General features: G+C 39.4%; 6 protein-coding genes and 1 pseudogene across 13 annotated transcripts; 4 read left to right on the top strand and 3 right to left on the bottom strand.

Moving 5' to 3' along the window:
* Positions 1 to 3743: 3743 nt before the first annotated feature.
* fzd6 (frizzled class receptor 6) lies at positions 3744 to 14065 on the bottom strand. Its single transcript, XM_036560689.1, has 7 exons — positions 13851 to 14065; positions 12163 to 12577; positions 7800 to 7996; positions 6600 to 7614; positions 6317 to 6465; positions 4754 to 5170; positions 3744 to 4414 (listed from the first exon to the last, which is right to left on the bottom strand). Exons 2-7 carry the CDS (start codon positions 12346 to 12348, stop codon positions 4264 to 4266), a joined length of 2115 nt encoding a protein of 704 aa, XP_036416582.1. The 5' UTR covers positions 12349 to 12577; positions 13851 to 14065; the 3' UTR covers positions 3744 to 4263.
* LOC118800449 (lysosomal-associated transmembrane protein 4B-like) lies at positions 14057 to 30730 on the top strand. 7 transcript variants are annotated; one of them, XM_036560682.1, is made up of 9 exons: positions 14057 to 14193; positions 17384 to 17519; positions 17705 to 17737; positions 19546 to 19657; positions 20404 to 20477; positions 21086 to 21208; positions 21434 to 21532; positions 22024 to 22122; positions 29233 to 30729. In XM_036560682.1, exons 2-9 carry the CDS (start codon positions 17427 to 17429, stop codon positions 29305 to 29307), a joined length of 708 nt encoding a protein of 235 aa, XP_036416575.1. In that variant the 5' UTR covers positions 14057 to 14193; positions 17384 to 17426; the 3' UTR covers positions 29308 to 30729. The 7 variants fall into 7 exon arrangements, with proteins under 7 accessions (XP_036416575.1, XP_036416579.1, XP_036416577.1 ...); XM_036560684.1 differs by lacking the exon at positions 14057 to 14193 and adding an exon at positions 14222 to 14386; XM_036560681.1 differs by lacking the exon at positions 14057 to 14193 and adding an exon at positions 14349 to 14438.
* An 11260-nt stretch (positions 30731 to 41990) lies between these two features.
* LOC118800450 lies at positions 41991 to 46835 on the bottom strand (annotated as a pseudogene).
* A 1228-nt stretch (positions 46836 to 48063) lies between these two features.
* Positions 48064 to 58502, top strand: LOC118800424 (predicted GPI-anchored protein 58). The gene is made up of 4 exons (XM_036560631.1): positions 48064 to 48359; positions 55016 to 55990; positions 58091 to 58174; positions 58367 to 58502. Exons 1-4 carry the CDS (start codon positions 48269 to 48271, stop codon positions 58381 to 58383), a joined length of 1167 nt encoding a protein of 388 aa, XP_036416524.1. The 5' UTR covers positions 48064 to 48268; the 3' UTR covers positions 58384 to 58502.
* Positions 58503 to 61148: 2646 nt separating this feature from the next.
* Positions 61149 to 74698, top strand: pop1 (POP1 homolog, ribonuclease P/MRP subunit). The gene is given in 17 exon segments (XM_036560630.1): positions 61149 to 61279; positions 61508 to 61613; positions 61729 to 61869; positions 61973 to 62148; positions 62974 to 63234; positions 63357 to 63444; positions 63677 to 63855; positions 63984 to 64219; positions 64317 to 64410; positions 64670 to 64775; positions 68723 to 68842; positions 69310 to 69431; positions 69741 to 69929; positions 70990 to 71144; positions 71499 to 71702; positions 72737 to 73051; positions 73053 to 74698. Coding segments are annotated over 16 exon segments (2997 nt in total). The 5' UTR covers positions 61149 to 61279; the 3' UTR covers positions 73558 to 74698.
* On the bottom strand, positions 61780 to 112439 carry LOC118800425 (NIPA-like protein 2). Of its 2 annotated transcripts, none has more exons than XM_036560634.1 (12): positions 112363 to 112439; positions 111347 to 111452; positions 103103 to 103171; positions 102428 to 102596; positions 88457 to 88516; positions 86657 to 86778; positions 85937 to 86033; positions 85701 to 85839; positions 85458 to 85546; positions 81222 to 81285; positions 80224 to 80318; positions 61780 to 61878 (listed from the first exon to the last, which is right to left on the bottom strand). In XM_036560634.1, the coding sequence occupies exons 2-12, from the start codon at positions 111350 to 111352 to the stop codon at positions 61820 to 61822; spliced, it is 969 nt and encodes a 322-aa protein (XP_036416527.1). In that variant the 5' UTR covers positions 111353 to 111452; positions 112363 to 112439; the 3' UTR covers positions 61780 to 61819. The 2 variants fall into 2 exon arrangements, with proteins under 2 accessions (XP_036416527.1, XP_036416525.1); XM_036560632.1 differs by lacking the exon at positions 61780 to 61878 and adding an exon at positions 74848 to 76622.
* Positions 112440 to 115659: 3220 nt separating this feature from the next.
* LOC118800443 (potassium voltage-gated channel subfamily S member 2-like) lies at positions 115660 to 117093 on the top strand. The gene has a single exon (XM_036560676.1). The coding sequence runs from the start codon at positions 115660 to 115662 to the stop codon at positions 117091 to 117093; it is 1434 nt and encodes a 477-aa protein (XP_036416569.1).
* Positions 117094 to 117841: the final 748 nt, after the last annotated feature.

Raw genomic sequence — 117841 nt, 5'->3', positions numbered from 1 at the left:
TATTGGGAATAGGTTAACTCTAGCTATACCTAATAGGCTGTAATTTTACTGTCAGTTTTAAGTTGTAATTCACAAATTTTTTGCACCACTGTCGTACTTATACTCTGGGTCAACCTTTGCGCTATTTTACTGACCTCTTAATCAAGGGCAAGTAGTAGACGGAAGTTGTTAATAAGATTAATAAATACTATAAATATTACTGATACAAAAAACACTAATATAACTAAAGATAAGGCTAGGCCTGCCCTTTCGATGATAGCATGCTCAGTAACAGCCCAAAGACAATGCTTTTGAAGCATTAAGTATATAAACAATTGAAGAGAAGAATATTTTTTTTTCAATTTAGTTTTGTAACAATGTATGTAGGAATGGTGCTCATAAAGTTAAAAAGATTGAATGTGGCTTTTTATTTAAGGTGATTAGGACATAAAATTACATCATTGTAACAGTCTGAATAGAATGTGTAAAATCAGAGAAGTTTAAATTATTTCTTTTCCACACTGGTACTTTTGTAAAGGACCAACAGGCCTTATATAATATTTATTGTATAATAGGCCTAATATGTACATAGATTCTAACGTGTTTCTATTTACTTACTTATACATTTTTCACATAGAAGTCCATCTTTACAAAAGAACTTAGACATAACGTTTACAGTTTGATCTGGTTAAACATTACTGGTTCTCAGTCAGTACTGGCAGTAAATATCCAAAACTCAACCATTCATTATTTTTACATCAAAACTATTCCATTTCTGCTTGAAACTTTACTCATAATTAAGAATTAAATGCCATTAAATAACTGATACATATCGGTACACACAGCAACAGGTTCTTAAAATGAACACAAATGCTGCAACAGATTAAAAAAAATATGCTAGGTATTCTTATAAGCTTGCTATAATACAAAAATCAGGCATAGAAGAATGTTTAAATATAAAATCTCAGAAATCCTAACACAAAAGCTACATCCTAGGTGGAAAACCAGTGCAAAACCCTTTAAGCAGGAGGGGAAAACACTGGAGGTGCTCCTCTCACTTTTTTATAAGTTAAAGGCTCTACAAACGATATGTAACCATAATATGATCCAATGACTATAACAAAAAATAGGAAAGAGAAACTATGAAAATACTGCACAATGTAATCAAGAACACTGGGCCTCATTCACCAACCATTCTTAAGAAGAAATTTTTTCTTAAAACCCTCTTACCCAAGACTCTAACATTGACAGTTTCGTATTTGGTATTTTTTCTTAGGTAAATACAGAATCTACACACACTCAAGAGCACAAAGGTGAGAACAATTCTGTGGTTTAAGAACAAGTCATGAATCTGACTGAAGACATTTTCTTCAGATCTTACTTTTTAAGAAAAACAAGATATTGGTGAATGAGGTCTATTATTTTCCCAAAAATACCATATATATTTTGGGAATGTATTTGCTGGAAAAAACAGACATGTAAGCTATTGTTCTACAGTCCTGTCCAAATAATTACCTAGAAAAAAAGAAAAAAGCTGTTCCTGAGTTCACGTGGGTGTGTTACACTAAAAAAGAGAGCCTGTAGAAACAGGGCTAATCACTGCTAGGTGATCAGAATGTTCCTAGAAGAGCAGAAACATATATAATCTAGGAGTAAACGGTCTGTGATGGATCATCAGAGACATAACACAACTTAACTCCCAAAGCTACAAGCTTTTATGCAATTTGCACTCATAAGAACAATCAAAACAGAAAATACAATTGTAATTTCTTAATGCTGCTTATAATGAGAAGAAGCTATTATTGTTGAAAGCATTAGGTCATTTCCTGTGAAATCAAAAGGGAAAAAAAATACACAGCTGATATCAACCTGGCCAGCTGTACTAAGTGCTAGACAAGTGGTTCAAAATGCTGATCTTGGAGTATGCCTGCCTAGCATATATCAGTGTTTTCCCTGATCCACTCCTGATCCAGCTAAGCATGCATGTTGGAGCAAACACTAAAATGTGCAGAGCACGTATTCTCCAAAACCAGTTATGGGAACCATTCTGCTCAACTGAAGTTAGCTTGAAAGTCTATCTTAGAATTGTAAGATATAAAGATAATCTAAATGCAAAAAATAAATAAAATAAAAGTAACATTACCGATCAGTTAAAAAAAACAACAGAATAATGGAGTACCTTGGCACTCCAGAGGGAAAAATAAGTTCTCTACACAAATATAACAACTTGGTTGTAAATGTCTGAAAAACACAGAACTAAATAACAAAAGTAGTTTGCTGGTTGAACCACCCAGAACGGAGTAAGAGGCCCGGTAGGGTTCAATAACCTGCAGTGTTAAGACTATTCTAGTGATTCTTCACTTGCATCATATGCTAAACAAATTTGTGCTATTTAACCACTGTACATTCTATATTTGCCATGTATATTATTCCACCCATTTAAACAATTTGATAATATCTCAGGCAGACTTCAACATAAAGATCAGGGAAAGAACCTGGGTTTGGATTTCCCTGATGGTGACTGATATCAAAGTACAAAATCACATATAGATAAGTATAAAAAGAGTTTAATTTAGGTCCCATGAAAACAGCTACTGTTTAATGACATTTAAAGTTTCAGTAAAATCTGTGTGTGTGTGTGTGTGGTAGAATGGGAGATTCTTCTACTGGATTTAGAACTGATAACTGGGAAGGCCACTGAAGAACACTGAACTCATTTTCATGTTCAAGAAACCAGTTGGAGATAACTTTTGCTTTGTGACATGGTGCATTATCATGCTGGAAGTAGCCATCAGAAGATAGGTAAACTGTGGCCATGAAAAAATGCACATGGTCAGCAACAATATTAAAATATGCTGTGAGATTCAAGCGATGACCCATTTGTATGAACAGGCCCAAAGTGTACCAAGAAAAAATTCCCCACACCATCACACCATCTCCACCAGCCTGGACTATTGACACAAGGCATGTTGGGTCCATATTTTCATGCTGTTGGTGCCAAATTCTGATCCTAACATGTATGTGCCTCAGCAGGAATCAAGATTCATCAAACCAGGCTACGTTTTCCCAATATGCAACTGTCCAGGTTTGATGAGCCTGTGCCGTATCCAGCTTGAGCCTTCTGTTCTTGGTTGACAAGAAATGGTTCTGCTGTTGTAGGCCATCAAACCGTTAAGGTTTGATGCGTTGTTCATTCTGAGATCATTGTACAGAGTGGCTATCTGAGTTACTGGAGCCTTTCTGTCAGCATGAGCCAGTCTGACCATTCTCCTTTGACCTCCCTCATCAACAAGATGTTTCCATCTGCATAAGAGTCGCTTATTGGACTCAGCTTTTTCCCTTTATTACACCATTCCGACTGAACTCTGGAGACTGTTGTGCATGAAAATACCAGGATATCAGCAGTTATAAAAATACTCAAACCAGCCCATCTGGCACCAACTTTCATGCCACAGACAAAATCACTGAGATCATATTTTTCCCTATTCTGGTGGCTGATGTGAACACTACTTGACACTGCTGGCACATATCTACATTATTTTACACACTGCACTGCTGCCACACATCACACGATTAGCTGATTAGACAATTGCATAAATGAGTAGCTGTGCAGGTGTCTCAAATAAAGTGCTTGGTGATGTGAGAAAGTACTGAGAAAAATAAATGAATAAATAAGCCACAAAAATACCAATTTTATACATACACATATATATATATATATATATATATATATATATATATATATATATATATATATATATATATATATATATATATATAAAATTTCACTGTCAGCGAGCATTCCTGTGAGTGGGACATCAAGAGGGATATTTTAGAACGGGGCATAATTTAAGAGGAAGTGACAAAAGTCAAAATGATGAGGAAATGCAATTGAGCTGGGTAAATGTTATGTTTTTAATAGATCAAAGTCAAACCATTAAACCATAAAGGAAAATGGAATGTCAAAAAGACTTTGCAACTCCATATTTGTATTTTTGTGGTTTATTTATTCATTTATTTTTCTCAGTATTCTCTCACATTGATTTTAGTTTCACTTCTACAGCAATCTAAAGTAAGCACAAATTTGATCATTCATTATAATACCAGTAATTATACCAGTGAACTGGACAGTCCTATGACTTTCTTTTTTTCAAAATAAACTGTATGTATTAAATTAAGAGTGTTTAGTGGTTTTCAGCAGGGTCACACCAGATTTTTTCTGCCATCACTATGAGGGCTAGAGGCAAGTTAGACTATTCATAAGGGTGTTTGTATGTGCACTTCTCATGTGCTGGAGTTCGGACTGTCCCTGGCCTGGCTCTGTTCTGTAGCCACATCTAAAGATCTTGGGGCAGAGCTTTGGATGGGGTTCTGGAAAGGAGAATGACCAATAGCCAACTGCACCTCCTGTGGCAAGTCATTTTTTGGTATCATCCTTCAAACAGAAAACAAACAAAGATGTTCATAAGACACTGACAGCCGCAACATGCAAACGAAAGCCAATATAAAGCTGGATAACAATCCATCAGAACCTAACAAAGCATGAAAAAATTGCTCCTGCCTTATTTTATTGCTATATAAGCAGACATTTTTCAGGATATAGGTTAAGCCTTGTTGGGAAGTAAAAGTAACTTTCAAAGCAGAATACCAGTGTAAATTACCCAGTAATAGGCTTAGTCTGTGTCTGGCAAGTGATGTTGAAGCAGTTTTATATGACTATGTTTAAATCTGTATTGTCATGACTAATGTTTTTTCCTTAAGCGGTTGAGCTCACCTGCCATCAGGAGCGCCGCGAAGGCTCTCTGTCCTGCTGCTAACTCTACTGGAGCTTCCTGCTTTGCTGCGTCTGTCTGCCTGCAGCCCTCTGCTCCGTTCCTTGCTGTCCCGACTGGATACCCTTCCAGAGCCACATTGCTCCCCCTGCTCCCGCACAGATGCCTCAAAAGAGCCCCTCGGGTCTGACCCTGACCCATGGGTGTGCATGTAGTGGTTGCTACTAGTGACAGGAACAGCTAAGCCGTCATGGCAAGTGGTTGTGCCTGCTGAATCACCGGTGTTAGTGCCCATGGATTTGGAGATGACCTTCAGCTTATGTGAGCTGGGCTTGTAGTGCTTCTTCTTGTGTTGTACATGGCTGTTGTGCTTTAAAAAGAACTCACAGGACTCTTGCAGAACACGACGGCTGATGGGGCTGGGGAGAGAGAGAGGAAGTGAGAGACAGAGACAGAGAGAGAGACAGAGACAGAGAGAGAGACAGAGAGAGAGAGAGACACAGACACAGAGAGAGAGAGAGAGAGAGAGAGAGAGAGAGAGAGAGAGAGAGAGAGATTACAATAGAAGCCCACAGCAGAAGACCACAACTGACATCACAAGATCTAATTAACTACATGAATATCATGATCAATACTGTTATTGCCAAATTTAGTTTTGTACAGATTTTAGACCAAACTGTCCGGTTAAAACTTCAAAACCAAGTATTATGCTGTTCTTCAACAAATCATGCCAAAAAGTAGCTTGGAAGTGCCAGGCTCAGAACATTGAAGAGTATCAACAGCTTAGCAGGTGAGTGAAACATCCCCCCAAAGCAAAACAGAATGGAGAAGGCAGGCTTGGTGGAAGATTCCCTTTTGCTTTGAGAGTACAGGACCTGATTAACCAGGCGGTTGTAGATGTGAACTTGCTCAAGTCTTAAACAGACAGACTTGGAAAATTGTGCTTAATTTAAATGATAAATTAAGTAAATAAGGTGCACTGACCGACCCAGAAGGATAAGCAGCTTAGAAGATGTGTGTGTGTGTGTGTGTGTGTGTGTGTGTATGTTACTTCATAAACTGTTTAACAAAAATGTGTTGCAGAAAAAAAAAACAAAACACTTTTAGCACAACATTCAACTGATGGTAGACTCTTTGTACAGAGAAAGCATGGAGAAGAATTCCAAACAGACTGCACTAACAATACTTTAAAGCACAGAGATGGAAAGCTCAACTTCTAGTAGAGAAGAGGAACGAAACCAGCCTGTCATTGGACAGAACTATTTAGTTTACATGTCAGAAGTGAACAAAGATACTGTAGATGCAAACCTTGTCTGCACAGAAACTGCTCAAACAATAAAAATGTCAAACCACCAGTTATCTTTAGAAAGACTCCTATGTCAAATAGAAAATTAGTCTTGAAATGGTCTGTTAAAAAAAATGAACTTATCACATTTTTAAGTATCACACAAATGTGCTCCGCAGATGCGATAAATGTATTTGACATGTCTGATACTCTTTCTCTCTGAAACAAGCTTCAGAGCATCACTGATGACAATCAACTGTGAAGTGGATAGTGGGCTCACTCTTTTTTGCGTGTCCTGTTGAAGAAATAGGCCCACTCCGAGCAGGTTTTTTTACTGCTGACCCAGAAAACTGCTGAAATGCCTACTACCAGTGTCATCAGGTATTTAATCAGGAAAAGAGACAAATCTGGCCTTGAAGGATCTGTTCTCTGAAAGACAAACATAATGTATCAAACAGCATCAGTAATAGAACGTGCGCATTCACTGGGAAATTAATTTGTTTTTGTTTATTATTCAGCTCGGAGGTTAATCTATTAGAGAATAAGAGGCAGCTAGATCTTACTTTGTAAGAGCAAGGGATGCTGTACTCCTGACACCGCTCATTGATCCATGTATTCTCCCAGGTACTGCGCTGGGCCTGCTCATAAAGGTAGCAGGCGAGTAGCGTGAGAAGAGGCAGCAGGTACAGGCCGCTGAATACACCGATGCGTATCATAAACTTCTTCAGTTTCTCCTGATTGCGCTCGTCATGTTGGATCACTTGTCGCACATGATTCAGTGAAACTATTCCAGCTAGGAGAAGTGAGAGCCCAGCCAGCACTCCCAGAGCCTGTGGAACCAACACGAACCATTTGAGGGCTGCCAGGTCATACAGCCCCACAAAGCACACACCACTGATCCCATCACCCTCCACCTTGTTGAGAGCCAGCAGCATGACAGTAAGGCTCCCAGGGATACCCCAGGCTGATGCATGGAACCAAACAGCCTTTTTCTCGATTGCCTCACAGCTCCATTTGGGTCCTGCTGCCAGGAACCAAGTAATGGTGAGGATGACCCACCAGACCATGCCAGCGGTGGAAAAAAAGTAGAGCATCATGAAGAGCAGCGTGCAGCCTTTATTTTGGCTGCCCTGCACCACCGTGGACACTGCTCCCAGCAGACTTGGCTTGTTACAGGCCAACTCATTGCCTAGCAAGAACCCGATGAAGTAGATGAGGGACACAAAGCTATAACAGATGGCATAGAAAATAATTGGTCGCTCTGGGTAGCGGAAGCGTCTGACATCAATGAGAAAGGTGAGGAAGGTGAAGAGTGTAGCACACAAGCAGACAATGGAGCAGATGCCAATAAAGGTCTTGGCGAATTCAATCTCATGCGGTTTGAGATACATGTTGTCACACGGGGGAGCACAGTCCTGAGCACCCAGGAAGGAGGAGCCCTGACCAGGGTGGGTCTTCAGCTGCAGGGGACACCAGAAGCCCAGATCTCTACTGGATGATGAAGAACTTTTAGATGTGGTCATGTCCTTTAGTGGTGGAACATCAGAGCCATGCACAAAAGACTGGCATGGCTCCAACCTATTAGAACAGAGAAAAAAAAAAACTGTATTTGGACATCTCATAAACAGGGAATAAAAACATATAAACACTTTAAATGCCAGAACTGAACAGCTCAATCTCTTCCCAGTTTAAAGCATGAAAATACAAGAAGAAACATTATTACAAGAAGAAACAGTGATACATGTGTGTGTTTGGTTGATCACCTGTCACACTGCAACTCCTGTGGCCAGGTAATACCAAAAGTATGCATGTTTCCAGAGCACTCAGAGAGGACACGCTCACACTGTGACCTGCAGGGTTGCAGCACTCGTGTCTGCTCCGTGCACTCTGGAACAAAAGCTTGGCACAGGAACAGGTGCACATCCAGGGAGCAGCGAAGATTAACCAGCGGCATGAAGTGCTACAAACACACAGAGAGCAAAACCCATGAGGAGGGAACACTAATAGAGGTACCTCACAAGAGAAACAACAGTGAGGAGCAAAAACCAGCTATCAAAATGAGGCTCTACCCATTTAATCATATCTGCTGAGGTTAGTATGGTAAAACAAATGGCATAATCTGGGACTGGAACTAAAATGTTTCATGTTTCTTTCTGGAGTTGTTCAGGTTAGCTCTGCTGAATTACAAACGTGCTAAATTGTAGGTCAAAAGTCAAATTTTTTTTGTTAATCCAAAAAAAGCAACTCATAAAGCTATAAACTAGCAACTGCCCAGGGCAAATCAAAACATAAATGTCCGTTTCACTCTGAGCTGTTTTGTAACCAGACCCTCTGCCTACACATGACAAATTTATACAAACATACAAATTTTAGAATTTGTACAAACATACAAATTTTAGACACATAATAAATCAAGCATGTTACTTTTCATTTTATTCTCGTCACATTTTCCAAGCTGCTCCCAGTAAATATTAACGCTATTGTTGTAGATGGCTAAAAGACTGTTGAACATGGTTGTAGATGACTGAAGTTGGCCAGTGTATGTGAAATTTGGAAAGAGAAGATTAGCTACACTGGCATTATAAAGAAAAATTCCACAGATATTTCCAAATTTCTATATGATTAAAACAAGAAGTAAACAAAGTCATTCAGAGTGGTTTTGCAATGCACCATTCTAGAGAAATGAAGTCAAATTTGATCACAGTGGTGGTGATAGGAGCTAGAAGTTCAAGGTGTTTAATACCTCACAGATTTTACACAAAATGAACACGATCCCTAATGCCTGAGACACTGTTTTCCAATAGTTCTGAAGTAAGACTTTTGGCCTACAACAATTTTTAATATTTTTTTTTTTAATCCATTAATTTAATTTCTGTACATGCATGGCAATGTAAGGCAAAATAATTCCCAAAGACAGCTTACTGTTTCAGATTATTTGATCATTATTATTTGATTCAGACTTTTTGATCATTATCAACATTGCATATAAAAAAATGAGAAGACACCTGTATATTCACTGATCAAATAAAATCATTATATTTGCCTTGTAGATATTGTAATCCCTTGTTACAATTACTACCTTTGGGACAAGTCAGTAACTTTCTCTATAAATTGACCACTTAACAGCAAACCACTCTGAATGACTTTGTGCATCTCTCAATAATTGGATTATGTGGATTTTTTTTTAATTTGGTGTGATTTCCCCTCAACTTTGAGGCTTGTTATTGTTGTCTGTTAAAGTGCAGGAACAGCAATTGGAGGGAAGAGAGCAGCAGCAGTTTCATTGAGGAAACACTGAAAATCACACCATGGTCAGGAAAGGGGTGGAGTGAACTTCCTATTCACTGCAGAAAGAGAGACAAGAGACCCACAGAGCACAAAGCCATTCTGAGTTGGCCCTTACACTCCTGCATAATTATCATATTTCAGCTATCCTGATATCAGTCCTTACACACCTTCAAATCACAAATCATTCTTACCAAAAAGGGCAACCCTCAGTGATGTATTCGATATGCCAATGTGAAGCTGAGCTATTCTAACCTTTTTTGCTTTAATATAAACCTCTGCTTCTGCCTAGGGCTAAATACAGAAATTATGGTACCAACAACCAACTGAATTACTATAGAGTCTTGAAACTTCCTTTGTCATTCAATATGAAATTTCAAAACCTAAGTAGACAGTTTTAATGGCGTCAGTGAGCCAATAAGGATACATGTTCAAAAATCTAGGTTGGAAAGTGTCTGTTTAATTACATTATGTAGGCATGTTACTTTTATCAGTGCTTCTTAAACTCTGCATAATCAATGCTCCTTTGATCAAAATGCACTCTGCATCCAGCTGTAATGTTTTGCCATCAGTAAATAAACACTTGTCCAGCACCTCACACTCATTTCTTGTTTAAGTCACACCCACTTTAGGTTTGTATACAAATACAGATAATTTTGTCTGTTGAAAATATTGACATCATCAAAATAATTTCTTGGTCTTCAAATTCTGAGACTTCTGTGTACAACACTGTGACTGGAACATTTGAACTTGACAGATGCTTTGTTTAATTACAGTGTGTAAAAACACCAAGCAGCTAAAAAAATGTAAACATCTGTGCAAAAAGCATACATGTGTCAGTCAGGTAAGTCTTTCTCTGTAAATCTGGATTTTTTATTTATTTATTTTTTACAGTAAATATTAATTTATATAGTCCTGCTTATTTTTAAAAATACATATTTACCACAATGATTCTAACTTTTTGCATTTAAAAGGTCTCAAGAAAATAGAAAATATCATTCTGGAATATGCACCAAAGTATCAGTACTGGTATAGAAATATTTTGGATAATATCTAGCCCTATTTCTGACATACAGACATACATACACACATGCATATATACATGCTAGTTCTGGGAACAATAACTGATTCTTAGATGCGTTATGATTCTTTCACAAAAGATTCTGCTTCAATGCACAAACATCATAATCTTATTTTTACACAGAGCACATAGGCCACGCACATACATACATACATATATATATATATATATATATATATATATATATATATATATATATATATATATATATATATATATATATGAAAATGTCAGCAGTTCAACACTATAAATTATAGGCTTAACAAGTGCTCTGTGTGTAGGTTACGTTTAAATTAAACTAACCTAACTGTACTTGAGAAGATGGACAAACATGAGATTAAAAAATCATTTTGTTTTAAGAATCGTTTAGTAATTGCTTCTTGGTACTTGAATCAAAATCTGATCAAATCCTGAAGTGCCTAGAAATATATATATATATACCCCTAATATATATACACACACACTAGGCTGTCCTGCATATTTTTCTTTCGCTCCTTCCTTCCTTTGCTGTGACAAGTTTTCAAATGAAAGGCTTGAACAATAATGCTATGAATGCATTTCCCCTGCGACCCGAGCTGCCTCGTTATTTGACTCCCATTATTTGATACAGTAACAAAAGGTGTTGCCTGGTCTCTCAGCACTTCTCACTCACAAAGCCTGTGTGAAACTCAATCAGTTAAACGTAGTCAGGCGAGCTCCTTTTCTAGTCAAAAATACTAAAGCTTTCTGCAGTAAAAAAGCACAGATTATTCATTACAGCACAGTTTATCTAAAGCTTCAGCACATTCTCTGAATACTGCGAGAAACAACTAGAGGTTGACCATTATTAACCTGCTCAGTATATAACATGATAATACAGTCACAAAACAAGAGTCACAGGATTGGAGCAAATACAATGCTATTCAGACCTTCAAAATTACTAAAAAAAAATAGTATTTAGAAAAATTGTCAATACTAAAATCAATACATAAGCATTTATAAGAAGCAGAAATTGGAACTAGATCTCCTGGATTATCCTTACAGAGAAACATAACAGGCAACATATAACAATGTAGAAAGTTCACAAATGCAGTGAAAAAAAAAAAAAATATTTACATGCACACATTTTAGTGTAGAAGCCCAAAGCCGTCTAAACTTTTTGCTATTCCAGAATACAAAAAAAAAAAAAACATCATATAAGTTTAAAATATCAGTCATATGTAAACATCTGTGACCATGTCTTTTAACTTCAAAAGTCTCTTAATTATGTCTTACCTGTAGCTAGTTAAAACAGAGAACGTGAAATTCTTTTTAAAAAATTGTTGAAATATCTCAATCGATAACACATCATTCTACGTATAAGTGGAGATATTATATTATTATTTGAATGTGCTGAATAAGTTGTTGTTCTGTACACAGGCTTGTTTGCAGAAATTTTTGCCATGTTGTCATTGTTTGACACTGACACAAATGAAAAAAAAAGTCAGTTTATACAGAACGTCAACGGAATGAAACTGTTACATAATTAATGATGTAATTGCATTTGAATAATATAGCAAAACAACAATAATACGTCTAGACGTCTAAGAGTTAATGCAGAGCAACGCTAATCACCCTAGTTAGGGATTTTGCAGGCTCATTTTAGTAATGCATCAGCAAAGTCTTCAGAATCATAACAATGACCCAACCAAAACAGGCAATGTGTATGTTTCCCATGCTGTCTGGTAAAATCACATTAGCGAGAATGTCCATGAAACAGGTTAGCCAGAGGAGGACCTTACCTGCATTTTATTAGCAGCAATGTCCTGGTCGTAGTGCTCAAGCATGTTGGGGAAGAAGGTCATGTTGTAGGGCATGCCATGGCACCACTGCACCCGCACTGGCTCACAGGTAAACAGGCTGTGAGCCAGGCATGAGTCCACCAGCACCATACACACACCCAACAACATCCAAGCATAGCTTGGCATTGTAATAGCTATTCCACCACAGTCCGATCTGCTGCCACAAAACGAAATTCCTCCTTTCAACAGCAATACAATGAAGAAGAGGGTGTTGCTTAAGTCACCGATAGTTGGGCTGGTCCACTTCTTCCAAACTCCACGATGTCATGGGTCATATCCATGGAGACATGCAGCCACTGGCTTTGGGATAACTGGCTTGTTTCTTATTTCGGTTCACTTCGACTCACAGGGGAGACTGAAACAGTGATAGAACAGGTCACGCAAGTTACACTAGTGCTGCACAGCAACAGGCACGCTACGAGACCTAACGTTTTAAACAATTCACTGCGCATTTTTAAGAAACCCGTCATAATATAAGTCTACTTAACACTACTGAAAGAAAAAACAGTTCAGGAAATACCTTTCCTATAAAATGAAGTTGACTCCAATTGAAGTTTAAGCCAATGTGTACATCGTGAAGTTAATCCTAATTAGTTGTTTGGTGGGATTTTATATAGTAAGGTAAAAGAAAGCAGATCGTCTCTGCGATCAAAGTGTCCTAATTCCAGCTGTAAAATCTCCAGAGAAACATCATGCATGGTATCCTCTTCCGACACTGTGCTAATTTGATACGATTTATCACACATAGCCTAAAGGCGGCTTGCTGGTGCAGACATGCCGTTGTGAACGGTGGAATGTAAGGGAGTTTGATTTCAGTCCACGCCTCGAAGTCTGTTGTTCGTAGCCTAAGCCAGGCACACATAATATTATGCTACGTTCGGGTGTTCATCGGAAGGTTGTGTTTAGCAGATGGTTAACTAGTCAATAAGATTAAGGTCTGTTCGGGTGCTCGTTCATAGAAACGCCCACCACACGGGAAAGAAAAGCATGAAGGTCCGGAGAATACATATCCTGCTTTTTCTCCGCTGTATTAAAAAGCACATAGATCTAATAGAAGCGCATTGGGTATATATTTTTCACATGCACTACAAGCTTAGCGTTTTTCACTCGTGTAAAAGGTTGAAAGTCGCGTTATACGTCATATCTCGTAAACGTGTGTATCATCTAGAATCCCGAGTTCACCAGTTATAACGTTAAGTATGACTTTGTCGGTCGTTCGAGTACAATTTACAAGTGGGGAAACTGGTATTTCCCAGCTTCTGACACCACTCGAACGCAGCAATAGCATAAATTGTTAGCGCTTACTCATACATCAGTACTAGCTACGAACTGGCTTAGTCGATTTCAAAAAGTTAGCTAAGTTAGTCAGGAAACGTTTTCTTTGTTCCCGCATGGTATGTTATCGCAGTCTATACAAAGTGGGCCAGCTCAAAGAGAAAAGGGTGAAGCATAGTTTTGGGCTCTCAAAATCTCCCAAAGAAAGGCTACCTTTAGCGAAAACAGCTAGCCACGACTGTAATAGAAACAAGTCGAGCTCGCTTGACAGTGTAAATGTATTTTGCTTATGCGCATCGATCAAACATCAGTATCTCCTAATTCTCTTTCATGTTGTAGAATTACCTACTTACGTAAGTTCCTGTTTCTCCGCCGCATGATTCACTTCAGTGTAGTGTCCAAACAATCTTCAAACCCCGTCAAAAATTTGTAGCTCTATTAGGGGCCTGGAAAAAGTCGGCTCGTAGTTCGGAGTCATAGGCTTCCTGAGAGAACTCTGTCCAGGGGCGCCGTTTGAGCAACGAAGAACGAACACAGATACTACGATCTGTATGCCATATACAACATGGATATCCAGGGAATAATGACTTGAAGATCAGTAAGATTTACACATCTACGTGAAAACTCAAACGACGCTCCCAAGACTTTCAGGTTGGAGCATGCGCAGAAAGCGCATGCTAACAAAGCGAATGCCAGGTAACAACAACAACCTAGACTATTTTAAGCACAAAATATAAAAAAAAAACTGTTTAAGGTTCCGCGAACACTGTGAGAAGAAACAGCCATGTGAAGTTATATGAATTCGCAGATAACAACATTTAAAAATAATTTCGTGCAGGGCTGTTAAGGCTGTTTTTAAAATGGCCACGGGAGGTAGACTACAGCACATGTAAGCACACTGAAAAGGTGGATAAATTTACGTGATTAAAATGTGTACATCGGTAAGTTAATTAAGCACTTACACATAGTAGCTTAACTATGTCGATGTAACATTTAATTCAAATGGAGCCAGTGTACACATTTGAATCAAGTAAAACTAAAACAGAGAGAGAGAGAGAGAGAGAGTGTGTGTGTCTTTTGCTTATGGTTTTGACACTAACATCCAGCCTGTAGGTTTAAAGCAGACCAGTTGCCATTTAAGTAGATATACTTGATATACTACTATATTTCAAATGTATGTATTTATTTAGATTAGGTTGTTTGAAAGTTATCGAAAGCTTTTGAACCCTGCGTACAAAAAGAGTTATCTGCACAATGTCGTTGTTACCATCCAAGACAAGCAGCTACGACTTCGTTTAGGTCATAAATGTTTGTCTATAGAAAGAACTGAACACATTGATTTCTACGGGCTGCCGCGACCACCGCGAGAGCTAAGGGGCCGTTTACAAAATTCATTACAGTAAAGACGCCGGTGACGATCAGCGGGGAAAAAGCACTTTGCGCTTTATTTAATAAAAGTTAAGCCTTATGAGCCACGGTAAGTCTTTTGACACGTCACAGTGAGTGGTTAAAGTTTTTAGAAAAGAGCTGTATTTGAAATTATGGCTCTGTATAAATAAAAATACACAAAAGCACTCCAGTATATGGCATGACATGTAATTACAAAATTGTTGGACTCACTTGTATGAATTATTTAACAGTCATTAAGATTCTCCATGTTACACACACAAAGAGTTCTAAATAATTTTTATACAGTTAATGATTTGTGATACCTACTATGTGAAAATCAGGGTCAAACCTGGCAAGACTCATCTCTCTACATGATATTCATCAGTGATAACTTCAACTGGAAAAGGTTTTTGTGAATTAATTTCAGTAGATTTTGAACGGTTGATGATATCACTCTTAAACAAGTTGTACTTAATGAAGTGGAACCCACATAACATACTACACCTCTTAAATAAGTGATTTTAACCTCTGCCAGCCTGTGGTGATACATTTTTGTGAATTAATTTTAATAACTTTTGAATATTTGATGATATCACTCTAAAACAAGTTGTATTTAATCAAGTGCAACACACATGACATACTGCATCTCTTATACTGGTAAATGTAACCTTGGCTTATCTGTAGTGAAGGATTTTTGTAAAATACTGTAAAATGTTGAAAAGCTATTGAAATTAATTCACAAAAAGCTATTATCACAGGCCAGCAGACGTTAAAGCTACCAGTATATGAGGTGTTGTATGACATGTGGGTTGCACTGGACTAAATGCATCTTGTTTTGGAGTAATATTGTCAAACACTCAAAAGCTTGAAATTCACAAAATTCTTTCATTATAGATTAGCATAGGTTAAAGTTCCAAGATAAGATTCTAAGATAAGAGGTGTAGTACGTTATGTTGGTTGCGCTCGATTAAGTACAGCTTGTTTAGGAGTGATATTGTAATGTTCAAAAGCCCATTGAAATTAATTTACAAAAACCTTTCACTACACATCAGCAGAGGTTAAAGTTGCAAATATAAGAGATGTAGTATGTCATATGGGTTGCCCTTGATTAAGTACAACTCGTTTTGGAACAAAATCATTAAATTTTTAGAAGCAATTGAAATTAATTCACAAAAACTTATCGCCACAGGCCAGCAGATGTTAAAATTACTAATATAAAAGGTGTAGTATGCCATGTGCATTGGATTAAGTACAACTTGTTTTGGAGTGACATGATCAAGCGTTCAAAAGTTAGTGAAATTAGTTTCTAGAATTCTTGCACAACAGATCAGCAGAGGCTAAAGTTATGAATATAAGAAGTGTAGTATGTCGTGTCAATATGTCAAATTGTACTTGGTGAAGTACAATTTGTTTTGGAGTGAAATTATTAACTTCTAAAGTTATTGAAATAAATTCACATAAATCTATCACAAGAGTTTGGCAGAAGTTACAGTTGCAAATATGAGCTGTAGTACATCATACAAGTTGCACTTAACAAAGCTGTTTTGGAGTGTTCCCATCAAACATTCAAAAAGTTGTCAAAAGTAGTTCATAAAATCTGTTTTCGAAGTTTATTATGTACTTGTTTTGGTGCATTGTGAATATGTGAAGCTATTGCAATCAGTGGTGCCCAGACTTTTGTATATGACTGTATGTCATGTACAGATATTACCTAGTAGATATTGCATTGCATTAGCTGTAAAAAAAATATTCAGAACTCTTTTTGTGGGTTATATGGACAATCTTAATGACTCTCAAATAATTCAGTCAAGTGAGTCCAACTTTGTAATTTCATGTCATGCATGTCATCATGTCATTTCATGTTTTGTGTTTGTTGTTGTTTTTAATTACAAAAACAGCTCTTTTCTAAAACCTTTAACTACTTTGTCAAAATACATACTATGACTCAAAGGCTCAATTTTAATAAAATAAAGCGCGAAATACCCCCCACCGCCCCCACCCCCACCCCCCAGATGGTCACCTGCGTCTTTACTGTTTTGTAATTTGTAGACGGCCCCTTAGTGCCCGCGGGGGTCGCGGCAGCCCGTAGAAATCAATGTGCTCATTTTTTTAAGACATGCATTTCCGACCTACACGAAGTTGTAGCTGCCTGTGTTGGATGTTAACAACGATAATTTGCTAGTTTTAACCCTTTTGCACGCACCGTTTGAAAGGTACTGAAGAAAGAAATCCTAATATGCGACCACAAAACCAACTTTACCGCGGTCCTCTATCCTGAGACACCAGCTGACTAGAAGCGATCACAGCGACTTTCTCGAACCAGCGCATTACGTCACTCACAGTTCTACCGCTGATACTGTGCAAATCCCTCTGTGGTCACGTGGTACAGGGGACGTATGTTACATTGAATCGCAAACTGCTGCTCCCAGTAATTACTTATTTGTCGGAGAACGTTTCCATGATCATGTCAATCCTAAAAAGGATATTCATTTATTAGCAGGTAGCCCCTCGAGTAAAGCCGTATGTGAGCCCTGTGAAAGATGATTTCCCCATGGGAACGACTCCACTCGACGCGCTGTTGTCTCTGCTGTCATGTCCGAACCGGGACCATCATACTCGGAATATGGTACATGGTAAGAGTTCTGCGCCAACGCACACATGTGGTTATTGTTCTCAAGTATTCATGGGATTGTACTGAGGCTAGCATGACAAGTTTCACTATGAAAAAAATCCTAGTAGCCGAGATGGTTTACAGACGCGATGTTGCATGTTAGGACAACTAAAGCTTTGAATAAACTGTTTTTTTGTCCTTTTTTAGATGACGAGCCAACCTAAAAGTAATATTAGTAATGTAAGTAAGTAAGTAAGTAAGTAAATAAATTAAAAAAAAAAATCATCAGCAATAGAATCACAACCTCTGCTTGGCATCAAATTATATCTTGCATTATTGAATGTAATATAAATCATGTAAATATGCAGTACATTACCTATTTTGCAAATGTCACACAATCCTAGAAATTCCTAATGCGGGATGTGTTTTCCAATTTTAGATTTGGTTGATAAGTTTGACTCGGAAGCTAAGTAAGGTAAAAGAGTTGATGACTGCTGCAGTCATACAACAGTGGCATGAAGACCCTGTTTAACTTGTATACATTAGAGTATTCTCTGGTATCCTGTTAAAAGAGAGGATTTGAACAGCAGAGGGAACAAAACACTTCTCTGTTCATCCATTATTCACTGAATGCTCTCAGGTGAAGCCTGTTTGTCTCAGTCCCTCCGTAACAGGATCGAAGTCCACCGTTTTTCATTTCATTCATCATAGCTTCTTTTAGGCAAAATTCAGCATACCTCAAACAGAGGAGCCTTTTCTTACCCACTGTTTTCTTAGGTTACTATAAGACTTCATTGTCTTGCTTATTATTTTAACTTTCTGTGATAAAATAAATCATAGTTAATGATTAGCCAACTAGCTTTTCATAAAAGGTGTTTATTGGTGCTTGCACTAAATGTTTGAACATTCGCCTAAAAAAAGCAAAAATCCTGCTTTGTCCTTGATGGTTTGGTGATTTATTAATGCTTCCGTTATTATTAATTTATTAAGTTTTATTGAAACTCCATGTGTAGCAACTATGTGTAGCGACTGTTGCTGTTAATATCAGTGTGAGTTAGAAATCATAATGCACATTTCTTTCATATTGTGACCTATTTTAGAGTAAAACACATTTTTAAGGAAGTTTAGGGAAGGTCTCTGAGCTAGCTGAGCATTCTCTACTTGAAAATGATGGGGAGGTAAAACATGATATTATTGGTTAATTTTATTTTCCCCCACCTGCCTGTGCCTGGTAACATAGCATGTTTCACAATGGCATCTGGGTCTGTATTCCCTTGTGACATCTAGCAATTTAATAATTTTGCTGGGAATAAAGTATAACTTTAAAGTATTTCCAGATTCCACTGCAGTAATGCAAGTGATATGGATGGTACAGTGGCCTAGAGAGAGAGACTAGGCATGCTATTGAGCTGGTGCTGACAGCGTTTGGATGCTCAAGCTGTGCTTCTCTAGGTCCTGGAGCTCTAAAGATTAGTGGCCTCTTTCAGCAGACCATCTCTGTTAGTGTGAGTCTTTTGAAGTCTCTTAAAGAGGATAAGTATGTGTGTGCCTTTGTGATGAGTCATGGCACATTCCTCAAGAAGCGTCTAAGAGAACAGTGCTGTGCACCAGAGACCAGAGCAGGTGGCTCATAGGCTGTTAATGGCTTTCGCCAGGTCCTGGTTAGGTGGAGTATTGTTTTTAGAGAAACCCACCATAGCTCTCAGTGATAAAGCTGATATTTAAAATTTTGGTTGAAATAAATTAAAGTGTGTGTGATCATAGTTGTTAAATTTTTGTAACAGCTCACATCATGCTTTATTTAATATACATCTTGCTTTATTGTGTGTATCATTTCTGGTTAATCTCATTTTATGTGTCTTGGTCATTTCCGTTGTCCTCTCTATACCTGCCTGGGGACTACAGTTTAAAAATAATTTAAATGAACAATAATTCATGTGTCTTTCAGAAGGTGTTGTTGGGAAATTGTTGTTTTGAGAGTTCTGTATGATTGTTTTTGAGGTGAAGTATTACAACGCTGATTTAAAGTCCTTTTTTTGTGCCTATAGCTCATCAATGCTGTGGTCTTCTTCATCCTCCTCACAGCACTCAGTGACCCGGACCAGTATCACTTGACAAGTGCTGAGCTAGCCAATGACCTAGATGTTATGGACGATGCCAGTAAGACAGCAGTAGTGCTGCACACTAAAACAGTAGAGAAAATATACAACAAAAAACACTTTACAGCTTAGGAAATGTTCTGTGTGTATATGTGAGTGTCTGTGATATTGGGACTGATTGTGTGTCGTGATAGATACAGTTCCCATGCAGCACAGAATTTAAATAAGCTTCATGGTAACCAGTGAGAAACAAACCCCAGTGTACTACTAAATATGTGAATACTGAATTAGTATCAATATCACAGATCAGTATATATCGCTGTGTCAGAGAGGTCTATCAGTTTTTCAGCCTGATTTAGATGCCTTTTGAAAGCTTTGAATCTACCGATTATAGAACTTTTAGTACTCATTAAATTAGGATTAGATAAACATTCTGATGACAAGGGGATCTTAACCTTTTACAGAGTGTGACCCTTTTTAGGGGTTAAAAATATTTTGTAATAATGTTTAAGAGTTACATCTCTGACAGTGCTGTTTACTTGCACAGTGAAAAAAATCACTGTAGGTGCTGACTAGAACTATAACTGAACTATACTTTTAAACTTAACGTAACCTAATGTTACTTCTTAACATTTTAAGTTAAAGAACAGCAGAAGTCTTCTCAAATCAAAAATAGCATCATCTCTTTAAAGAAATGCAGAAACACCATTTGTATGGCAACAAGAGGAGGCAGTTATTTCCTAACACACTAATTTTACCTTTCATGTTCTTGTTTAAACACTACTGAAGATATTTTTTTCTGTGTAGATATGTGCATTGCTTCAGCAATATCCCTTCTCATGATAGTGATCTGTGGCATGGCAATATATGGAGCTTATAAGGTAAGGTGTACTATCAGTTTTTGAAGCACAGAGAACTACAATAAAGGCAACATATTATGGGAAAATTAATTTTCCTCACTTTTTTGGCGTAAAAGAGTGTAATGTATGAAAAGGCTGTTAACATTTTAAAACATACAGTTCACTGCTCAGCCCATGCAGTCCCTTTATGGACCCTAAGCTGTAAAATTAGCCCATTTTGAATTTATTTTAATGATGAATGCCTGTTTGGCCTTTCAGGTCTTTTACTACATTTTGAATGAGGCACAATAAAGGCACAGTAACAAAAACAGCCTTTTTAATAAACGGGTTGGAAGGTAAATGTAAAAATAAATTATGATTGTCATTTATGACTACAATGACTCTATATGACTATATGTCATATAGAAACTTTAGAGTTTACCTGATATGGTTAGTAAACACACACCCATGGCATATTCCATATTACAGTAGCTTAGAGATCTGCCCAGTTACCATAATATGCTTGCAGGTTTGGAGTTTGTGTTTCTTGCTTAGTTTCCATCTCTTTTATATTGTTCATGATGCAAACTGTAAGCCCTCTGTTGCAATATTTCAATACAGTAATCTTGATATTGTCTCTCCTCTTTTAGTTACATGCTGCTTGGATCATTCCTTTTTTCTCTTATCAAGTTTTCGATTTTGCCCTGAATGCACTGGTGGCGGTCAGTGTGGTGGTCTACCCCAATACCATCCATGACTATCTACAGCAACTGGTCAGTAAACTGGGGACGGGAACTCATCCCTTATGTTATAATAGGGTGTAGTTAATACAACCACAACCTTAACTTAAGCCTACTCTGCAATGCACATGATTTTTTCTGTATAAATGACTTGATAATGGCTCCAAAATGTTTTTTTATGTTTGAGTAATACTGTTATGAGTTGTCAATAGAAGGAATTTCTAGCACTGGTAATGTGATCTCTACACTCCATTACAGCCAGGAAACTTCCCCTACAAAGAGGAGATAATGTCCATGAGCAACACATGTCTGGTCCTCATTGTCCTACTTTTTATCACCTGCATCTTAGCCTTCAAGGTACCCACCGTGATCATAATATTATTATCTCTAATTTATTTTATTTATTAGTATCTCTAATTTAATTTTCTATTACAGTTGTAATTGTGACAGCTCTGTGATTAAAAGCTGTCACTGTAGTAACTTAAACATTGTGCACCAGATTTATGCATGCAGAATAGACATAGTTTTGGATTATATTAAGCCAGCAGTGGACATTTTCCTATCCAATCTCTCTACTTACTTTATTGAAATTTTCTTTGTCACTGATAAAGTGCCACAGATTGCAGGTACTGCTTGAAAAAGGCATGAAAAAGCACAAGTTGACTTGATTTTTGTCTGGCAGTTTCTGAGAGTTTTTTTTGTCTGGCAGCTTCTGATAGTATTATTTTCTGTCTCATCATAACATTTATTCATATAATATCTGCAGTTTTCTGTTTATTTATAGTATTTATTCATATAATATCTGATGTTTTCTTCTCAGAGGTAATAATGCTGCATTGTCTTTCTAGGCGTATCTGATGGTGTGTGTGTGGAGCTGCTACAGGTATGTGAGTGGCAGGAGCAATGCAGAAGTCCTGGTGTATGTCACCAATATGAATGACACCACAGTGAGTTTATCACTTACACTGTTATCAGACTTCATATATGAAATACCTTTGCAATTAAACTAGTAGTAGTTCTTTATTATTACATTTTTATAATGTAAAATAAGATGTGCTTTAAACACAGTTGCTTCTCAGTTGTAGGATTGATTTTTCATTTTTTGCCAATTACCACAATAAGGCAAATATGAAAATTAAATAATATACTATTTAATATAAATCATCTGTAATATTGGAGGCATGTAGGCCATTTGCAAGTGTGAAATGGCTTTACTTGGGGCGGTCCAACTGAAAAATATTTAAAGGTTTTAAACTGCTGGCCAGTTCAGGGACATTCGGAATCACTACAGGGCGCCGGGTCAGGACGCTTCTCTAATGCTTTACAGAGAGCCACCACCAACTTGAATCCAACTGATTCCCTTTAATGGGTGAGAGTGGGTGTGTGTGGTTCCAGAACAAACAAATATACACAAAGGCATACATAAGAATATGTACAAAAATATTATATGACACCAGGAACAACGAATGCAGACACTATAATGCTTACATTGTTCTGTAAGACCATCATTTAAGGCATTCGCTGAGCAGATCAACTTAAAGTGCTCTATACGCGCATTACTGTGTACACAATTTTAGCTGAGTCATGACTAAAACTTCTCAAGCTTTGGCGAACTTGTTACAGCAGATGGCGCTAAACACTTAAATTTACACGGTAGTACACTTCTAGCACTGTATGCAAACCATACATTCAGAAATGGCACATTCAAGAGCAAGACAACATGCCATACCATAATAAGCATATGCAGGTAATTAGTGATACAGACATACTGCCAAACCGTGCCGACCAAACGTTTAGAAGTAATGGATAACGCTAAACTTGAAATGGACAAAGTGAACTTACATACTTACATTTAAATGTATGCACACAACACATTGAAAAGAGGGGGTAAATCCCACGGCCAAACAATCCCAAAACCTCAACGAATTCTGGCATTTCCTTCACTCCACTACCATCGAACAACACAGACCAACCTACAAACCCAGAATGCTCTGTGCTGCACTCCGATTGGCCAAAGGCACACAGGTAGGCGGGCTGAACATGAACAAGTCATTAAAAGGTAAAATTAAAGTCCCAAACGGCCCTTTTTAACACCAACACTGAAGAGGCAGGGGTCAAAACACAAGCAGGCAAAACAAGAAAACAAAGCTTATTGGTCAGGATAACCGCAGTGACTTTGCCAACAACTAAGCCAAACAAAGATGTATATAATAGGAAGTTAATGAGTCCTATATCAACTGCAGATGTGCAAGTGTGGTGTGAGTGGGCAGAGCCAGGGAGAGTCTAGAGAGGGAAGACAAGACAGAAACCCCCTCATATGGTGCAGCTCCCAAAGCACACAACAGAGGGCAGGCCTGGCCCATGAGGAGGCACAGCCACAACCAGCAGAAAGAACTGAGCTAAGGGCAGTCCATCAGCCAGGTCAACAGAGGGACAGAGGCAGGACCAGCAATGTGGGCCATCTGTAGGATGTAAAGCCATCCATTGGTTTGGCGCATAAGAAACAGCTTTTGGAGCTGGCAAAGGAGGAGCAGGTCTAAAGCCAAGCACGGGAGTAGCTCCAGGAGCTGGCACAAGAGGAGCAGTCCAAAAAGCTGGCTCCAGAGCTGCACAGGGTGCATCTGGCACAGGAGCTTCACAGGGAATCACCTTTGGATGAACAGCAGCTCAGGAAACCAGCACTGGATCAAGATGGGGAGCTGGCACAGGAGCCACACAGAGAACCAGCACTGGGGGAGCAGTACCTTGAGAAGCTGACACTGGATCAGGATGGTAAGATGGCAAAGGAGTGACACAAGGAACCAGCACTGGAGAAGCAGTAGCTTGGGAAGCCAGCACCAGACCAGGACAGGGAGCCAGTACAGGCACAGAGCTGCTCAGAAAAACAGAACTGGAACAGGTTGGACAGGCCAGTGCCCGCTGTAGTACGGGGCAGAGCCTTGGAACCTGCAGCTTCTCACTGATGTTCTCTGCTGCTCTAGGCAGGGCTGTAAGACCCTCCTCTGCCACTGGGGACTTTGTGTCAACTGTGTCCCCTTCATTCCACTCAGTGACACAGAAACTGGAGTGAGATTAGAAAAATTCCCTGGGAAGCCTCTTCCTCTCTCAGCACCAAGCCAAAGGCACACGTGAGCCACCCAGTCTGTGTTAGGCCCTTGCAGCAACAGAACCACAAAGGCCACTTTAGCCTCCTCAGACCGGAATGACTCGCTAAAGTGGGCCAGATGGCGCTCACTCATGAACTCTCTCATGAACAGCTCCAGCACCCTGAAGTAGAAGCTGGCAAAACAAAGTCCATTGAACAAGCAGGGGTCAAAACACAGATAGGCAAAACAGGAGGCAGATCCATATTCCTAATCCAAAAGGACCAGATAGGGTAAAAACAGGAAAGCAACAAATGGAAAACATGGCTTAATGCTCAGGATGACCACAGTGACTTTGCAAACAACTAAACCAAACAAAGGAGTATACAATGCCCTCCACAAGTATTGCAAATATTGCAAATATTGGCACCTCAGTACCTGGGCTGCAAAAATATTCTTCATTTTCATTATCTTTCATTATATTATTCAATAAACTTTCATTCAAAATATTTGCAAAAATCTGACCTTTATTTAAAGTATAATGATTGAAAGAAAAAGCTAAATCTTGTCATGAAATAAATATTTTCATTAAACCTGTGTTTGCCACAATTGATGGCACCCCTAGAAAGTCTTTAGAGTGGAATCTGAAGTACATTCCCATTCATATTCTAAAGCTCACCTAGGCCATTAGGAACATCTAAATGGTCAGCCATGACTTCCTGTTTTACTAAGGAATATATATGAGATGTAACACAGGCTAAATTCTCTTAGTCATCCATCATTACGAGAAAGGCCAGAAAATACTGCAGTGAAGTGAACAAAACGTTGCTGAACTGCACAACTCAGGAAATGGCTACAAGACAATAGCTAAACAGTTGAAAATGCCCATTTCCACTATCAGAACAATAACTAAGAAATGTAAAACAATTGGAGATGTTAAGAATCTGCAGGGAAGAGGAAATATGTTTATACTGACCCCATGCACAGTGAGGAAGATGGTTTAAGTAACAAAAGAATCTCCAAGGATCACAGATGGGAAATTGCAGATAAGTTAGATCTCGAGGTCAGACCATCTCCGAAACCAAACCTTTTAGTGGGACCATGTTCTATAGTCAGATGAAACCAAAATAGAGTTTTTTCACAGCAAATACCAGAGGTGAGTTTGGCATAGACACAAAGATAGCCATGCAGAAAAGTACCTCATCCCCACTGTGAAGTATGGTGGTGGACCTGTTTTTTTTCCATAGACCCTGGACAATTTTACTGGATACATGGTATCATAGGCTCCATCAAGTGCCATCAGGAATAAAATAAAAAGCTGACTGCTTCAGCCAGGAAATTTAAACTGGGCCATAATTTTGATCTTCCGTCAGGACAATATTCCAAAGCACATCTAAAATCAGCACAAAAAATGGATCACTGACCACAGAATTAAGGTTTTGCCATGGCCACCCCAGTCCCCTGACTTAAACCCCATAGAAAACCTATGGGATGAGCTGAAGAAGAGAGCCTACAAGTGTTGACCTGAAGGATCTGGAGAGGTTGTGTATGAAGAAATGATCTCAGATCACTTGCCATGTGTTCTCCAATCTCATTAAGCATTATGAAGAAGACTCAGATCTGTTGTCATTGCAATGATGGCTGCACAAAAGAATTAGGTAATATTTTTGTTAATAGTTTGAATGAAACATCAAAAGGATATGCAACAAAGAATATTTTTTAGAGCGTGTTTTGCTCATGATTACCAGAGATGCTGATATTTGTGGAGGGCACTGCATAATGGAGAGTTAATGAGTCCTAGATCAACTGCAGGTGTGCAAGTGTGGTGTGGACAGAGCCAGTCAAAGTGGAGTCTTCCCAGAGGGGGGAGACATCACCTTAAAGCTTTGCCCATAGCAATGCCTTATACTGAAGTATGATTTTTTAATTTCACCTAGCCTTCTTTTAGAATACTAACTTTTCCTTTTTTTGTTAACTTTTCCGTGAACATCCCATCCTCCCCTGTCTCTTACCTTTTATGGGAAGCTATGTTGTCTGAGTTTGGTCTAATTGAGGGGGATTTAAAGAGACCTCCTCTCCAAAAGCGCTGCTGCTGAATCTTCCAGTTTTAAGATGTGTTCCCCTGATGTGCATCTTATTTACAAAAATGGTTCTTTAAACAGTCTATTGACAAGATTGTCTTGTTTGACTACTTAATGGTCTTACTCACCCCACACAGCACCATTATGCATGTCTCTTAGGAGCAGTATTTTGCACTAAGTGAGAATAAGTCCATATACAGTCTTCTCCTCTGGCATCTTCTGTTCTCTTCTCTTCTTTTCACTTTCTTTTCCACTAGAGCTTGGATGCGGTGAGCGTATCTTTCTTCTCCCAATGAGCTCTGATTATGCGTGACTCACATAGCACATTAGTTGGTGTTGTAAAAAAAAAAGATGTCTCTTCAACCTTTATGAAAATGGCTAATTTTATTGCAGTATAAGCAGTAAACATCTCAAAAGTCCCACCATATGTACACATTTAAAGGAAGTGAGAAAGCTCAATGTAAATAAGGTTTTGCCATCCCTTTGTCAGCAATTGTTTCCATATGCTGTCTCCCAGTCCCTTTCTCAATTAATGAAAACCATTTGTATCTGTAGAACACTGGCAGGGTTGACAGTTGTAGCAGCCATTTCTTTATTTCCACATCAAACAAATAAAACAATTCACAACCAAAGCCAAACACTTTCAGTGGCTTCAGTGGTCGACACCATCCTGCCCTAGGTTGGCCCTCATTGACCTTGAGAAGTCATTGGAGAAGTGCTGCGCTATAGACTGGTACCCAGTGGTACCCTAAATGGTAGTTTCAAGATAAAATGCAGTGTCACACACTGGCACACATATACATGGATACAAAATGGAGGCAAAATTATTGCACAGTGATGATACATAATGTGCAGGCAATAATGTGAACACCTTGCACAATCTCCTCTTCTTCCTTCAGTCTGTCTCATAAAAAATGGTTTGTCACCTTAACCTACAAAATACTTCATGCTGTAAGTAGTTTTATTGAATCTAAATAAATACTATGAATGAATGATTCTTCAGATCAAAGTAATTTTTTGAGTTGAATAAAACTGGTTCAATTGCTTAAGTCTGAGTTTATTTTTTCTCAACTCTTGAGCACTTAATGAACCCCAGTACTGGCCATCTTAGTGGGCTTCCCCTTGGATCTCCTCTGTAGATTGGAGCTCCTGTCTGCACTGCAACTTCTCTAGACTGGTCCAAATATGAACTGGCTGCTTCAGCTGTACTTCTGTAACACCAACGTCAGGTCTTTATGTGTCCTCTTTTGCACCATTCTTCCACATCTGAGGACACTGTGGGCTGGAACATGCACCCACTGGATCAAAACCTTGGGATACAGTCTTGTCACCACACCAGACTGGAGAGTTGGTTGTGATTCCTGTCAATTGACACATATTTTCCTTGTTTAGTCTGTTTTGATGGGATCTGAAAAATACATACAAGCACTAAAATGAGTTACCCCCCTTGCCCCTTTTAACACTGAAGTAGACAACCCCCCTCCCCCTTAACCCCCACATTACAGTGTAACAGATACACAACTGGACAAACATAAAGCAAACACAGATTGGTAGCACTTGTTATCTAATACCACACTTAACCGTTTACTTGTAGGTTGTTCTTTGCTTCTGTACCATTTAGTTTTGGGCCTACTCTTTTTTCTATGCTCAGAATACACAATATAAAATGGCTTTTCAGTTCAACCTAAAACATTACTTAATGTTGTAACAGTACATTAACTAGTTTTATTCAACATAAATAAATACTTAAAGGATTAGTTCAATCTAAGTCATTTTTGAGTTGAATAAAACTGGTTAATTTGCTTGTTACTACATGTGAAGTCTACATGTGAAGTCATTTTTTTAGGTTGAACTGACAAGCCTGTTTTTACATTGTATTATGTGCCTTTAAATAAATAGATGCAGCACAAGTGAGACTGCAACATTGGCCTATGGGAGCAGATTTGAATCTGGGATCTTCTTATGTAATGTCAGGAATGCCACTGTAGGTTACAAAAGTATCCATAAGTCTCTCTGAAATGAAATTCTTTCATAGCAATCTCTGTGATTTTCCCCAGTTGATGTGTCTTGTCCCCAAGATATCTAGCAAAGCTAGTTTACTTTCATTTTGATGATTTTACTCTTTACCTTATCTGAAATCGCCCTTGTCAAAGTAGGTGGAAGACGTAATCAAAACACCACAAGTGTTTGCATTTGATAGTCTGTGCAATGTGCACATTAACATGTTGTTCCAAGTCGACCAGAAACTCCAAAGGATCACATTTTGAGGGGTCAGACTTCTCAAAGCTCTTAATCAGTGCCTCTAACTATGTGGGATTGAGAGCACTTGTTTCAACTGCACTGTTTCCTCCTTCAAAATAGTCTCACTTGCCTGGTAATTTTTAATGGTCATTACACTTTTACTGACTAGAGAGTGAAGCAACTTGTTTTGCATTCCAAGTGCTACTCTCTCAGTCTCCACTTCCTTTAACCTTTTCTTGGTCACTGTTTATAAGGCATTGCGTGAAGCACATTAGCAATTTTTCCTTCCTAATTCTTAGGCATTTTGGCATCATTTTCAAATCAGGGTGCAGCCCACACATAGGGTTCGTCCACAGCATTTTCAGTCCCTTCAAAGACTCCACATGAAACCTGCTATAGCGACAACCAGTGTCTCCATTATTAAAAATCATTGAATAAAACAATTCAGAAGCTTATGTGATTGTCTTTATGACTATGTGCTATCTAGTTACTTTAAGATATACATACTCCACCAGGCTATACAATTTAAACTTGAATGTCTCAGTAATGTGGGCACCACCACACTACCTCAATCCTTCAGATCAGTTCAAATTTGATTGTGTACTTACCCCTTTTATTGCTATTTATGTAACCATTTTCTTTTGATTGGCAGGTACTCTTGCCCCCATATGATGACACAGTGGCACTCCCAGTCAAGCAAGCCCAACCTCCTTTCATGTTGGCCTGAGTTAATTTGCTGTTTATGATTGCTGTTTTGGGTCCACTCATCCAGCCTATACTGAATCCAAAGACAGTTCTGAATCTATGTACAAAGATACTGAATGCACATTCAATAAGCTGTAAATTACTAGGACTGTGGGCAGTTGGAGAAAAGGTCTGAGTTCTGAAGGATTTTTTGCTTCTAAATTCTAGCTGACCTCTTCATGCTAAGAACACTTCTGTTGATTCTAGTTTAGGGTAGACCATGGTAAATGTAAAATCTCCAGTGTATTCAAATATATTTAAATACACATGTATGTGGTTTTACTTATTGATTTATTAGTAATGAATAATAATTCTTCTCAGAGATAAAGGTACATACAAGGGCAGGCTCTCTGAAAATAAAGGCTGTTTATAATTAAATGGCAAGACTTTTTCCACAACCCAACGGTTACCAGCTAGCCACTCAAGACAATGTAACTGCACATATTAATGTATTATTTTATTACTATGTGTGATGGCTGTCCTGTTTTACTCTTATGGACTTGTCACATATTCTGTTGATTCTTGTTTAGGGTTGACCATGGTGAATGTAAAATTAGATGGCAAGATTCTTTCCACAACCCAACAGTTTCCACCTAATGACTCAAGACATAGTAACTGCACATATTAATTTATTATTTTGTTACTATGTCTGATGGCTGTCCTATTTTACTCTTATAGACTTGTCACATATTCCCACCACACTTCAGCAAGGATGTTTAATGGTGAGAAGCTATCCCAAAGATGGGCACTATCAGTAGTCTCACTCGCTTTTTGCTATTTGTGTTTGTTGTAACAAGTACAATACACTGTTGTTTTGCATATATGTGTGTTGTTGTGATTCAAATACATATTGATCACTGTGAATGATCAGATTTTTATAATAAATAGACTGATCAACATTGAAATAGGGTGTGCTGCTGTTCCTGGGAATGTCCTTTGCCTAGTGATGTTAAAATTAAATTTCAGATATGTTCGAATACATCTTTATGAAATAAAATATTGTGATCTTAAATCATCTCTACTGAGTCTCTCTTTGCTTTACTGTCGCCTGGATTCTTTAGTCTCAGTCCTGTAGTACTATTGGCCTAAATAGTTTACTGAGTATCACGCTCAGTGTGTGACACTCTATCATACACATTTAACTCAAGAAAGGCTTGTTAATTCGCTGATTAGTTAAATAAAGGGCATTAGCACTCAAAATATGTTTTACTCTAACAAAGATTACAATTATTTTTTTAATCAGTTGTGTCAAGTATAGCAAAAGTAAATGCTACCGAAAAGCAGTATCATTACAACTATCATGCACGGATCGTATGGACTAACCCTTGTGATTTTAATTGATTGATTTGCAAGTTGACGTCAAGATCTGTTAAATAATTTTGACAGTAAACGTCCCTCAAAGCATGCACCGATTTTTTCAGATTTATTCACGTTATATCACGTTTTTTCATTGTCGCCGTTGAGGCATTCATTTTGTTGTTTTTTAATAAATCTAACAGTTTCCTGCTCCTGTTTACCCTTAATAGCCATGGACAGTAGTAGAGCATGTCATAAAGGACCACAGAGGGCGGGAAAACGCGAGCTGCACAGCACATCTGGGTGCGCAAAACATCTGGAGGTTTACCGCTTTCAGTCCTGCTTTACCTGAAGTTCTGAATTTGGATCTCATAAGCAATTTCTCGCGGATTACACGGATTACCTTTAAATCCAGTGAGTGTAAACTGTTATTTACCTTTCATCGCCCAGCCGATTAAGATTTAAAAACACCTGTCTTTTCCCGTGTTTAACAAAGTCTAAAAATTCGCATCATAATTTCTTGCTTCTGGCTCGATAACAAATTGGTTATGTTTCCTCACGCGCGCCGACAAACACGACTGCATAACAGGAGTGTGTACAGTTGGTCTCAAATGCATGCAAGTACCCTCAAGTGTGGTCTTTGATGGGGACCGCAGTTTTTAGGGTGCCTGTGGGCTATATGTGCTACAGCCCAAATTTCCAATCTTTCCTGTCTTTTCTGTCTTACGTTGCATCTTTGCACTAAAATTTCCTTTTGAGTACTCTATTGATGCCTTACTTAAAGTTAGGTCTGCTTTTCAGGCAGCCTCTGTAAGGGGAAGGTGCTGGATTTCATCTTTGTGATTGACAGTTCCCGCAGAGGCCTTCATCAAGGACATGCTGCAGTTCCTGGATGTGGGGGAAAACCAGACCCGTGTTGGACTGCTGCAGTATGGCAGCCTAGTACAAAATGAGTTTTTCCTGAATGCCTTCTACGAGAAGGAAGACAAGCAGGAAGCGGTCAGTCAGATGGAGCATCTGGCCTCTGGTACCATGACAGGATTGGCTCTACAGTTTCTATGTGAGGAAGCTTTCTCTGTGGCTCATGGAGCACGCTTAGTGGAGCTTGGAGTACCACATGTGGCCATGGTGGTGACGGACTGACGGCCCCAGGACCAGGTGGAAGAGGAGGCGGAGCTTGCCCGGCAGGCCGGGATAGAGATCTTTGCTGTGGGGGTGGGCCGAGTTGACACGGACATGAGAGCAGTTGGAGCGAACCACATTCGAAGCATGCGTTCCTGGTGGCCAATTTCAGTCAGATTAACACACTTATCTCTGTGTTTAACTCAACATTGTGTGCAGGTCAGTAAGAGCAATGTACTGAACCTAAGAACTATTGTGAGCACTTGTGTACACATAGTGTCACAGCACTACACTACATTTGCCTTATCATAATTTTTTATATTATTTCTATATTATATTATATGCTATGGCCCAAATTTTGTATCCCTTCCTTTCTGTTCTGTCTTACGTTGTTTGGAGTGGAGTAGGTCTTTGCACTAAAATTTTCTTTTGAGTGCTATATTGATGTCTTACTTAGTGCCAGGTCTGCTTTTCAGACAGCCTCTGTAAAGGGAAGGTGCTGAATTTCATCTTTGTGAGCGACAGTTCCTGCAGTATCTGGCCTGATGACTATGAGAACCTAATTGTGGAAATTATGTTCTAAATAAATTATACATTTTATTATACAAAGAACAGGAAGAAAATTACTTACCAAATCCTAACAAAACCTAAATTCTAAACGCACTTACAACCCAATGAGAGGGTGTTTCATTACCTACCCACTGGTTTGTATTAGGTGATCGGAATCAACATATTTTCTATTCTTTTACTAAGCACAGGCCAACACATCAAAATGATTGTCCATGGTAATTGGTCAAATGCTACAGATGCAGCAGATAGAGATTAGACTGAAAAACGCTGTGCATTCCTTTAAAGTCTTTTTAATGGGCTGATCTTTTATTTGATTTTATTTGATCTGGTATTTGATGAAATGTAAATGATAATGTGTGTATTGTATAGATGTAGACCCGTGTTTGGTGGTGGATCATCAGTGTGAGCACATGTGTGTTAGCACTCGTGTGTCCTATATGTGCCGTTGCTGGAAAGACTTCATTTTGCAGCCTGATGGGAAGTTCTGCCATGGTGAGTCCACTCCTCTCCGCCCCTCCAATCCAAAGACACTCACACACACTAGTAACAATGTGCTAGAAGGTTGCACAACTTTTCATTAAATAATAACAAAATTACACTCTCCATTGTATGTCCGGCAGCAATGTCATGTGTCCTCATCTCCAGTCAGAAAGATGTTTCCAACTGAAAAGGCATCTTTTAAGAATGGGGATGACGAGTGAATAATATTATTATTTTTAAGTTATTGTGTATTATTTTTAAGATTATATGTATATATTTTAGTTAAATTGGTTTTATCTATTCTTCTATCCTATCTATAGTTTTGTTTATCTATGTGTAAATACTGTTCTCTGCATAATTTGTGGAACTCGCACTCAAGTTTTTCACTCACCTGTGTCCCTGTACTCTTGTGATGTGACAATAAATCTGATTTGATTTGATTTGATTTGTGAAGCTGTTTAGTTTGTCTAGTTTTTTGTTCTAGGTCTCAGCTTCCAGAAAACTCTAGCACACGTTTTAAATCATTTAAATCATTTAGATTTACTGCTGACTTTTTATTTCCCTCAAATACATGCATTTTTTTTTTATTTATGCAGTGATGCAAAGGCAGCATGTGTTGATCAGAGGTGGGATGTGAATCTCAGAACTGAGGTGTGTAAGCTAGGAGGAAGGGCACTGTATGTATATGTATTGTATGTGTTTACTCATAATTATGAATTAGCTAATTTTCTTATCTTCATAAAACAAAATGAAGCACAATGACAAGGCATATGAATAGAGAAACACAATTTAACTCACATCTTAATATTTTCTTCTGTACCATGTTGGTCAGAGAAATATAAACAATCCCATGTGCTGTGATTGGTCCTAGCCTGTATTGGTAGGAATTTTGGAAAAGAGACTGCCAATATAAGTCAAAGTCAAAGTCAAAATAAATGTTATTGTCATTCAGACTATACAACAAGATTGCGTTTCTCCAATTTAAAAAAAAAATGTCTAATATATTATAATAAAAATTTTAGGCCAGCATTTTGTGTACTGTCTGGAGTTGAGTAGTCTGATGGCCTGTGGGAAGAAGCTCCTGCTGAGTCTGGCAGTCTTGCACTGCTTGCTGCAGTAGCGTTTGCCAGAGGGCGGAAGGCTGAACAGTCCATGGGCAGGGTGGGTGGGGGTCTCTGACTATTTTGGTGGCTCTGCTGAGGCAGCGTGACAGGTAGAGATCTTGTATGGACAGAAGTGGGGTTCTAATGTTTCTTTTTGCCATCCTCACCACTCTCTGGAGGGACTTCTGGTCTGCAGCGGTGCAGCTGCCATACCACATTCTGGCTGCTGGTCAGGATGTTCTCTGTAGCGCCTCTGTAGAAAGTTGCAAGGATAGAAGGGGGGAGGTTTGCTCTTCTTATCCATCGTAGGAAGTGAAGGCGTGCCCTCTTGACAAGGGAGGTGGTGTGTGTAGTCCATGTCAGGTCGTTTGTGATGTGCACTCCCAAAACCTTCTCACCACAGCGTTACCATGGATTGTAAGTGGAGTATGTACCATGTGCTTCCTCCTGAAGTTGACAATAATTTCTATTGTCTTGTTGACATTTAGTGACAAGTTGTAATTGTCACACCAGATGACGAGTTGGTTCACTTCCTCTCTGTAGTCATCATCGTTGCTGATGAGGCCCACCACCATTGTGTCGTCTGCAACATAATAATGTGGTTCAAGTTGTACTTGGCACAACAGTCATGAGTCATCAGGGTGAACAACAGAGGGCTCAGCACACAGCCCTGGGGAACTCCAGTGTTCATGTTAATGTACTTGTACTGCCTGGGGTCTGTCTGTGAGAAAGTCCAGTAACCAGTTGCACAGGGTGTCGATGACTAATGGGCTGAGTTTCCTTACCAAGTGCATGGGGATGACGTATTGATGTATTGAAGGCAGAGCTGAAGTCAATGAGGAGCATCCACACATGGCTGTTCTTATTCTCCAGATGGGCCAGACTCAGGTGAAGTGCTGCTGATATGGCATCATCAGTGGAGCGGTTAGGGCAGTATGCAAACTGGAGTGGGTCGAGCGTAGTCGGGGGTCTGGATGTTATGTGATTTTTGACCAGCTAGAAATGAGACACCCTACAGCCTTGCTTAGGGTCATTCTCATGTTCACTGGGCCCTTTATTTTTCTGTGAAACTTCTCGAAACATCCCTATGTTTCCAGGGCCTTGTGATACCAAAGACATATCCTCTCTTTTTGTAATTCTGGAAACAGCCCTATATTTCAAGGGTTATATGTTTCAAGGGTCCTGTATTCCCAGGGTCCTATGTCTCCTAATTTTTTTTATGGGAAATTACTCCCATGATGCCTCGATCATATTTCCACAACATGAAAATAGGAGTAACATCCATACCCCTGGTATATTTACAAATGTACATATTCTGAAGTTAGATGTTAAAAAATAAAATCTGAAATTGTGTTTATGTACATGATGCTTTATATTAGCTTCTCTTATTAAAACACATTCAAACAGACTCAGATTTCAGTGAACAAGAACGAGAATCTATACAGTAACAGGCAGCATTTAAATGTTCTTTTCTTACTTGAACTTCACAATATTCACAATATTAAGTATAAAACATTACCAAATTTGGTATTCATCCTAACAATGGCATCTTTGAACACATCCTCAATGATAATATCTATCTTACTTTTCAATAATGCTCATGTCAACTATCCCTCAACATTTCCTCTTTGGGGATGAGTCTCTGATACCATCTCAAGTTTGTTCAATTATTCTGCTAACTTTCTAGTTAATAAGCTGAATTACTACAGAGCTAAGAACAACAAAAAAGAAGGACAATGTGTATGCTTAAACCAGACAAAGCTATTCAAAAAGCTTATGTGTTTCACACTCTGAATTGTTTGAATCACAAAGTTTCCTTAGCTAATAAACTCTAGGCTAGGCAAGGGCGTTCCTATTGAAAAATACACTTTTCTTGTTCCCTGTATGATCTTTAATGATCCAATGATTAACCATGACCCTGGGAAGAGTCCCTTCTTTGGGGACTATTTTGGCTAACAACACTCTGCATGTACCTCTCCACCATGTATGGATTTTTTAAAAAATATTTCATACTATACCAATATCTCAGAACTACCATAAAACAAACAAACAAAAAAAAAACAATGTCCCTGGGATCAGTAACCATCTTATATAATAACTTTCTGTGCTACAGCTTTAACAGACAAATTCTTTGGATGTGTGGTTTCTATCACCACCTCTGTGAGCAATTTTGGCTTAGTAAGTTTCTGTAGAACAGAGATTTCACATTAAACCACTCTGACTTCGTTCATAACTTTTATGTACACAGAAAAGTTTGAAAAATCACTAGTGTATCCTCGCTCTGGAAGCCTCCTCTCTCCTAAATTCATCAGAGCACACTGATATATACACTATATAAGAGAAGAAAAGGCAGAAATGTCACAAACTGACTTGTGGTAAAGGAGGCGTCCTATGACAGAGCCACATTTAAACACAGCAAACACACAACATTGTCACAACATAGCTTTGCCAAAAGGTGATGTTGTTTACATTATGCACGACATAATGGAACTTATAAAGGATTCTAGGAGGATGTGACAATGTACTGACAACGTTGCCCCTGTGTTATTACAGTTTCCTAGAATATTGTCAGATAACATTCTCATAATATTTCAACATTGTCACAACGTTTTGGGCACAAAACAATAGGTTGTCACAACATTGTCACAACATTTTCACAATGGAATGTTGTTTGCTTGGAAGTCACTGAGCCCTTTAGTATGACCCATTCTTCTGCCAATGTTTGTTATGTACTTGATTTTATAGACCTGTTAGCTATGAGTGTGGCTGAAACCGCTGAATGCAATTTTAGGAGAGGTGTCTACATACTTTTGGCCATATATTGTACTTTAAGATGAAGAGTCCCATGAATAAAGTAGGAATATTTTGCACTAAGCTGTTGTTTTGCAGAACAAAAGTAAATAGATAAACATATGAGTATGTAACTCTGAATCTGTTTGCAGCCCTAGATGTGTGTGCCACGGTGGATCATGGCTGCCATCACATGTGTGTTAATGTCAGAGAGTCCTATGAGTGCCGCTGCAGACCAGGCTTTGAGCTGGACCAGGACGGAAAAACGTCACAGTGTGCCACCCATTTCTCTCTCTCTTGCTTCCTTTTGCTTTCTACCTTAATCTAATCATGGTGGCCCAACTAGAATAAGTGCAAAACAATTATTGGCCCTCTCATGCAAAAATTACATTCAATAATAAAAAAGACAGACAATGTCATTTGCTTGTTTACTCGTTATTGCTTTCAACTGTAGGCTAATAGATTAATTATATTATTATTTATACTAGAAGTTACCCATGAGTCTTGGATGTAAAATTGCATTCATAGCAATAAAAATGGTGCAGTAAGGGGTAGAGATGTTAGGGGGGGCCTCCCATGCTACAGGCCCCAGTGCAAATGACTTTCCTGCATTGCCAGTAGTTATGCCAGTTGTGATCTAATCATTATGAAGACAACTGAATGTCATTTAATCAGTTCTTTCCTGCATTGCCGGTAGTTATGCCAGTTATGATCTAATCATTATGAAGACAACTGAATGTCATTTAATCAGTTCTTTCTGCCCAGTTATTTCTCCATCAGCTTTGACTGTGCGTGTTCTTTGTGCATTGCTACCAGGGATAGATTTCTGTGATCTGGGGGACCATGGATGTGAGCACAACTGTATGAACACACCAGATTCTTACATCTGCAGGTGTAAGAAAGGATTTATCCTTAACATGGATGGCAAGAGCTGCAGCAGTGAGTTAAGAATCTTTTACTGCTACTAATAATAGCTAATACCTCACACACACACACACACATTTTCTAAGCCGCTTATCTTTCTGGGTCGCGGGAGGAGCTGGAGCATATCTCAGCAGTATACCTCACACACACAGAACACAAACATATGAACTCAAATTCAGCAAATGAGCAGATTTAACTGTGGCAAAGTTTGTGGCCTAAATGGGATGTCTTTTGAGCATGTGACATGCAGCCTTTGGATCAATGCATTAGTTGTTTAAACTCTGTTGTGGAAAAAATGGCCAGAATGAAGTACGTTTTTTCTCCTAGAGCAACTGTTTTTACAGCAAAAGGAAACTTGTCGTATAAAGCTTTAGGGAAGCCCTGCTGTTTGATGACTACTGGTTAAATTGGGGATTTGTAGTCATTTTAGCCTCTCATGACTAACTAGACACATGCATCTACATAAATAGCTAAATAAATAACTATTATCAATTAAAGTTATATTCATGGAGTAATTTCACTTTACATTTAATTCTGAAAGTATTTCAATTAGAATTTTAGATATTTTTCTTTTAATATTCCTTATTTCTTATGACCTACAAGGTGAAAATTGCTATAGGTACCCATTATAAACTCTGAGTGATAATGAGAGCATACAAACAATTATTTTACACTGCTGCAGTAGAGTGGCAGAGAAAGCATTTTTCTGCAGAGCTGTATCAAGATTCTTAAGGGCTGTTGACCTTTTCTGCCCCAAACCACCAGTCTGGGAACTATAGCCTAAAATGATAAAGATAGGTGCAGGCTAAGTAACTATATCATTATATGCATTTTAAGGATAACATTTACTAGGTATTCCACACTAGGTATTGTAAAATACAATGAATGTACCTAGCTATGCTGTCTTGCTAGGGCACTTTCTGAGCATTTGGGGACCCTAAGTGGCATTCTACTTAGTAGCCATGTACAATGTTGCTGCAGTTTGTTTTAAGTTTGTCAGTCAGCTTGACAAGGAGTGAAGGAGAGTTTAATTTAAATGATTATTCAGATCTGGGTTTCAGTGTTAATTCAATTCTTTTCTTTCAGAAGTTTTACATACAATGGCAGTAATGGCCAGAAATATGTGTCAGCGTGTGTGAGTGTATGGATATATTTTATATAACTGCATATCATGTGGACTACCCCATGAGGTGTGTTTACCAAATAGGTGTACTTTGAGAGTATATTACAGACTGTAGCTCATTTGCTACCATGATCTACACCTTCAACAAGAGACTACTGAGGGAGCAGATATTATTTGGATGGTGGAACATTCTCAACCCAACAGTGACACCAATACAGTTGACATGATGTTTTCAGGTACAACTAAAGCTTCCATTGCAATTGCATTTCATTACATTGTAGCCCAATGCAGAACTAAGGAAGTAATATTTGGACATCAAACATGTCTGCTGATTGTCTACATAAAAAGAAAATTGGTGTAAATTAGATTTTTCACTGAACGATAAGTAATCTTTTAATCACTCAATAGATAGCTATCTAAACTAGTTAAGTATTTGAATCTTTGAAGGTCAAAAATCCAAAGGCTAATAACAGATAATGACTCTGTGTACAGAAAAGGACCCTTGTGCAGCGGGAGACCATGGCTGTGAACACCAGTGTGTGAACAATGAAGACTCGTTCACGTGTCGCTGTAGAAAAGTTTCACAAACTGAACAGTCATGCAAGAGTACAATTGTGCTTCGCATAGTTCTTGCATAGCAAACGTTGGTGTTAACTTACAATGAGAACAGAGAAAACATCAGAAGATTTCATTTCTCAGATATGAAATGAGACACTGCATCTCTCCAAACAACAGACCACAACCATGTTCGGCTGTAAACCTTGCACATTTACTACTGCTTTTGCACACCAACTCTGGCATTTATAGAGCAGCATATTTAGATTCTCTTACTCTCTTGCTCTACATTTAGACATTGAAGCCTCATCATAGCTTAACTGTTCAACATAGGAGCAAGTTGCTCTGCTCATTTCAATACCAGCAGAGGTCCATTGATTAAAAGTCTCACTAAGGTAGCCACAGAGCTGCTGGTTCAAATTACATATGTGGCACAGAGAGATTTGGTCCAAGTACTGTTGGGTTGTTTTCTAAATATCACAGAGTCTGAAACCCGTAGTCTGCACTGTTTGGTTCATTTTGTTACATAATTCTGTGATGAGCTGTGATGTCATCACTAATCCAGAGGCTGTTTATCTCTGTTCAGAGAGGAAGATAAATCTCTGTGTGGGTGTGTATGTTTGTGAGAGGGATTAAGGACAAAACTGTTTGGGCTTCTTACTCTTTGTTAATTATTGTTGTTTGTTTTACAGTGCAGTTCACAAGTATTTGGACAGTGACACTTATTTGTTGTTATTTAAACTCTGTACTCTAGCACACAAGAAATGACAATGAGATTAGTATTCAAATTATAATGTATTGTTCATTTGTTTTTATTCTAATATTAGTGTGTTTTTTGTAACAAACACATGTTTGTATTTCATGGCTACAAAATACAAAACAGAGATAAGGAACTTTATTTTATGGCATATTTTTCAGATTTATGTCTCATTATATTACATAATCATGGATGACATTTAGACCCTTATTTTCAAGCTGACAGTCTGCACTTTACAGTTATTGCTTCATATTAAATTTAGTGTGCTGTAGTATACAGCCATGAGTAAACAAGAATACAGTAAAAATGTAACAAGAATTTCATATTTTTAATAACATTGTCAATATCCTGCTTAAAGAGTACAGCTAGAAGAACATGTGCTTGGTTCTTTACTTCTTGGTGCATGCCAGTCATTGCATGGCTTTGTTAAATTCCATCAGCACCACATCTGATCTTGTTTAATGAAGGCTTTAGCTAAACTAGCAATGATAATACAAATACTGGGCTTACAAATACTGGAAATGGTCAAGCAAACATACTGACAGACATAAAATCACAATGAATTGTTTCTTTGTATTTATTCCAATATTAATGGTTTTTTGACAAACAAATGCTCACTTTCCAGATAAATATCTTTACATATCTTTTTCTCAGATGGCCTAGGACTTCTGCAGAGTACTGCATATTAAGTCAGTAATACAGTAACACTGTGCATTATTTATACTGACACTTGAGACTTGAGCCATCTCTGAAACACTCAGCTATTCCCTACATAAAGATGTGTATTTTCTGTGTTAATCTTTCAGGTGTGGATGTATGTCAGATAGTGAACCATGGCTGTGATCATCAGTGTTTTAGTGAGCCTGGCTCTTATGTATGCGTGTGTTTTGATGGCTATGCATTTGCTGAGGATGGCAAAAGCTGCAAAAGTACAGAATGGTTTCTGTAGTGTCCTACTTTTTGCACTGTGCACATCTGCATATACTATAAATCAATTTGTTTACTGTTATTTCTCTTTGGTTTTCTGGGTTGTAAAGAGTACTAAAATACCAAATTACTTTACAGTCACTTTAGTGGAATATATCTAGATTTTAAAATGCTTAAAACATGCATGGAGTTAATTTATAGTTGTATTTGTAGTCATAATAACATGGCACGATACAGCAAAATTCAGTCACGCTTAATTTCAGACTTGTGTTAACTGCTAGGTTGAAAAGTAACAGAGCCCTGTTACTTTTCATCCTCCTCTCTGCCTTGCCAGAGCCTGAATGTAGAGTTGGGGCTGTGGATCTGATGTTTGTAATTGATGGATCTAAGAGCGTGGGAATGGAGAACTTTCAGGTGGTGAAGCAGTTTATGACTGGCCTGGCAGGGGCACTGCCGAGCAGTGCACGAGTGGGTCTCCTGCAATTCTCCACCTCTGTGCAAAGTGAATTCACTATTGGTCAGTACCGCACTCTGAGGGAAGTGGAGAGAGCCATAGCAGCTGTCCGCTACATGGGCTGGGGCTCCAGGACCGGCACTGCCCTCCAGCACAGCTTCAGCCAGAGCCGGGCAGGTGTCTCCTGTGTTGCTATCCTCCTCACAGACGGACAATCACAGGATAATGTATCCAAATGGGCCTCCATAGCCAAATCAGCTGGTACTCTATTAATTAATTAATAATTAATTTCTTTGGCTTCTACTTAAAGTTGATTTTACCATATCATTTAACTGATTATGATTATATTTACTATCTGCAAACATCGTTCTAAAATGCTTTTGGCACAGTATGTGAAATGTTAATAAAAAAACAGAAAGCAGTGATTTGTAAATCCACCAGTATTACATTTTTTTTGTTATTTAAATTACAGTACAAAGACAAAAACATTTTATACTAATCAAAATACTAATTTTACCTTATCAACTAAGTTGTTGTTTGTAAATATACACTTTTCTGAAACTGATGCTTGCAACTTGTTGCAAAAAAAGGTTGGAATGGGGCAATTTAAGACTAGGAACATATTCCTAGTCTGCCCTATTTTAACATGACAACAAGCCACATTTGGCATGTGTTACAATCCCATGGCTGCATAATCAGTGAGTGCGGGTGCTCGACTGGCCTGACTGCAGTCCAAGCCTGTCACCCACTAAAACCGTGTGGCACATTATGAAGCGCAACATATGACGACAAAGGCCCCATATGGTTGCGCAGCTGAAGGCTTGTGTAATGGGGAAAAGTCTGCTTTCGAAACTGGATCCATTGATGTCGTCAGTCTTCAAACAGTTATTAAATGTTGTTAAATGGAAAGGTGGTAAACATGCTCCTGGCTCAGCTTTTTCTGGAAAGTGTTGCATGAATTAACATTGGAAAGAGCATTAATACATAAGGTAAAACATTGTGTTTTTGTACTGTTTTCAGTTTAATACAGGTCAAACAGAATTTACTAACTGCTGTTTTCTATTTTCATCAGGATTTTACATACACTCCTACCTTTTTTGTATTTGGGTTTGTATTCTGTTGTGGTGTATTACATTGTGGTACATTTGGTATTCAAGTCTTTTACTTTCCAGATGTATTCACTTTTGACATTTATGAAATACATTACTATTAATTAAATGTAATTCAGCTGTACATTGTTCAAACAAAATTTTTTATACTGTGCATATTTCCCCACCCAACTCAATAGTAGAGGTATTGTGAGTTTAGCAGTTCCATGTTATACAATATGTTATGTACTGTATTTACTAAATCACACAAGTTTTCACCTACTGTGTGTGTCTGTAGGTATCAGCATCTATGCTGTCGGTGTGGGGAAGGCTCTGGAGGAAGAACTGAGAATAATGGCCTCACAGCCAGAAGAGAAACACTTGTACCAGGCCCCCGGACTATAGCCATATGGAGCAGACTGCTGAGAAACTAAAGAGCCAGTTCAAGCCATGTGAAGGTACCAAAGTGTCCTACACTTTACAGATTTTAGGAACTGATCAATTACCAAAGTGCCCAAATATTAAAGGCCAGTTTCCCAGACCCAGATTAAGGATAATTCAAAATGAAAAAGAGTTTCCTGAATTTCCTTAGGCTTAAATCTCTGCTAAGAAAACTGTCTCTAAATACTAAACCATTTTATTTAAGAGTATATTGAAATGTGCCAAATGTCTTTTAATTCCATCTTATTCTCACAGCAATTCCTCATTCAGAGCCAAAACAACACATGCTGTTAGTTTAAATGCTTACAGATTTAAGCTGTAAATTTCTATAGACACCCCCACACAAACACATAACTTTGTTTGTTAGTAATGTATTGGAGAATTAATATTATTTTCCCTACTAATATTTACTTGTCTTTACTTACTCCTGCCTAACACAGTATCCTTAACCAAAGAACACTAGAAGCTGTGGCAAAAAGGATCGAAGTACTAGAGAATCAACAAAGAAGCAAGTGAAGCTGTCTTTTTCAAATCATGAGTTGCCTGGGTGAAGAGTGGTTCACTGTATCATAAGCTATTTCATATAATAAGAAATAAATAAAGCATTAAAATAGTGTGGATTCTAGTAATGCCTTTTAATGGTTGTCAGGTGTGGGAAAAGATACCTTAAAAAAGGTGCTGGTTTTAGAAGGCATCTAGCCACATACTAACAAACTCTAGCCAAATTCTGTAAAATGTTGATTAACAGCCAAAACATTAATGACACCACTTAGTAATTTTAATTCATGAAATGCCTTGGCACCACAAGACACCAATTACACATGTTTATTTTCTATGGAATTTTTTATTTATGTTGCATTTTGAGACATGCAGTTAACATATAGCATGAACACATACAGCATGAGGCAATTCTCTAAATATTTTGTCATTCTTGGCAATAATTAAACATACTAGTGCAACCCATAAAAAGTCTGGAAATTCTCTAGCTCTCAGTGGCTTAATTTCTCGAAGGTGACAGAGACTTAATCTTATTCCACAAACAACAAAAGGCAAACAGATCTGCCCTTTCACCTGCTAAGGAGGATATGCCATGCATGAGAGCATCACAAGTGTCTGAGCACATGCCTTGTGGCATTAGAGTGCACGAATGTATGCGTTGTGATGGGCCCCACCTGAATACTCTACTTTTCTCCCGGCTGTGGGATATACCCTGATATCAGAATCACCTAGAGGGGTAAAATCATATTTAGACCTGTTAATAAAACTGAATAAAATTTCAACATCAAACTCTTTGCCAGAACTGCAAGCCTGCAGAGAGGCAAGAAAGAACAAGCTTAGTGAAATTATCTTTTTTTTTCTAAATAAATAAATAAATACAAACAAACAAACATCCTGGGCCGATAATTCGCTCAGTGCTGAGATAGTGTGACTAGCGGTGCAGGTAGAGTACAGAGGAGGCGCAGAAGCCTTATCTCCAAAGTCTCTTTGCTAGTACATTAGTCTGGCGAATGACCAGCCCTGCTAAGACCACACACAGGTCCAACAGGTGAGAATGATTCGCCCTGGAAAGTGCCTGGATTAAGAAAGCATTATACTGGACACAGTGCAAATGCACCACATATACAATTTGTGTGTCAGACTCACCAGGATCAATGATGACCAGGGTGCAAACTCTGAAGTACTTCCAGCAGGCTGTGCCCAACTCAATATTATTCCTGGTGTAGTGCACGCTCATCTTAGCCAGCGTAATGCCATACATAATCTATGGCATAATACAAGGTTTCAGACTTCCTAAGAGAAAAACAGTGTGTGTTATCCCTAAACATCAACAACCACTGAAAACATTCAAATACATTTCTAGTGCAGAGCTCCAGTGTCCTTGTGTACATACTTGTCCTTCACTTCAAAGTTCTACCAAGTTGCCCATGCCAATCATTCCGCATCACTGGCAGATGGGTGTGAAGACGCAGGGACCCAAGTACCTGAGCGCAAGGCAGTAGCTAGCAAGGATGATGAGTAAGCCATGTCCTGTCGCATCATCTTCAGCGTCTGCCTGTACACCAGCACGCATATTCCACTTTTCATCAGTCCAGAATTAACAGATTTCAGTGACTTTTTCTGAAAAATAAAGCAATTCATTATTAAGCTATATTACGTTAGTCAAGCCTTACAACTATTCTGATGACAACAGAATGTGTCGAATCGTTGTGGCAAGGGAGGGGCCTGAGCCTCTTTGCAGTGCATAATAAGATCAATGCACAGGCCATATACGAAATCATTGGCTGTGAGCGCATTCAAGGTAAAAAAAAATCTAAAACAATATACTGTTAACATAAAAGACCAAATTAACAACCAATGTAGAGTCCTTACAAGAGCCAGAAAGTTCGACCATATCTGCCCAGTTTTATCAGCCTTACACTGGTTGCCAGTAAAATTTTGGATTGATTATAAAATTCTCTTGCTGACTTATAAAGCACTAAACAGACTCGCCCCGCTGTACCTGAGTGAACTTCTCTCTCACTATGAACCATCCGGCTTACTTAGATCCCAAGGTGCTGGCTTACTATTAGTACCCAGAATTAATAAAGTTACGTCAGGGGGGAGAGCTTTCTCATACAAAGCCCCCCAGCTTTGGAATAGTCTTCCTGTTAATGTTCGGGACTCAGACACAGCCTCAGTAGTCTAAGCTAAAAACTTACTTGTATAGTCAAGCCTTTGGTAATTAGTTTTCCCTGTTAGTTCTATACCTGCCAGAGTCTCTGCTAACACTGTAATTTGTGATCGGTCACCCATTACAGAACTGACTCTCTGTGTTTTCCTCTCTGTGTGTTTTCCTTTCTTTTCTTCGCCGAGTTGAACAGCTGCCCATCCTGTGCGTTCTGATGCTGCTGCCTTTTCTGCCTCGATCGGGTGCCACTGCTCGCCAGCCCTCTGGACCGGCTTACCAACATTGAGCCTCCTGCTGTACAACGCCGTGCAAACCTCACCCTCACAACCTGACCCCACTGATACTACTGCTGTTGCTGCATGAACTATTCAAAATTATTCACTTGAACCAATCAATCATTCAAACTAATTCAAATTAATCAATCACCCATTGTAGAACTGACTGTGTGTTTTTCCTCTCTTTCCTTTGCCGAGTTGAACAGCTGCCCATCCTGATGCTGATGCTGCTGCCTCTGCTGCCTTGATCGGGTGCCACTGCTCACCGTGCAAACCTCACCCCCACAACCTGACCCCACTGATGCTGCTGCAGCATGAACTAAACTATTCAAATTAATTAATTGTTTCCTTCACCTTTACCCTGTTTTTGTACTATAATACTTTGTACTAACAATGTTTACTATCCGGTGTCGACCAGAGGAGGATGGGTTCCCCTTCTGAGTCCTGGTTCCTCTCAAGGTTTCTTCCTGTTTATCTTAGGGAGTTTTTCCTTGCCACTGTCGCCACTGGCTTGCTCATGGGGGCTCGGACCCGGATTTCTTTTTGTAATGCTCATTTCCTTGTAAAGCTGCTTTGTGACAACACCTGTTGTAAAAAGCGCTACATAAATAAACTTTACTTACTTACTTACTTACTCTTTAACGTCATATCAAATAACGACAATTAAGTGTTCCCCAGCACCCCATGTGTCGTGTTACAGACATACTTCAGTTAGCCTAGCTTAGTAAGTAAAACGTGCTTACCATTTTCTTTGCTGCGACCATTTTGCAGCAAAAAGCGTTTCGTTTCGCCTACAAACAGAAGACACTTGTTTAAATGCGTTCAATAGGCAAGCAATTATTTATACGTTATTAATCCTGGCTTGCTGGCTCCCGTTTACGCTGTCCCACCTGCTTGACCTCCAGTCGGAGCAGTCGAAGGGAGAGTGGATTCGTTACTTTTCTCCTCTCGTTTCAGTCTCGCGAGAGCATAAATCGGAAGTTGAACGTAACCCAGAAGGAAACTAGAGGGCTCACTACCAATTATCTGGAGCTGCGTCCAAAAACACACAGGCAACTACTCTACTGCACGTATTACAGAAATGAATAGACTTGTATTGGTGGTGTAGCCTACTATTTAGCATGGTAGTATGCGGTTTTGGATGCAGCCAGGGAGTTCCAAATATGACTGGGGGTGAATCTCAAATCGCTCCCTACTTACTCACTCCCTAGTAGTGCACTAGCTGATTAAACTATGGTTTCTTTACCGAAATAGCGCATTATGTCTTAGCCAGGGAGTCATGAAGCTTTTGCTGAATAAAAAAAATGGCTAAGTATCTGACAAAAATGCATTAGCTTTTACACGCATTGGCTATTTCATGACCTACGTAGTGCACGACATAGGGTGCAGGGAGCCATATTCAGTATACGTTACTCATTACATGCATTTTGGGTTTTTAATGGGTTCATATCACAAAGTAAATGCTTCTAATGGTTTAACAGGTGACCAATGACTGATTCTAAATGCATCTGATGGTTTCCTAATGGAATCTAAAGGTAAGGAAACTAGTGGAAACCAGTGGTCCTTTTTCAGCAGGGCAATCCCTTGGCTCCTTTCTTTTTTCTTTTCTGTTTAAACTGATATAATGTTTTATGTTCATGCATTGTCTTGACCTCACTGTAATTATACTATTTGCACTCCAGGAAAAAAAAAACTTACATCTTACATGTATTTTGAGTGTATAGATGAGATCATCTGTGGAATCTGCTGCAGTACCCACTCACAATCTAGTTCAGGCCTGAAGGACCCTGCCATTTACATTGTCATGCTGGAATTTTGTTTTATTTTAATTATTTAATTAATGTATTGATTGAAATGCTTTATATGTTTCGTTTTGAGAATCTTAAGGGAATTGTAATATTTAATAATAAAATAAATAATATGTAAGAAAAGAATGCATACTTAAAACAATTAAAATAATAATAATTAATGACAATGGCTATAAAGATTAATAAATACATTAAGAAAATGCACAAATCAAATAATTGTTTTTTTAGTCAGCTTAACATACTGACACACTGTTGCCAATAGAACCACAAGGCGAAGTTGACTACGCATGCTCTCAACATTTTTTCACGTCTCATTCCAACCAAACCATCACTGAATATTCGGCGCTTGCTTTCTCACTCTGTGCTGTGCCTAAGGTACTGGTACACAGACCGTGCTGGTCTAGTGTGAAAGCAGGGCTGGTCATGCTAGGACAGACAGGCGAAGAAAGATAATGCGGCTCACTGTCTGCTAGACACCGAGAAGAGAGCGTTTCCGAAATTGTAAATAGTGAGTTTTTGTGTTTTAAAGTTGGACCTGCAGTAGTTCCAACTTTGGTGAAAAGATGGGCTGTTCGTCGTCTAGCACTCAGACTGTGGCTCAGGAAAACAGACCAGGCACTAAACCCGAAGAAACCAACGGAGACACGGGTTTTGGTAAGTACTTTTTCACGTCCTAGTTTTAAAATCAGATGAAGTGACTAGCGTTGAGCTGATTTTTTTGTTGAGCTTTGTATGTTTTTTGTGTCGGCTTGACCATAAACGAGCAAACAAATAAATATGACTTCAAACACATTTTGAATGAATACATTAAATAGGCTACATTAATACCTTTTAAAGTACAACTCAAAATTAAGCTTTACAAACAGTAAATCTCCTGAAATCTAAATAAGCTTTGGATATTTCTTTTAAAATATAAATACCTGAAGTGTTTTATAATTTTTGTGCACAAAAAAAGGCTGTTTCCATATAAAAAGTACATGACCTTAAGAAATAGTAGGCCTAATTTGGAGTATAAAATGTCCAAAACTAAGGAGACAGAGGTTTCAGATCATTTGAAGAATTTTTAAATCATAATAGTTTTGTCTGTTGGTTGCTGCTTTTTATTCAAGTAAAAGATCTTTACACGAAGCGTAAGAAAAGATAATTCACACTGGTTGCATAGGGCTTACTGATATAGACCAAATATTATATTGTGATTGTAGTGGTATATATTGTGGTACAGCGTTGCCTGCAATGTATATTAAATGCATTAGTGTACACTAAATATGACGTGTTTAAAATTTGAATATTGCAGCTTACATACACCTCTCCAATGACATTGGAAAGCTTACGTGAAAACTTACTGTTAGAAATGTGCAGAATAACCTGGAGAGTTTTTTTTGTTTGTTTGTTTGTTTGTTTGTTTTTTGTTTCCTGAACAGGTCACTTTATAACCTGATGATTGACAAAATCAAGTAGAGAATTGTCAACTAATGCCTTATTGTCCCTGCATGTCAAGTCCTCTCTGAAGGAATACATGAGAGTGGTATAGTGGAGCATACGTGTTTCCAAAGATAGAAAATGAGCTAAGTAGGGGCGTACAAGCATTCTGATTGAGGAGTAATTTTGTTACATTCTCCTGTCTGCCGCTCAGAGCTCTACACTGCAGTTCACTGGATCAGTATAGTTAAGTGACCGCCCCAGGCAGGGATCTTTCTGTTCTCGTCTAACCAGTCTTGTTTGTCTTCACATCAGCTGTGCATCACTGCATCCATAAGGTTAAGGATAAAACCAGGAGCATTCCCCTAGCTCCCCAGCATTGGGCACTGAACAACTTTTGGTTCAGCTATAGTTTGTTATCCAGATTTAATCATCCAACATCAGTACCTGACCTCACTAATTCTTATGTGCCTAAATGCAATCAAATCCTGACAGCAACATTCTAACATGTAATGTAAAGCCTTCCCACAAGACTGTTACTGCAGAAAAAGGTGAGAAAAGCTCCATATTACTACTCTTAATTAAGACCCCCTCCAAAAAAAACGATTTATTGGATGATTCTTTAAAAAAAAAGATTTTTGTAAGATTTTCTGTTTTCTGTAACTTTTTTAAAGTTTACAGAACCTCCACTTAACAGAAAGCTTCTATACCAATTAAAAGTGTTCTCTGGAGCTGTAGATGCAAGCTGGTAAGTGCTTAAGGTTTTTAAGAGTACTGAGTGGCTAAGTTCACTGGGGAAACACGAATCTGTTCCTAAATCCAACATCTATGCAGACCAGACTTAAGCCCATATGAGGGTAGCCTGAACCTGATGTTTTAAAACACTACACCATATTAAATTTTATCGTAAAGTTTCTGGTTTGTGACTCATACCCATTTGAAATAAAGCCACCAACTAAACATAGCCTTCACACTTCTGTGTTTCTTTTTATTTGTTCTCAGTAATTCCAGTGGCAACTTACAAAACATGCTGCTGTGGATAGTCTCTGTATTCTTTTTGTTGTGCCATTTGATTCTTTTTCCATTTTTCTGTGCTACTTTGCCTGTGCAGCACAGATTTGCCTGAGATTTGCCTCAGATATACATTTAGGACAAATCTAACTAATAACATATGACATTATTTGTGTGTCTTTTTCATTTTTGATATTTATTTTTTGTATTAGGCATATCATATAGTCCTTCCTTAGTTAATCAGTTGCATAATATAGCTAAATTAAAATTACTCTGTGGATCAAAAATGAAACATTACAAGTGTAATCTGTATATTCCATTCTATTATTTGAAATACACTTTTAATTTATACATAAAAATCATTTGGCTGCAAAAGGATCTTCACCAAATGTTGTTGCCACAGTATGGCAATTTAAAAAGTTAAGTGAGATGTCACTATGTAGTAAACTACACAATACTGTCTTCTTCTGAACTTCATATTCTAATTTACCTATTTCGTAGCCAAATTTCTCTCAGCCCTCATCCACTTTATATTTATATACAAATTATTTCTGAATTATTGAGTAAGATTTTGGTCAGATTACAACCAAAATACACTTACTCCAGTACTAAAGTGGAATCAATGAATATGGTCTATAATCCACCATCATTTAATACAGTTATGCTTGCTCCCTAAACCTACTGTCATGACCTCCACATTCTAATAATTAACATGTGCTGTTTGAATTGGTTACTATATATGTTAACCAAACCACAAATAAGCGTAGTGGAGCCGGTGAAGTCTGACACAGTAGAGACACAAGAGTGGAGCAGGAAACCTTAGAGACTTTCATTATATCATAACCTTTTGTTCAGCATGTGACAATATGAAGACTTTTAGAACAAGATGGAATACCCGTGTGGCACTGCTCTACATTGCAGAAAACCTAAAGAGGGATCTTCTAAAAACATAATTTACACTAAAGACTTCTGTTTTAAAATAATTTGTGCTGTATAGTGCCTTGTGCAGTGCATGTGTCAGTAGAGAGATGATGAGTGGAGGTCAGTATTTCTGTCTATAGTGAAAGAATAGGGACAGTGTTGGAGTGTTGTGATGCAAAGTACCAGTGTGTATCAGACAGAACAGAACAGTTCGGAACATTGTCGGCCGCCACACTTCAGATGTGCTTAAGTCATGAGGGCAGTCAATGTTGTGACATGGAAAAAAGGTGACATATTGTCTGTAGCGGCTCTATAGTGCCCCTCTTCCTTCTGCTTGTCTGCAGACTGTTTTGACGGGAGAGTCTGTCATCTTTGGCAAGCCTTCATCTTGGCTCTTGTTGCCAAGCATCTGCCTGCACCACTTTACACCAGCAGGAAATTGCAGGTCTATCCAAGGATATTGCACTACAGGAAGAGCCTCAGACTTGCACCAAAGGCAAAAGCTTGGTGTATTTGTTTATTTCCCTGATCCCGTATGCATGCTTAACTTGTATTAGCACAACACACATACAGTAATTCCACATTATTTACTTCACTTTAAATTTTTTTACTTGGCTCTATGAAAGCCATTTATCATCAGTAATTTTACTGTTCTTAATAATTTCAGGATTTTATTGAATATGTATTGTAGTGTACTTTGAAGATGGACATATTTGCATCTGAGCTTTTGATTTCTTCTGTCGAACCTGAAACTCTGATATCACAGCAGGTTTCCTGTAAGATGATACCTGCAAGTGGATATGTTTTCATCTTGTAGACATGATAGAGTGAATGAAACCTAAAGATCAGAGAATGTTTTTCTTCTTTCATCCTATTTTCATATTTTGTGCTATGTCATCACATTCCATTCCAGTGGTTGCTCGCAGGCTGTAGAATCCTTTCTCCAGCAACAGCAGGAAGCGGGAGCTTCAGGCTAAACCCAGAATCAACTTCAGAAGAGGACATCAACAGCAGCCTTTAATATCAGCTTTATTGTGTGTGAGGCACGGATGACAATCAGAATACCCAGACTTGGCATATTTACCTTCCAAAAGCCAAAATATCTCACACAGTGGAGAAGGTCTTTATGTGAACAAATGATTTTTGTCTGACACTCTAAGCCATGATTTATTGTCTTATTGGTGTATAGTTATTTTTACTGTGTCTTTTTTCTAGCGCGTCACCAACCCTCCTTCTGGAGATCTGCCTTTTTACAAAGCTTTGTTCATTATTTTTTTTAATCAGATGTATGGGTAATTACTTGGTCAGTTGAGCAACATTCTAGAGAGAAAAGTACTATTCATTGCTCTGTCTGTCATAGGGAAATATTTCAATGCTGATCCATGTCACTAGAGTTTAATAATTTATTCGATTCAAAGGTATTTGTACAGTGCTTTTTACAAGAGCTGCTGTCAGAAAGCAGCTTTTTAGAAATCTTAGTCCAAGCCCCAAGTGAGCAAGCCAAGTGCAACAATGTCCATATAAAAAAATACATGAACATATATTTTTATAGGCTTGAAATGCATTTCAAATACATCGCAGTCCATGCCGAAATACATTCCAAACACTAAAATGTATTTCAGAATATATTGCCATAGTAACCAAATATATTTTTAAATACATTTATTTTAAAATGTACAGGGAAATATTACACAAAAATAAAAAGAAAAAATAATGTATGTAAATAAATTTATTAAATACATTAAAAAGTGTACTCTACTGTTTAGAATCCCTTTTGAAATAAATTTGTATTGCAGCGTCTTAATTTTAAATATTAGCAAATGAACCTTTAACATGGCAAAATCAAGTGTTGTAGGTATTGATACACTGTGAATATGCAGTTATGATTTGATATCTTGTTTATTTGAAATACATTTTATGTGAGTGCTGTCTAACTGCATATGGTTAATGCCAAGTACAGTGCAGAACACAAGTCAGTACCATTTAGTTATATCTGTAATCTGTGTGTGTGTGTGTGTATATATATATATATATATATATATATATATATATATATATATATATATATATATATATCTGTGACAACAAATACAAATAAATCCATTTTAAAAAATGTTTAACAAATACATGTTTTGGCCTTTTCATACATTGCAAAAATATATTTGATAAATACATTTGGAATACATTTTTTTCCATATGGGAAGAAAAAACTAATAGAATTAAGAAAAAAAACTTTGAGAGAAATCAAGACTCAAAAAGGGATCCCATCCTCCTCTGGCTGACCCTGCATAGCAAAACAATAACACAACAAAATGAATGAGTTATGAAGATGGATGTTATGAAGATTAAGAAATGACTAATGAAAACACAATAATGAATGAACACTGCAAAATCACAGGGTAATTATGCACATCTCTCAAATTGGCCTTTTAAACTCCTCAAGTTGACAACTTGTACTAGTGAAGTTTTGACATTTCAGTATGCATTGATTCTTTGTATATTTTAATTCTTTTACCAAACTTTAAATAATTATATGTATTGGGATCCGATCATATCTATTTGTGAAACATCCGTTTTAATATTTTCAGTGAGTGCACGATGCCAAAAGCACAGGTTTTTTTTTTTTCGGTTTGTTTGCTGATCAGTGTTCAAGCTCCTGTAGTTGCAAGCTATTTTCCTTCACTTACCAACCACCCTCATTTCCTTTCATGGTTCAACATTTATTTTAGATAGCATCATACAAATGTCAATTTCAAAGAAGTTGATTAATAAAAACTAATAAAATCAGAAAGCAGTGATCGGTAAATTCTGCTTGAAATGTATCCAATTGAAAACATATTAGTTGTTTTACCATATGAACTCCTTTTTTGTTTTGTTTTTTATTTTTTTGTAAATATAAACAGTCATTCCATATTTTATGCTTGCAGCACATTCCCAAAAATTTGGGGCAGAAGCATGATTATTAATATGTTTACCTTTTCTTTTAATAATACCTAATATATGTTTGTGGAAACAAACAATTTAGTATGGGGTCATATTCTTTGTCATTTTGTGCTTTATATTGCACCATACCAATTATTAATTAATTATCAATGGGAGACAGGGTTATATTTTAGGCAGGCCATTCTAGCACTCCACTTTCTGAACCATGTTGCTGTAACACTTGCAGAATGTGTAGACATTATCTAGAAGTCAGAGTATGTCACTCCAAAATATGTATAGATCTTTCAGCTTTAATGGTGCCTTCACAGATGAACAAGTTACCCACTGAAGTGGGTACATAGGTATAGTAAACAGATTTTTAACAAATAATACCTATGTATTAGAAAAAAGTACTACATTTGGACATGACTCATATTTATATAGTTGTTGAACTCAATTAATTAAATAATAGTTCCATAGACATACCTTTTATATATTAGAAATACCTGTTTTTAGTCTCACCACCAGAAGTGCACCAGAATTTATGTTAAAATCACTAAAATTTGCTCCTAGAAAAGACCCCACTACAGGAGAAAGAGTTCTCAACTTTCATATCTGATTCAGAATGTTAATTTAAACAGTTTTTTACAGCTGTGTCCACGTTGGGTTAGGTTTCCATGAACAGCATTCTTTATCAACTTGGTAAACCCTTTCCTTTTAGACTTCTTAGTGTACTGCTTCTCTATGGTTACTGGTCTCCAGGATTCTTTGTAGCCTGAATGATCAAACAAATCTCCATTTAGCTCATGGCTGCTAAATTTAAATCACCAAGTGACCCATAAATAAATATTTGTCTTTATTTGTTATTTGTATCTAACAGTGTATGATCATATAATTATAATGATTTAGTAGACTTTTAAAAAATGTTTTTTTAAACGATAGCTGCATTTGCCAGCATGATCTGAATGATATTTAAAATCTTGTCCCGACAAAGCAGCACACTTCTTGTTTCATCTTGTGTGTTGGTGTGTTTCTAGTTGCCAGTAACAGTATTGTGGCAGAGGATGCCGAAACAATATCAGACCAGATGCAGCTACCAGTCCAGAGTGCCATGCCAGAAGAACTGAGCCCTGGGCTGGGGGGCAGAGAGGCTCCTGCTATTTGTGATGCTCTGCAGAATGTGGAACTGGTGCCAGAACCGACAATTGAGAGTGACCTGATCCAGACTACCGAGGGTCCAGAGAGTACTGCACTAGAGAAGCCACCAGCTCCCACCGAGCCTCCAGTCCTACAAAACAAGAGCAGTCCTGCAGAGATGGTTATGGCACAGGAAGCCACTGTGACCAGTGCTGCTGTGGAAGAGACAAGTCCTGCAGAAAATGTTGACACAGATTCTCGTTCCCTAGTAGAGTCACCGCCTGCTGAGGAGCCAGTGGTTTCTGCAGCTCCAGTAGAAACAGCTTCTGAAGTTTCAGAAGCTGCACAGGTGCCAGAGGCCGCACACGCTCCAGAAGAAATGACTGCAGAACCTACCATTGTTCCCGCTCCTGCTGTAGAACCCTCTCCAGCTCCTGAGCCTGAACCAGCTTCAGAACCCACACCAGATGCAGAACTTGCCACAGCTACAGAGCCAGCACCAGTTGCAGAAGCCACCTCAGTTCCAGAACCTACATCAGTTGTAGAACCAACTGCAGCTCCGGAACCCACACCTGCTGCAGAAGCTGCCCCAGCTGCAGAACCTCTCTTGGTTCAATCAACTCCAGCCCCTGAGCCCACCCCACAAGAAAACCCTGTAGCAGCAGAAGCAGATCCCACTGCAGTAGAGGAGCCTGCAGCAGCAGCACTTCAGTCGCCCGGTGGTCCAGAGCCAATTCACGTGGAGGCAGCGGCAGCTGCAGCAGCAGCAGCAGTAGTTCTGCAGGCAGCACAAGAGAGTGCAGCCCTTGCAGCAACAAGTGCAGATGCAAACACCCCTGTCCAGCCTACCATGCAGGCCCCAGAGGCCCCTGAGGGTAAGATGGGTTATTCATTAAATTTGTTTAAAATTGATTAAACATGTGGAATTCAGTGTGCTTCTGCTTTGTTGGAACAAAAATCTGCAATCTCACCTGCCCTTGAGAACCCTGATTCTGTCACTTTTTCTTTATTGTATATTTCATATTGTTTGCATTGATTTTTTTAGTATAAACCCCTTCATGACTTAGAGCAGCGTAGGTATTACATTCTGCAGTGATATGGCCCTCTAAGACAACGCTTGCTGGCAAACAAAATAATTGTAAAAAAACTGGTTCTCAACCTTCTGTATTCTCAAAACGCTGAATTCCCTGATGTGTGGATATCTCTGTTAAGTAAGAGGTAGATATTCGTTAAATACACCACCACATCATGGACCACACTGATCTCCTATGCTGCTCTGGATTGGGATTGGGCTGTGCCTGTGCATAGTGGAATGAAGCTGGTATTTGTATGCTTTCACAATAAAGATCATCTCAGGGGGAAAAAATGATGATATATGTGCTCTGTATGAAAGTAGATCTCCTTGAGCAGGCTTTGGCACCTGGGGGTTAGACATGGTGTACCATATAGTAACATGTAATGCAGGCTTAATTCCTTTTCTTTTTCAGGAGGAACTGTACATATATCGACATGCAGCCCTGTTCGTGAACACAGTGGATATTGTTTTAATGCTGAACATTCTTTGTAATGTAGTAGAGAGGACAAGAAGCCATAGTACTGCATGCTGCCACCCAGAGTGTCATTCTCTTTAAGAATTCTTGCGTACAACAGCTGCTTACATACATCCACACAGACTTTCACACATCATGGACCATCACATTCTTTCATTCCATTGCCTCTGCTTATATTAACTTTGTGTGTGTGTGTTGGGGGGGGGGCAGTGTAAATGCCAGCTTTCTGACTGACAGAGCCACAGTTCAAACATTATTATATTATACCGCAATATTTTATTATTAGGCAGTTTTTAGTGTGAAGTCATCAGGCCAATGCTTGTACACTACAAGTATGACTCAATTTCCTAATAATTTACTAATAATTTATTATTAAGTGCTATATTATTCTTGGAAATGAGACATCACAGCAGTCAGAGACCACCCTTTCATTCAGTTGATTTCTAGTCAAAACAGCCATTAAGTGCAAGTTTATTTTCTTTTTCGGTGTCAGGGAAAAAAGCAGGAACATATAAATGATAGAAAATTCACAGAAACCTCAATAGCTTAAAACAATAGAAACATTTTCTATATTTAATATTTACACAGCCTTTCAGTCCCATAGCGCTGAGTGGGCTGCTCAGAGTGGAAGGATGGACAAAAACACCTATGGATGTTTTATGATCTGAAGTGAGAGCGGAGCTTGTTTTTTTCCTATCTCTCAAAGACAAAAATTTTAAGTTTATCTATGTTGACAGTTTTGCTGGGCGGACATAGCTGCAACTTGTTGATTTTTATATTGGATAAATGGAACAGTTAAAATGGCAGTATGTTGCACAAAAGTAAGGTATGAAATTAAATAATGATAGATTTGTGTATGTGTGTGTGTATATATATATATATATATATATATATACATGCCCTATTTTTATGACACTGAAAAACAAATTACTTGCACTTGATGGCCATTTCGAGTGGAAATTGAATAAACTAAAGGGTGACTTTTACACAGCACTGCTAACAGCTCTAATGTTAAAGGAGTAATGCTGTGGAGTTGCTCTGCATCTGTTATGTTGTTATGCTCTCAGGCACAGAGAACACACTGTACTTTTAGATTACGGCCCCTTTTCATTCTCCCTATCTCTCTCTCTCTCTCTCTCTCTCTCTCTCTCTCTCTCTCTCTCTCTCTCTCTCTCACACACACACACACACACACACACACACACACACACACACACACACACTAGTCTCTTTTTTCTCACATATAGGTCCTACTCTCATAATGCTCAGAGTCTGAGGAGTATTTGGGCATTGTTAATGTTACTGAAGCTTTTCTGACTACTGTCTGTTTACAGCCCCTCCTCCCCCTCAAAGGACATGTGTTTGGTATGCACTGATTTCCTGTGTGTGTGTGTGTGTGTGTGTGTGTGCATGCATGTTTTGTAGGTGGTGTGGGGGAGGGTGCAGTCTCGCAGGCTGAGACTGTTGAGGCCAAACTAGCAGTGACTCTGACTGAAGCTGACTTGGCTGGTAAAAATGCAAAACATAACAATGTGGCCGACATCTCACACTAAGCTCTCAAACTCAATAACGTCTCACTTTACCTAGTTTTTAACCTTTATTTAAGAGAAAAGCTAAAAACTGTCACCAAATCACTGTGCTACAGTGTTGGATGTATGAACCCTGACCCACCCATGTGCTCTTCTGTTGTGTGTATTTTAGCTGCCACTGAGGAATGAGGGAACACACACCTTTGACTCTGCTGAGAGGCAAAGACTGGCAGAATGGAACATTCCATAGAGCTCACAAATTGTGATCAACACACAGACACACACACACACACACACACACACACACACACACACACACACATATATATATATATATATATATATATATATATATATATATATATATATATATATATATATGCACACACACACTCACGTATTACCATGTATCAACACTTTGGATAGTAGTGCGGAAATAGTTAGCTTTCAAACCATGGTGCCTTTATTACTGTGAGATTGGAGGGGTGGTGGATTATGCACACAAAAACGTTTCCTTTTAGTTTTATGTTTTGTTGATAGAAAAGCCAGTCTCCTGGACCAGCAGTACAGTGGAGGCTAAACGTAGCCACAATGTTGAAATAATTAGGACACATCTGTGGCAGAATGCAAGACACCCTCTGTACAGCAGCACATTCTCCTGTCTCAGTCTCATCAAACTGACAGAGTATTTCTTCAGAGTGTAATGTGAGCAAAAGTGACATAAAGCAACACTTCTTATAACGCATGCCAAAAAGATTAATAACTGTGAATGAGAAATGTGCTGTAACCAAAAAAAAGCCTTGCTGAATGGGATAGTATGGTGTAAATGTGATTATCTAGCTATTATTTCTTGCCCGTCTGGTTTTTCCTTTACTCTTTTGTTTTCATTGCCTGTGAGTCTGAACAAGCAGGTCTCATCTCCTTTCTCTTGGGGCATCAATGCATTTGTGCAAATGGAAGACCAAAAAGCATTTAAAAATTATGAAAGGATTGAGCTGCTTGAAAGAATTTGGTTGAATCTGTCAGTATAGCACAATATTCCTTGAAGGACAAGGTTTATTACACATGGATGAAGATCATTAGATCATCATAGATGCCATTACAGACATCTGCTGCGGTGTCCATTGATAAGATATATTCTGTGCTAATATTTTATTGCTAGACTTAACACAGCTGAATGTGTGTCTACTGATACACTACCTGATGCCTCCTCTCATATCAGTCAAACCTCTGCTGTGAAAATGTGAATTGCTTTACTGGTACTATCCTCCTCTTAGTGCTGAACTCAGTGATACAGTTTCTCCTGTTTGCTTAACCCTTGTACTCTGTGAGAATTACACTAATGGTTTTATTGGGAAAGTGGCTTCTAATAAATTCTTAAACTGTAGCAGGCCCTCTTTGACCAACCTGTAATGCAGTTATGTGGATTTTTTTTCTTTTTCCAATTTCCTTGTGTACAGAACAAATAAAGTTATTTAACTAATGAATAAAAGGTTTATTTTTATTTTATACCTTTATTCAGTACTTTTGTAGAAACATGACTGAATATCTGCTTCATACACAAATGCACGTGATCAAGCTGAAAATAGACCTAATGAGATTTAAAGCATATCTGTGTTTTGTGTGTACACACATGCTCACACAGTGCTCATTAAAAGTTCATGAGAGACAGGAAAGTACAACTCTGAAAACCAGTATATATGACGTCAACCCCCCATGATAACACACAAGCCATAACTTATCATGCTCCACTAAAATAAAAGGCATAAAAATAATGAAAATACCAAAACTATTTGCAAAAGACATTCCTGAATGATCACTGCATGTCTCAAATGACTGACTACGAGTGTTAGTCATCCCTGCAAATATCAAAAAGGATGTTTTCTGTCAAGCCTGTACCAAATACAATTCCAGATGTTTAGTAGTAATTAGCCCTTGCTCAAATAACCTCAGTTTACTGTCAGTTTATGTCGATATATTAGTATGATGAACACACTCAGAACTGCAGTAACTGCTTCTTTCTGCGTAAGAGAGAAGTGCATCAAGACTTTCCCACATTGCTCATGCTTCATGGTGTGGATTGATTGTATTGATCAAGAGAGATCTGAGGTGACATTTTGGTTACGGTATGTTTCTTCCTGCAGTGATTCCTTCAAACAAGCTCAAATCATTTTGCTTAATAAAGCACTAAAGCTAGTGGTAGTACCACAAGTAGGATGATTTTCTGTTTCATCTGGTTGGAATTGTTATTTTCAGCATTGTTGTTAAGCAGTTGAAGAAGAGAATGACTGTTGTCTTGATCCAAAGCAGGGAGGGTTAGGAAAAAAACTCTTTGCAAGACTAGTGGTGTGAACTAAGCAAGTCAGGGAATCCAAGGCTGAATCAATTATTTTAACACCAAGCCCCATTCGTCAGAAAGAAGTTAAAGTGTTTCTGAAAGAGCAAGCTTAGGTCTACATATTTTGACAAGCTTGTTTAGTTGTCACAGTCCATCAATTAGATTGTACTGCAAAATGAATATACAGCGATAATAAGGTTTTTTCAGAGGCTGCTCGCCACTAATAGTAACGATTAGTGATGTTGTTACAAAATTAGATATTAATTATTTATTACTTATTCATACGTCAGCAAGGAATACAAAATTTAAAACGATAATTTCCAGTCTATTTCCATGCCTGTGTCTCCTAGAAGTGTCATTTGTCGCAACTGAGTTTCTTTCTAGTTACATTGCGGTTAGATGCAGTTCGACTGCCATCTCCTGGTTGGACTTATGTAGTGCAGCAAAAAATATTTTGATCTTCTGAACGGGACAATGTAAATTAAAATATAGATCACTAAAAATAATTTAGCCTTTGAAACACCAATGACTTTCGATTAGCTGGGCCACAAACTGACCAGAACAACCTCTGTTTGATGTCCCATAGCCACTGTACTACTTTACCCAGAAGCACTTTGAACCCGGAAGTGCTAGTACATGGGTTTTAGCTGCGGCATGGTGTAGAAGTAGTGAGCACGTTAAGTGGAGTTCGTTTTGGAGACTGAACTGTCTGAAAAAAATTTGTCCGTGACCGAGCCAGCTTTAAAAGTAAGAACTGTACATTCATGTTATTCATAAACGATTTTAATTATGGAAGATAATTAATTAATATATTTGTAATCAAATAAGGTTAGAATGTGTTGTCGTTTGTTACTTGCGACATATTACCACGCGATTTCGGGATATGCTCTATCTGACAAAGAATTGTACGTGTGAATTTTAAACGCATTTTGCCTCGTAACGATGATTATACAATATTGTTTTTTTTCTGTGGAGATGTCTGGGGCCAAGGACAGGATGCGCCACAAGAAAATGAAAAACCAGCCAAGCAACGTGACGTTCTCCTCTGCGCAACAATGTCGCAACGACAGAGGCGCAGGAGGTTGGCACAAGACTGAAAATAAAGCACCTTTTATTGGTTGTGTATAGATCAGTTGCATTTGTGTGGTACCTTCTGCTTTGTTAGGCCGTGCTCCAACAGATCTCTTCATCTTCAGGTCGCAGTTACAACAGTCTGCAGCACATGAGGGGACCGTCACAGCACAGCAGACCACAACAAGGTGGCTATAGCGGCTGGGTGAGGGGGCGTCAGGATGGGGGAGTCCCTGTCGACCAGGCCCTGCCCAAGTACATTACCGGTGAGAATCCTGGTGGAACACGAAAACGAAAAGTATAATGGGCCTCTGTAATAACCTCTCTCCTTACTCTGCACCGACGCTCTTCCATTCATTTATGCTGCAGCGTCTCTTTTTGCCAATGCAAGAGTTGCAGAAGTCGACGCCATGCTGAGGGCTGTTACCAAGACGACAGGCAGTTGTCATGTGTTTGGAGCTCTCCCGAAGCATATGCGGCGACGAGCCATGAGCCATAACACCAAGAGGCTGCCCTGCAGATTGAGAGAGGCGGCACACAGGATGGTATGAACCGTTGCCTTGCTCTCCACAATGCCGCAACCTCGAATGTCTTTAGCTTTATGGCTTAACATACTAAGACTGCGAAGCTTTAAACGTTGATGACTCACCAACCCAATATTCTCCAGTGGACAACAGCGTTACGATATCTGCATCTGGTGCATAGTGCACAGCCGAATGCAAGCAATCGAACCCTCAATCCGTCAAATAGGCTGTGTGACTAGTTCTACAAAACTAAAGCTGAGATTGTACAATATATCATTTATTTTATAATAGACAGATCAAAGCTTGATGTTCCCACCTATTTGAAGTTTACCCTGCAAATGATTTTCTTTTAACCCGAACAATCTGAGGAATGGTTTCTGTGTGAAATATATTTTATTTGCATACATTTACTTATTCCCTCTTCGCTGAATGTGAATATGAGTGTGGCTTTCCAGGAGCTGGACTAAGAAACACTGGCCCAGAATAACACCAGCAAACAGTCATCAACACGCTTTTATTTATTTATTTATTTTTAAAATTATAGTTGTTTATTGTTGGAGGGTACTGCCGGCTGATTTTATTTTGCCTCAAATAAGAAATAAACACAGAAATAAAATTTTTAAAGAAAATATAGTGGTGTTGCTGAATGCATGTGCAGTACATACTGGAGTGGGGTTGTAAATGGGCACACCAAGTCACCACTTAAGTCCATCTGTGTTTGTTGAGTTGGTAAGTTTTAGGAACTTAAAAGGACATCTCAGATCCTAATAGCTGATGTGCGTGTGTGTATAGCTAAAAACACTGTACTGCAGCACAGTGTGTTTTTTTTTTTTGTGTGTTGTCCAGTTGGAGAAGAGTCAGCAGGCAGGCCAGAAAGAAAAGAAAGAGCAATCAAAAACCAAAAGTCGTCGTGCCCGCCGTCGTCATGGCAATTTGCTGCTGGAGTTTAACCGACGACAGAAGAAGAACAAGTGGTTGGAAACTCACATCTGGCATGCCAAGCGTTTCCACATGATAAAGAGATGGGGCTACTGCCTTGGAGACCGACCCACATACAAGTGCTACAGAGCGAGCTACAGGGCTATGAGCACAGGCTGTCTGCTGCAGGTCAGCCTGCAATATGGACCCAACAACAATCCCTGATCCACAGAGAAAAGAAAATAGTCCACATATACTTTCTGGTGTCATTGTGCTGCTGTATATCTAATTATTTTTCTTTATTTTTTCAGGACTTGTCATACTACTGCTGCATCGAGCTCCAGGGTCCAGAGGAGCAGCTACTGAGTGCGCTTTCCAGGCTCACAAGCAAAGACACGGGTATGTTCCAAAGTTCCATATAAACAGTAAAACAAAATGAACTCGATTAAAAAAAAACAAACTCATATCCACGTAGGCTGAAGTCAAATAATGTATCAAGAGTGGATTATTGTGAGGAAAAATATGTGTATTAAAAATACTTGAGGAAAGTGCAGCTGGATTAACTCCATCCAAATATACCTAAATCTGGAAATTCTGGTAGTCTTTCAGCAGAATGTGTGTGTCAATGCAGGTCCAACGTTTGCAGCAGTGCTATGTGTATCAGGGCAGAGAGAGGGCAGTATCTTGCTCTACAGGCCTGACCAGTACCCTCACCAGCCCCTGGGCCCTGTGCACTTTCTGTGGAGACCGCGTACTGCTAAATCAACTTACAGACAGCTGTGGATCTGGGCACATCCCACATTAAAGCAGGTGAGTTTGCCATACTGAGACAGGTGAATGTGTACTCAAATATAAACCGGCCTTACATGGTATCTTACGTAGTCTGTTTATGGCCAGTCTTGATTTGAAAGGTGATTGTGTATGATTGTGTATGTTAGGACCTTCTACCAGAGTTGCAGTCAGTGTGCCAGTGCTTTGAGGAACCAGGCTCTGCTGACCACCCGACTACACCTACCCTTTCAGACCCTAGCACTAAGCTACAGAATCCCAGGAAGAGAAAGCAAGAAGGTGATGGTTATGATAATTATCCTGCCAAAAAGATCCTGGGTGATGGCACTCGATCTCTCATGACTCCTGTTAGCTGGAAGTCCTCCAAGACTGACATTGTGATTATGTAAGCAGCTTTATTGGATCAAATATATTTACTAAAATACAGACATTCTCAGTACCCCTCAGCATACTTAAATTATATCTATGGGTTTCCTTCACAGCGATCTCTCTATGGAAGTAGTACGCTACCGTCTGATTGGTCCACTCTCTCACACTGTGCTTACTGAGACACTTCTGCCAGCTACTAAATGTGAGGTGAGACACATATGGTTTCTGGCAACTGATACCAGTTCTTTTAACGATATTGAGCTGATACTAACCCTGTCGGTGTACAGCTAATGCCATAAAAATGACGACAGGGGTCTTACAGTGCTATGTGAATAAGAAAAGTCATGTGCTGTTAGAATTTGATTGTGCTGGTGCAGGGCCCAATGTTCTGATGTTAATGAATTGACACAGTATTTTAATGTTATTGTAATTCATGTTTGCATTATTGTTAATTTTTTATTTATAGGTGGATACAAAAGTGACATCTCCTTTCTGGTGGCCAGAGCAGTGTAAGAACAAGGAGAGTATGTCTTTACACCAGCAGCAAGCCGATGTCTTCCGGTTATTAAAAGGTAAACATCTCACTCTCACAACTGCAGACATGCAGCTAGCCATATTTGTAAGGCAGTCAGTTTTTTGTTAATTTGTTTCAGAATACTTTATATTAGTCAGAAATCATACATCATCTAAACCGCTTATCCTTCTGGGTCACAGTGGAAATCAAAATAGATATTTTTTTGTCATGTTGGCTTGTTAGTTCATGTCCCTGTAATAATTCATCATACTTACATACTATCACATCTTTCATCAACGTATAGTGACTTTTGCCTGCCTTTTAAATGTGCCCTGAATGTTAAACACATCACTTTGCAATAATAAGAGAAATTATATTAACCGATATCTAGTCTAACTGATCACTGTAAACATCTTATCATCTTATTATTTCAAGGTCAAGTCACAAAAATCTAACCATTTAAAATAGTTATTTGCCTATGAAGCTGGCATGCAATGTCACACTTTTTTGAATACGTTTTTTTGAATGAGTGCTTTGTAGAGAAGCACATGGCACGTTTCATGTTTGAAAAGAATTTTATCTCCTTAAACAAACAACTTGGCCTGCAATATGCTCATTCGACTTTTATAACTGGTATGTAGAGCACTTAGTTCCATTAATAAAACACAGGAGCACTAGAAAGTGAGAATTTGATATGTGTCGTGTTTTTCAATGACACTTTTCCATTTTAGCATGACTTTTCTTTTTAGAAATAGTATCAATAGTGGATCAGTCATGTCTGGCTGATACTGGAACCATTTCACAAGGTCAGTATCAGTGCTGATACTGATCCAGTGGTGTAGTTCTAAAAAAAACTTGAGTATACTGTGAAGATACACCACCTCCCCCACGCCTAGCCTGTGTGTGTGCCAAGCAGCTGCTTCATTAGGTATGCATACTTTGTATCTACACTTTTTGTCCATTTTATCAGGCCTCCTTACTGTATATGTGCACCTTGCAGTTCTCTAACTACAGACTTTATTCTGTAGTTATTCTTTCATCTGTTTCTCTGCATAATTTGGCAATCACCAGTACAAGTTTTATTGAGATCAAATAGTCCAAGTATGTGTAATCTTTTTCAAAGTGGCCTAAAGGATTTACTTTGTAAAAATTTGCACAATGACTAATTTTAAGGCATTTTATGTGAGCACTTCCCCTTAATGTAAACAAGACATGTATCCATGGGAAATAAAATACTCATCATAATTTAACTGCAGGGTGCAAACGTTACAATCTGGATAAACGTTCAACTCCTTCTGTAAGGAGAATTGTGCAGCATACAAGCAAAAGTAAAACATAGCATATTTCAACAGCTTTGCCTATTGTTCCTTTTTAATTTTTAAACATCTTAAGAATTACAATTACAAATCAATTTCACTGAAATCGCATTTCATAGAAGCACCCGAAAACCAATCATATGCAGTCCATGCTTTCACTGTGTCATTTGGCCTAGTAGTATAGACCACTACACGTGCACATTGAGGGCGCATGCAGTGTACTAGTATAGGCGTACATGGTCACCACATCACAAATTAAGCTAGCACATCTGCCTAAAAATACATGCCTGAACACATGGACTCTCAAGACTTGATTTTTTTTTTTGCAAAGTGAGAGACATAAATAAATAAATAAATGTCAGCTCACACATCCTTAAAACAACAATTAAGATATCATAGACATTATATATCACAGATCTCGACTCAGGACCTCCACAGAACAGTATTATTAGGGTGGTGGATCATTCATAGCACTACAGTGACCCTGAAATGTTCTTGGCATGTTAATGAGTCATCCTCTAGTCCAGTGGTCTCCAACCCTGTTCCTGGAGAGCTACCTTCTTGCAGAGCCTAGTTCCAACCGTAATTTGCCACACCTGTTCCTTCTAATCAACCTCCTGCCAAGTCTCTGATTGGCTGGATTAGATGTATTAGAATTAAGGGGCAGGGCAGTTTATCATGTACATGTTGTAACTGAACTCTACAGGAAGGTAGCTCTCAAGAACAAGCATTTCAGTCCACTGTTCTAGTTCATCATCAGTGGTTACAGGATGCTGCCCATAAGACGATGCCCACAGGGTTTGTGGGCTATTCCCAGTCCAGCAATTACATTGATATGTTTAAAAATTCCAGTGGCACTGCTGTGTCTAATCCACTCCTACCAGTGCAACACACACTAACATGCCACCATTTTCGAGACTGGACGCTGAATCTCGGCTCCAAAGTGTGCAGCATAGCACGAAAGCCCTGGTTCTCAACGACCGAGAACAGACAGCAGGTCACATAGCACCAAGGTCTGGCCTCGCCAGTAGCGAACGAAAAAAACAGAGATTAAGACGAACATTTGGAGGACTTATTCGCATTTATAAGCAGCGTGGTTGGTTAAATCTGCAACGAGAGTTAAAAAAAAAGTTGCGAAAATGAACTCGCTTCTCTTTCGAATTTTCCCGTTCCACCTTAAATGGTGCAGCAGTTACATTCGGCGCCTGAGGCAGAATTTAAGGTAAAACGGGAAAATTAGAACGAGAAGCTGGCGAATGAGAAGCGACTTCAGCCTCGTGAAACAGCCGGATGCTGACACATTTTACAAGAAACTCTTCTAGTTTTGAAGAAAGGTTTTCTGGCGGAGATGGAAGGAAAGCGGCTGTAGCTAAAGCTTAAAGTAGAGCAAAGTAAATCTGCGCTCTCGTTTATATTTTTAGCCCATACTACGACATTAACACATACTGGACATTAAATGTTGTGGCTCCCAAGGTGGTTTGACTTTGTTGAAAGGCAAAATGTCTCTTCTTAACAATTGGGTTGTGACTCCTGATCTAACCTGGCTTTTAACGCAGAGGGAGCCGATTGGATTTCTCACTCATCCACTTGTGTTTTTGTTATGTTCCGCCACAGACTGTCTGGGTGCTGCACTTCCGCACTTCTAGTTCCGCCTTTTGCGTTCCGTCAACATTACGTTATAAATTAAATATTTAGAAAATCGATTTTTGACATTTGTGAATCGATTCAGAATCCTTCATGTCCGCATCGCGATGCATCTAAGAATCGAGTTTTTCCCGCACCCCTAGTTGACGTGTGTACAGTGGATAAATGTATATATTTGTTATGTGATATATGTGAGTATTTATTTATAGAGCTACTTTTGAAATTGTGACGTCTGTGACAGCCTTCTTGTGGATAGAAGTTGTGAGTGTTTATTGCTTTGGCTTCATTTTTCTGTTTGTTTTTTACAAGAGTAGTTGTTAAATTGCTGCTAACCTACTGCTGAAACTTTGGTAGTTTCGCAGAGCTGACTTCGGCAAACCTTACCCGAGGATAGCTAACGTGCGTATGACGCTAATGGAAAATAACATCTTAGTAGACATTAGTGTGTCTGTAGCAACTCAGTACAATTTGTTTTTCAGAATCAATGAGTCACAGGAGTTTTTAGGAGTTGTCAATCACAATCCGTCTATTTTTACCTGAAATCAAATCGGCTTGTCTGTGACTGACAGGTGGTTAAAGACTCAGACACCTTTTGTATTCAATTGTGGTATCCATAGAAACAGACTAAAATGGAACAATCAGAATTGTTTAATGTTCATCATATGAACTTGACCAGTCAGATTGTGATGTACATTTCCAAAGTAATGTTTTGCTTCCCCTGACCTGTGAAGCAACTTTGAATGCAATGGAATTAGTAGGTGTATACAATAACTCATAACTTGGCAGTCAGTATATGTAAACAGCCCAGTGAAAAAGTCAGTATGCAGCTTATATGTGTGTATACACTGACTACACTGCTGAGTAAATCAGATTAGTTCATCGCTAGTTACATTATTGAAGGAAAATGCATTATGATTTCCGATCGACTTTCATAATGAAGAGTATAAAAAATGGCCATTAAAGTTCTAGTTGCTAAAGAAATAGCTCCAAACTGTTATTTTAAAGCTCGGCGTGTAAGATCTGTATTATGTTTTGTCTATGTAAGGTCTGCACTCCACGTCAGAGCTGCCAGCAGGGTGTGTCTTGGGGCTTACAGTGGATGACCCAAGACTGACTCTGCCTAAAAAAAGGGGGAAAGCTGCTTCTGACCTGCAGGGGGCACAAGGTAAGTTCTCCCACACAGACACACACACAAATATACCGATAGTGTAACATAGGATGAATTAGTGTTAGACCACTTCAGATAATCCAAAATAAAAGCATTTAGTGTGCTGTGCAGTGAAACTACAGTGTGTGCATCTCTGAGCTGGGTGGGGAGCACGTGGTGTGTCTGGCCCTGAGCTCCTGGGGAGCCTCTGCTTCTCCATGCAGATGAACCAGGTTCGAATCCTGGCAGGGCCCTTATCTTCCTCTCTCCTCCCCTTTCTCTATCTCACTCCGAGCAGAACACATCAATCCATTCTACCAGTTCCACTCCACTTTCTTTCCTCTACGATCTCCTTATCTTTTGTACGCTAGAGTAAGACACTGCATTCAGTGGTTTGAAATAGTTTGGAAAGTGTAATTACTTGCCTCTATCCTAACCATGGATTTAGAATGCTGGCTGGTCATGTATGTGCATGTGTGTTGTAGGTGTTGAGGAGGAGAGAAGGAGAGAACTGACTCTGAGAGGAATTCCTGCCCCCTGTGCTCATAGTGCTCTATGGGTCCACTCTGTCAGAGACAATGTGACAAACAACAAGGTTTCGGAGCAGGTGATGTAATGTCTCTTTCTCTTACTCAGTCATACGCTCATGCACACCTGCACAGAAAAGAAGATCTCAGAGTAGGTGTAGTTTTGTTGAAAACATCCTGTCAGAAATTTTACTCAGGGAGTAGAGAGATCGGTTAGTCATTTACAAGACTAAAGGGTGTCAGAAATTCCCCATCTTACTATAGCACTAATTTTGTTATAGTACCAATTGGTTATGGTGGGTTTTGAAGTGGTGCAGCATTGGGCAGATGAATAACTTATGTACTCCTGTCTTAGAGTGGACACAAATAAATGTATTTGTGTGTTTCAGGATCTGAACAGAATGAAGAAGGAGTTGTTGGTTCCAGGCTCCAGGTTGCCGACCCCTCCAGAGGGCCGAGTGCCCATTCTACTGGTTCACCAGGCAGGGAAACAGCAGGGGGAGGAACGGCACGACTGGGGCTGTGGATGGGATCTAGTACTGCCCAAGGGTTGGGGCATGGCCTTCTGGATACCTCTGGTGAGAAACAGGCTTTCTGTGACTATACATGATTGGCAGCATTGTGTAGCTATCAGCCTGTTTTTGTGGTTTTGTCTTTGTGTGTGCCAAAATATTACAGCAGTATAGAAATTTTACACAACCAAAAATGTTGTGGCATTTGCAAAAATTTGAACACCCAATTATAAAATCTCAGAACTTAATGAACTCATTAGGCCTTAATTGACTAAATTGATTAGTACTGAATAGGCAGGTCACGATTTGTCATAAGGAATTGACTGAAGAGTGTAAAATTCTCTGAATTTTCAAACCATGTGCTAACACTTAACAACCATGGCTCCTTTAAGCAGCTGACTGAGGATCTGAAAATGAAGCTAATTGATGCAAAGCTGAGGAAGGCTATAAAAAAAGATATCAAAGGACTTCCATCTCAGAATTTCTGCTGTCTGAAATGTGATTAAGAAATGGTAGTTTAGAGGAACTGTGGAAGATGAGGCAAGATCTAGAAGACCAAAAATTATAGATAAAACTGCTCATATGCTGACCAGTCAAAACAAGACCCTTACCTGACTGCAAAGGACTTCATTATTTTAAAATGTTGTTTTTTTTTTTGTGTGTTTTTTTTAATAACGACAAATGACAGTAAGAGGGTTAACAGAGAGGAAAAAAGGAACAGGGACATTGAGTGATCATGGAGGAGCTGCTTGTTTAATATTGGTAAATGTGCGTGGGCCAAAACTTAAAGGCACTCTGGTCACAATTTTTACATCAGTATGCCAATTCGAAGCAAAATGCTTCTCCAGTTCTTCCTAAAGAATGAAATGATGTCTGCATTTCCAAACCGCATATTCATCTACAGACCTGGGTTTTGCTATGCTTCTTGTAGGATTTGGGAATTGAAACAGTTTTTCATAGCTGAAACTCATTATGAACATGCCCACTTGACAAAAAGACATGAAATTCTGTATAGGACTTACATTAAGTGTGAGATGCTCCACGTTTTTGAAATTTCTTTACAGAGTATGCCGGATGTGAATTAGTAATGAAAGGTTAATTGACTGTATGTTTGTGTGTGTGATAGGTGTACCGTGGTGTGCGTGTTGGGGGTCTCCAAATGAGTTTGAAACACTCCCAAAATAAAGGTATGCCCCACTTCCCCAATGATTTCCCAGATTGCCCTGCAGGCACTCACTTCCAGGAGCAGCAGGAAATTGAGCTGCTGGAAAAGTTTAAGAGGTGAAAAACAACTTCTTTCCTTCCTTCCTTCCTTCCTTCCCTCACATGATCTTTTCACCACTAAAATGCACAAATTAAAAACCTGCAAATTTCTGATACCTTGTTTTATTACTGACTATGCTGCCAGATGTGGTGGACCTTCATCATCCATCCATTTATTTATTTGTTTATGTTTACCTAGGAGCTGCATATGTTGAGCAGTTTAATAACAAATCTTTATATAAATGTACAAATACCGCCACTTCCAAGCTTGCCAGGTGTTAGGTCAAACCCAAAATACTTGAGTATGAGGGTCCTGTCATTGTTTTTACTAGCACATGACAGTGATGCTTCTGGTGTGTAATTTATGTGCAGGCGTCCTCCCTCCAAACGCACAAATTACGTCAAACATGGCTGCCTGGCTCCTTTCCGGTGCCCATGGCAACAGCTGGCAGAGGAATGGGAGGAGACAGTGAAACATGATGGAGAAAACAGCAAGCCCCAGCCAGCCAAAATGGAGGGAGTGATATCACCTGCAGGAGAGAGCACACCCCCAAAATCTGCTTTCACTGTGTTGAGGTACTGTAGTTGTTGAAGTTTTATTGTGAACATGTACCAATAAGTGTGATGAACCCCTGTTAGTTTTTAATATATCACTATCATGATACACTATATTGCCAAAAGTATTTGCTCGTCTGCCTTCACACGCATATGAACTTGAGTGACATCCCATTCTTAATCCATGGGGTTTAATATGATGTTGGCCCATCCTTTGCAGCTATAACAGCTTCAACTCTTCTGGGGAGGCTTTCCACAAGGTTTAGGAGTGTGTTTATAGGAATTTTTGACCATTCTTCCAGAAGCACATTTGTGAGGTCAGACACTGATGTGGGACGAGAAGGCCTGGCTCACAGTCTCCGCTCTAATTCATCCCAAAGGTGTTCTGTTGGGTTGAGGTCAGGACTCTGTGTGCAGGCCAGTCAAGTTCTTCCACACCAAACTCGCTCATCCATGTCTTTATGGACCTTGCTTTGTGCACTGGTGTGCAGTCATGTTGGAACAGGAAGGGGCCATCCCCATACTGTTCCCACAAAGTTGGGAGCATGAAATTTTCCTAAATCTCTTGGTATGCTGAAGCATTAACAGTTCCTTTCACTGGAACTAAGGAGCCGAGCCCAACTCCTGAAAAACAACCCCACAGCATAATCCCCCCCTCCACTGTCGTTCCCAACCGCTTCCACTTTGTTATAATACCACTGACAGTTGACTGTGGAATATTTAGTAACGAAGAAATTTCACAACTGGACTTGTGGCACAGGTGGCATCATATCACGGTACCACACTGGAATTCACTGAGCTCCTGAGAGCAACCCATTCTTTCACAAATGTTTGTAGAAGCAGTCTGCATGCCAAGGTGCTTGGTTTTATACACCTTTGGCCATGGAAGTGTTTGGAACACCTGAATTCAATGATTTGGACGGGTGAGTGAATACTTTCGGCAATATAGTGTATCTTTATTGTATCACATAGTGATATAATGATATTTTGTCTACATTGTGTAGCCCTGAGGAAAGCGCCTATGAAGATAATGGCAGTGTCCGTTGTCTCTGCAGGAGCCGTAAGGTGCTGAGGCAGTTGTCAATCTGGTGTCGGCCATCTTCTGCCCACACTCAGAGAGTGACACATGGTTTCCCCACCAAGGTGCTAAACTCTACAGTTGCCATGGAACTGCAGGAACAGTGGGGGCGGTTTCTGGTGTGGGTGCGCGTGTGTATGCTTGGCAAAGGGCTGCCCACTCTGCACGCCATGCTGTGTGTCCCCACTGCAGAAGACCTGCAGCAGCTGCGTGGAGACCCCCAGTGCAGTGGCCCCAAAGAACCCAGACACAAAGACCACACCCATCACCTACTGAAGAAAAGCAAGAGGCGCAGAAACTACACCGCAGTGCCTTGCCCATAGAAAGGAACAAGACTGCTCCCCTGCTGCTGTAAAAGAGGACTCAAGCCCCACTCCTAAGAAAGAACAAGACTCTGGCATCAACTTCAAAGAAGAACAGCTATCTTGGCCCACCCCTCCACTTAAAGACACTCATCCTGTCACCAGCACCACAGTTGATAAAGATCCTGCTTTCACCCTTGCTGGTGAGTCAAGTACTGTGATTGGGAGTGGTGACTTATCTGGGGGTCTAGAGCGAGGATTGTGGCCAGAGCCGCTGCCCAGTGTATCATCCCACTGCTCACGGGTGACTCTGGGGTGGGTGACACAGGGAGATTTTTCAATGGCAACAGGTCGTGGGGAGGCTCTGGGTTTTGTGAGCCTGGTGGGGCTCCTGCACATGCTCCTCAGCCAGCCGGCGGATAAACGCGGCACTGTCCTTCTACGCAATCCCTCTTCCCTCCAGTACCGGTTTGCACGGCTTCATGTAGAAGCCTGAAGCGCTGGAAGGTCACTGCATGTACATCTTTGCCAAGAACTTAAACTACCGTACTGCCAAAAAAAAAAAATTCAGAAAGCATCTTTGGAACATAAACTGGATTCCACCCCCCCAAACCTAGAGAATACTATGCAAAAGTCTTAGGCAGTCAATAAAATAGTTTAAAACTAATAAAAACAGTATGGTAGATAACTATGGTGGAAATACAAATTAAAATATCGTTAAATGTAACTTTTTTTGAATTAAAAAAAAATACGAATACCTTGGTTGGAAGAATTCAGTTTTGGTTCCTGACTTTCTGTACACTCCATTGCCATTGATTAACCAAGCTAGGTATTGGTCGAAAATACTGGGCTTCTTTTTTTGAGCTAATACATGCTTACTGCTGAGGTAAATGGATTTATCAAATGTCTGAGACTTTTGCATAGTACTGTACATGAAAATCTCCAATATTATGCAGCACCATTACAGGAAGATCTACATAAATGCTAGAGTCTATTTAGGAGTCTTGTCATATACACAGACCTACATGTAGGTTTCTCCAGCAACACTGCATTAAGGCTAAATCAAATGCGTTATTGCCACAGAAAGCAACCTAAAATTGACAGTAGTGCAACTACATAAATGGTGTATATTTGACACTGGAAAATGTATCCTATCACCTGCACTCTACTACCTACTGCACACTAGCAGATCATAGTGAATAGAGCTCAACACAGCTACACAGTACTCCAGAGCACATCAACTATGCATGGTATGACATTTAAACTAGGATTTCCTCATTTGGAGTGTGCGTTCCTATAGTATTACTTCCTATTCTGTTTATTTCAAGCTATAAATTGGTGATGAAAATGGATGAGTGCTAGTCACATGTTTAAACATATATATTTTTGCTTAAGATTTTTCTGTTAAAATTAGCACCTATGTGCAGGTGATCATATTTCACTTTCAGCGTATCTTTTGGAAACAGATTTACTCTTTATAAAGAGAGTTCCATTGTTTTGAAAATAGTTTAATTGTTCTCTGTTGTGCCTGTTTTTTATTACAATAAAATTGTTTTGAGGTTGTTTTTTTATTTTATTTTTATTTTTTGGTTATTGAGTGAAGGTTGAATGCAATCAATAAAATTACTGACAAATCATCAGGCATTTTAAACAGTTTTGCCTGTACAGTGATCTTGCCCATGTTTGAAAGGTGTTACTACCAAGTTACTAGCTTGTTTGACTAATGTGCAAAATTGCAAATGTAGCTTTCGGGTGAAAGAGGCAGGTCAAGTTCTTAAAGTACTGGTTCATGAAGCAGGCAAGTTGTGACTTTTAATGGGGGTCAGGAAGACAGTAATCTCCACCATTTCAGCAGAGATGAATCTCTGGATAAAACATGAACAAAACGTAAAAATTTCCCATTTTCCTAAAAACATTAGAGATTAGCTATTAATAAATACTGTTTCTTACTGTTTGAACTAGGGATGCATCTATATGTTGACACAGTACTCATAAAAAATCCATGGACACCAACATTCCGATACCCGCTGATACCATGTATCGTTAGTGCGGCTGATTGCACGCTGCCACTCTAATGAACAGATAACTCAAACTGGCAGTGAAGGAGAGTCTGCTCAGACAGAAAAGTGTTGCTGACTCCATGACAGTCGGACACTGGTCACTTTAAACACATCACCTTGGCATATTCTCACCAGATCTACTGTGTGATTTTAAACCATTTTTAAACACACAATCACAACCACTTCCCCAGTACGGGTAGAGACACAAAGGCCAGCGAAACAGAGGCAAGAGTTGACATTGCCTACCAAAGTCTGTATATGCCGACTTTGTATCACTGAAAAGAATAGTGAGGTATAGACGTTAATACTGTATTGTTTTTTTTTTTTTTAATCTAGGCTGTAGAGGGACCATATTGTCCTACCATTTACATCACCGCCTACTTTTAGTTTCAGTGCAGTGTTAGTAGTGCTGCTTAGTTTCTCTTTGCTCAGTACTTGGCACACGGCGTGTTATTCTGAATAAAACATGAGTGTGAATATATGTCGTAGGCTTTGACTCTACACAATGGACCTTTCAGATGTATAGTGTGAGCCACCAAAGAACAAGATTTCTAAAATCACAAAGTTTCTGTCTGGCTTTAGAGGACATTCGATTACAGCTTAACCAGCCATGCAAAAGACTCCAAGCGTAAAACACCACAAGTGAACTCCATGGATGCATTAGCTTTGGATTCTTGCTGCCACTGTGCTACAGAGACACAGATTGGGGTTTAAAACTATGAAACATGCTTTACTTACAGCTGTACAGAAGCGCTTTTCTGAGGTGGAACAAAACTGGCTCTTCTCCACTGCAACGCTACTCAATCCAAAGGCAACTAATGTAACATAGCTAGCTAATTAATATCATTAAATATCAGCTAGACTGTAATGATTTAACTGTTTAGGTACATTGCACTCATTTAAACTAGTTAATTCTAAGTAGGCAACTCAGTATGGTATCGGATTTGGTATCATTACACAAAAATGTATCTCGGTCTGATAAAAATGGTATTGTTGCATCCCTAGTTTTAACATTTGCTTGTCCCCGAAAAAACAGGGATAGTATTCACAAATCTGACCCAGGATCAGATTTTCTACAGTTACTATTAACATGGGTCCAGATACAGCACTCCTGAATGGAGATGCTTAGTGAATACCACCCCTGAGGTCATACATATCAGAGCAATCTGGCTACTCTTTTTTTGCCTTTCAGCAAAAAAAGCAAGATTCTGAGAATCTTAATGCATAAACCCAGAGCCCAAACTTAGTACTCTGTTACCACAGTAAGGTTCTTTGTCTCACACCTATAAAGCCTTATTATAAACACTCACACCTACACATTGTCTCATACAGCACTGCCTGGCTTCTCCTTATAGTCATTACTGTAACTCTCCATTACTCCACTAGGCAGTGCTTTAAGAGTCCTCCTGCTGCACACCACTGTTGCATACAAGTTTGGAAGCCAGAGTGCCATGTTTACTGTCCTTTTTCCCCGGCTGCACCTTATCAGTACATTTCTTACCTGTGACACACAGAACACACTATTCATGTAACCATTAACAACTGTTAAATATGTTAACTTTATTTTAACTATAACTGTTAAAATATATACACAGGGGCGCCACTAGAGGTTTATGGTTAGGGGGGCTAAGCCTGTACTAGGCTGGGGGCATGGTCTCCTTTTTTAAATGGCCCTATAATGTTTGTTTATTATGACTTTTAAAGTAGCAACAGCCAGAAAAAATGGCTATTTGGTCAAATTAGCACACATACACTATATGGACAAAAGGGGCACATCTCTTAATCATTGAATTCAGGTGTTTTATTCAGCCCCATTGCTACAGGTGTACAAAATCAAGCACCTAGCCATGCAGTCTGCCTTTACAAACATTTGTGAAAGAATGGGTTGTTTTAAACAGCTCACTCCATTCAAGCATGGTACTCTAACATAATGCCACCATTGTAACAAGTCAGTTCATGAATTTCTTTTCCTCCTAGATATTCCACGATTAACTGTGAGTGATATTACTGAAAAGTGGAAGCGTTTAGGAGCCATAGAGCGGGGTCGCTGAGTACTGAGGTGCACAGGGCATAAAAGTCGCCAACACTCTGCTGACTCAATAACTGCAGAGCTCTAAACCTCCTCTTGCATTAACATTAGCACAAAATCTGTGCACCAGGAGCTTCATGGCATCGGTTTCCATAGAAGCGTGCAAGATTTACATCACCAAGCATGATGCCAAGCGTCGGAGTGGCGTAAAGCATGCTGCCACTGGACTCTGGAACAGTGGAAATGTATTCTGTGGAGTGACGAATCACACTTCTCTATCTGGCAGTCTGATGGACGAGACTGGGTTTGGCGAAAGCCAGGAGAACGCTACCTGGCTGACTGCATTGTGCCAACTGCAAAGTGGAGGAGGGATCATCAGTGTCTGACCTCACAAATGCTCTTCTGGATGAATGGGCAACAATTCCCCAGAGACACTCTAAAATCTTGGAGAAAGCAATCCCAGATGAGTGGAAGCTGTTATAGCTGCAGAGGGGGGACCAACTCCATATTAATGCCTATGGATTTAGAATGGGATGTCATAAAAGGTAGGTTTAATGTGTAGGTAGGTGTAGGTTTAATGTGTAGATGTTACACTACTTTTGTCCATATAGTGTATATTATTCAAATACACAGTTGGTGCAATCAGCTGTAGGCAAGCTTAATAAGCTATAGGTATGTTTAATAAGCTAGGTGACATAATTCCATGCTCATAGTAACAAATATTTTCTCAATTAAGTTCAGTTAAATGTAGTATTAATTTTAACTGAAAGCTTAAACCACTCTCCCTCGCTTTCTTCTCAATGACTAACCTCCATCAGATCTACTCCTTAAGCCCTGTCAGTCTCCATCAGGTTCTTTCTCTCTCTCTTTTTTGCTGTGTTTAGTAAAACATTATTTTTTTTATTAAACTCAGATTTACAAGAACTCAAGGAAATAATGAGAGCGAGCAATCTTTTATTGGTAAAAATCCTCTCATCTGACTGGCCTTAGAGCTGCTGACTCTAAATTTCCATCTACAGCTTAAGGACTTGAGGGTTATAAAATTGTTTTATGATCAATACCATATGACATTTTCTGACATAAACTTACTGTAAAACACAATATATGGCAAATACTGGTGTCACTGTTTCCAAATACTGAAGAAAAATGTAAGAACAAAGAATATAAAGATTTGTCAATAATGTTATTTCTATCTCTGTTGCCCTTCACACTCTCACTCTCACTATGAAGTTTCGTCAAATTCTTAAACCAGTTGGCTTGACAGCTGGCTAGCTAATGTTAGTGTTAGCCTAACCACTTTTCTATGCGTATCATTTAAACCTAAAGTTAGCTAGCTAGCTAACAAGCAACCGAGTAAAAACCTGACAGCTGTACTCACCATAATTTGCTACAAAAGGGTATCTTCACTCTGTAACTACTTACTGTTTCACTCTGTATATTATAGATTTCGTAAGGTCTAATGTTTACTTTAGTAAGCTTTTAGCTAAAATCCTGCCACAACTTCAGCGGCTGCTGGCAGAATGAATAAAACCAGGGACCCTTCCCCAGGTCTGATATGATTGGCTTACAGTTTACAAGGTCTGACGTGATTGGACGAGCCGGGTTCCACTTTTTCACATTATGTTACATTTCTGGCAACACAAGCAGCGCTGCATTAGAGGAACATGGCATGGTTGAATAATAAATGGGAATAAGCTATAGATCACTTTGAACTAATATTGTACTTTTATTGTGAAGGGGATTAAAACTGGTCTAGTGACGCCCATATATATATATATATATATATATTATATATATATATATATATAAATAATAATAATATATTTATATAAAATAATAAAATACATAGAGTGCTGCTTGAAAGTTCGTGACTTTTTAGCATTATGTGACCTAAATATGACCAGATATAACAATAAAAACAACACAAACAATTACACAGTTTTTTTTGTTGATTGAGCAAATTGATCCAACATTAAATGTCTTTGTTGGAAAAAGTTTCAGTAACTGGTGTGACCCCTTGAGCAGCAATGACTTCAACCAGTTCCCTGCACATTGAATCTTGGCCCATTCCTTCTTACAGGACTGCTTCAACTCAAGGTTTTCTTACATGAACGCCATGTCTTAGGTCCTGCCGCAACATTTGTATTGGATTACTGGGTTTTGGCTCAGTCATTCCAAAATGCAACAGCCATTCAGCTATTTTTCGAAGACTTACTGGTGTTTTTAGGGTTGTTATCATTTTGTAGGTCACAGCTTCTGTTGAGGTTCTTTTCTTCTGTAGATCTCATACTCTCCTGTAGAATCCAAAATTCATAGCCCAATCAAATAATGGCAAGCTGTCCTGGTCCAGTAGCAGCAAAACAGCCCCAAACCGTGATACTGCCACCACTGTAATTCACAGTTGGTATGAAGTTCTTATGCTGGAATGCTGTGTTTGGTTTTTGCCAAACAGTTCTCATTTAAGCCATAAAGATCTTTTTTTGCTATATTCAACACATAACATTCCTTACATACTATTATTTTTAAGTTTTTATCTGATGTTGAATTCATGAACACTGGCATTAGCCACTATAAAAGAGGCCTGCAGATCTTTAGATGTTACCTTGGGTTTTTTGTGATCTCCCAAAATATTATATGCCATACTCTTGGATTCATTTTTGTTGGATGACCACTCCTGGGAAGGGTAACAGTGGTGTTGAATTTCCTCCACTTGTACTGTCTGACACTCCACACTCATCAGAAATTGTTTAGGAACTTCTTTCAGCCTAATGAGCATCGGCCAATTTTTTCTGAGGTCCTCAGAAATCTCCTTTGACTGAGACATGGCATGCACTAAGAAATGTGTGTAGTAAAGACCAGACTTTGATGGTGATTGTTGCTTTTTAGGTAGGGCAGGGTCAGCCACACTCACACCAGTTTATTGAACTTCCTGACCCTAATTATTCCCTATATCAATCTGATAATTCTTAAGGTTTCAATACTTTTGCTCACCAATTATGTATAATGTTGGATCACTTTGTTTGTAAAATACAAACACACACACACACACACACACAGATACATATACACATACTTGGAATTGGGCCCATAGAGAAGAACACTCTGTCCATTTTGATTTTGGGTCGGGTTCTTGCAATCAGAAACACTCCTGCAAATGCTAACAAACACCTGAAAAGAAACACAGTCACAGTAAACAAAAGTAAAGCTTTTCATAGCCAATAAACAAAATGCATTTCAGTGCTATTGAGACAAAATCTTATATTTCTGTTTTTGTTATTTTCTATCAAAAAAGTAAGCTCTTGTAACATTAACATTCATTAGGATTTACCAATTTGGAGGTAAAAGTTTTTGTTCAGACAGCAATGATTTATAAGTTACTCCCTGCCTATACACACAGAGGGAGTAGTGTGAGATGTGGGAATTCACATTGATTGTGATTCATAAAGCAGGAAGATGACTTCTGAAAACTAAAAAATGTAGGTATGATTTCTGAGAACTAAAAAATATAGGTATGTCATTTTTATTCAATACACTCAATCTTGTATTTCAAAGCTACAAATATTACAGCATTACTCTTGTTTCATTGTTAAGTATTAGATGGAAACAAAAAAGTTTACATTCTTGAAATATCCGATGGAAAAATGGCCCATCAGGAATTGTTTTCTCTGTGGTATCTAGGTTCTTATAGCTAAGCAAACTATTGGTTAGGACTTAAAAAGCTGAATAGAATCCCTAATGCATTACAAAATATTAGCATAATTATGAAGTGACGGAAGAATCAATCAATCATGTTTTGATTTCTAATAGGTGGGACCAATTTCATGAGAGAAAACATCACAGGCCTTCTGCAAGTCCTACATACATCACTGACTGTAAAAACGAGTGGCAGCCTAATCAGTGGGTTTTTAGAAATGGAAAACAGCAACGGCAGCTCTATACCAAGGCTCTCTACCTAAAGAGTCACTGTAAAACTGCTACAAGGTAAAACATATGGTTATATGTCTGTTACATGAAGGCAATATGAAGGCCTAGCTCTAACAGTCACAGGCCACTACTGAATGCAGCACTTACCCAAACACAAACATGATGATGTATATCAGTGATAAACCATAGAACTCCTCATAGAACAAAATTCCTGCAAAGAAATGAACATAATCAAGTTAAGGGGCAGTTGTAATTCTAATAATTTATGCTTTTTTACATTTTCTCTCACTTACCTGAAATTTCACTTATGTGAAATATTGCATGATACAATACTAGATGTGAAAAGATGAAGACTAATATACATCTCCTATATGGTATTGCCACTGCAAACTTTTCAAACTATGCTGAAAACATCAGTTCACTCAGAGGGAACAATATTAGTTGCTTGTATTAGTCGCTTGACTCTACCATATAACCATGGAGACAACTGATTAGCTTAGAGAGACCTTAATCCATTCCCTTCCAGGGACAAAGAGGCCAGATAGTGCTAGCTACTGACAGCACACAGCACAGCTTAACTCAAACCTGAATGGCAGCTCCAGGGCAAACTTCTACAGTACTGATTAGTGCTTTAATTTGCAACTTTAGCAGTTTTGTCATGGAGGTTTCAAAATGCCGTCATCTGACTATCCTTAAATACACTGTGGACAAAAGTATTGGGACATCTACACATTACACCCACAGGAGCTTTTATGACATCCCATTCTAATCCATAGGCAATAACATGGAGTTGGTCACCACTTTGCAGCTATAACAACTTCCCCTCTTTTGGTAGCGTTCTATAAGATTCCACTTCAAAGCGTGTTGTTGTTTTTTTCCAGGGACAGTGCTTCAGTCATATTTGGAAGAATGAATAATAATCACAAATTGAACAAGCATAATATTAAAGCAGCAATATGCGATTTTACTTACAAAACAGCCAGTATGGCAGTGTTCTTGGGACTGTATATTGACACTTATCAGTGTGGGTAATTCAGAGCATCTATACTGCCCCTGGTGGTGTGGAGAGGCAATCGCCCTCTCCTTATTTGATAGTGGATCAAAAGTGTATGGCTGTGTTATCAGTATCGGACTCAAAGGCAGGTTTCTGCTAACTATAAGAAATGCTTTTTTCTCAATTCTTGGTTGTCAAAAACAGATACGACTGTTGTCATAACCAGTTTAGACAGTAACAGTTATCTATTCAAGTAACAATGAAAGCTACCATAGATCAACTCACAGATCATCGCTACATAATGTATGTTTGAGATCAAGCTATTTCTGACCTGCAGTTGAAGTTAATGTTACTGAAAATGTGTCACACTGACAGGAAGCCTAGCGAATTATTTATTTCTCCTGATAAGGACCTTGCACTATTACATCAATACTAAGTACTACAGAATGGAGACTATAGTCGCATGGACGACTAATCTCTCATGTTCACTCAGTATGTAGTGGAAATGCTATTAGCATGTCTGATGGTGCCAAATTATCATTGTACCTTGTCCTATATTAATAATTTTTTGTAAAATATCAATGTCGACATGTATGTATTTGTCGACAATGCCTGACAAATAATAAAGTATTTGACACTACAAGCAGCCTTGGCCTCACTTTAAAGTCCTCTGTCCTTCTCTTAGTTTTCTTTTTCATTTATTTTGCGTTTTTATTTGGCCTAAGGGCTGATTCACACATACTACCACTGCATGACATGAGGGACATGAAACATCTTGATTTTCATTTCAGCGCTCAGGTTAACAGGTCAGTACATTCAAGCAGGCTGTGCAGGCAGGGCAGCAGAGCATCCCAGACACAGCACTGAAACATTGCAGTATTTGGAGAAATGGGCAGCTGATTTTTCCATGTTCTGCACACACCACACAGAAAATTACACTGAAATAACACATGAAAAGCAATGAAAATGAAACATATATAAAAAATAAAACTTAAAAAAAAACAAAAATTCATGAATTCATGAACGCTATCAAATGAAATACTAGTTAACATGCCATGCTGCACACAGATTTCCTGGGTCGTTCACCAGGCTTGAAAGCATCACCCAATCAAAAGTGAGAATGCTGCTGAGGGTAAACAAATTTACAGTGCTCTTTTTATTGAGGAAAATATCTGAATTAACTACTTTTCCAATTGGAGATGTTGGTGTAACTTTCTTGCTGCACCAATCCGCAGCACAAACACTATATGAATGAAATGGCCAGTGCATGTGAGCTGTTTTACTCATGCTGCCCCTACACTCACATTAGCAGAGGTAGTATGTGCAAATTAGGCCTAATAATACTTGCTGCCAACTGCCCTGTGTTTCTGCCTGTAAAGAGTTGCGATGATCCTCCTTGATCATTTTTCCATTCAAGACTCAGCAACACACAGGTCGCTTGTCAGGTACTGCAATGAATAACATATGAGAAAGTGACTAGCGTAGCCTTAGCAGCTTTAACCAATGAGCATGCAAATCTTTTTCTTCTACGGAGAGTTTGCCCCCCTGTTGTCACTAGAGCGTGGCCTTGCCCATGTGTGGACCCAAGGCCACTTATGATAAAATGTTTCACATAAACCTATGAAGTAATTTGGCTTCTTTTCCACTGCAGGGCGAAACCATTCCATTCGCATTTCTACACAGAAATGTTCGACATAGAATGCTTACAAACCCATTCCACATTTTTTTCAGTTAGCTAACCGTATTTAGAGCCACAGACCGATACTGTTCAATGGGAAGATGTAACGACAATTGGTTCACACTGCCAAATATGAAGATGATCAAAACACACATGAGGGACATCAGTCAGTACAGTGTGGTGTAATGGCCCCAGCCTTCTCTGAGGATACCTGTTTCTGTGAATAGAAAAGGAGGATATAATCCATTATATTATAGAGACTGCACAATGTGTAGTGTATTTCACTACTGTTAGAAGGGTTGGAATACACTACATCAGTTGTCAGTTCACCAGGAACCTTGTAAGACTCAGCTATTGAGCAATTAATGTTGAATTGATCAGTAATTTATTCTAAGAAACCATAATTACTAAGTAATTCTCTATGACACTCAGTAGTTATTGTTTAGTTAATAGTGAACTACCCAAATCATTAGTTCACTATTACCTACTGAGTAGTTAACTAGTAGTCCTTGGTAGTTAAGAGTAGTTACTTAAGTGCATTAGGCAGCACTACTCATTCGTTCCTGCTTAGTCCCTGATTAGTTACTTATTAACTACAAAACAGTATTGTAAAGTGTTACCCCAAACCAACAGAAACAAAAAATAGTCATAGACAACATATACTAATAGTATGGCACAAAAAATACAATAAAAGATGCAATACTGCAAAAGATAAAAGAAGGTAAAATATTTAGATAAATGATTTATGATCCTTTTGAACTTACTATATATGACATGACAGGTTTTGGAAATGGTTTACGTCTTGAGATATTTACTCTGGTGGGGTCTTTCTTTGATTGTTGACTTTAACATAGATATACCTACCTCTTGCAAACTTTTTGGTGTTTCTGAGCTCACCAGTGCATTCTTTCTTTTATAGAATGTACAAAATAGTTCACTGGGCAACACCTAATGTTTTTGTTATCTCTCTGATGGGTTTGTTTTGGTTTTTCAGCCTAATGATGACTTACTTCACCAGCAGTAACAGCTTTATGGACTTCGTATTAAGAGTTAACAGCAGCAAATTACTTTTGAACCCCTAAAAATGATGCACTGTATGTATGAATGTACAGGGACGTTATATATGAATGGTTGTAATTCCTACACTGTATGTGTGTGTGTGTGTATATGTATGTATGTATGTATATTGTGCCTTGTGACCTTGAGCAAGGCACCTAACCCCCAGCGGCTGCCCACCGCTCTGGGCAAGTGTGCTCACTGCCCCCTAGTGTGTGTGTTCACTAGTGTGTATATGGTGTTTCACTGCACAGACGGGTTATAATGCAGAGGTGAAATTTCCCCGCTGTGGGACTAATAAGGGTCACTTAACTATAGATAGATAGATAGAGATAGGTCCCAACTCTGAGTTCTTTCTGAAATTGTGGTAAAACAGCAAAACTGTAAACCACACTAGCCGCTAGATGCTGCGTTTATTATTTTGCATTTTTCTGTACCCATGATGTCAGCTGACCAATTTTGTATTTTTGTCATTATGTTGTTTTAAAAACAGACAGTCCAGCAACAACAATGATCATATTCTGAGTGTAGAATTCAGAGTAATAGCTGAAATACAGCTTCTTGGACATCATAGTGTAGTTTTTGTAGATTCAAATTCTATTCACTAAAACTCCAGACAGTACATCACAAAAGATTAAGCCAAACAGTACAGTACCTGCTACTACAGCACTGGCTGTGAAGAAGACATAATTGATAGGAACAATTTCTGTAGCATCAAACATCTTCATGGCCTCGTTGAGAAATCTGTAAAAAAAAAAAATTAAATAAATAAATACATTAAAAAAATGAACTGGTAAAAAATTGGTAAATTAGAACTGTTTCAGTTTTTCTGATGTTCCAATTCACATAAATCAACAAGAATAGAATTTGAATTTAATGAAAAATCCTGGAGACTCACTTAATCTGAAAGGCACAGGAGGCTACCATAACAATGAACATGATATAGAAGATTGGGTAGGTGAGCTGCAAGTGGCTCCCACGAATTGTTTCTGTGAGCATCCCAGACACAGCTTTCACTGAGATCACCGTCACAGAAGCTGCAACACAGATGCACACAGGCTTATACATCATGCTGTATATGAATCAGTGATGGATTAAGGTAATGTAAATACAGCAAGAGGTGTGTAGTCTTACCAAGCAGAGCCACCAAGAGCATCACAATCACAATATGATTCAGATTCCTGCACTTATACAGGTACAGCAGGATACAAAACAAGACCACTTCAAAAAGCTAAAGGAGAGAGAGAGAGAGAGAGAGAGAGAGAGAGAGAGAGAGAGAGATTAACAAAAAACATTTGCAGCAGTGCAAAAGTTGAAATGTTATGCACACAGATGTGCTGCATACAATAAGGCAAAATATCCAGCAGGTGGTGCTCTTTCACTCTCTTATATTCTGAGAAGAACTCAGAATAATTCAGAGATTTTATATCTTCAATTTCGCAGTATTATATCTAACATCTAAAAAATAACAACAAAAAACATTCACAAATTATATTTTACTGTCATATTTTACCTCTATCATTATTACATTTAATTTTTTTGCTTATGTGTTTCCCATAAATATCTTTGTACCATGGATAAATTTAAAAATTACTATTATATTTTATAACTTTGCACTGATAATTTCGATTACATAAACATACCCAGGAGTATATGTTTACAACAGAAGTGTATCAATGTTGTTTCAGGTTTGTCTGTTCCATTCTGCACTGTTTTTAGAAATTTTCTTCCAAGCTGAATTTCCAAGAGATTTATCAAGATTTATTATAATTATGAAATCTCTGAATTTCTCAGATTTATTAAGACTAAACAGACCAGTGGCAGTATAAAATTTATATGCAGTTTGTGACGTACAAAGTAAGCAAGGAACTGCCAGCTGATGAGACAACGCTCCACCATGTTGGCAGTCACGTGAGGGGCAGAGTGGGGTGCAAAGGTCACCAGTAGGTATGTGCCTGTGAGAGCAAGAGCACCCCCTGTGGACAGAGCAGAAAAAACACAAAACATGATTTATGACTACAGTTAACCCAGACACACAACGTTGTCAAAACGTTGTCTTTTTTTTATGTATGCTGTTTATGTTGTCTGAACAAAGTTGTCACAAGGATATCACTATTAAGCAACCCTGCCATATGGTGTTATGACTACCTATTAGCAACTTAGCAAAATTCCATGGAGTTCTATGCACAACATAATGGAACTTTTGTTGTAACAATATTCTGACAATGTTGCCACTACATTGTCACAATGTCCTGGAATGTTGTTAGATAATGTTGTAACAACTTTCTCAGGAATTATATGTCAATGTTGTGGGCACCAAAATAATAGGTTGTCGACACTGTCACAGTGTAACCATGTTTGCTGGGAATGGGCTTGTTCGAGACAAACTGTGCCTCGCCTTGGTGGTCAGCAAGGGTTGCAGTTGCAGTTGCCAAGAAGAAAGCTGTCAAGCTGGACAGTTTTACCGACAGCAGCCCACATTAGCTGTCTTGCGGCATTCACATATCAGAAATAGCATTTATATAACAACATAAATCCAAATTCAGTTAAATTTACATTTGAAAATAATAACCACAAACACGACATAATTTAATATGCAACAAGCTCTATTCAACAAGTTGGTGTTGGTTAAAATGGAGCATAGTTTATAAATGCTTAAACATTTTTTATGTAAAATAATACAATCATTTCCTGAACACTGAATAGCATGAAACGTTTTAACACCGCTGTTATTTTTTTGAGCACTTTTGAACGCGAGTTATAGGAGGTTTAAAAGGTGCCTATGCACATCCATGACATCTGTGAGTGTGAACAATGAGCTGCTCCGCTCGCCAACCAATCAGCACTCAGTAGCAGTAAAGCTAGCAGCCCGTTGCCCAAAACCTGCTGTAGATAAAAGGAAATATATAGGTAAGTTTTCTTTTGCTTTTTTAGTAAAATACTTTTTAGTAAAATACTTCCTAGTGTCTACAATGTTGCTATGGACAATGACGACCCAGCACACCCCCCTGCTTGCCTGTGTGCGTGTTTAGCTTCTTGCCCACTAGTTTATTGTTAGCAGTCTGCTTCGTCATCTCCAGCTAACATGGTTAATCTAGCGTTATGGTTATTTTCACCTATCCATCCATTTATTCCTCTGTAGATGTGAGCTGATGTCACTGTACCCTGATAGTTGGAAAGGAATTTTTATCCTTTATAGCATTTATATCCTTTAGTTAGTTTGGACTCATGGACACATTGTTGTGTGTTTGGTTTTCTAACAATTCTGGACACATCTTGAATTTCAATCTTCTTGTTGGCTTAAAAGAAGATTATACAGGTATGTACCAGTCCTTTGTTGCATAATCTTCCACAGTACTTAATCTTTTGTTAGTCATACCAACACAAAAATGATTTGTTATATACGATCTATGTCAACAAAAGAGCAGTTTGTTCAGGGATTTTGGGAAGGGGCTCTCGCAAGTCAATCAACTCAATCAAAAAACTTACCAGCATGCACCGTACCAAGCCAGGTGACACACAGTGTTAAGTCGAACAAGCCTAATGTCTTGAGGCCGTGGGATTAAACCACAGTTAAGTATTTCACTTACTGCTCACATTTAAGACCTCTCTTACCTACAATATGAAACATAAGAGAAAACCAACAGAACTTACCCAGAAGATCAGAGGCCCGTAAAGTTTCTTTAAGGAACACTACAGAAATGATAGCACTGGCTGAAAAAGAAAAAAGATAACAAAGGAGCTCTTATTAACATTTTGTGAATTTGACCCTGAAAACTAGAATGTGCCAATAAGGTATACCACAGTTTTCACAATACATAATATTGTTATTGTGGATACTTTGGGAAATAGTAGTGTTTTTATGTGTTTCCTATGTTTGCACACAGATTATGCACCTGTGTTCAGCTATGCTGAAGATGTTTGGTGATGCCTGATGTGAAGGATCTGTGTTGATTACACTGTCTTGGTTTTGCCTGGTGTTGGTTAGTAAAGTTGGAGCTAATGTTAATGCCAAAGATGGTTTTAAGTTTGTTCTCATTAAGAGCACAATATTTGTTCCACTTGAAGCCTTTCTCACTCTGCCTAGCGAGCCTTCCACGCCACGGACCTGCTGGTTACAGTTCTTCAAAACATACCTCGTAGCTGCAGGGCTAACTGTGGTGAACGCCACTACTACAGCTGCTGTTATAACCTGTTCTGAGATCAGGCTGTAACAGAGAATTAGAGTGGGCACTCACGCCAGACCTCTCGCCAGACCAAACACCGGACTCCATTTAAACCGGAAAACTGCTCAGGTTTATTTAAATTTTCTTAAGAGTTAAAAGAGACTAAGCTGGATGGGAAGGTGTAGCTTCAGGGATAAGCTAATATAGATAAACTAAAATAATAAACAAAAACAACCAAAGGTTTTAAGAGAAACGAACTAAGCCTGAAGACAAATGAAACTAAAACACAAAAAGCTCCCTTAACTCCCTACTTTAAAACCAGGAGAAAAAGGCTAAGGAAAACAAATGGCTCTTCTCCCAAATGTTCAACGTTTCACAAAATCTAACAAAGCTTTTGAGAAATTTACAAGCAAAATACAGAATGGAATGAAGAGTGCCAGGCTGGTCTGGACAGGTGTACTTCCAAAAGAGCCCTGAACATCTTCCAGGTAGTGGGTTGGTGACCTCTTATACAGGAGGGTGCCCCACAGACCTGCACATAATGCAATAACAATGCAAGAGAAAAAACACAATATGGCCACAGACAGACACAAAAAGGCTAGTACAACTGTGGGTCATAATAGTCCCACCCTTAAGAATAAACATCTTTAACACAAAATGTGCCATCGTACTTCCAAGATCTTATACAAATTTACAAATGAGGCTCTGATTGCAGACAACTCCCACAATCACTAAGATCATTCTAGAAACAACACTCAAATTGCTTTGATGCAAATACTAAAGCTAGAAATCTTGAATTTTGCTAGACAAACTTCTTGTTAAATAAAGCAAAAGAAGTTTTTAATTCTCATTTTCCAGACTATATAAGTACAAATCTAAATATCACTACATATCCTAAATTTAACAAATGAACATGGCTCAGGAACACTAAACAAAACTAATCTCCCCGAGGGCAGACAAAGCTAACAAGAGCATAAATGCCTCTTGTTATCAGTGCACAGTTCAAAAGTCTGTATTCATGATGGTATAGGGTGCATTAGCGCACATGGCATGGGTGACGTGCACACCTGTGAAGGTACCATTAATGCTTAACAATACATACATGTTTTGGCAACATATGCTGGCATCCAGATGACATCTTTTTCAGGGGAGGCCTTACTTATTTCAGCAAGACAATGCCAAACCACATTCTGCACGTATTACAACAGCATTGCTCTGTATTAAAAGAGCCCTGGTGCTAAACTGGCCTGCCTGCAGTTCAGACCTGTCACTCATTGAAAACATTTGGATTGTTATGAAACGAAAAACACGACAAATGAGCCCCCGAACTGTTGAGCAGCTGAAATCCTATATCAAACAAGAACGGGAAAACATTTCACTTTCAAAACTACAGCAATTGGTCTTCTCGGTTCCCAAACACTTACAGAGTGTTGTTAAAAGAAGAGGTGATGAAACACATTGTTAAACATGCACCCATGCCAAAGTTTTTGGAAGTGTTGTTGGTATCAAATTCAAAATGCGCATATTTTTAAAAAGCAATACAATTTCTCAGGTTCAACATTTGATATGTTGTCTTTGTAGTATTTTTCCTTCAAAAATATGGTTTACATGATTTGCATATGTAGTATCTGGAGTTCCATGTGTTATCTGACTTTGCAGGTTTGGAATGTTTAAGTTAGGGGGCCCCTGGTCCAAAGGTCCAAGGGTCAAGGTGCCATAGGGAATGGGCCCCCCTCTCTTCCTCTCCCTTCCTCTCTTAGTTCCAGATGGATGAGATCATTTTAAAAAGGACCATATGTTCTGTTTCCTTTTTCGACAACAACCACCCTATGTAAGCAGTTGGTTATACTGTTCTGGGGGGGACACTTCAGAATTGGCACGGATCCCCTCTCAGGTACTTTATAGTGCTTGATATGATACTGTTTTACTTTGTAATAAACATCTTATACAAGCAAGACAGTGTCAGCGGAGACTTCTTCATCATCTTCACATCATTGCTATTTAATAAACAACACATATCATTGCATTCTATTTTTATTTACATTCTGCACAGCGTCCCAACTTTTTTGGAAATGGGGTTGTATTAAATAATACAGATCTACTCTCTCGCTTTGACTCTGTCCCAGCCCCTCACAGGGACACTGACTGTAGGGAACAGGACATTATCCAAATGCTATACACACTTCTCCAGACCATGGTCTGACTATGGGAGCTGAGGGAATCCAGTTCTCTTTCATCTCTGCACCTTCATCTGGGACAGCCGGCCTCAAAAGATCTCAGAGAAGCTGGCTGGATTCTCCCAAGTCAAACAGGAGCTTTCCCCGGCTGGATTGGGGCTTGTGTGGTGTGTGGGCTTTGCACAGTGGTCCCCGGTGTCCTGTGTGTGTTTTGGCTATGGTGCATGAGGGCTAATTAGGCATTGTGAAGCTTAAGCAGCATTGCCAAGACCTGGTCTGCTGGCTGCGGATATATAGGGACATTGAGGCCCTGGTTAAGGACTGTTCTGCCTGTCTTGTGTTTGGCAAGATGGGCCACCCGGCTCCCCTCACCCCTTACAACTGCTGGCCTGGCCATCTCAGCCTTGGGAACACCTGCAGCAGGATATCTGTGACAAGATCCACATTTTTGGTGACCATCTATGACGTGCACTCTAAATGACCAAAACTCACCACTGCTGATTCAGTGACCTCTATAATTGACTTTCTGGACTCAACTGGTCTCTGCTGGTCTCTGCTGAAATCACTGTCTACTACTTGCTAATAAAGGCATCCGCCACAGGCACACTGCTATTTACTACCCCCAGGCTAAAGGTGTTGTCGAATGCTTTCATCAGTCACTGAAAAATGGCATCACGGTGCACCCTGCCCAAGGGTTCTCCTTCAAATAGGTCATCTGCCTCACTTTTGACTATAGGCATTTCCCCAGCCTCACTTATGTCAAGCTAGGAGCTCCGCCTACCCCCAGATCACACCCTTGGCGTGGCACAATGCACCTTTGCCTTTAGCAGCTCCTTTACAAGTCTGAGACAGCCTTGCATCTCCCTGTGGCCTGTAAAGTAGGAGCTAGTATTAATACAAACACAGTGTCAGTTCATGCGCTTTTAAAACACAGTAGTGCTGCTGAGCCAAATACTATGAACTATTTATGGGTTTTTGTTAGATTTCAGCAGTGATTTCATGTTTTTCATGTTTCATGTTTTTTAATTGGTAATTTGGCTTTCAGTTTTTAGGTTTCTCCCCATTCAAAGAGTTAGGAGCCTGGTCTTCCATGACTGGAAATAACCACCACAGAGTGGGTAGGCTTTGCTATAAGGACGTTAATTTTAGTCAAGGTACAGTTTTAGTATATGGCGTGCGCCCGCCCCCCGGGCCCCGATGGCGGCTGCGAGAGAGGGGCCCGAACATCGAGCGGTGGCGAACCTCGGCAAGGACGGAGGGTAGAGAGCCGCGAGTGGATGGGGGACGGAGCCGAGGGAACGGCTAGTAACGGCTGGAGGAGGAGGACGACGGTGCCGGCAACAAGAGGCACGAGGGCAAGGAGCGAGTCCCGAGCTCCGCCGCCCGGGCCCCGTCCCGTTACGCAGCGAGGCCGCTTCACTACACCTCACGTTCTACTCGGGCGGCCGAGCTGCCAGCTGGGGGCATTTATGAGGAGGCGGAGCAGCGAGCTCTTGTTCCCTCTTGGCTGTGGTGCTCACGCTGCCTTAATGAGAGCCAGCTGATGCTGATCTGGCTCGTCCCTCTCTCGCTCTGAGAGGGAACAGAGCGAGAGAGGGACGAGCAGCAGCAACAACAGACTGAGGACAGAGCTGAAAAGCTTACTTTAAAAAGGACTGAAAAGTCTAGCTTAAGCCACTAAAAAGTGGCCAGCATAGCTTTGATTATTTGGTTTTGTTTGCTTTGTATTTATTTGGTGTGCGAATAAAATATGGCTGCTGCAAACGCTTCTCCTGCCTCCAGCGTCCTCCTTGAGCCCGGGGTAGCCCATGTCGTGCTACACAGTCATATAATTGTTTTACCAGTATTTTCTTTTTCAAATGCGTAGAGTCGCTCTGGTTTCAAAAGTTTCCACTACGCTGTCACATTCTGATCCCATTCTTTATACATACTTTATACATTTCTGTTATACAGTCGATTGAACTGGCAACACATTATTGCTATAAGAGTTAACATTTAGACTTTTTTTTATATCTTTTTATATATTTTAAATTGGTGAAACCAAAACCTTGCCTGGTGAAAAAGTCAATTCACGTTAGCTGGACTGGTTAATTTCACTTTGCACTGCATTCTTCTGGGTGAACTTTTACACACACACACACACACACACACACACACACACACATCCTTTGCAGAATAGGTTATATCTCAGTGAAATTCTCCTGGTAAATAAATATGTGTAGACAAAGTGTCCAAGGTGATGAAACCCAATCATAAATCCCGACCCTGATCTTATTTTCTTTATTTTTGTGCTTACAGTTAGTGTCACTGTTAGTGACTAAAAAAAAAGCCATTATCAAAGCCTTCAGGCCAATTAATATAAATTATATATATATATATATATATATATATATATATATATATATATATATATATATATACTCAAATGTATTTTAATATAGTGTCATTGTTATTCATCAGTAACAAACACTTGCATAAGTAGTGTTTTACAGCTCCATTTGTAACTTTACGCTATATTTCTAATCAAATGATGTGCAGCTAGAGCCAACAAGAAAACAAAGTTGGTAACAGTAGCCACGTTTACATGCAGCCTGATAATCCGTTAATAATCCGACTAATAGCTCAATCGGAATAGAACACGTCCATGTAAACACCTCAATCGGAATAGACTAGTCCGATTGAGGCCATTCGGAATACAATTTCTATCCGATTGAACGAGGTGGGTAAACTTCTAAATAATCCGTTAAATAGAAGAATAATAGCCATGTAAACGCCTGAATCCGATTACATTCCAATCGGAACGTGTAAGTATGTTCTGCGCATGTGCGTCGCGTCATGGCGAAAGTTTATACCGTTCAGCATGGCGGAGCAGAAACGGGTCTGCAGAGGAGACGAAGTTTATGCTCTGAGCTTTAAAAGACGGCGGTGGGACGGACGTCCAGCTTATGAGTCTCAGAACACGACGTCTTCCTCTCGCCGCTTACTTTATAAGCACATGTGAAACACGTTTTCCTGAGTCTGACATCATTTTAAAGCAATTAAAACACAAGCGCACCAACTGGAAACTCATTTCACGCGGACTGGACCTCACGTGATGTTCGCTGTCATGGTAACGTTTACTCTAAACGCTACTCCACGCATGCGCGTCATTTAGCATCGGATTACTTGTAGTGAGCATGTAAACGAAGATTTTCCATCAAATCGTTGAATAGAGTGTGCATATAAACACCTCAGTCTGAATCTGTAATCGGATTGTATTCAATCGGATTGGCAAAAATCTTTGCATGTAAACATAGCCAATGTTGGTAACAGAATTGGTAAGCTCGGGACTCGCTCCTTGCCCTCGTGCCTCTTGTTGCCGGCACCGTCGTCGTCGTCGTCGTCGTCCTCCTCCTGCCATAACTCGCGTCACTTTGGTCACATGGCGGAACTCGGGCTTTGCGCTCCGCCCCCTCCCCACTCGCGGCTCCTTCCCTGCCCTCCTGTCCGAGGTTCGTCGCCGCTGGGTGTTCGGGCCCGCCTTCCTGCCAGCTCTCGCGGCCGTCATCGTCGGGGCCCGGGGGGCGGGCGCATGCCACAGTGTATTTTTAAGTAATGTCCTTAGACATAGACAGCAACAATGATCATAGGTACAACATCACAAAATTAAATAAGGGATGAAATGTCCATATTCAACGTATACCTTGCAGGAAATCCAACATACGTAACACAAAAGTTTGCCATGTTTCAACAGTCATGTGCTTAGCATGGTTAAGTCGCGCAGCCGTACGTTCAAGTTTTGCTATGTTAAGTAAATTAACAGCCCAGAATGATTCCAAGTGAAGTCCAGGGGTAATCCAGTTTTGTAGGATTGTCTTTTTAGCAGCAGTAAATCCAGAAAACAATAGTTTACTCTGTATAACCTTTAGCCCTATATTGGAGTTGTCATTCAAGAGACACAACCATGGGTCATAATTATATTCAATTTCCAGTAAATCGGACAACACTGAATGAAATATTTCCAGAATTTTTCAACCAAGGGACATTCCCAGAACATATGTAAAAATGTACCAGGAGTGGTGTTAGTACATATATGACAGTAATGGGTAGTTTGGAGCTTCATTTTAAATCTTCTATACGGTGTCAGGTATGCTCTATGAATAACCTTGAAATGAATAAGTTGATGTGCTAAATCTTTGGATGTTCTGTTAAGATTAGACCAAATAGTTCCCCATTCCGGAGTATAATTTAAGGCAGCAAGCTCTCTGTTCCATAATGCAGTAACTGAAAGAGGTTTCATAGTAACTTCAATCAACTTACGATAGATCCTAGCTACACATCCTTTGGAGGGCATATATGGTTGGATCCAATCCACCATAGGATGAGCAGCTATAGGAAAGCCCCATGGAACCCCATAGGTTTTAAGCACTGATCTTAATTGCAAATACACAAAGTAAGTAGAAGCTGGAAGACAAAATGTAATCCTTAAGGTCTCAAAAGAGCGAAAACCTCCATCGTCATAAAGATCACCACACACATTAACACCCCTAGAAGACCAAGAAGGTTGAGTAAAAGGTTGTGCCCCTCTTAAGAGATTGTAATTGTGCCATAATGGGGTAGAATGACAGAGTTTGAAAGGGCCTCCCATGAGCCTTTCTGTATGGGTCCAGACCTTGAGGGAATGTGCAACAATACAGCCGAATTTCAAATCAAGATTTTTAGAACCAGTACTTGTAAATAACAAATCTTGTAATCAGTGTGGCCTTACTAAAGAAGATTCAATAGTCCTCCATGGGATTTTGGGTTCTATGTCAAGCCGGGACCGCAATGCTCTTATGTGAAAAGACATAAAGTAAAATTTAAAATTTGGTACAGCTAAGCCACCCAAGGATTTTGGCAGCTGCAATGTCACTAACTTAATTCTCGGACGCCTATTATTCCATATAAATTTTGAAACCATCGAATCAATATCAGCAAAATATTTTGGGGGAGGGGGGAGTGGTAGCATAAAGAACAGGAAGTTCAGCCGGGGCAGCACATTCATCTTGACTGTTGCAATTCGACCTTGGAGGGACACTTTAAGGCTATTCCACCTTTCCATATCACGTTTGATCCTACTTAGTGTACCAATAAAGTTTTCTCTGGCTGATTTATAGATATCAGGATAAATATCAATGCCAAGGTAGGTGAATGAATCCTTAACTGGAATTACTGAAGGAATAGTAGTGGTTTTGCACAGTTTATTTAGTGGCATTAAGACTGATTTAAACCAGTTGATCTTGAACCCTGAAATGCTATTGAAAACATCAAATTCCTTCATTACAAGTTGAATGGAGACACCCACGTTGTCTAAAAACAGAAGAATATCATTGGCATAAAGCGAAATAAAGTTGCTGTGACCTTGAATTTTAATAGGATATGTTGAGGATTGTCGAATAGCTTGCACTAAAGGTTCTAAAGACAGACAGAATAAATGGGGAGAGATTGGACACCCTTGTCTAGTCCCGCGCTCTAGCTGAAATGCAGGGGAAATTACTTTGTTGGTTAATACTGATGCTGCAGGAGAATCATACAGCATTGAAATAAACGTTGTACCAAACCCAAAACGTTCAAGGACTGCCCACATATAATTCCACTCAAGCCTATCAAAGGCTTTCTCCGCGTCCAAAGAAAGCACCGCACAAGAGCGAGCAAATGTAGGTGCAGCATCCAAAATATGAAATAATCTTCGGATATTATCTGAGGCAAGACGTCCCTTTATGAACCCAGTTTGGTCTTCCCTTATTAAAGCAGGTACCACAGTTTCCAACCGCAAAGAGAGAACCTTAGCAAATAATTTGATGTCGCTACAAATAAGAGAAATAGGCCTGTAGCTTGAACATTGCAACGGGTCTTTTCCTTTTTTCAACAAGAGCGATATTAATGCAGTTTTCTGATCCCTATGAAAACTCCCAGAATCAATAGCGAAATTAAAGGAATCCAGTATAAGAGGACCCACTAAATCCCAAAGTTCCACATACAACTCAGGTGGTAAGCCATCCAGACCTGGTGATTTACCCTTCTGGAGGCATTTTATAGCTTTGTGTAATTCCTCCAGTTCCAGGGGGGCATCAAGGAGGTCCTTATCCGAATGCGAAATAACTGGAAGCTGTAACTCATTTAGAATTTTTTTACATCGAGATGCATCAAAAACTGTTTCAGATTTGTATAAATTGGTATAAAATGCTTTGAACACCCTGTTAATACCTTCGTAACTCCATTGATGCAAGCCTTAGTTTCACATTCCTTTAATCTAAGAGCTAGTAAATGGCTAGGCCTCTCTGCATCAAGGTAATACTTATGTCTTGTTCTATGCAAAATAAATTCAACCTTGGAAATTGATAAGAGCTTATGTTCTTCCTTTAAAGACCTCAGGATGACCATTTGATCTTCTGAAAAACGTTGTTTTTGCAAATTTTCTAATGATTTATTCTTGTTTTCTAAATCATTAAGGTGCTGATTCTGTAATTTAGAAAGAGTGGAGGAGAATGATATACAAAAACCCCTAATAAAACACTTGGTTGCCTCCCATAGCATCTGTGGATTACTACTGTTAGGTTTGTTAGTAGATATGAAAACCTGTAACTCAGCTTTAAGTGAGATAAGAAACTTTGAGTTAGTCAGAAGCGAGCTATTGAAGCGCCATCTGGGAGCCTTGATCATTTCAGGGAGGAGAAAACTGCATAACACAGCTGAATGGTCAGACAGTAAAATTGGCAAAATTGTAATAGAGGCCTCTGTTGAGACAAGGGAAGGACTAACAAAAATATAATCGATCCTGGAATAAGACTTATGTCTATGTGAATAAAATGTATATTCTATAAGTGTATTATTTTTAAAACACCATAAATCAATAATATCAAGGTCTTCAGCAAATTGATTCAGAAGTCTGGAAGATAGAGGGCTATGAGTATCAGGGCAAGATTTATCCAGCTTAGGATTCATCACAGCATTAAAGTCACCACCAACCAAAAGGTGAGAATCAGATAACTCCAATAGAATATTACAAAGTCTATTTAAAAATCCCCTATCTGACTCATTGGGGCAATAGACAGAAGCCAAAACTAGCCGGGCTGTGCCCAATCTAACTTTCATAAGAGCGAATCTACCTTCTTCATCATTCCTCATGTGGTCAATGGATAAGGGCAGCCTCCATTCAACCAGTATCGCTACACCTTTAGTTCTATTGGGAGCAGATGAAGAAACAGCAAGCTTATAGTACTTATTTTGAAAGCGAAATACATCACAGTGTTTTAAGTGTGTCTCCTTTATTAGAGCTATTGAGACAGATTTTCGATGTAAATATTCCAGAACTCTTGTTCGTTTCACTGCTGAATTAAGCCCATTTACATTAAAAAAGGAGTAGAATTAATTCCTCCGAGAGAAATAGACAAGGAGGGAAAAGTGACATTGATGCACCCATAATCACACAGCTGCCGCATTCTAAAAGAGTTTGAAGTCTGTTGCTAGGGGGAGGAGGGAAACTAGATACAAAAAGAGCACAGGCCGCACAGAAGCTAATTCTATAGGTGTGTGAAAAACAAAAATATTTACTGATCCGTGGCATGTCTGCCGCAACCCACAGTAGCTGAGCTCAACCCACACATCCCACAAGAAAGAAGATTCAACACCAATAACCAGTCTTGCTTCCATTTTAACCAGCATGTAATCAAACAACACAAATGTGCCTTTATGGTTCATGGTTCACCTTATAAAAGTAAGTAAGCAAGTTGAAAAGTTCAAATTGTTAAAAGGCAGTTTTCAGAGAGGGGTGAACCAACAAAACAGCAAAAAGTTCGACCGATAGATACTTAACTTTCATCCATATCCCCCACACGTTTGTCAGCTGTTGTCTGCGGTCCGGTCACACTCGAACTTGAATCTTGTTGCTGATCATTGATGCAGCGTTGCGTTGATTCTGACTGGATTTCCCGCCAAGATAGCGTTTGAACAAAGTTCTCTGCTTTTTGGGGGCAGTCAAACATCATCATTTTTCCATTGTGCTGCAACTTCACTGTTGCAGGGTAAAGAAGGAAAGGGTGCAGGCCCATAGCGACCATTTTCTTAATGACTGGATTAAAGCTCTTTCTTTTCGCCGTTGTTGCTGGGCTGAAGTCGGGGAAAAACAGCAGCGTATTTTGCGCATGCTTTACTGGATATGCCTTTCGAGCTCCATTGAGAATGGCCGCTCTATCCTGCCATCTTAAGACCCTAAAAATGAGGGTACGTGGTCGACCGGTGTCGTTCTCCCTACCATCATATACACGATGTGCACGGTCGATTTCAATGTCCCAGCCTTTCAGTGTTGGAATCCAGTTGGAGATATTGGTACGAAGATAACCTGCCACATCTGAACCTTCCACTGCTTCTGGTAGACCCACCAACCATATGTTATTCCTTCGGCTTCTGTCTTCCAGGTCCGTCATCTTGTCGGTAAGTTTATCTATTTGCCCTCTTAGCTCTGTAACTGCACATCTGTCTTCTCTTGCCGCAGCCTGAATAGAATCCACTCTATCATGGGTCTGTTTAACTGCTCTAGCCTGTAGCTCAAGTTCAGAGCTCAAAGTCTGGATAGACTCGTTAGTTTTATGCAAGCTCACTTGAATATCGCGCAACCCAGGAGTCATAACCGAGTCCACAGCCTCCCTAACCGCTGCAGCAACAGCTGAATCAAGCGTAGGTCGTTGTTCATTGAGAGCTAGCCTAATACCGTTAGCAATGGCGGCATCAAGCTCTTCTTTAGAGATAGATGAATCTTTGAATTTTTTCTTCATAGGTGAGTGCTCACCGTCTCTTTTTCTGGTCTCCATGTGGTCTGAAGTATTGGTAATGCAAAAAATGAAGCAAGTCCGTTATTTTGTCAGGATGGACGAAAGATTGTGGGTTTGTGAGCAGAGCTCAAAACTTTACGTGCATTGCCACCGAGAGGTCACGTGATCTCCCAAATGCCGACTAAAGCCTTCTTCAGACTGCTAGCCAGAATCTGATTTTTGGCATATCCAAATTGTATCCAGATTGATTTTTAAAGTGTGAACAACAAAAAAACACATGAAATCAGATTTTTCCAAATCGGATTCAAACCATATTTTGTGGTGGTTTAAAACGCGATTCCATTTGGATTTTTATAGATGCGTCTCAGTCTGGACACTCTGGACACTCAAATTGGATTTCAAAGTGTCTTTTGTGTAATCTAATTTGAGGAACAAATCTGATTTGCCTTCAGTCTGAACACAGCCAAGTAGCTGTAGTTTCCCCAATACACCATTTTTTATTACCAGGTTTCATTATCACATTTCCATGACTTTGATTCAAACTTTGATGAAGTACAGAAGGTAATTCACTCTGGAATTATTACTTAACAGACATTTGAGATTAGTACTGGATAAAAATGGTGTATTTTGTTGGTATTCCCTCAAATTATAGCACTTCCTCAGATAAAACTAATTGTACTCCAATAGGGCATAGACAATTGTGCCCAAGAACCAAGTATGTAATAAACCATTAACATCTAAACATTTAATCTTTTTTTCCACATGCCAATCTTTTAGGATGCTGTCACCACATATCTAATTCTAACACAGGCTGAACTGGTAAATTTAAAACACAACACACCATCATGGTGAAAATAAATGGAAAAAATGAAAACTAATTAACTGAACTCAAAAGACTGCTAAGAATTCTGGGACTTGACACTATTTGTATTGCGGCGTTGGTGTAGAATAAGACATTGCGCTGATAGCCAAATGCTCTTTTACTAGGTAAATCCCACTTGTGACACCAGTGTGATGTCGGAATAGAATAAGACATAGGAAACAATGCATTTACAGGCAGATGCTCTTTTATTGAACAGGAAGCAAGGGAAAACCGCCAGCCCAACGCTTTTTACTGGGAGCATAGCACCTCCAAAGAGCCTCTTTGCATGGCCATGCCTCCTGAGTTCCCACAGCAGCATGGCCAGTGGCAGATGCCACAATGTTGTTAGGGACAGTGAGTTTCTGCTGTTTATTTGAATTTAAGAAGTTTGACCATTGCACATTGAATCATATTTGTCAGTTCACTGTTGAATCATGTCAGTAAAGCACTGTTTAACTATTGCAGTATGTTTCATTTTTATCCATCTAAAAGTCTAACGTTATCTCTTGTTTGTACTTGTCTGATGTAAACAAAGTCATTCAGAGTGGTTTGTTGTGAGACATGATGTGTGATGGAGACAGTAACAGAAATACCAGAAGAAATGGTCATTCAAAAACTAAAAGAAAATACACTGTATACTTTTTAATTCATTCCTGAAAACCAGAAATACTAACAAAGTCAGAAAGATAGAGAGAAGCTGAGATGACACAAAAAGTCTCTAACCATAGTATACACAGCTAAATAATGCATCAACATGCTCATTTTAAGTAGGGATAGCAGCCACACAAAACTTATGCATGGTTGGAGAACGGCCCTTGTCAAGTATCATAGTACCACAGAGACTAAGTACTGCACATGTTTATGCCACTTATTTGCACATCACACAAAAAGCATTTTCTTATGACAGACAGGTCCCATGCACCTTCTCATATCTGTCTTTTTCACAGCAGTTTCACAGTCCATCGGCCACAATTCTAAACTAGCAGCAAAAGATGTGAGTGCTACTGGATGAATGTGGATGAACTGGATGATCTGGATGAACATGTTTGAGTGGGAGCTACATGGTGGACCCCTCAGGAGAAGCAACAGCAATGTGAACCACAGTCTAGCAGTCTTGTGCGAATGCCACAAGTATAACACTGTGTTTGCAGTGCTGAGTTAGCTGATAGTGGGCTAATACATCTGGGCCCAGCGGACTAGGTGGCTTTGACAGGAAAAAAAACAGAGATAACGGTGAGTTCAGTCTGCAGTAACCAAAGCATCCACTGGTGCCATAGTAGTGGCAGAAAATGTTTCAGTGCCAGAACAGTCTATATGGCCACTGACTTGGATCCCTAATGACCCCCCAAAAAACCTCTGCACTACTGCTCCCCAACCTGAAAGGGATATGTGAGTTGTAACTACTTTGCTACAAGAAAGGATTGTTACGGCAGAAAAATAACAAGGATAAAATACTCTCTAAAAATGTCTCCAAAGTACTAGAAGTACTGTGTTTGTGCACTGCCTCTGGTGGTGAGAAAAAGCAAAAAAGTACTGCAGTTTACCTTTACCTATACACTATATTAGTTACCAGAGTCATTTACTACACAGTTTTATCCAAAATATTTAACTAGGTAAGAAGAAAGGCTTACCAATAACGGATACACAGCCGAGTGGAGCAATGAGGGAGGCTGGAGCAAATCCGTACGCTGCAAAGTTGCCCAGCTCCCCAAGTCCCATGAGCAGGATACCACACCACCATAGCCGGCTGGTATAATATGGCTTGGTGCCCCGTTGGGATTGCCGTATGTGGGTGTACTTCTACAGAGAGAGAGTAGATTACCAGTGTTGGAAATTGTTTTATTTTGATGTATTTTCTAGTTTTTTGTTTACTTTGCTTTGCTTCAATTGTTATTCATTGTTAAACAGTATTAATGCTGAAGGGTTTAAGAAGCCACCTCCATTTCTGTTCTCGTGGTTTGAACAATTACACCAAATGGCCTTAGAACACCCCTAAGGAGGATGTGCTGGGGCAGAACACAATAAGGTATTTACAACAAGATTCAAATGTCCCACACTGTTCTGTATGACTCTATTGGGGGTGGGGGGGTGGTCTGTTGCATGGCATAAAAGCTGTGTGTCTGAGCTGCTGTTCAGATTGGGGTTGGCACTAAGGCAGGAATACTGAGCGCTCTTTTTTTAGTAAAACCATCATTATTTCTGCAACCCCTGGTCTCCTGAATCTCTTCCATGGCAAGATCAAAGATTTACAACACCAGCATGCAGTTTATATCTAACCCACATGTTGTTTTTAGAATCTCACTGACCTGGATGTTCAGTGAGATACTGATGAGAAAGTTGCCACATACTGCAATGATGATCCCCAGGATATATATCTGAAAACACACACAAACACTGCACAGGTAAAATACATTAACTCTTACTTGCACTCCTAGCTGTGAGTGTGTTTATGACTTTTGTTTGTTTCCAGTTTTAATGAATTTAATAATAAAACAGCATGTAAGAACTCTGATCAATCATGTTTTAAATTATTTCCAATATAAATTATTTGAAAATTAATTTAAATTGCAAATAATTTATAAATATTATATGTAAAATATATGTTTATAAATTATTTTAAATTTCTTTTCCTGGATCAGGGCCTTGGCATGGTAGAAGGGCTTGTGTGGTCCAGGGATCTTCAGACCTAAGTCGTCTGGAGCAGTATGCTCCTGGTGGGGGCTCCCAAGGTGAACAAGTCTGGAGTGAAGACTCAGACTAACACGATCCAAAATCCCTTATGATCAGAGGATGCAATATATCATATACCCTGCCTGGGAGAGGGTTACCGGGACCTACCCATGGAGCCAGGCCTGGGGGTAGTGTTCCTCGGCAAGTGTTTGGTGGCCGGACAGCCCACGAAGCCTGGCCGGGTTTCACCCGGAGGGGCAACGTGGGGGGACCATTGGGCCCACCACCTGCAAGGTTCAGTATGGGGGAAAGGTGCAGTGCCTTATAGGCATTGGGAGATGGTGGGATGGTCCCTGGCGGCATTGACCCCTGTGGCGGAAACTGGTTCTTGGTCATGAGAACCATGACCTCACCGAAGGGGAAGGAGCCAGAGCTTGTGCGGGAGGTTGAGAGGCACCATCTAGTTACAGTTGGGCTCACCTCCATTCATAGCGTGAATTTAAACCTGAAATTAAACTCCTTGATAAGATAATATAAGATGAGATAAGATACTCCTTTATTAGTCCCACAAATTTACAGTGCTAGAGCAGCAAAGGGATACCAAGGCGCTAAAGAAAAGAAGTAAAATGAAGAGAATTAACAAACAAAGTAATTTACAAGGTTACAGTTTATTACTTATTGTTGTATTGATAATATATATAATACTAAAAATAACTCTTGATCTTCACATACACTCTCTTAGAAAATGTACAATATAAATGTTATAAATAAAAAAGCAAAAAAAATTATAGTGTATAGTATAGGATATTTTACCCGAATTGCACATGAAGTATTGATTATATTGCACATGGGACTGGTGACGAATGAACAATATAAACATTAGAAATAGAAAAGGCAAAAAATCTTTACACCATAGAGATATTTTACACATATTGCACATGGAGTATTGATTATATTGCACACAGATATGGTGATGAATACACAGTTGTGGGGACAGGGTTCTACTGGGAGCAGCACTGGTTGTACAGTCTAACAGCAGCAGGAAGGAAGGACCTGCAATAGCGCTCCTTCATACACTTGGGGTGAAGCCGTCTGTCACTGCAGGAGCTGCCCAGTGCTGCCAGAGTCTCATGCATGGGGTGGGAGTTGTCATCCAGCATGGACGCTAGTCTGGCTAACATCCTCCTGTCTCCCACCACCTGGGCCTGTCAAGTTTTTTTCTGTCTGCAGTTGAGATGCTGCTGTCCAAGCAGACCACTCCATAAAAAATGGCTTATGCCACCACAGTGTCGGAAAAAAGGTCCTCAGGAGTGCACTCCAAACAACCTCAGTCTTCTAAGCAGGTAGAGTCTGCTCTGGCTTTTCCTGTAAAGTGCACTAATATTATCTCACCAGTCCAGTCTGTTGTTGAGGTGAAAACCCAAGTACTTATAAGAGTCCACTCTCTCAATGTCCATTCCCTGGATGTTCACTGGGGGAGGGAGGGGTCTGCACCTGTGGAAATCCATCACCATCTCTTTGGTCTTCCCCATATTGATCAGGAGCTGGTTCCTCAGATGCCAGTCCACAAAGTCCTGGGTCTGTTCTTTTTACTCTCTGTTGTCCTCTTCTGTAATGAGGCTGATGATTGTGGCGTCATCAGAGAACTTCTGTAGATGATGATTCGGTGAGCTGTACATGAGTATGCAGTGTACAGGGTGAAAAGGAACAGTGCCAGGACTGTTCCCTGAAGGGCCCCTGTGCTACTGACCACCATGTCAGACACACAGTCCTGTGCCCGCACATATTGTGGTTGGTTGGTGAGGTAGTCCAGAATCCAATTTAACAGGTGGTGATCCAAAGTCCTACAGCTTGTTCCTTAGGAGCCTAGGCTGAATGGTGTTAAAGGCACTGGAGAAATGAAAGAACATAATTCTCATAGTGCTCCCGGGCTTCTTAAGGCGAGAAAGAGCTTTGTGTGGGAGATAGATGACTGCATCATCCACTCCAATGCCAGGTTGATAGGTGAACTGAAGTGGGTCCATAGATGAGAGAGGAGATGAGCAAGGACCAGACTCTTTAGCGTCTTTATCAGGTGCAACATCAGTGAGACCGGCCTGTAGCTGCTGAGGTCCTTCAGGTGCTGCGTCTTCGGCACTGGTACCACACAAGATGTTTTCCACAGTTGTGGTACCCTTCTAAGCTTCTGGCTTACATTGAACATGTGTCCAACCATTCCACACAGCTAATCTGTATGGGTAGGGGGGTTGGGCTGACAGCAGGGGAACCAGTGGGGGCGAGGTTGTGGAGAGGGGGCAAATGTGGGAGAGGGGGCCGGGCAGTACACTGGGAGTGCAGAAGAGGGGGGTTGCAACAGGGATAACTGTGTAGGGGGAGGTGAGTGATCAAATCTATTTAAAAATAGTTTGAGATCATTCACCCACTTTTGGTTCACTACAACCTGGAAGTCGGTTTTCTTGTGGCCAGAGATTGTTTTAAGGCTTTTCCAGACCCCACTGATTTTTGTTTTTCTGCAGCTGTTCCTCCATCTTCTTCCAGTAGCTGGCCTTCTTCCTGTAGGGGTTGGTCAACTCTCTTATTCAGGAGTTGCACAGTGTGAGAGGTGCCAGGCAGGTGTAGGGATACTTACAAGACCCTGGCTGGCTGCTGTGCAGTTGGAGTTTGTCCCGGTAGACAAGAGCGTCGCCTCAATGTGAATTTACATTGTAGGAGGGAAACTGTAACTGTTGTGTATGCATAAGGACCAAACAACAGTTCTGAGTATTCTGCCTTTTTGGAGTGAGTGGGTAGGGTGGGGTTCTGCAAAGGGCCCCATTATGTCTGTAGGTGACTGGGAAACCCAAATGGCAAATTGTTATTGGACTTCTGTGCTAGTCAGGGATTGTCCATAACGAAAACAAAAAGTTTGAACACAAGAATGTTCATAAGTGTACCTGGTACCAGAGATACTTGGGTCAAAGTACTTTATTGTCATTTCATCTGACTTGGGACTATATGTTCTGGACACTCAAGTGGAAAGAGGTGCTGAGCTGTCAACAGATCACCATCTGGTGATGAGTTGGTTTAGATGGCAGGGAAGACAGGCTGTCAGACTTGGTAGGCTCAAGCGAACAGTGAGGGTGTGCTGGGAGCGACTGTCAGAGGCCCCTGTTTGAAATTATTTTAACTCCCTCCTCCAGGAGAATTTTTCTCATGTACTGGACGAGGTTGGGAACACGGAGTCTGAATGGATCCTGTTCAAAACCTCCATTATGGATGCAGCCAGGTGTAGCTGTGGCCAAGAGCTTGTTGGTGCTTGTCTGAGCAGCAACCTAAAACCCCCTGGTGGACACCAGTGGTTAGGGAGGCCTTCAAGCTGAAGATGGAGGCCTTTAGGGACTGGTTGGCCCAGAGGTCTCCTGACTCAGCAGTTAGGCACTGACAGGCAAAAAAGGCAGCAGCAGTGGCGGTGGCAGAAGTAAAATCCAGAACATGGGAGGAGTTTGGAGAGGCCATGAAAAAAGACTTTTGGTTGGCTTCAAGAAGGTTCTGGACAACCATCTGGTGACTCAGGAGTGGTGAGGGTGGCTTCGCTTAAGCTGTATTCAGCAGAGGTGGAGAAACTCTGATTTCAAATGAGTATACTGTTGGTTGGTGGAAAGAGCACACTGAGGAACTCCTAAACCCGAGAGACATGCCTCCCTCACAGTACTCAGGACCAGAGGCTTCTAGGGTGTCAGACTCCATTTCCTCACCTGGAAAAGGTGGCATGCCCCTCCACGTAAGGGAAGTAGACCTGTCCCAGGTGGAGGAGTATAAGTATCACAAATGACGGGAAGAGAGATTGTAGCAGCCACAGGCTGGGACAGGCAGCAGCAGTAATGCAGTTGCTGTACCAGACTGTAGTGGTGAAGAGGGAGCTGAGCTATAAGGCACAACTCTCTGCTTACTGGTAGGTCTACACCCCACCCTCACCTATGGTCACAAGCTTTGGGTAATGACCGAAAGAATAAGATCATGGACACAAGAGGTGGAAATGAGCTTGGTTTGCAGGGTGGCGGCCTACACTCTATTTGATAGGGAGAGGGTGAGGCCCAAAGTAGAGCTGCTGCTCCTCCACATTGAGAGGAGCCAGTTGAGTTGGTTCGGGCATATGAACAGGATGCCTTTTTAACTATTATTCTTTTCAAAAGCTCTTTATAGCCATGGTTATACAACAACTGGATATACAGATTATCAATCTGCTGTGAATGAACTCTCACAGTAGCATCATTTTTTCCATGAGATGTTTCCTTGACCTTTGAAATGGACTGTGAACATCTCTGCGGACTATGACTATGAATGCCTAAGCAACATTGACGTTAAACTCTACTGTGTGGAACTAAAGCATTTAAAATGTGTACAATTTTGTGTTTTGTGAGTGAATAAAAAAAATAACTTGAGATGGGACTGTGTGAATCAGTTTGACAGGGTTTAAGGACAACTGGCATGCGCACATAGACACACACAAAAGGACCAATTTCACAAATCATACTAACACAACCAGAAAAATAAAATTGAGGGCAAGCAAACAAACTTTATAAGGTTATCTTATCAATTCTCACCAAAACAACTATAAGAAAACAGACATAAACACGAAAATCACTGATCATAAGCACTTCTAGCAAAGGCTTCACCGTCTCTTACTATAAATGTTAAAGTGGAATTCCACTGTTTTTCTTACATTTCTGCACAATTTATGAGATGTAAAGTTCAGGTCTGATGTGAGTGGGGCATTGTAGAATATAGAATATACACTTATATGGCCAATTATTTGCTATCCAAAATGACAAGTGAACAAGTGAAGATTTTTGGGGTACTATTTGCTTCTTAACACCCTGCATGTCTATACCCTTGTCTTGAATGGATTTTAAAAACTGTGTTAGACCAAAACTTTCTCAAAACTATTGCAATTCAGTGTCTCCGGCATCAGGTGACATATCTGTAACCATTTAATTTAATAGCTTTCATTGATAGCTTTCAGAGTGATCAAAGGCTTTGGATATCTTGTGCCTATAACCACCACTGTGAACAATTTTGACAGTTCTGAATAAATTTGTTGACATTGTAATAACTAAATTATGCGTTTAATTTAATTTTGGATTTAGTTTAATTTTGACAAATCAGTGCAATTACTCTCTAGCACTATTAGCCCATTGAGATGAGCTGTACATCAGCACTCAATAGTCATGTTCTGTATTTGATTTCAAGATATAAGGGAAATTTCCTGTATGAACTTAAAGTTGGCTTGAAAAAGCCAGCTAATTACATTAAATTGCCAAAATAGTGGAAGACTATTAATGGTTGCTAAAGTATTGCTTAGATGTTGCTAGGTGGTTGCTATGGAATTACAGTTTTTTATGAATGCTTACATGCTAAAGTTAGAAAGAACACATAGTTAGTGAAACAGGACACTGAAAAAGCAAAACCTCAACCCAGATCTGCGCAACTACAAGCACATTCTCAGACTACACACAGTGTTTTGCGCATCACTAAACACACTTCTCTACATTAGACACAGAAATCTAACATGATGTCACTTCTTTGCCATTTCAAGGCACAGCCTTTCAAAATACCACACCTGTGAACCAACTGATCAAACATGGCCTTCAGGTGTACAGAAGCTTAGGTGCGTAATTGTAAACTCACTAATCAAGTATAAGCACTGTAAAAAGGCAAAAGGTGAGGTTTTTTTTTTTATTCATGCTTTCTTTTTTGTGTCCACAAATTTTTTGCTGTGTTTATGTAACATATTCTATTTAGAAAATGTTCTGTTCTGAGTTTCAGTGCAAAATGCAACCTTTGGGAATGTATGGATTTATTTATTGACTGATGTTACAATGTGGAGAGGAGAAAAATATTCTTCAGTGTGCAGGGATGGGGTGTAATGGAATACAAGTATTGGGAAAACATATTTAGAGTACACAAATAAAGTATCTGCATTCAGTCCAAGTTACATTTTGTAAAGACAGTATTCAGAATACAGTTACTCTTTACATTTTTAGAAAAATACTTTTAGAATACATTCCCAGTAAATACAAAAAAATCTAATCTTCAAAAGAAACAGCGTTGATGCTTGTTTTTAAATCAGCGCACTGCATGTAGAAAACATGGTCATTAGATGAACCCCTTAAAAGAACCTCAATTAACAGTTTTTATACCAAAAGAAGCCTGAGTAGACTGCTAAATTAATGTGAAGAGTCAGTTATTAATCTCAGTGTTACTGGGCTCTGCTAAAGCCTGAGTAGACTGATAAATCAATGTGATTGGTTATTAATCTCAGTGTTACTGAGCTCTACTAAAGCCTGAGTAGACAGAAAAATCAACATGATCTGTTGTTAATCTCAGTATTACTGAGCTCTGCTAAAGCCTGAGTAGACTGATAAATCAATGTGATGATCAGTTATTAATCTCAGTGTTACTGAACTCTTTTGAGGGATGATCGAACTAATAATCTCATAAGTAGTGGAAATATTTATAAGTGATAAGTTTATCATCAGTGTTGTACTGGATTTTTTCACAGGGGATTGTAGGATTGGTAGACTGAAGCAGGTAGTGAAAAAGAAAAAATGTTAAGAATTTGTAATCTTCATTTAAATGATAAATGAATGTTTACAGGATAGATTACAGGATAAAAACTCCTCACAAGTGACAGCAAGGAACAATGTGAATTAGTAAGAAAAAATACAATGTTTTCCCCATGTACTATATCAAGATGCATCCTAAATGCATTCTAAATGTATTCTGAATATGTTTTTTTTATATATATATATTATAATGGAATCCAATACTGAATACATTTTTTGAAAAGTTTTAGCCATCACTACTTTTTTAAAGTTGCCCAACACTGTCAGTACTGGTCTTGTGTGCTGTGTTTGGTTATTCATACATTTTACTCTAACAATATCTTTGAATAAAATCAAACCCTACATTGTCAGAAAAGCAAAAATGTTTAAGGTGTTTTAGATTGAGCATAGCAGTGTGTAACTGGTCCAAACATAATCAGATTGTATGAACTCTGTGTGCACCATACGGTGACAAAATTTGGTTTTTATACATTATAATTATACATTGTTTTGAATGAAATGTTTTATTTTGCATACAATCTGAGGTGTTCTGCTGCATGTGTGTGTGGCTGTGTGAATTGTGTGTAGTGTTTGGACAAAATGACCCCTGTTTTTAAAATCATGCCTAAGCAATTGTAAAAAACTGTAAGAAAAGCCAACTTAATGAGAATGACTATCTTCAATGCAATTTGCAAAAAGTGTGTGTGTGTGTGCATGTGCATGTTTGTATAGGTGTTAGTGTTAACTCTGCCAAGTGTGTGTCCACACATAATCCATGCAGGTTAAGTCTCCCTGAAGAAATTCAAACAAATGTCCAGGGTGTGCCCTCTCTGTCTTGGCAAACAATGAAACACTGCTCAAACAGCTATGTTTCAACTGCCAGACTTTTATTTAGAAATGTTTTTAGGTTCTTTTTCAAAATTGCTGTGCTAAAGTTGAGATTAGAAGAAATTCAACCCTGAAGCGACATTGCACCAGTAAACTGCACCAGGGGAACTGTTGCAGTTCAACACAAATGTTACAAGAGAGGTACAAACAGGACTGATAGTTGTTTTTACTATTTGTCTCAATATTTTGCTTTTGTGGCAGTTGCTCATTTTCCTTGTCAACTGTGTCACAGATCATAGTAATCTTTTATCTGTGTGAAGTTATACATTGTAGTTTGAGTTGGTTCTTGGCTTGTACTGATTAAAGAAATAGTTTGATAAAGGTTAAAGGCTGTAGTTTGACTCGTAGCTAGAAAGAGCTTTGACTGCAGGATGCAATTTGAAAGGTAGTTTAAGCTATAGCTCATACCTCCATGATGAATCTTCAGGAGTAGCTTCCACGAGGCATCAGAAGAGAGTGAAGTTTTCAATCAGAGTGCACAGACACTTCCTCACACGCTGTACTTTCACATACACTGTATGTAGTAAATGAAGGTAACAATAAACACTTAAGAACTTAAGAGACCCACAGTAATATAACTTTGCTTTCGTTCAAGTGTATACAGAGTGTTAGTGGTTAGCACTGCAAAATAACACAGGAGTCCATTGTTAGCACATTCCATTATGTGACCTAATCACACGTGACTTGTGCAATTGCATCATTAGCAATGTGAAATCAGCTCATTCATTCTTTCTCTTTCTTACCCTTTCCACTTCTCTCACTTCAGTGCTCTCTATCTGTTTCTCTCTCTTAGCTTTGGTGTAAACCCCTTAGTCACTCATAATATGTCTGCTTGAGACAATAACTTTTTTCTTGAGATAAGGCCAATTAACCTATTAATAAAATATCAATGGCTGTGTGCCTTGTCCCCATAAGACAATTACATCCTGGATTAGACTGTATTTGTGTAACCATATTGTACACTATCCATATTAAAAACTGCTAACAGGTAAGTGCTTTAACAACTACATATACTACATATCAAAATTGTATTATCAGAGTCAGTTATGTATCTGTACTCGTATCAGATCTCCAAAAAATACTTTATTCTATCAGAAGCTTAGAAGAATTCCTAACATTTGAAACAACAACCACTGAGAAGGTACATCTGTGGTTAACATACCTTAGGGCTGCTCTGTAACACTGCTTCACAACATTCATATTGTACAGCACAAAATACTATACCACACACAAGCAACAATATGATCTATTGATACAAGCAAGCTGTCTATCAACCTAAATTCACACAAACAATCAACAGACCATGAAACGCAAAAGGCCAAAGTGAGGTCCCCATCTTAACCTCACACCCACACATATCATTATTGCAATAAAATAAAAACACTACCTCTAACAAAGCAGTTTCTATGCACTGGAATACATACATTGCTGCTGGTGGGACACAGCCAGAGGTCTTCAACAGAGTGAGAGAATGTGTGACTGTACAAGCTGAGTCTTTGTGAAGGATGGGACAATAGTGGTCTGTGCTGTTGTTGGACCCAAAGGAGAACAGAGGCAGGGGTGGGCCTACCAAAGCTACTGGGGAGGGGGCACAGCGGTCCACTAGGATGAAGACCATCAGCTGCCAGGACACTAGAGCTATTCTCTCAGTGCCTGCTCCTCTGCTTACCACAGTACCACTAACATACTGACTATGTGTGTGAGTGTGTGTGTGTGTGTGTGTGTGTGTCAGTGAAGTTATAATGTCAAACCACAGTGCAATACTGAGAGGCTCTTTGTGCCATAATGTGCTGTCATTTACATTTAGCAAGCCTCAAGAAATGAAAACACCCACAGCAAAGGAGAAAGGACAGTTTTTTCGGTTCTTCAGGGGGTCTTTAGTAAGGACAGTGGTTCTATACATAACCATGAACACTTGAAGAACCATTTGCATGCTTAAATGATTCTTTGCATGGTGATGGTCCTTCAATGAAAAATGTGTTGTATATGGTTCTATAAAACCTTTTTGTAAATGGTGTTATATAGCACCAAAAAGGGTTCTTCTGTCTGACATCGTAAGTCAATTGAACAAACTTACAAAACTTAGGTTTGCCATACTTTCGGTGCAAGTTTCAGCTACTTGTTTATCCATTTATTTATATATTTATTTACTTACTTACTTACTTACTAACTCTTTGTTTTATCTGCAAACTACGTTCATCATTAATTTAACAGTCTATCAAAATGTTTAGAAAGTCATACAGTGAAGTGTTAAGAACCTACACATTTGGAATTACAGTGAATGCCTAGTATAAAAATATGCAATTCCTTTAAAAAAATGCATTTGTAGAGCAAAAGTAGGCCACAGCCTCCACAATCGAACACATCGCCTTATCTGTAAAGGGTCCTATCTCTTCATGACACTTCTACGGAAGCCTTCTGGTGCATCTCGGTATTTGTCTCTCGCGTGCCCTCTTGTGGGCACTGTGAAAAAATACTCAATGTAGTTTGTCTAGCTTTCTTGTGATGCATTCCTCATCCAGATCGATCAAACAGCACAACTGATCATGAAATGTTCTCACTTTACTGATGCCGTGCTACTTGTAAAATAGAGATAGTGAATAAAGTGGACAAAATGAGCACCCCCTGAATTCACATAAAACAGCACAAGAATTTCCCTGTTTAGTCCCTGGTCAGCGAAACAGAATGTGGGTGAGTGAGTAGATGGAAAGCTGCGATCATAAAGTAAGTGTGTGTGTGTGTGTGAGTGGGTGAATGAATGTGTTTTCTCTTGCCAGATCAAATGCAGAAGTGTTAGGCTTGTGTCACGATTATTATAATTATAGTAATTATTAGCTTTGGAATTAACAACTTATATGTTCTGAAGATATTGCAACTTTCCTTGTATCGGAACATAATCTATAATGTCATGTTATCATTATGAAAATGCGCTGCACTAAAGTTTTCAAACATGTATATATCCACCTACGTCTGTGGTCACTAACCCGCCTCTTGGAGAACTACCCTCCTGTAGGTTTCACCTCCAACCCAAATCTCACAGTTCTATGCCTCCTGAAGACAATAATTGGCTGGGTCACATGTGGGGGATAGACTCTAGGAGCAGAGTTAGCGACCAGTGACATTGAAATTTCTCAGCATTTTGGTATGCTACATAAGGTATCTACTGTGAACATCCATCGCACCTCTAGCCTAATTACACTGCAGGACAGTGATTAGAACAGCAGGGGGGTCTAACTGCAGTGACTACCTCTGAGACAGAGAGGGAGAGAGGGAGAGAGATAGAGAGAGAGATTATTCCAGCTTTTGTATATTTAATTTGCTTCACCTAGGACATGATTACGAGCTTGTAATAATTATTAGCTTAACTGTAAAAGGACTGATGTAAAATTTGAAGACACTAGAATTCTCCATGGGTTGAAGCACCATCTGTAGGCATCACGATGGGAGAAATTCCAACATTTAACTATGACTACGACATTAATCAGATGTCACTATGAAAGAACCTCTAATTACAAGTATAGGTTTATAATACAACTTCCAGGTCACTGCACCCCAAGAGCATTGAAATGAATGTCGAAACCAACAAAAAATATTAGGATAACTGAGAATATTCCTAATCGAACCAGTTGTAGCGCATGGATGGGCTAAGCGACTAAAGCGACCGTTTTTATGACCAACGGCAGGATAGCTGTATTACGTCACTTAAAACCTTGAGAAACTTAAATGTTTTAAAAGTATTGCAGATTAGCGTGCGTCAAATTCCTACATTAAGCATAATATGCACCGTTACGACTAATAGACTGCACAGCTGTTGTTGTATAAATTATACTGTTTTCCATCTCCTTGTATCTCTGTTAGCATGTCACACTATTATTCTACCGATAGCAGTTATATTTTTTTCGTTGTCGTTGTCGCCCCGGCCGAATTACCAGGCAGTGGCATGCGCGCCCCTGCAATTGTTTTCGTGAGTGATCTCCCGGAGCTGTCCCTTTCAGGACCACCTACAAAATATTTAGCGTGGTAGTACGTGTTGCTGCACAGCAACGGAGAGCGCGCGAAGGATCTGGGGAATTTCCTTCGTTAGAGATAAAGACATTGAAAATGGAACATCGTTGAAGCCGTTTTTCTCAGCACATCAGAAATCAAATGCAAGAGAACGCCGCTTTTTGGTAAACGAATGTGATTGTGCTATGGGAAGGAAACCCCTCAATCTCAAACAATGCCTGACAGGCATAGAAACGTCTAGGCGGCATGAGTGAAGATTCTGGGAGAGGGTTGGTCCACCCTCAGTCTCAGCTCACATGAGTCAGTTTAATAGAATCAGCGGGCTAATTTCTATCATCGGAATCACAGACGCTTCATACAGTAAGTGAACTCTGGCTTTCGAACATTTAAGAGAATGTGCCATCTGCTTTGTAAGATTGGACGTCGCGTTTAAAGACAAGCTAAGCCTATTTGCGTAAGTAGGGTAATGTGAAAACATTGGTCTCATTTGCAGTGACAGAGCTGAAATGCTCAGGTCTTTGATAACTGTTATAACTTTGGTGACGCAAGAGTGGCGTGCACCTCCTACAGCGCCAATAGAACTAAGTGATAATGGTTATTTTTTCTTGCTATTGTTTACTACACAAAATGAGGTTGTCAAGCAAGTGCATCAATTAACCGTTTCCTTTTCTTTCAAGATTTGCAACCAGTCACAATCACACGAGGAGCCTCAAGACATGACTGGACAGAGTCTCAAGGATTCAAACGTAGCCAATACTGAGAATAACGCCATTAGCATTAATGTCGGAGGCTTCAAAAGGCGACTTCTCTCTAACATACTGTCTCGCTTCCCTGAGACACGTCTTGCCCGTTTGCTTCGATGTCAGTCAAAAGAATCCATCCTTGAACTGTGTGACGACTATGATGATGCTGAAAAGGAGTTCTACTTTGACCGTAATCCTACGCTTTTTCCCTATGTTTTGAATTTCTATAACACAGGCCGTTTACATGTTATGGCAGAGCTCTGTATTTTCTCATTCAGCCAGGAAATTGAATATTGGGGCATCAATGAATTTTTCATCGACTCCTGTTGCAGCAACACCTACCACTGCAGGAAAATGGAGCCAGAACGGGAGGAATGGGAGGACAAAAGTGATGAAGGGAGCACTACTTCTTCCTTTGATGAAATCTTGGAATTCTACAGCGATGCTGCAAAGTTTGACGAGCAGCCACTGGGGAGTGTCAGAAGGAAAATTTGGCTAATGTTGGACAACCCTGGCTACTCCATACCTAGCCGTATCATCAGCGTATTCTCTATTCTGGTGGTGCTGGGATCCATAGCCACCATGTGCATGAACAGCATGAGTGAGTTTGCCCTGCTGGACAGTGAAGGCCTGCCTCAAGAGGACCCCCGTTTTGAGGCTGTGGAGCATTTTGGAATAGGCTGGTTCACTTTTGAGCTGGTTGCCAGGTTTATGGTGGCACCGGACATCCTCCACTTCTTCGAACACCCACTGAACACGATTGACCTGATATCCATTCTGCCCTTCTACCTCACGCTCCTAATTGACCTAGTGGCTGAGAGCAGTCCTGCTCTGGCCAACCTTGGCCGTGTAGCACAGGTGCTTCGGTTGATGCGGATCTTCCGAATCCTAAAGCTGGCACGTCACTCCACGGGCTTGCAATCACTTGGAGCTACACTGAAAAACAGCTACAAGGAGGTTGGACTGCTGCTTTTATACCTGGCAGTAGGGGTGTCCTTCTTCTCTGTGATGGCCTACACCATCGAAAAGGAGGACAATGACGGACTTACCACCATCCCAGCCTGCTGGTGGTGGGCCACGGTTAGCATGACCACAGTGGGCTACGGAGATGTGGTGCCAGGGTCCATTGCAGGAAAGCTCACTGCCTCAGCCTGCATCCTGGCAGGCATCTTAGTGGTAGTGCTGCCCATCACGCTTATTTTCAACAAGTTCTCTTTGTTCTACAAAAGGCAGAAGCAGCTAGAGATTGCCATGAGGAGCTGTGATTTCGATGAGGGTATTAAGGAAGTGCCCTCTGTGAACCTGAGGAACTACTACGCTCATAAAGTAAAGTCTCTTATGGTCAGTCTGTCCAACATGAGTCGCAGTTCCCCCAGTGATCACAGCCTAAGTGAGTCTCTGCAGTAGTTCAGGTATCTGAAAGCAAACTCCTTTTTTTGGCTACAGTTTAAGTGTAGAGCATTCAGTTGTACCAAATAGTTCTGTCCTACCAGCAAAACATTCTCATCTGATGTGGCCCAGATTTGCCTAGTTTAGTTTTACTTTCTGAAACCGTAACCGATTTGTATATTTGCCATCTAAGGTCTTGAAAATAGTTTGTTTTTCACAATAACAGAATGCAAGTGTTGATCCAGATTTAGATTAAAAAAAAATATATAGATTTTTTTTCTTTTCACCAATTATATTCACTGTGTTTTAAAGAAACATATCCCCACAGAGCTCTAGACTTTTAGACATCCAGTATCTACTAACTCATTGAAATATGGACAGAGTCCTATTTCACTTCTCAATCAGTGGTTTATACCATGTTGGTTCAGTGAAATTCGGTCTGTAACAATGTTTCTTTCTCTGTTGGAGTTTTGTATTTGAATACTGAAAAAGTTTATTCAGTGTTACATACTCTAGATATATGGTCTCTAAATGTGCAGGAGGACATACCCCCTAGCTAGTGGTGTCTAGTGGAGTTTTATGTTGTTTAAATGTTGTACAGTGGAAATACAGTTGATAAATCACATGCAGTTGCTAAATTACACCATTAGGACAACAGATTTTTAAACGAAATAATTTGCCTTAAACATTTTCCTTCTGTAAATCTCCAAAGCTGACACAGACAGACCTAATTGATATAGAAGGCTATCATCTGAGACACAGCAGC

This window comes from Colossoma macropomum, unplaced genomic scaffold (assembly GCF_904425465.1).
Source record: "Colossoma macropomum unplaced genomic scaffold, Colossoma_macropomum, whole genome shotgun sequence".
In the NCBI taxonomy this organism is placed as follows: domain Eukaryota; kingdom Metazoa; phylum Chordata; class Actinopteri; order Characiformes; family Serrasalmidae; genus Colossoma; species Colossoma macropomum.
The sequence above is the reverse complement of the archived record's forward strand: the minus strand, read 5'-3'. Positions and strand labels throughout refer to the sequence as shown.

Bases quoted from the DNA above. Each gene is read 5' to 3' on its own strand.
- LOC118800449 (XM_036560685.1), top strand. From the start codon at position 17,427: ATGATTTCCCCATGGGAACGACTCCACTCGACGCGCTGTTGTCTCTGC. The intron at 20,478-21,085 runs GTAAGGTGTACT...CTCCTCTTTTAG, and splicing joins CAATATATGGAGCTTATAAG to TTACATGCTGCTTGGATCAT. The intron at 21,533-22,023 runs GTACCCACCGTG...TTGTCTTTCTAG, and splicing joins CCTGCATCTTAGCCTTCAAG to GCGTATCTGATGGTGTGTGT.
- fzd6 (XM_036560689.1), bottom strand. From the start codon at position 12,348: ATGCCAAGCTATGCTTGGATGTTGTTGGGTGTGTGTATGGTGCTGGTG. The intron at 6,466-6,599 runs GTAAGATCTAGC...TTTGTCTTTCAG, and splicing joins GCATCCCTTGCTCTTACAAA to AGAACAGATCCTTCAAGGCC. The intron at 4,415-4,753 runs GTGAGCTCAACC...TTCTGTTTGAAG, and splicing joins CGCGGCGCTCCTGATGGCAG to GATGATACCAAAAAATGACT.
- LOC118800425 (XM_036560632.1), bottom strand. The intron at 86,034-86,656 runs GTACGTCACAAA...TCTCTCCTTTAG, and splicing joins GGCAGTTCCTTGCTTACTTT to CTTTTTGAAGTGGTCTTGTT. The intron at 80,319-81,221 runs GTAAGTGCTGCA...GTTTCTTTTCAG, and splicing joins ATCATCATGTTTGTGTTTGG to GTGTTTGTTAGCATTTGCAG.
- LOC118800443 (XM_036560676.1), top strand. From the start codon at position 115,660: ATGACTGGACAGAGTCTCAAGGATTCAAACGTAGCCAATACTGAGAAT.
- LOC118800424 (XM_036560631.1), top strand. From the start codon at position 48,269: ATGGGCTGTTCGTCGTCTAGCACTCAGACTGTGGCTCAGGAAAACAGA. The intron at 48,360-55,015 runs GTAAGTACTTTT...GTGTGTTTCTAG, and splicing joins CAACGGAGACACGGGTTTTG to TTGCCAGTAACAGTATTGTG. The intron at 55,991-58,090 runs GTAAGATGGGTT...CATGTTTTGTAG, and splicing joins GGCCCCAGAGGCCCCTGAGG to GTGGTGTGGGGGAGGGTGCA.